General features: G+C 38.9%; 10 protein-coding genes and 3 pseudogenes across 23 annotated transcripts in view; 6 read left to right on the plus strand and 7 right to left on the minus strand.

The window, feature by feature from the left end:
- Positions 1-5,267: 5,267 nt before the first annotated feature.
- LOC148730278 (uncharacterized) lies at positions 5,268-5,845 on the minus strand. Its single transcript, XM_088759501.1, has one exon. It carries the CDS (start codon positions 5,827-5,829, stop codon positions 5,365-5,367), a length of 465 nt encoding a protein of 154 aa, XP_088615627.1. The 5' UTR covers positions 5,830-5,845; the 3' UTR covers positions 5,268-5,364.
- Positions 5,846-8,207: 2,362 nt separating this feature from the next.
- LOC148730279 (uncharacterized) lies at positions 8,208-91,949 on the plus strand (annotated as a pseudogene).
- Positions 9,291-14,181, plus strand: LOC148730280 (52 kDa repressor of the inhibitor of the protein kinase-like). 2 transcript variants are annotated; one of them, XM_088760959.1, is made up of 5 exons: positions 9,291-9,684; positions 9,879-9,923; positions 10,177-10,221; positions 10,315-10,386; positions 11,466-14,181. In XM_088760959.1, exons 1-5 carry the CDS (start codon positions 9,648-9,650, stop codon positions 13,850-13,852), a joined length of 2,586 nt encoding a protein of 861 aa, XP_088617085.1. In that variant the 5' UTR covers positions 9,291-9,647; the 3' UTR covers positions 13,853-14,181. The 2 variants fall into 2 exon arrangements, with proteins under 2 accessions (XP_088617085.1, XP_088617086.1); XM_088760960.1 differs by lacking the exon at positions 9,879-9,923.
- LOC148730281 (uncharacterized) lies at positions 22,682-36,987 on the minus strand (annotated as a pseudogene). Its single transcript, XR_016001475.1, has 7 exons — positions 36,970-36,987; positions 36,470-36,589; positions 35,819-35,956; positions 27,459-27,604; positions 26,813-26,874; positions 25,020-25,103; positions 22,682-24,471 (listed from the first exon to the last, which is right to left on the minus strand). The product of XR_016001475.1 is annotated as an uncharacterized LOC148730281 (transcript).
- On the minus strand, positions 34,857-45,206 carry LOC148730282 (TBC1 domain family member 30-like). 3 transcript variants are annotated; one of them, XM_088760980.1, is made up of 6 exons: positions 44,326-45,206; positions 43,751-43,915; positions 37,189-37,254; positions 36,470-36,589; positions 35,819-35,956; positions 34,857-35,039 (listed from the first exon to the last, which is right to left on the minus strand). In XM_088760980.1, exons 1-3 carry the CDS (start codon positions 44,702-44,704, stop codon positions 37,220-37,222), a joined length of 579 nt encoding a protein of 192 aa, XP_088617106.1. In that variant the 5' UTR covers positions 44,705-45,206; the 3' UTR covers positions 34,857-35,039; positions 35,819-35,956; positions 36,470-36,589; positions 37,189-37,219. The 3 variants fall into 3 exon arrangements, with proteins under 3 accessions (XP_088617106.1, XP_088617105.1, XP_088617104.1); XM_088760979.1 differs by having other exon boundaries at positions 34,857-35,956; XM_088760978.1 differs by lacking the exons at positions 34,857-35,039; positions 35,819-35,956; positions 36,470-36,589; positions 37,189-37,254 and having other exon boundaries at positions 43,133-43,915; positions 44,326-45,200.
- Positions 39,338-41,606, plus strand: LOC148730283 (uncharacterized). The gene is made up of 2 exons (XM_088760961.1): positions 39,338-39,672; positions 39,868-41,606. Exons 1-2 carry the CDS (start codon positions 39,374-39,376, stop codon positions 41,057-41,059), a joined length of 1,491 nt encoding a protein of 496 aa, XP_088617087.1. The 5' UTR covers positions 39,338-39,373; the 3' UTR covers positions 41,060-41,606.
- LOC148730284 (uncharacterized) lies at positions 41,123-43,064 on the minus strand. Its single transcript, XM_088760973.1, has 2 exons — positions 42,876-43,064; positions 41,123-42,733 (listed from the first exon to the last, which is right to left on the minus strand). The coding sequence occupies exons 1-2, from the start codon at positions 43,047-43,049 to the stop codon at positions 41,681-41,683; spliced, it is 1,227 nt and encodes a 408-aa protein (XP_088617099.1). The 5' UTR covers positions 43,050-43,064; the 3' UTR covers positions 41,123-41,680.
- LOC148730285 (uncharacterized) lies at positions 49,819-51,724 on the plus strand. Its single transcript, XM_088760962.1, has one exon. The coding sequence runs from the start codon at positions 49,821-49,823 to the stop codon at positions 51,129-51,131; it is 1,311 nt and encodes a 436-aa protein (XP_088617088.1). The 5' UTR covers positions 49,819-49,820; the 3' UTR covers positions 51,132-51,724.
- On the plus strand, positions 66,284-104,283 carry LOC148730286 (uncharacterized). Of its 10 annotated transcripts, none has more exons than XM_088760964.1 (6): positions 66,284-66,532; positions 66,672-70,716; positions 76,687-76,787; positions 95,359-95,548; positions 97,899-97,987; positions 101,188-104,283. In XM_088760964.1, the coding sequence occupies exons 1-2, from the start codon at positions 66,359-66,361 to the stop codon at positions 67,746-67,748; spliced, it is 1,251 nt and encodes a 416-aa protein (XP_088617090.1). In that variant the 5' UTR covers positions 66,284-66,358; the 3' UTR covers positions 67,749-70,716; positions 76,687-76,787; positions 95,359-95,548; positions 97,899-97,987; positions 101,188-104,283. The 10 variants fall into 10 exon arrangements, with proteins under 10 accessions (XP_088617090.1, XP_088617089.1, XP_088617092.1 ...); XM_088760963.1 differs by having other exon boundaries at positions 103,865-104,283; XM_088760966.1 differs by lacking the exons at positions 95,359-95,548; positions 97,899-97,987 and adding an exon at positions 83,846-83,950 and having other exon boundaries at positions 103,865-104,283.
- Positions 67,827-70,357, minus strand: LOC148730287 (uncharacterized). Its single transcript, XM_088760975.1, has 2 exons — positions 70,226-70,357; positions 67,827-69,867 (listed from the first exon to the last, which is right to left on the minus strand). The coding sequence occupies exons 1-2, from the start codon at positions 70,345-70,347 to the stop codon at positions 69,096-69,098; spliced, it is 894 nt and encodes a 297-aa protein (XP_088617101.1). The 5' UTR covers positions 70,348-70,357; the 3' UTR covers positions 67,827-69,095.
- LOC148730288 (uncharacterized) lies at positions 79,358-81,543 on the minus strand (annotated as a pseudogene).
- LOC148730289 (uncharacterized) lies at positions 104,109-117,259 on the minus strand. Its single transcript, XM_088760974.1, has 11 exons — positions 113,967-117,259; positions 112,719-112,764; positions 112,127-112,181; positions 111,107-111,248; positions 110,465-110,528; positions 109,817-109,897; positions 109,037-109,098; positions 108,872-108,923; positions 108,175-108,266; positions 107,662-107,773; positions 104,109-104,360 (listed from the first exon to the last, which is right to left on the minus strand). Exons 1-11 carry the CDS (start codon positions 114,338-114,340, stop codon positions 104,292-104,294), a joined length of 1,149 nt encoding a protein of 382 aa, XP_088617100.1. The 5' UTR covers positions 114,341-117,259; the 3' UTR covers positions 104,109-104,291.
- A 23,972-nt stretch (positions 117,260-141,231) lies between these two features.
- Positions 141,232-144,179, plus strand: part of LOC148730290 (uncharacterized) — a 9,805-nt gene continuing 6,857 nt past the window's right edge. The window contains exon 1 of the mRNA XM_088760943.1: positions 141,232-144,179. This exon is cut by the window's right edge and continues 2,235 nt beyond it. Within this exon, the coding sequence (XP_088617069.1) occupies positions 142,383-144,179 (1,797 nt within the window). The 5' untranslated portion in view covers positions 141,232-142,382.

Consider the following 144,179-nt stretch of genomic DNA (forward strand, 5'->3'; position numbering starts at 1 on the left):
GAACCCACTCAAGGCTGCGGGTCCCGATGGGATACCTAGTTGGGTGTTTAGGGGATATGCTGACTTTATAGCTCAGCCAGTGACTTCCATCCTTAATTGTAGCTTTACTGAGCAAGAACTTCCCCCATCTTGGAAGCTGGCGGATGTGGTACCCATTCCTAAACAGAAACCTGTCGAAGTCATCAACAAGCACTTACGACCCATTTCCCTCACACCAATAATTTCCAAATTAGCCGAAGACTTCGTGGTATCTGCGTTCATCGGTCCGGCTGTGTTGAAAATGATCGATCCCGACCAGTTTGGAGCCTTACCGAAATCCTCCACGGCCCTAGCCATGACGTCCATGCTCCATCACTGGACGCGCGCAACTGATGGCACGGGATCTGCAGTCAGGGTGGTCCTGTTTGACTACCGCAAAGCTTTTGACTACATTGACCATCAACTGCTCACTCATAAAATTTACAGTCTTGATATGCCTCGGGCTGTAGCACGTTGGGTTGTCGACTTCTTAGTGCATCGCTACCAACGCATAAAATTATCTGCTGATTGTTTCTCTGAGTGGGGCGCCGTACCAGCTGGTGTACCTCAGGGGACAAAATTGGGGCCATGGCTCTTCTTGCTAATGATAAACTATCTAAGAATTTCCCAGGTTCAAACTTGGAAGTACGTTGATGACACGACGGTGGCAGAGATCGTCCCGCGTAACGCATTAGGTGACGCCCAAACCGCTGTTAAAGTGGTGGAGGATTGGTCCAAAGCACAGAAGATGCAGCTTAACGCTGACAAATGCAAAGTTATGGTCATCGACTACAAAAGGCAGAAACACCATTTCACTCCCCTCTTGGTAGATGGCAAAGAATCAGAGACGGTAGAGTCGGCTAGGATCCTAGGCGTGACTATTTCGTGTAACCTTAAGTGGAACAACCACATCAATGATGTTATAAAAAGAGCAAACAAACGACTATACTTTTTAGTCCTCCTGAAGAGAGCCAGCGTTCCAGCGGATGAAATAATTAATTTTTATTGTACAACTATACGTCCTGTTCTGGAATACTGCGCACAAATATTCCATCATGCGTTACCTACGTATCTTAGTGATGACATTGAAAGGGTCCAAAGACGCGCATTATCCATCATTTCACCAGTACTGTCATACCATGACTCTTTAGAAAGGCACGGTTTAGCTTCGCTCTATGACAGACGCATTAAATTATGTGCAGATCTGTTTTTGTCTGTCTCAAATCCATCTCACAAATTATATAATTTGCTGCAAGATAGACATCTTTCAGCTTACAATACTAGACACCGGCGCGTTTTTAACATGCCTCGCTTTTGCACTGATCGTTTTAAATCTTCATTTATCCCGGCTATGTGCGCGTGTGCTAACCTAGATTTTTAGCTATTCCACTGCTGTATATTAGTTATAGTTGTTATATTTGTAATTTTATTTAAGTCCTAGCATTTTTGTAATTGGTTGTCTTTTACAGTCTTATATAATCAAAGATTCTGAAAAGCACGCAATTCAGCCTATGGCTGCAATGTATGTTATTTGGTAATAAACTATCTATCTAATAAACTATCTCAGGACACTTGATTGACATGCATAGTTTCTAGTTTGATTGAAGGAACGGTCATGATTTATCATCTGGATAGGTGGTCGGCGGATTTTGGTTGTGTCACAATTTACCGGTTTCCTCTCCCCCCCCCCCTCGCCCGACCCTGTTGTGTTCAAACGATCCTCCCTAATAGGCAGTAAAATTCTCCATACTCCTAGTTTGTACTTGCGATGACTGTTTGCCATGGCAACCAGAAGAGGGGTCCTTCCACTTCCCCTTTTCTATCTATTCAGTCCAGTAACTTAAAAACAGCTGTTTTAAAATAACTTTTTTTTTATATACAAGTTAGCTTTTCGATTGGGCTAAGCAAATTTTGTAGACCCTGTTATGCGTTTGAGCATACACTTATAACTCTTTTGGTGAGAGAAACATTTAATACATATCTCTGGCATTCTGAGGAAATATGGACCAAAAATGAAGAAATCAGTTGAGTTTAAACTGTGTGCTGTTTACAGGAGTTTTTCTTGATTATGCTCATCGTGGTACAGAGATAACTATTATCAAAGGAAACGTTGAGAAACCTTGTAGTAAGGAGAAAACTGCGGCTACTTTTTCACTAAAAGAACCGTTGAAAAGATCTAATAGTTTTTATATCCCAATTCCGCAGTGGGGAAGTTTTTTTTAGGGACATGTGCTTTTGATTGAAAATTAACACTTAATACGATATAAAACGCAAAAAATATATATTTCAGTGAAAATGTGCTTGGCAGGATAAATTCAGCAAAGACTTTCACACTTACTTAAAAGTAACCTTCAAACGCCATCTTAGCATATCACACAGAACACTTTTTAACACTTTTTAAGCATGCATTCTACGGCTACTTTTGCTGTTCTTTTTCGTATTTTATTAGCCGAGTCCGTCAAAACCCCTTTATCAAATTTTCCAAATGTTTTTTCTTTGTTGAGAGTGCTCGTCACCATGAGATTTTTTTAAAGCCTTGTGTAATCTGAAAAGCTTCGAACATTAGTCATTAGTAGGGTGTGACCACTCTCTAGATTGCCATGGCAGCCATGTCTTTCCCGAAAGGTTTGGTATCTACCTATACAAACAACCATCATTATGCTTCGCTGTGCTGCTCAGAAACGCAAAATTGGCCTTAATTTTAGTCATATCGAGAGCAAATGCAGGGTTATGCAATCACAATTTTTTCAATGATTTTGGCTAATAATCAAATATAGTTCTAAAGGAACATGGATCACTTTAAGCTTGACTGCGGAAATTCGAGAGGACCAAATTACTTTGAAATTAGTTTTTTCAAATTATTGACAAATGAAAGAATGATGTAAACACGGGTTATGATCAGGAACCGGTCGTTATTTATTGCCGGGGGGGGGGGTTTAGAGGATTTTAGTTGTATCACGAAAAATTTATCTGATCCTCCCATCAGGCTCTGCAGTATTTTTATGACCCCTCCCCCCCTCATTGGAACTTAGTTGGCAGCTAGTTTTTGATAGTCCTCCCTTTGTTCTATGTTGGCGACGAGTTTTGGTAGTGTCACGAAAAAATCTCAAGGGTCTGTAATATTTTTATGTTCCCCTCCCTCTCATCAGCAATTGATTGGCAGGTATATCATTTATAGTCCCCCCTCCCTTAATACTCCCCGCTCCCTTTAGACTCCCCCCTCCATTCCCCCAGAAAACCATGTGATCCCCCCAAACCCTTTCCCTTAGGGAATAGAATGATAATGATTCGCACCTTACATCGTGAAGGTCATGAAGCATATATATTGGTTAGGATTTAAAACAGCAAATTTGAGCTTCCAACTCCGTACTGTCACGATGTAGACAGGGAACCCAGTGCTGCTAAGTCCTTAACCTGAAAAACTATGTGACCCCCCCCCCCTCCCCCAAACCATTCACCCATTCCACCAGGCAAAATAAATAACCTTACATCGTGAAGACCATGAAGGATATATTTAGCTTAGGATTTTTAAAAAAGTGCAAATTTGAGCTTCCAACCCTGTATTGTCACGATGTAGTAAGGGAACTCAAAATGTTTATAGAACATCACGATGCACTGATTTTGTTAAAAATAATTGAAATAAGCAGGAAAAAAATTTGACCATGTCTCTCCACGACAAATTCTGCTAATGAATAAGGTTGCAAGCTTTTTACAGCTATTTCTGCCGAGCTGATGAATGTTCTATTATATGACCAACATGGGCTGGTGTAGTGGTCCTTCAAAGATATTAAAATAAATAAGAATTGACCACTTTCAAAAATGGCTGCCGGATTAATATTCTTTTGTGTAAATTTCAATTAGCCTTTCTTGCCTCGCTTGAGATAATGTATTCTTTTGAATTTTATACTGGAGAACGAGGCCAGAAAAGCTAATTTAATTTTAAACAAAAGAATATTAATCCAGCAGCCATTTAAGAAAGTGGTCTATGAGCTGTGCGTTGAAAAATTTTAAACCAGGTTGAAAATTCTAAACCAGTTTAAAATTTTTAAACCAGTTTAAAAAAAATTAAACCAAAGGTAAAATTTGAACCACAACATATACCTTTTATTGTTTGCATTTATACAAGTCATAGCTTGAGCTTGCTCATTCTTGTGTTCAGCAGTATTATAAAGTTTCCCCCGATTTCAGATTTTCATTTGACATGGTCGATAATAAATTTACCCTTGAACTCCCTGTAGTGATTAACATGTAACTTCTCCATACAATATCCCAGACATTATTCAGTAAACAAGTAATGAGAATACTAAAACTTATCAGGTAGAAGTTTTTACCTTGATCTAACACCAAATTCTCGTAACTAATTTACAAGAAAATGTGTAGCAGCTGGAGGGGAGAATTGAAAGTGATCAGATTTTGGGAGTTAGAAGGTTAACACAGTGAAAAGTATAAACGAGTAGAAAATATCTTTTGTAGAACAGGAGGCAATTACCATGATAAGGTTTTCCTCGATGACATTGCCATTGAATTATTTCTTTTTTCTTTTAGGTTTGAAAGATGATGCTACAAGATTCAAGGAATTTATTGATCAAAATAAAGTTTATGAGATGTCTCGCTTAGACATCGGTGTCCTCTTTAAAGAAAGAGCATCAAGAAGAGCGATGTCTGCCCAGTGTTGGGTTAATAATGATTAGAAATCTTGCACTTTTAAAAGTCTTTTGGTGGGAAAATTGTCGTTTGGAAAGAAGTTTGCACTTATGAATTGTGCGTAGTGTTCATCAAAAAGTATACTATAGAAAGTCTTTTGGCGGGAAAAATATTTACAACATGAAAAAGATTTCCTCCCATGAAAAGTCACATATGTCTTTTGTTTTAGCGCTAAATGCCTTCAAATCTACAGAAATTTCCTTCCTCTCGGCAACCCTCCAAACATAAAAACAGAGTAACAGAGAGCCTATGTTTCGACTGGTTACCAGGCCCTTTCAAAAGCACAATTTTTTCGTTATTTTTACAACCATTCAAAAACAATTAAAAAAATAAAGAGAAAGTATAATAGAATCAGGTTCCTTTGCAGTAAATGGCTTGAACCCGGGGGTAACATGTGAAGGTGTAGTCTGATCGTCCGGGTGAGTGTAGCCCTGAGAAGGACTGTTGTCGGTGGTAGTGACTGACGTTTCGACAACCTGTGCGGAAGTCATCATCAGAGTCAAGTAAAGGATTGTTGTCAGTAGAATGTTTTCATTCCAGTTCGTGTAAAATGATCGGTTGGTTTTGCCGTGATGTTATAGGCTGTAAGACTCAAGTGACGTAAGTCGGTCGTGATTGGTCTGTTTCGATCTGTCGGTAAAGTTAGGTCGTTCTTTTTCGGTCGTTTGTGATGTTTATATCGTGAATGAGTCGTTTGTATGGAGTGGGTAAGTGTTGACATCTGTCTAGGGGAGTCTGTTCTAAGTTAGTAAACCAGCTTTCCAGAGTCAGTCGTTGAAAATAGTCAGTGCTGTAGGTTAGGCATTGCGCAGAGTCCCAGTCAATGTTGTGGTTGGTAAGTCGATGGTGTTCAGCACTGTGATTGCTGACATCACCTTTCCTCGTCGCCCGTCTGTGTTCAGTCAGTCTTGTTGTGAGGGTTCTGCCAGTCTCACTGATGTAGGAGACTTGGCAGTCCGAACAATTGATCTTATAAATCGTTCCCTGTCTGTTCCTAGGTTCGTCTTTGTCTTTAACGTTGGTTAGTAACTGACGTAGTGTGGTGATGGGTTTGTGGGCGACGCGGATATTGTAGGGTAGTAAGATGCGCGAGATGTTTTCAGACATGCCTTTTATGTACGGTATGGTTCTCGTAGGGGTTGCGGTGTCGTTTGTTTCGGTAGTCGTAGTGGGTCGGTGAGTGTTTCGTCGGATGAAGTCGTTGTTGTAGTTGTTCTTCGTAAAAACACGGTGAAGGTATTAGTTCTCGTCGGATAAGCTGTCTTTCGAGTCGCATACTAGTTGTGCGCGTCGTGTTAGAGTTCTGAGAGTTGTGGCTTTGTGTGATGTAGGGTTGTAGGATGACTCGTCTAGTAATCTATCGGTGTGTGTCGGTTTCCTGTAAACTGTCGTCCGTAATGAGTTCTCGTTGTGGCTTACCAGGTAGTCTAGAAAAGGAAGTTTGCCATTTTCTTCGACTTCTTTGGTAAACTGTATGTCAGTGTTTTGTTCGTTAAGGCGGTGGTGGAATGTGTCAATTTCGTCGTGTCGAACGGCGGTGAATGTGTTGTCAACGTATCGTAACCAAAGCCACAACTATCAGAACTCTAACACGACGCGCACAGACTAAAGACCAACCAGGCACTTTTAAATGCGCTCGTGCACGATGCCAAACGGGTCCTTTCATTCACAACACTGAGAAAATATCGGGACCCAAACGATCCAGTTAGATCACCGATCCCTTCACGTGCTCCTCTGCCAATGTAATCTATTGCATAACTTGCACTTATTGCAAAAAGATTTACATCGGCGAAACAGGCAGAAGACTAGGTGACCGATTCCGAGAACACCTTCGCGACATGGAGAGGAATGACAAGGACACATCGAAACCAGTCGCTAGACATTTTGACTTACCTAACCATTCTAAGCAATGTATGGCAATCTGCGGTCTTTCCTTACACTTAGGTGGCACGGAAAGCCGGAAAACTCTTGAACAAAAGCTCATCTTTCAAACCAGCAGTCTAAACCCCACAGATATCAAGGAACGCTTTTCATTCCACTAATTTATTCGTGTTTTTCTCGTTGCCATGTTCCCACCAATCACGTAGCTCCTTTTTCTGCCTTTGAAAGCACACACAACCAACAATTCCCCTATTCGCTCTGACGAAGGGCTAATGCTCGAAACGTCACCTTTTATAAGCGTAACGGTGGCCAATTTACCATTTTAACTTTGTTGATATATTCAAATTATTTCGTTAGCCCCACCGCCCACCGACGCAGCCCCAAACAGTTTCTTTGGAAACTATCAGCCTTTATTCTTAAAGTTGTGTGTTTGGAGACCTTTTTTCTCTCCATGATGGCCGAGGAGATCTTTGATCTGTGTGACAATGTGAAAATGACCACGGTATTTTATAACAGTACAATTTACCTCATTCCCTATAAAGCTCTATAATATTCCTATGATCTCCCCTGCTTCATTAGCGATTAACTAGCAGTCAGTCTTCTGTAGTCCCCCTTCTATACTCTTTCGGAGACGATTGATCCCCCTCTACACCCCTCCCCCCAAAAAAAACATGTGATCCCAAAAACCTTTCACCTCTCCCTTTCCCAAGCGATGAGTGAGACTGCTCGCTAAGACTACTCAAAAAATAAATTTCTTCACGGTAAATTCAAATTCTGATGTTTCACAAAGTATAAGTATGTAAATGATCTTTCCAACTTAGTCTAAATCATCTGTAGATCTCGCGTTTGTTTGGATCAATGTGAGTATCTGAGCAACTGCTAAGCTACTCCTCCCTTAAACCAACGTTAACCCAAACTCGTCATTTGACTGTTGTTGTGTTAAGAGAGGGGTGGGTGTGCAATTGCTCAGATACTGAAATTGATCCGTTACTTTGGTCCAGGCTCCTCCGGGAATATGAGCCATTAACAATCTCCCTTCTCCACCACGCACAGTCCTGGTTTAGCATATCAAGTGTGGTCCATGCCACTAGATGTGACCACAGTGCTTCCTCTCAGTCTGAACATTTCGCTGTGAGATGTTTTTGGGCGTCTTCTTGTCCTCGCAAGGGTTGTGGAAAAACTCCGTGAGACCGAACCCTTCTGAAAAGTAAATATTTATTATCCCTTTTTCTCTGCCTCCATGGTGAGCACAAACTTACCAGTTAACAAATACGTACTACAATTTTCAGTCGAGTGAGAAGCGATGAAAGCTTGGCGACCAAGTTTTGAGATTAAAATCGAAAAACCAGCTCCGTTTCCATTGGCAAAGTGTCGCTTGCCTTCCTCTGAAGGCCTCCCAAATTTGACGGTTGACGACGCAGAAGTCTTGATATTTAGTTACCAAACGAAGAAAACTGCCAGTGACTACTCAACGGCCAAATCCCCGTCCCCAAACTTTCTCCGTCTCTTACTCAACTTATGATCGTAGTAAAAACTGTTACAACTAACCGACTTTACTAACGGAGACACTGCTTTTGTAAAGGGCCTAATCGAAAATCGCTGCTCCAATGGAATATACTGAAGAGCAATTGAATTACTACAGGATCTGTTATATTGTCACCGATGTACTTGCTGAAGCCTTCGAACAATCTTCAAACAAGAATGGGACAATCGCCACAAGGCAACCCTGGGAGAAAGGAAAGATGAACCGAAAAATGGAAATGACTTTGAGATCAATGAATCCAAACGAAACAGAAGTAGAAACGCCCTTCTCTTGAAAACTATGAACAATGGTGACAGAGCGGAATGGGATTGTACCATGCTGTTTTATGCCATTCTTTAGTCGGATTGCATCAGCGATCTCAGTCCAACTGTAGAATCAAATGTGAATGACCTCAGGATATTTCGCAATGAAGTATTTGCACATAAGGTACGAGGCCACCTTTCCAGCATAGATTTTCAAAATGCGATTGTAAAGGTAAAAACTGCATTTGACGCACACGGTCTTCCGACTCAAACAATCCATAAAATTTAAACTCAGACAAGTTTCCCGACGGAAGAGTTAAGAAAACTTCTAATACAAGTACAGACCCTTGAAGAACAGTTGCTAAACGAAGTCTTCCCATTTTGTATTCTCCCTCCTAAACCTACACATGACGTCTTCCCTCGCAGATCGGAGGCCGATAAAATCACACAACACCTCATGGAACTCAAAGATGCCAACAAAGACAGCTTAAGCACTTTGTATTTATCCGGAAACCCTGGAAGTGGAAAATCACAGCTGGCCCATCTAGCAGCCAAGCGATTTTTCGAAGAGAGCAAAGAAGCTCCGTCTGCGATTTCATTTGTCGTGACAATTAATGCCGAAAGTTCAGAAACACTTTTGGAATCGTATGCCTCCTTCGCTCGACATTGTAAATGTCCGGATTCCTCAGTTAAAGACAATCGTAATTGCAAAGATTTGAGCACAGACGAGAAAATTGCAAATATCAAAGCACTAATCAGCGCAAAGATTAGGCTTTACACATCGTGGTTATTGGTTGTTGATAATGTCACTAGTTTGCCTCGTGTACGCACTTATTTGCCAGATCCAGGAAACCAACAATGGATGGGTGGGCAATTGCTAATAACAACACAAGACACCCAGGGGCGGATCCAGGGGAGGGGTTGAGGGGGTTGCAACCCCCCCTTTGAGCAGCATTTTAATTTTTTTTAATTCTTCTTTAAAAAAAATAAGAACAAAATTGTCTTTTACGAAGTTGTTTCACTTCCACCATTCACCTGCTTTTGCGGATTTAAAAAGATAATATACATTTCGCAACTTCTGTCAGTGTGGGGGATCAGTTACTTGGGAGGAAGTCTTATTAGGATCGCGTGACGTCCTCAGGGTCATATATAATAGGAACACAGGTGAAATTCATTCAAGCGTAAACGAGCGGGATTGGGACCGAGCGAATGTTTGAGTCAGTTGCTGAGGTCGAAGAACGTACGAACTAGAAGCTGTCATGAAGAAAATAACCGATTTTTATGCGAAGAAATCAGGTAAGTTCGTGGTTTTTTTTTTAAAAGACGGTTAATTATATTTAATAACAATAATAACTACTTTCAACACCCGATAGCCTTGACATACCGTGCAATTCATACAACAGATACAAAGTGTATTTTTCATTGTCCACCAGTTGAAAGCTGACTGGCAAGAAAATCATGTCTTTTGAACATAAATAAACATTTTGCAGGTTCAGCCCAATCGAGGCCTGAAGATAATGAAGGTATTAATGAAGGTAAGCAGAAATAAAATTGTTCTTAAACGGAGACAGAGAAAATAATTTATTATACTTCACTACGTGAACTGTCATTATAATTATAAACACAGAAAGCTTCGACATCCGATAGCTTCGACACGCGATAGCTTCGACACGCGATAGCCTCGACATACCGTGCAATTCATACAAAGTGTATTTTACATTGTGCACCATATTGAAAGCTGACTGGCAAGAAAATCATGTCTTTTGAACATAAATAAACATTTTGCAGGTTCAGCCCAGTCGAGGCCTGAAGATAATGAAGGTATTAATGAAGGTAAGCAGAAATAAAATTGTTCTTAAAACGGAGACAAAGAAAATAATTTATTATACTTAACTAAGTGAACTGTCATTATAATTATAAACACAGAAAGTGCTCCTCCTAACAAGCAGCCAAGAATCAGCAACCCTGACGATCAGGCTGGAGGGTCTGGGATCGAAGGTAGAATTTCTTATTTTTATTTATCCGAAAAGTAAACTTATATCGGCCAGCACCAACAAAAAGTATTTATTCCAACGTTGCAAGAAGTCTAGTGAATTCCAAATAAAACTGACTAGTATTATAATTTCGTTTTGTACACAGCTTTGCCCGATGAAGTATTGGTCGAGGTGTTTAAAAACTTCTGCCTTAAAGAATTGCTTAAAACAGTGTGCCTGGTCTCAAAGAGGTGGAGGCACATTATAAACAACAATAACATTCTGTGGAGTTGCCTACTTCTTGATGAGTGGCCCATGCAATATTTAAATGAAGAACAAATTGTTAATTTCATGTCGCACTCCAGTGGGTTCAGATATTTATCTATAAGATATATCGAAATAACAACATCAGAAAGGAGGCTTCAAACATTGTTAGGAGATAGTCTGGGATTTTCTAAACGTTTGAGATATCTGGATTTAAGTGGCCAACCGATATCATCCCTTAATTTCCTATTGACTGACTCTAATTCTTCTCCTCTTGAAACCTTAATCCTAAATGACTGTAGAAAAATAGATACTTGTTGTTGCACGGCTATTTTAGAGCAATTACAAAATCTTACAGTACTATCACTCAACAGAGTAGGATTCACTGCCAATCAAGTGGCAACTATTACTTCCTCATTATGCTCATTGAATGTTCTGTGCCTGGTTGGTGTAAGCCTTGAAAGAAACGACGTAAGGCTGATTTTGCAAAAATTGAACAGCCTTCAGTTTTTTGAAATATCTTGCAGTTCCGAAGATAAAGAATATATTGATGCTCTAGGGGAAGAATATGACGTTACTTTTGTCTGCCTCTAAGAGTAAAAGCATGTTACATACTATAGCGGCATAACAGTGTTATGTTATAGAAAATAGTTTGTCATTTAGTGAAGGTATATATAACCAAGACATTTTTCATGTGACCTGTAAAGTACAATAAAAGCAGGCTATTGTATTTATTTAATGCATGTGTGTCAATTTTATTGAGGTTATTGCAAATAGATAAAGGACTAACCTATTAAAAGTTGTGAATGTATACAAATAAACTCTTTTTGTAAATTTTAGATGTAGCTGCAAAATGTCCTGTGCCTACCACTTCTGGTTCAACCACAGGCACAAAGATTGATTTGGGAACTGTTGTCAAAGATGCTGCAGGCTCTTGGGATGTTTTGAGGCGATTATCGCACGAAATTACAGATGAAAAAAGAATGCAATACCTTACATTACACTGCAAACCTTCTGAGTCTGATATACCTCATTCTCATCAAGTTACCAAAGGAAAGAAGACATGGAAAGTTTCTTTTCAATCGAAATGGCTGAAACAGTTCCCATGGCTTTGCTACAGCTACATACTTGAAGGTGGGATTTGTAGTCACTGTATCTTATTTCCTAACAAAGTTACCAAGGGTACAACACCAGGTGTATTGGTCACAGTACCGTACCAGAAATCTTACACTAAGGCACTTGGCAAGGATGGCATCCTCAACTGTCATGAGCAATCTGCGATGCATAGATACGCAACTGAACAGGCAGACCTCTTCAAACAAACTTTTCAGAATCCTGAGAGGTATAGAGTAGATTCCCAGCTGGCGACGGCCGAAGCCAATCAAGCCACAGAGAACAAAGAAATTCTACGACAGATTGTTCTAGCTGTTGAGTTTCTAGCAAAGCAGAGTCTGTCCTTTAGAGGACATCGTGATGATCGTGTCGATTTTTCAAGTTATGAAACTAACAGAGGAAACTTTGTTGCTCTACTTCAATTACTTGCGAAAGGAAACGAGCCTCTTCAGAAGCACCTCATGTCAGCAAGCCGACAAGCAAGATATACCAGCAAAACTATTCAGAATGAGGTCATTCACGTGTATTCATCAAAAATTAAGGAAAGGCTGACAGCAGAGCTGAGGGACAAGGGCCTCCCTTTCACGATTATAGCAGATGAGGGTACAGATCCACACTCAAACCAGGAGATCTTATCTTTATGCCTGAGGTTTGTGGACCAGTCTTCGCCAAACGATCCTCATGTCAAAGAATGCCTGATTAGTTTTATGCACTTACAACGAACAAATTCCACCATGATTTCAAGGAAGATTTTGGAATCTCTCTCTGATCCATCTGTTTCTTTGGATCCTAGCAACATCCGTGGTCAGGCATATGATGGAGCTTCTGTTATGTCAAGTGGAAAGGAAGGAGTGCAGGCTAAGATAAAAGAGTTCAGTCCGTTGGCTCTTTTCACGCACTGCTATGCTCACTGCCTAAACCTCTCCATCGCAGCAACATGCAAACTGGCAGAAGTGCGAAATTTGATAGGTCTGATTAACGAAGCATATCTTTTTTTAAATAACAGCCCGAAGCGACAGCAGCTGTTTGAGTTGACACTGAAAGAATACCTTCCTGAGAATTCTCACAGCAAGCTTCCAGGTCTATGCAAGACACGCTGGGTGGAAAGGCACACATGTCTAGATGTTTTTCTTGAAATGTATGAGATTCTTCTCACATTTCTTGATGCTATTGTTGCCCCCCACGAATACCCGAATTTAAAATCATCTACTGGAAGCTGGAACTGGGACAAGGATACCATCACAAAAGCCCAGGGACTGAAAGCCTCTTTGTCGTCATTTCAGACAGTAGTGGTTTTCATTACAACCAAGAATATTCTTGATGAAGTCAAAGCTCTTGCATCAAAGCTGCAGAAACGGGACCAAGATATTTATGAAGCATACATGATGGTTGATGAAGTAATTGGAAACATCAAGTCTGCTAGAAAAAACATTGACAGCGACTTTAAAGTGTGGTACACAGAAGTATTAAACCTTGCCGAGAAACTGGGAATCGTGGAAGCCGTACCCAGGAAGACAAGCATACAGAGGAACCGCTCAAACATTCCCAGCTCTAGTCCAATTGATCATTATAAAAAATCTGTGGCTATTCCCCTCCTTCATTCCTTGATTAGTCAAATGGAAGACCGGTTTTCTGTCGAAGACCGCCACGCACGCCACTTGCTTTATCTTGTTCCCTCAATCATAGTTCAAAACACCATGGAGCTATCTGAAGCAACAAAAGGCATGCTGTTCTGGGAGAATGACCTTCCTTTTCCCAAATCCCTTGGGAATGAGCTGCGAAGATGGCAAACTATGTGGCAGTCAACAGAGAAGGACCTCCCAAACAATCTTTTATTGGCACTTGGCGCGTGTGACGAGGATGCTTTTCCAAACATCCATCGTCTTCTACTCATCGCATGCACCCTACCAATCAGTAGTGAGGAAGCTGAGCGGTCCTTTTCGCTCATGAAACGGATCAAGACCTCCACCAGATCAACGATGTCTGAAGAGCGCTTCTCAGACCTTGCTGTAATTGCGATGCATTACCCTGAGAGATTCGAGGTAGACGAGATCTGCGAGGCTTTTGTAAAAGCCCATCCAAGAAGACTTTTTCAGGCTTCGTTGTTTGATTAATGAGGTATGCTAATGCAGTAGAAAAACGACAACAACTGCTGGACAGTTCAATCATACATTATTATTTTTTAATTTCTGTCTGAGAAATAAGATTAATCCCAGATTTTATATCATGCCTTCACAAAATCTAAACATCATATTTTTGGGGGACAGGTATGACACTGGAACTGTTAAGAGCTCACGCCAGAGGCATGGGGCCATCACTCGCCTTCTGCCATTGGTGATAAAAGTGTACTACAATAATGTACAAACGGGCCGCCGCAAGGGTTTCAATAAAAGCCGGTTACCGGCGGTTTACTGCCGCCTGTCATGCCTCTTTCAGCCGTCTATTCACAGTTTGTAATTCTTAGTCTCTCTTCTACTAGAACTAAACTAATAAGTAATGCAAGAAAGCAACGGAAGAATTCTAGAACGGAAGACAACGTCAAAAAAAACACTCTTTCCAACCTTGAAATACAGGCTACAACAACACGCCTTTTGATGCCCAGAATGCTGGAAATTGCATTTCCGAGCTTCTAGATTTCAAATTTTTCTGGGGGGGCATGCCCCCAGACCCCCCTAGTTGGAAGGGGCCTTGCGGCCCCTTCTAAATCACCGACATCTGTACAACCCCCCCTTTCAGAAAATCCTGGATCCGCCCCTGACACCGAGTTTATTCCTTTAACAAGCTCCTCCATTCAGCACATCTCAGTAAGCAAAGGGATGCTCCTTGATGATGCCAGATCTTTGCTGAGGCTCCTAACTGGTGTCACTGATGACAAGATGGAAGAAAAAGTTGGGAATTCATTGGACCACCAGCCGCTTGCTTTGGCCAGCGCCGCCATCTTTGTAAGACAAGTTCGGGAAGGTGAAATAGCTTCAAATTTCGGTTGGACCGACTTTCTAGAGAAACTAGAAAAAGGACAGCTACACACAACTCAGGACATTCAAGCCAAAACAAACTGAAGCTACCCAAAAACAATGACCACAGTAATAACAGCCGCCTTAGAAAAGGCAATGAGTTCCGACAGAGCTTTCAATCACTTGTTCACTTTTCTCTCTCTTTGTGCGCAACAACCATTACTAAAAGATGTTGTCGTCGACTACATTATGGAAATGGAAAATAAATTAGAAGATAAAGTCACAATTGGTGTAAAAATAAGTCGATGCCCGCTTTTGCTGTTTGACGAGGAGGAGAGCGGTATCTAAATTCGAGTGCATAATGTCGTCCATTACGTTTTAAGCAGTTCAATAACTAAGAAATCTGCAAAAGATGAGCAAATCAGATCCACACTAGGGGTTGTTTCATCCTTCTCCAGATTTGAGGATCAAGACTCTCTGGTCATTGTCACGAAAATTGTTCCTCATTTGGCAAAAGTGATTACAGACACCGAATATTTGTTTTCTAAAGAAGGAATATTTCAAGTCGCTGAAATTGGTGCATTGACTTTGCAGGACTATTCTAACGTCTTTACAACCCTCGGGAGAATGTGCCGCAAGCATTCTCAATATCCAGCTGCAAGAAGCTACTTTACTGCAGTCCTAGCCATTATCAAGTCAAGAGACCCAAGTAATGAATTACGAAAAACAGATATCTATAGTCAACTGGGTGTTGTCCACTTGCAGATGGGTGACCTTAACCAGGCAAAAGACTGCCACGAGAGAGCGCTGGGTGTTGAGCTGGAAAAGCTCGGACCTGAGCATGTTGATGTCGCAACGTCTTACGATAACCTGGGTGTTGTCCAACAAAAGACTGCCATGAGCGAGCACTGGATGTTAGGCTAAAAAAGCTCGGACCTGAGCATGCTGATGTCGCAACGTCTTACAATAACATGGGCCTTGTCCACGAACAGCTGGGTGACCTAAGGCAGGCAAAAGACTGCCACGAGCGAGCACTGGGTGTTTGGCTGAAGAAGGTCGGACCTGAGCATGTTCACGTCGCAGCGTCTTACGATAACCTGGGTGTTGTCCACCGAAAGCTGGGTGACCTAAAGCGGCAAAAGACTGCCACGAGCGAGCACTGCGTGTTAGGCTAAAAAGGCTCGGACCTGAGCATGTTCACTTCGCAGCGTCTTACAATAATCTGGGTGTTGTCTAATTGCTGCTGGGTGGCCTAAACCAGGCAAAAGACTGCCACGAGAGAGCGCTGGGTGTTAAGCTGGAAAAGGTCGGACCTGAGCATGGTGATGTCGCAACGTCTTACGATAACCTGGGTGTTGTCCACCGGAAACTGGGTGACCTAAAGCGGGCAAAAGACTGCCACGAGCGAGCACTGGATGTTACGCTTAAAAAGCTCGGACCTGTGCATGTTTCTGTCGCAACGTCTTACAATAACATGGGCCTTGAACACGAACAGCTGGGTGACCTAAGGCAGGCAAAAGACTGCCACGAGAGAGCACTGGATGTTAAGCTAAAAAAGCTCGGACCTGAGCATGCTGATGTCGCAACGTCTTACAATAACATGGGCCTTGTCCACAAACAGCTGGGTGGCCTAAAGCAGGCAAAAGACTGCCACGAGCGAGCACTGGGTGTTCGGCTGAAGAAGCTCGGACCTGAGCATGTTCACGTCGCAGCATCTTACGATAGCCTGGGTGTTGTCCACTCGCAGCTGGGTGACCTAAAGCAGGCAAAAGACTGCCACGAGCGAGCACTGGATGTTAAGCTAAAAAAGCTCGGACCTGAGCATGTTGATGTCGCAACGTCTTACAATAACATGGGCCTTGTCCACTCGCAGCTGGGTGACCTAAAGCAGGCAAAAGACTGCCACGAGCGAGCACTGGGTGTTTGGCTGAAGAAGGTCGGACCTGAGCATGTTCACGTCGCAGCGTCTTACGATAACCTGGGTGTTGTCCACTCGCAGCTGGGTGACCTAAAGCAGGCTAAAGACTGCCACGAGCGAGCACTGGATGTTAGGCTAAAAAAGCTCGGACCTGAGCATGTTGATGTCGCAACGTCTTACGAAAACCTGGGTGTTGACCACCGGAAGTTGGGTGACCTAAAGCGGGCAAAAGACTGCCACGAGCGAGCACTGCGTGTTAGGCTAAAAAAGCTCGGACCTGAGCATGTTCACGTCGCAGCGTCTTACAATAATCTGGGTGTTGTCCACTTGCTGCTGGGTGACCTAAACCAGGCAAAAGACTGCCACGAGAGAGCGCTGAGTGTTAAGCTGGAAAAGGTGGGACCTGAGCATGTTGATGTCGCAACGTCTTACAATAACCTGGATGTTGTCTACGAACAGCTGGGTGACTCAAAGCAGGCAAAAGACTGCTATGAGAAAGCGCTGGCTTTTCACTCAAAAACACTTGGTCTGAAACACGTCAAGGTAGCACATACAAGTAATTGTATTATCATCATTTTTATTGCTATTGTTATCATCGTTGCTAAGCGAAGCGTATATCCCCTTAGCTTTTCTTAGATTTTTATCAGAAATTTTAATGCCCTTTTTGATTTTTAAGTATTTCAACATAATTTTTGTAAATTTTTAGTGATTATGGTGAAGGTAACACATACGCACAAAAACCTGGGCGCTGTGCACAATAATGGCGGTGTCATGCAAGAAGCAAAGGAGTGTCATGATCATGCATCGGCGATTTATATCAAGAACTTTGGCCCTGAGGATGACCAAGTGAGATTCGTTCAGGATGCACTTGCTCGGCTACAGCAAGAAAGAGAGAGAAAACATAATTCTTGACCTCTTTCTAAAAAGAAAAAATGCGCGTAAGTTTTGACGTGCCTGGACAACATTCTGAAACTTTAAACTTTAGACTGGAAGATGACGAAGTGAGATTTGTTCAGAATGCATTTGTTCAGCTAAATACAGCAGAGCCGAACTTTAATAACTTATTAAGTTCAATAATCGTAAATTCGTAATTGTTGTCGCGTTATACTCGTTACTCGTAGATCCGTGAAGATCAAATCGAAATTGAGAGTTCAAGCAAAGATATAAAGGCTTCAGTTTACAGCATACTTATAGAGATTAAGTTTTATGCAATTTATACTTATACATCTAATTGTGGTGCGTTGTAATTTAGAAAAGTTAAGAAACAACAAAAAATTGTATCGCAAGCTTGATATTGCAGGCTAAAGAGCTAATCAGAGTGCAGTCACTTACGTTTGGCACGTGCGGAAACCGATATGCAAAAGTCAGAGCTGAAAACTACATTCAAATCGCAGGAACTTTCGCAGGCTCACTCTTGAAACCATAGCAACACTAGACTAAAAATGGCAGAATATTTAAAAAATTGAAACGCGGTGCGGTTTTACCCTAAAAGTAGAACGCCAGTAGAGAAATTAAGCTTCAAACTTTCACCTCAGATGTCTCTCTAAAGGGGCACGATTGCACATCATAGTGTCATCCTTCCTGAAATCAATTGTTCTATTTCATCGTCAAAATTTGTTTTGAGTAAGTCCGGCTGCGTGAGCGGTCATCAGCGATAGTTTTTTTTATCATACTTTCTCCCTAACAAGGTAGTCTTAATGGATCAAAGATTTTAAGGCTTTCAATTTTTTTCTAAAAAACTACACTATATCATACCATTGCTATGGATTTATAGATGTCTACGTGACATGCGCAGCTTTTTATATGTATTTAATATAGAACCAAAACCTGTCACTCGCTCTCAGGATTTATACATAAAGTGGAGATATCAATTATGACTGTTTAAAAAGTCGTCTATGACTTTGTTGCAACGAATGTTTGACTCTTTTTGGAGTATGTTTCCTCTAAGCCAGGTAAATTTAGTTTCTAGTTTTTATATCGAAGTAAAAATTTGAAAATTGTTCATAGCGGAGTCACGGACAATGGTTGCTTTTTACGTGCTTTGTGTGTTGTAATTTTACAATTGAAGGCGATGAAATCTGGAACAACCGTCAATTAAGTACGCTAGTTCGGGCTGATTATTAAATGCATAACGTAGTAACATTTGGGTAGTTTTTGTTTTTGCGTTTTGGTAGTTCGAAAGGCTCGTTGGTAGAGCAAATACCCCTAGAAAACGCGGGTAAATCCTAGATTTCCGTCATGCGAAAAATCCGGGCGAATGCGTAGAATCCACTTGGTTCTAATCATGCGCCATTTGTCGGTGATTTTCGTCAAATGAACACGCTTGCTGATACACAAAATACTGCAGCTATTTAAGACAATTTACATAAGGAGCACAAAAATTCCTATGTGTGAAATCCTAGCCTCGCCACTACCTACCAACCTAAAATGGCTTTGTTCCCATAAGCATCAAGAGAGCTCTTTCTCATATTCGATCAGAAATCAACCTAGATAGAAACAGTTTAAAAGTTCGTATCTTCTGGCGCACTCTTTAGAAAGCAATTCTGCTTTAGTTTGAGGCGAGCAGAGGCTGGTGTAAGAGAAAGTCGGGCAGAGCTCGAAGGACGATTGTCGCGTGTGTCCCACCGCATTCTTCCGTGCGCATGTCTAGTGCTTACCTCCGCTGACCTGAAAATGACAAGTCTCCTTCGCAGCAGTTCTTTGACTAACGGCTGCTTCCTAACGAGAAACATTCCTTTCCCTTTTAGATTGTGCTGATAAAATTAGCATCTTACAATTATATATATTTTTACTATTATCATTACTTTTTTCTGCCCCAGTTCCCTTAGACACTTGGAAGTCTAACATTTAGTGGATTGCTAGTGTTTTATGAAACTCGTAACCTGCTCAACAAGTCCATTTAAACACTTATATAGCGGCCCGAGTTAGAATCCGAGCCGCTCTTCTAGGTGAACTTTGCACTTATCGCATTTCTGGTTTTCTTGCTCTTGGGAATAGATCTTCAGATTTGTACTCTCTAATTTAAATTTTTTTTTAAGAAATCATTTTTGTTCTTATTTTGTTAATTTTTTTTAATCCTGTCATCATTTATTTACCGAATAACGTATGAGAAACTCTTCCTGGACAAAACTGGCAAAATGCATCACTAGCATAAATTGCACCTACCTTTGTCGCAATATCATTTAGAAGACAGACATCGAGGTAACGGTAGGTTTGATTTGCTTTTCAAATATGTTAACACTCTCAATCATTAGATATTTGCTTTAGCTCTGTCAGGAGCTTCGAACCTAGAGCTCCGAGTTTCGGTTGCCTACTTGGCTTAAAATCACGACTTTTTCTGGGACAGATCATTCATAACATGCGCTAGATAATTCTAATGCCAGACAGTTTCATTTCTAATGCTTCATGACCTCGAAAATCGGTTTTGGTGTAAAACAGCCCAATCACGTGGGCACCCGGACGGACAGAAACCACAAACCAACTGAGTAGCAGAAGTTCATGTTTTTCAAGAGCTCAAGTAAGTTATTTAGTTTCATTCTCCTACACTCGATAAATGTTATCAACAATTTAGTGCACTTTTCTGAAGCCTCAGTTAAATCTCAAGTAATAATGTGTCGTGAGCCTGTCATGCCTTTGATTCATTTCTTCCAATTTAACGGCGAAACAAACAAAGTAAGGAAATTTTTCACGGGTGGATATAAACACTGATTGAAATTGAAAACTGCGATATATAAAGCCAATTCACTACGCTTGGCATGCGCAAGTTCTTTTCCAGGCAGCCGAAATTCAACCTTAAGGCAATTTGAAAATAATGGTAATTTAGCGACACCCAATCACTACAGAGATTCCATAACTGAACCCCTCACCTTTGTTGGGCGAAATATCGATCTCCAGCACACTAAAACGTTATTCCTCAGCGAATGACATGAGTAAACCTTTAAAACGTCGGTATATATCTAAAGGACCACTCATTTATCGCCTGGATGTGGGTGGTAAGGAGGGGGAGGCTTTTTGCGATCGCTTGTCTTTCAGAGTTTAAAGCAATTAAAGGGGTGACCATAGAAAATTGATTGCCAATGAGAGGGGATCATTGAAATATTAAAAACTCTTAAGGAAGGGGGAGAAATCAGGTGAATTTTATTGTGACACAGCCAAAATCCTCCACCCCCTCCCCCCCCATAGATAATGACCGAATCCTACACAATGATTAAGATCTGCTATTGTTTTAAAATAACAAGCGCGCTTTGCCATCTTCTCGCACTTAGAGCTTAAGCTTAATTTTCCTCCTCTTTCTCCTTCCTTCTCCTTCTTCTCCTTTCCTTGTACAGCGGCCGTGCCAGGGAAGGGAACTCTCTTAGCATAATAACAAATAGAGCATCAAAGTCTTACATGTGAATTTATAAGACAGAAATCCAATAAACACGACTGTCTGCATTGTTTACACCATGAATGGACCATGCCAATTTTCTTACATTTTTTTTTAACCTCTAGCAAGTTGTCAATCCGCACTATTTCAGATCTCTTGTTCAGGAACCAGTCGTTGGTTATAGCCCAGAGGGGGAGGGGGTGGAGGATTATGGGGATCATTTGGTTTTTAGGGAGAAAAAAGTGGGAATCATTCGTCGTCGATAGAGTATAAAAGGAAAGAACTATAGATAATTGACGTCTGTCTATTATCTACCAATGAGAAGGGCGGGGTGGGGAAAAGTCATAAGAATTTTACAGAGCGTTACCGGGGATTAGCTAAGACATGATAATTGAAATCCTCGCCCCCTTCCCTCTCCCAGGCGATAAATATTGACCACTCCCTGGGTTCATTTCTCTGAAATAGAATCTGTACTGAGATTTTTGTCAACATTTACCTTTTATTGTTAATTTATCTTCTATTATAAGAACAAAAAATTTTGAAATAAAAAAAGGGAATTTTTGAGATAAAAAAGGGGGTCCCACCGTTTCCGAGGCTAATGCAGTACTTATATAATTCCTATATTATCATGAAAATTATATCTAAGAGCACTGGCTGATTTGCGTTTTCGAAAATTATTCCTTTTCCTCCGCTACGAATCTATTTCAGCGGAAGAATGACATGGCTCAATTCCGAGAAAAAAGTTAATAAGTCATCGTGCTCGTACGCGAGAAAATGCCGATTTACCTCTGGTGGGTTCCGAATATAAGGGGAACGGATTTGAACTACAACCGAAAAAAGAAACATTGAAATATTTTCGAAGCTTTTAAACCGAACCGAATATCCGGCGATCAAACCCCGTGCATTTCCCCACCTCCCTTTGATCCTCCACATTCCCCCGATCCCCCATAATCCCCCGGTGCCCCTTTTCCCCCCTTCCTCTCCTGATCCTTTCCTTCCCAAACGAATCTGCATCGTCCTTTTCTTCAACGTTACATTTACACTTGTGATTTTCTTCATGTGTATCAGCCATCAGGCCATCAAGAAAGAAGAAAGGCATGGTACGTTATGGATCATGAACAAGCTTATCAAATCAAGTTCACTTTTCATTTTGTTCTTTAAGTTTTGTTTGCTGGCTTTTGTTTGTTTGTTTGCTTGTTTGTTCTTTACTTTAAATGAGCTTTTCTCTTTTCTTATGCAAAAATAATTGCGGTTGGATATGACCGAAATTTCTTTTAGGAAATAATTAAAGCGATTTTCTGCTTATGAAATCAAAGAAGCTTCAATCAAAATTGAATTGAGTTGTTAGTCACATGTAAGGGTAGGGTGTGATTTTTCATTAGATTGCCATGGTAACCATGTCTTTCTGGATATGTTTAGTATCTACCCATGTACAAGGAAATGTGCATCAGCTGGAGGAGAGAATTGACATTCAGATCTTGGTAGTTAAAGGGTCAACGCAGTGAAAAGCATAAACGAGTAGAAAATATCTTTTATAGAACGCGAGGCGATTCCCACAAAAGGTTTTCCTCAATTACTGCCATTGAATTAGTGCTTTTTCTTTTAGGTTTCAAAGATGATGCCACAAGATCCACGCAATTTATTGATCAACTTAAAGTTTATGAAAAGTCTCGCTTAGATACTACTGTTGTTGATAGCGTGGTGCTCTCGATAAAGTATACGTTTTAATTACGAAATGTCAAAATCTTAAGTACAAGCCAGATATGCTAATCTTGCAGACTGCAAGTGCTCGTGCACTAAACTATGTATGCTAATTTCATTGCGAATCACATATGAGCGTGCAACACTGTCCACTTTAAAGAAAGAGTACTAAGAGCGATGATCGCGTAGTGTCTGTCGGATTTATAATGTTCAGAAATCTTGCGCTCTCAAAAAGGCAAAATTACAATTTCGCAAAAAAAAAAAGTTATTTGGCGGGAAAACTGTCTCTGGAAAAAAAGTCTGCGTTCTTGAATTGTGCTTAGTGTTTATCAAACAATATAATAAGTCTTTTAGCGGGAAAAATGTTTTTCGATGTAAAAAAATATTTTCTCCCGTCAAAAGTCAAGTATATCTTTGGTTTTAACACCAAACGCCGTTCAAATCTGCAGAAAGGTTTTTCCTCTTGGCAACCCTCCATACGCAAAAAAAGTAAAGCCTATATGATACAATGTATATACGAAGTTCATATATTTTGAACGGCGGTATTAGATACGTATGATGCACGATCCTCGCAGTAGAGAGCGCTATATATGCAATAGCGAAAATCAGACCTGAAAAAAATCAGGCCTGTACGGGATTCGAACCACTGACCTCCGCGATACTAGTGCAGCGCTCTACCAATTGAGCTAACAAGCCAACTGGGAGCAGGGCGATAAGTTGATTCGTAGTAAACCCGTGATGATAAATCAGATACAATGTATATATAAAGTTCATATATTTTGAACTGCGGTATTAGATACGTATGATGCACGATCCTCGCAGTAGAGAGCGCTATCTATGCAATAGCGAAAATCAGACCTGAAAAATATATGAACTTCATATATACATTGTATCTGATTTATCATCACGGGTTCATTACGAATCAACTTAACGGCCTGATTTTTTTCAGGTCTGATTTTCGCTATTGCATAAATAGTGCTCTCTACTGCGAGGATCGTGCATCATACGTTAAGCCTATATTTTGACTAGTTACCAGGCCCAAACAAACCCAAACAAAACCAAGCACCTTGTCGTGTTGTAAAAGTCTGGATTGACTCTGCCGTGACCTTTGACGACCACGCTGATCTTAACTGTCCTCGAGCTGCCTGGATAATTTACGTCGTATCAATAGAATAAAACATCTTTTGGACAACAAAACTCTTACTTTAATTATTAACGCTCTTGTTTTCAGCAGGCTTTTCTAATGTTCTACTGTTCGGGGTAATACCTCTAGCAAAAGCAATTTCTAAACTACAACTCATTCAGAACTTTGCTTGCAGAATAATCCTAGGTATCAAAAAATTTGATTATGTCTCTGCTGCGCGCAAATCCCTTGGTTGGTTAAGTTTCCCTCAAAAACTTCAATTGAATACCGTTACCATGGTCCATCAGAGTAGAACAAAGCAGGCACCACCCTATCTTTGCGATTTATTTCATGATAGATTTAATGTGTCCGGACGAAATCCTAGAAATATGTCACAGTTAAACCTTGGATGAACAGTTAACCTCTTCTAAGTAATTTTCACTGTCACTACTTTCTTGCTTAGAGTCACTTTTATTATCTTATATTTTACTGTCACTAAATCAAAAACAAAAACAAAAATCCAAACCAAATTTTCAATGAAAAAAATTTATGATTTTACATTTAGTCAAGAAGTTGCCTTGACAAAATAACACTTCAACCAGCCCTGACCTAGTTGATGAAACAGACCCAACTTTCCTTGGAGCCTTCATTTTTGCTTCTTTACTCATCTCCTAGAAAGGAAAGTGATATTACATGAGAAAGTAATACTAGTAAATTTCATTTTTTTTTAACCTTCATTACACAGCAATTGAAAAAGAATCTTAAATTCACAAAATTAATATAATTTGTTAGAGAATGCCTCACAGGTGAATAGTGCTGATTCACTGGTTCAGAAGTGATTGGCAAGTGCCACTGACCGCCAAGCAACCAAAGAAAACAATCTCCAACTATTTTTTGTTAAATTGACAGAAATATACTACTTTTTTTATTTCTGTATGGTATAATAATATATCAAAAAAGCTATTCACTCAAGTGTTGGTGAATATTAAAGTGGTGTATATAAACCCAGCCAAGTGGCAAGGTTAATATCCACCATTATTCACCTCCACTGAGGTGAATACTTGCCACACGGAACAATTTGTTTTACTTGTTAGAAAGAGAAGAAAAATACTCTAAGAAAAATATGTTTTAGTTCACCAGAATTTGTAATGAAGAACAAAATACAAAACTTAACCTGGACAGCAAAAATTGAAGGTTTTTGTTTCAAATCACTGCTTACCTGAATTTTACTCTGCCTCTCTTTCGGCTCCTCTGGAGAAATAACTTCTTCTGCTACCTTGTTTATTGTATTGTCACCTAGCACCTAGAAGGTCAAACAGGAAGCTTAACACTTACCCATGCCACTCTCATAACAACTAAATTCTTGTTTCTCATTAGTAAAATACTGGACATGTCCCAAAACTGAAAAAAAAAATGTTTACATGTGAATAAGAAGTGGTTCATTGAGTAGATTTTAAGTGCAGCTCAAAGATAAGGGGTCCAAAATATGCTTGTTAAACTCGTACAGAATATGCCTACTTAAGAACAGCACCAGACTAATCTTGACAGACAAACATGTACAACGAAAAGAGTGTTTTTGAAAATGCATCCCTATTCTGGGATGTCAAAATTTGTCAACACATCAAGGCAAATTGTTAGAATGTCTTAAGTAACTCTTTCAATACCAGAAGTGATAATTAACAATTATTCCATGAGCGTGCATTGTATGAGATGATAGATAGCCAATTTCAAGCTAATGCGTACACTTACCATAATTGTAGACTATGGTATATTGGCTCATATACCATAATCATGGCTAAGCCAATAGAAAGTCTTGAATTGCATTATCCAATTGTGACCTGAGGCTCACAACTGTGGATGACATTGCAATATTTGTTTGTTATAATTTTAAAATTACATCTTCAGAAACTATTTCCTATGATAATCAAATCATCATACACACAGGATTTGCATCATAAATTTCCTTTAAGTCACACCACCACACCTAACTATTTCCTATGATAACCAAATCAACCTAAACAGAGGATTTGCAGCTAAATTTCCTTTAGAATGATCACACCTAACTTCCAAAATTTTAGAGAATTTCCTGCTGTTGTTCAATTCCTTATAAAAGAAGTACAGTTAGTTAGTTTAACTCAGTAGTTCAGAGTGTCAAGACCAGCACTTACAAGCTCAGAACCACTTGGTCACAAAAAAGGAACTCCAGTACGTGAAACCTCAAGTTAGTGACCTATTTTACTAAGGATTTGCTTGCAATCACCCTTTCTTTTTATCAGTAGTATTTCTTTTGTACTTTCCTGTATAAATAAATTTTATTGTGGCTATAAGTCTGTCTCGTTGTTCAAATAACAACATCAGAACCTGCCTCGGTCACACAATGATCCAGTTTTTAATAATAACATAAAACCTCTCCCTTAAACAATCGAAGCATTATTCAGCCTACATACAGGTTATGAGAATTCTTAAACTTATCAGGTAGAAGTTGTTATCTTGATCTGACACCAAATTCCTGTTACTAATTTTCAAGGAAATGTGTGGTGGCTAGAGAGGAGAATTAGCAATCAGATCTTGGGAATCATGTGAATTCTGAAGAATTGAGTGAGTAAGTAGGTTCACAGTGCAGCTCAAAGATAAGAGGCCCAAAATATGTCTGTTAAACTCATAGAGAATCTGTCCAAGACCAGGGCAAGACTAGTCTTGACAGAAGAGCATACACATTTAAAACAGTGTTTTAAAGCATGCATGTCTATTCTGGGATGTCACAATTTTTCCAAACATTAAGGCCAAGTATTAGAAATTGTCTAAAGGGATATAATTCACTCAAACTTTCACTAACTAAGGAAGCAAAATTGAAGAGTGGGAGAGCAAAAAAGCCCTGAGTGACTTATGACAAACTACAAGGCTCTCCTTCCAAATTGTCATGTATCGCCTGACAAAAAAGTGAGAAGTTGGTGTTCCATCACAAATAGCCTTAGGGTTCTATTCTAATCACCCCTTTAACTGTTATCTCACCTTCACTGGTACAGCAGACATGAGTTGAGCCTTTGCTCTACAGTTTGGACAGTCTTGAATGACTAAGAAGAAACAGGAAATTAAAAATAACTTCAATTATACTTTTTTGTCCCTAAACAAAATTCTCAAATGTCATAGCTTAGCAGCTCAATTTAAGCAACAAAAGGACAGTTCACAAATTATGCCTTAGTTTGCACCTGAAAAGTACACATAAATTGTTCTTTTTCTTACAGAAAACAAGTGAACATGCAATTTAAAAGTTTTATATCAATGACTCTCTTGACATTATGGTTATCTTTTTAATTCTGAATAAAAAAATTCTACCCTTACCAATGAGTGGTAGTATAAACTATAATTGTAAAATAATCTGACATGACCAAATAGATTTACCTAATAACCCTAACATCAGTATGCATATTCTCCATACTGCTCTCTATACATTCCCTAGGGTGCTAAGAAGGAGAATTTGTTAAACAATGAAGAGCTTATCTTTTGTTGGTGACGATTTTCCTAATTCTCCAGACCTTTATGTGTGATACAGGGGCGATATTGTATTGAGAAAGTAGATGTTAGTCACTCTTGGGGATAAAGAGTTTAGATGAATTTGAACTAAAAACAAAAAATAATGCTCTGCAACATGTCTTACCAAAGCCAGTCCCTGATACAACCAAAACAGAAAGTCAATGAGCAAGGCAAAGTGTGTGCTAATACCATGAGTTCACAACAGATACAGCAAAGTAATTCCTCATTTAAATCTTTCAGGCACTTCTTTGATCTGCTGTCAACTACCAGTCAAAAGAAAAATTTAACATGAGCTCTAGTAATGCCATTTAAACAATTCTCCCTGTGTTCTTTTAGAGAAATACTTGGCAATTTGGATGGAGAATATAGCATTCTATAGAACTGAGGGGAGAATGGCTAAGTGGCGATACTCCTAGTTGCTTCATGCCAAGAAAACCAGGATAATTAGTCCAACTGGGTGGGTCACTTTAAGCTCTAGTACAGACTTATCTAGTAACTTTTTTTACCAGATATGACACTATGGGCTTTTTTCCCACATATTTCTTCAATATACAGAATGCCTTCAGGGGAGAGTTGCATCATGCATCATGAAGTTGTGTTTAATTCACCTAGCACTTGGAGTTAAATATACCTTTGTTCATTTTAGCTTCTTCCTGTGCACTGTGCTAAAAGATGCTAAGATACCTTAACGAATAAATAATTTTAGTTAAGAAGTGCTGTTCTTGTTGTTGTTGGATACTCCTAAAACCATATATCTCTACCATAAAAGTTTCAAATGTCCTTCCAAAACAAAAATAACTGCTTCTCTTACTCTCAACATTGATTGCCAAAAGATGACAAAAATAGTATCCAGACTTAACTGAACAACACTTAAGGCAGTGGCATTTATGATGGCATTTAAAGAAAATTGAGAGAAAATTTTCAGAAGGTTGGGTTAGTCTTCCTATTTCAATACAGTAACAGGTAGCATCATAATTTCATGTGTCTTTCTAATGATTGAGATAATATCATACACTTTTCTGAAGCATAAAACTGAACTTCCTCCTTTAAATAATTATGTTTAATTTGTACATTTTATTAAATATCTGCTACAAATTAAATATTGTGGTTTCACTATATGATGCCTTTAAATTATGAGAAGTCAAGAATTGACCTGCTTGCCTTCCATGCTGCCTTTGGCCTTCTTTTCACAAGGGGAACTGAAAATTATCAAAACATTACTCAACCCTAGGCCTGACCTGTTTTGCATCTGTGTTTACATAACGACCATAAGTAATACTGTTTTACTTTTTTTTTACTAATTTTTATTTAGTTATATGATTCAAGTAAATTCCATTTCATGACTCATGAATTCTGCCTTTAATTGCAATTGAAACTGATATATGGCATCAGTTTTTGCAAGCAATTCAATATGCAGAATTCTACAGGCAAGGGGATGCTCAACTGATTTGGAAATCTAATTTACCAATTAAGATACCTGTCATGCTTAACATAAAGGAGAAGATACAGTATTGCCACTTTCCCAGGAGGGTATGCCAGTCCATTGCAGTTCATCCCCTTTCCCCTTCCCCCTCAGTAGTTCCTCAAGTTCCCCTGACAGCTTTTTCTGTTACCCTTTTACACACTCTTGGGTGGAGAGAGGAGCTGTGAGAGCACACTCAGTCATGTCCCTGAACACAACACAATTGCCTCTCTGTGGACAACTTATAAACAGGTACCCTTCTATTACAGTACATGAATTCTTCTTATCTTATTTTCATAAGACGTCTTATAAGAATTCATTATTCTATCATATTTCTAGGATCTAAAACCCCACAGTCCCCTCATAAATTTTTCACCTCTCTTTCTAAAAGCCCACACTCCTTCCACTAGGTCCAGTAGCCCTACTAAGGGACCAGTCATTTATTACAGGGTGGGGGGGTAGGCTGGTGCAAATGGGATGGGGGCATACCATTTTGTGCACCTGAAAATGGGGGGCTGCATAAAATTGTGCAACCATTTCTGAGGAGCCATTTACTTCTATGCATTCCAATTTCCGTTGCACAAAAAAAAGAAACACTCATGGAATCATTAACATTAGTCAAATGTGATTTATTATCGAAGTGATGGCATAACAAACCAACATAACATGGTGTATTAGCAGTTCTTTCACATTGGAAAAAAAACTTCATAGATTACTCTGTATTACTCAGTATCACTGTCCTCTGATTCACTGTTTGAGGAGCTGAGGGCAAGTACTCTTTAATTACAAGCTTAATCACTTATAAGCCCTCTTTCCATCATTTGCTTTAGCCAGTAAACTTGTGTCCCTTTCAAGGATATTTGAGCAGGCAACTTCCTTAACTGAAACCTCACCATCAGACAGTAGTTTGGAGATTAAAGCCTTTCTCTTATTTTCACTATTTGCTTTACTAGTTTGGTGAGTTTCTGTGGTTGAGGGCAGGTCATCTTATTTCATGTACAGACTCAAAGGGGGGCCACATTATGTTATGCAGTGGCAAGAACAGGCTCATGGGAAATTATGTATAGGAAAATTAAAATGCACCAGCCCACCTCCACTCCAGCCTCTAATAAATGACCGGTCCCTAACACCTTTCAAAAGTACCCCTACCTCTCTGTCATGTACCTATACCTTAGTACTTCGCTTGGTGATACAGGATTTTTCCATTTACTTCACCTTCGCACACTCCCATCTCTTGATCCTTCTCCAAAGGAGCCCACTTCTTCAGAATCATAATTTTTGGCAGACCTCACTAAAAGTATAAAAAAGCTCTGAATCGTACGCCGACAAACACTGTATTTCTTTTGTTTTAACGCCTGCACCTTCAAAGACAACTACATCACCGTCGCATAGGACAGCGGAGCTACGCTTTGTTAAGCCTGCAGAGCAGGAGTAATTTGGGCGAGCGAGTGCTTAGTTTTGTCTTAGGGAGATATGGCCGCCATCATTGATTTTAGTGGCAAGGGAAGGCTGGGGAGAGAATGCAATTTGTACCGAGGGGGTGAGTGACGGTAAAAAGTAAGGAGAGGGCCTGAGGTTGGTGGGTGAACATCTTACTCTGACTCCAAATCAAACACGACGTCGGATAAACGATCAGGAGCTTGTAATCTTAACTCGCCCCCAACATGACGCCTGCACAGCAGGCTAGGCTTTCTTTTATTTACTAACAAGTTTTTACAAGTTTTTACAAGTTTTTACAAGTTTATTAGGTCTTCCAAAACAGTTACTTACAATAAACACCGACTGCAAATAGCGAGCCAATCTAGGCGGGCGATGTTAAGGACAAACAAACACGAATTAGTAATTGAAGGCGTTAAAAAAGTCGAGTTTGAATACATTATTTGTCAAAAGAGGAAAAAAAAAATGATAAAAAGTGAAGAAAAACATAATTTATGATTGGATTGTAATTAAGATGCCCCTTTTATTTCAGAAATAAGAGTGCTAGTGTCAGCATAACTGTTCAGAGTTTCTAGAGTTTCAAATAGTAATACTTTAATTTTCTTTTTGAACATATGCATTGCCAGTTTCCGATAGCTTTTGGGAATGTTGTTCCAAATTTTAGCACCAACAATGGAAAAAAAGTTTTTATGATGATTGAGCCAACTGATGATTAATATAGTAGTTACCAGAAGATGATGAGCGAGTATTATACTGATGTATGTCTTGTGTAGAAGTATAGATTACAGATATTTTGAGGTGCAGAGTTAGCTGTTATATCAAACTTTAAGATTGATGAAAGTTTGAAGTAGAGCATTGAGATTGGCAGAATGTTAGATTGGGCGAAATATGGAATCGCATGCGTTCTGAAAGTCAGAAAATTGATGAGACGGACGGCTCTCTTTTGGAGTATAAGAATTTTTTTCTAAATGAGATTTGGAAGCTCGGCCCCAGGAAATGAGGCCGTAAGATATATAGGGGAGAAATTAATGAATTTTTAATACTTAGAAGTGTTTTAAAAGGGACAAAGTGTCATAGTCTCGAAATAATTCCAATATTTCTGCTGATTTTTAGAGAAATATATTTAATGTGGTTTCCAGGATAAATGTTGTTCAATTATTACCCCTAAGTATTTAACATTATCCTTACGTTCAAGATCAAAGAACGTTTTAGCGCGGCCATCATAGGCCTTTATGCAAATGTTAAAATTGATGCATTTTTGATATGGATAAAAAAATTATATAGTTCGTTTTCTTAATATTTAAGGAGAGTTTATTTACGATTAACCAGACGACAACTTTAATTAGTTCACAGTTGACGATGGTTTCGAGGGATTTTAGGTTTTTATCAGCGTATAAAAGGTTAGTGTCATCAGAAAAAAGGTAAAAGGTTAACTTGTTTGAGGCCATGTAGATATCATTTACATAAATAAGAAATAGCAGGGGGCCAAGTACACTCCCCTGAAGAACGCCACAAAGGGTACTTTCCTTTCTAGATCATGACGTGGGGACCTACTTGAGTGGGGTCTGGATTCTAGGAGAACCAGTCGTTTACTATACCCCGGATGCCGTAGTGGGATAGTTTATGAAGGAGGATAGAGTGATTCACAGTATCAAATGCTTTTTGAATGTCAATAAATACACCACAGGAGAACATTCCCTTGTCCGCGTTTAATTGAATTTTGTTCACAATATCCAGGATTGCATGCTCGGTTGAGCGCTGTTTTCGGAAACCGTACTGAGACTCGTAAAATAAGCAATGTTCGCTAAACAAGGCCTTTAGGCGGTTGAACATAATTTTCTCAAAGAGTCTAGTAAAGAACGAAAGATGGTCTTAAAATAAGTGAGGAGAATTCGCTACCTTTTTATAATCAAAAAATGGATAGATATTCTAGTCTTCTCGGATAAGGACGAATAAACCGTAGGCCCCGTCTCCTGCAAGGTTAGGGGTAGGAGACGTTAATTTCCCACGCACGAGATTGCTGTGTGGTGGATGTCCTCCCCTGGGTTGGTATGGGTGGGAATTGGCCCTGAAAAGCCCCTATGGGGAGTGGTCAAGTTACGTATGTATGTATGTAAGTGATATAGGACTATAGTTTCCAGGTTCAGCTTCGTCCCCATCCTTAAATATTGGAATAATCTTAGCATGCTTAAGTTTGCAGGGAAAGATACCCCTTTGAACCGAGTTGTTTATTAGAGTTGCCAGAGCGGGGGCTGATATAATAATTATGGTGTGAGCATTTAAGATATATAGGGAGCCCGTTATATAAAACAGCCCGTTCAGTCCTTCACAATCAATTCTGAACCTTCCTTCGTTGAAATGAATTTCAGTATGAACACGACTAATCATTAAAGGACATATGGCACTGTCCATAACAACATCCGAGTGTTCTTTGCTGCGTCCGAGATGACTGACAGTCGGTTTTGGCAAAATGTATTCTGGTTGTAGAGAAGGATCATAGGATTTCCCTTCGACCTTCTGTAAACAGAGCATTTTTCTCATCTAATCTCAGTATGATAAAACCTCTAATACTAGTTCAAGATTCTTGTAGAGTTCTTGGAGAACTCTCCAAGCGGCCATTTTTATAAACAGACAACTGCGACACGAAATTCGGAAATCATTTGGGAAAGATAGGACAAGCTCGGATAAAACTTTTGGATCATGAACAAGCTTATGAAATCAAGTTCACAGATAAATTAAACTTTCAAACACTACTGCAAACATATGAATGACCGGGAAAGTAAGAGTTGCATAATTATTCTCATTCCAACGCGCGCTCAGTTAACAACCCCGAAAGTTATAATTGTGTTCTCTCTCTGGAGCTGTGTATGGTCAAGTCCAGTTTTTAAAACATGTTTTTTTTTGTTCTCGTTTAACAAACTACAACTAATGGACAATTATTTTATGACTTCACTCTGACGAAGACGAATAAATGGCCGCTATTAATAACTATTTTGTGCCAATTCATTTCAGTTTTAGTAGCCTTTGCAAAGATCTCATAAATATCATTAATTTAGCATTGAGTAAAATTTATCAAAATGCAAAAATTGATTTATATGGAGATTTTCATCGCTTCAACATAATTAGTGTCATTTTGAATGGTTGCGTTCAACTGCTGCATACACTGAGAGAGGGGTGCAATTTGTACATGTAATCACATGATTTCGGTGCAATTTGGAATAAATAAGCACGAGTAAATTTTTTCAAAGACTAACAAAATTGCAAGTGCTTATTTATTCCAAATTGCACGAGAAAATCATGTGATTATCTATTAATAATGTACATGAAAAAATACGAGGTAGCTTCTCATAACTACGCAGAAGAAAAGCGCGCGTATCACGTGCAAAAAGAATGTATTCAAACCCTGCAAGTGACATTGACCTTGATATTGACCTAGACATTGACCAATCAGAATGTCTGGTTTGTTTCTTTCTTTGCACTGAATTAACTCTCTTCTGCACTGAATTAACTGAAAACTGCATTAATCTTAACCAATCAGAACTGAGAAATTGTTTCATGTATATTATTAGATCTGAAATCAGACACGTTTTATCAAAATCGAACGCGCAGCGCAAGTCCATTTGAGATCACAAGTATGTGAATGAAGAGTTTTGGGGAGATCACATGGTTTTCAGGGGGAACAGAGGGGTGATCCGTCTTCGCCAACAGAGTATAAAGAGAAAAGTGACCTCGGCAAGCCATGTCTTAATTTCACCAAATATCATCGGAATGAATCAATTTATGGTGAAATAGTAATGAAATAATAAAATAATCCCCTGAAGGAGAAAAATTGTGAAGCAAATTCTAATATCGTTATTGGAGGAGGATAAACAGGTGTCGGAAGAACATCACGCAAAATAGTATTGCCTGGAAACGAAATGGCGTTCTCTTTTTCGAAGTTTTTCAGAACTAATCCTCATAGACAGGCATTTCAAATTCCAGAGGCACCCTGCACTTTAGGGTTTCGAAAACCCGAGCTTTCATAGAGCTCTGAAGATTAAAGGAAGCCTGGACCACAAGAAAAGGTGACTGAAGCTTAACACTTTTTGGGTAACCAAATCAATTATCATACAGCTTGTCAACTAAAGTTCTCCCCAATGGTATGGATAAATTATCATACAGCTTGTCAACTAAAGTTCTCCCCAATGGTATGGATAAATTATCAAACAGCTTGTCAACTAAAGTTCTCCCCAATGGCATGCATAAATTATCATACAACTTGTCAACTAAAGTTCTCCCCCCCTCCCCCCCCCCGGCAATGGTATGGATAAAAGACGAGGCGTCGCTAATAGGAGGAGTTCTTAGGATTCGCTTGAGCTTCTGTTATCGAAGAGAATCCGAAAGTTATTGCTTGTCGTCTTATTTTTTTATATCATTCATACCCCAAATGACACGTTAGTGTGACCTCCCCCCCTCAATTCTTATGACTTTGCTGGATATTTTCCTTACTGCTTGTCTGATTAAGTGCCGAACATACAGTTTGGCAGGTTATTATCTGCGTACAGTAAAAAGTGTTCCTTACTGAAACTTTCAACGTGCTCGCGATCAAAAAAAATTGAAAAAGAAAAAAAAGCCACAATCATCTCAATTAAAATAACACTTTTAATGATCCCCTTCGTTGAGAAGCTCTAAATCTACAGTCATGAAACAATCCAACGAAAAACAAGGAATGAAAACAAAATTCGATTACAACTACGTTGGTGCTAACTGCGATTCCCTCTAAAAACCAACCAAAAATCAGGCTGAAACTGTCCAGGTAAATTGCGCCTGATGGAGAAAACAAAGGAAATGAGCATTGCAGAGCAAACAACGGTAACAATTATAGATAGCGAAGAGAATATGAAGTACGTATGATGCACGATCCTCGCAGTAGAGAGCGCCATTTATGCAATAGCGAATATCAGACCTGAAAAAAATCAGGCCTGTACGGGATTCGAACCACTGACCTCTGCGATACTAGTGCAGCGCTCTACCAATACGTGCATCATACGTATCTATAACCGCAGTTCAAAATATATGAACTTCATATCGGAATATGAGGTGAAAGAACTTATCCCTCAAACATACTCCACTTCCAATAAAAACGTTTTTAAATCCAACTTTAGTACTCGTTCCTGCGGCGCGACTAATTTGAGAACAACAGCTGATTGGCTAACGGTTCTACGGTGAAATATACTGTGTGATGTTTGGAAACCTGCCGTTTGAGGTTTGTGGTGTTCTATATATTTAGCCTTGTATCCCATACACTCCCATCAGTGACCAAGACAGAATTTCTCCTTACAACATCAGAACTATATCAAGCAGACAAGTAATGAGAATAAAGGAAAAAATCAATTAAGGATCATGAGTTGATCCAATAACAAATTCTCCAAACTAACATCATAAGAATTGTATGGCAGACAGTAAGGAGAATAACTAATGAGATCAAACTAACATCATAAGAATTGTATGGCAGAAAGTAAGGAAAATTACTGATTAGATCTTGGGAGTTCATGGGATACATGTCACTTTGTTCAAACTTCAGTTTAAGTGAAAGTTCTCTTTACCTTATATATTTCACTTGGAAATACAGTTGTCATCATTGCATCGTCCGCTGGTACCACAACCCCAAGCAAGGCAATAGTCATGCCTGTAGCTACAATAGCATCCAGGACCCAGCGACTCCCAGTGAGGGCAAATGCTGGCTGAAATAGGAACACAGAAACAAATAATTGATATGGAGATAAAAGTCTTCGTAATGTGTTTGTTAATTATATTGATTTACTGAATGACTGACTGCTGACTCACTGAATGAATGATTGATCTTTCTGTTCTGCTGACTTTTGGGCACACAACGCTAATACTGTTTAAATCTTAATAATATACATGAAAACATTTCTCAGTTCTGATTGGTTAAGATGAATGCAGTTTTCAGTTAATTCAGTGCAGAAGATAGTTAATTCAGTGCAGAAGAGGGTCAATTCAGAGCAGAGAAAGAAACAAACCAGACATTCTGATTGGTCACAATGATTGGTCAATGTCAAGGTCAAGGTCAAGGTCAATATCAAGGTCGATGTCAGGGTCAATGTCACTTGCAGGGTTTGAATAAATTATTTTAGGTGAACTAGATCACACAACAAACTACAACACTCCCACCTTATTGGCTCAAAGGTTGTTGAATTTTTTATGACATGTTCCTCTGTTATTTAAACTCTTACCTTTACAATTTGTGATCCTAGCTCATCATCATCTGGATTACTCCTCTCATTAAAGCAAAACTTAGCTGTCTTTTCCCAGTCCAAGTCTTTGATTTTACTCTCAGCAAGACACAGCCACAACTGACAATAAATTTTTATGTATTACAAAAGATGTTATTCTCTTTATATGGATTACATCACAATCACCACCAAAACATATTTCCTAACTGTAACACTCATGCACCATAATACTCATAGATGAGAGAAGAGGAAAGAAATATCACAACAAAAACTAGACTAAGGATTTGATCATGATAAACCAGAAAATGAACAAAACACTTTGATGAGTCATTGAAAAAAATGGCATAACTTGAGAATAGCACATTTAGGAAGTTCGATGGCATCTAAATTTGGATAAGACTAAATATTCCTTCAGTCCAAAGCAAGGGAAAAGATGAGCAATTTCATCTTTGACATGTAGAGCTACATGTAAATATTAACACCAACACTTTTGACATTACACAATGCACACTTTTCATTGCTTAAAGTACACACTGGCAGAAAGTTTATTGCCCTTCTTTTGAAAGAGGAAGAAGGATTGAAACAATTTTAACATATCTACTCTACCAAAATTGATCCAAATGCATTGAAAAAGATCTTTTTATTATTGTGGGACAAATTTCAAGTAAGAACATGATTAATTTACCATGGAGAGTACTTGATACCAAAGATCAACTTACCCTTCTTCTTCACTGTGAGGGCACACCTTCTTTAAGTCTGGCAATTGCTTTGAATGCAGCAAGCCACTGTCAAGAAAAATTATCCCTGTTTATACAAGGAAACCACTAAAGAAAACTGTCACAAAAAGTAGTCATTACTAATGTGTTTAAATGCCTTCTTTCCAGACTGAGGGATGAAGGAAAATCTAATTTTTGTATCCACGCCTAAAAAGAGACAAGTAGTAAACCACTTTTTGATCATTTTAAGCTTTAATTGTGTAGAACTGCATAGCATTAGACATTAAGTTTTTTCCATTCCATGCTAACGTTCAATGACTCAACCCCATATTACAAAGATTGGAGCCTAAAGTAAATGAAATTTCAATTTTTTTTAGGTGAAAATTTGTCTCACAAAACACAAAAAATTGCTCATCCTCAAAATTGTAAACAATTTGCAACATGGCATCTTTGACACTTGTCAAAGTTTGAAACTGGTTACATTTGATATCGAGTTTCAAAAAATCTCTGTAGTAATCCCCTAAACCTACACATTTTATTTGAGGAAATGAATCCTACTCTCAAAAATTAGATGGCACTTTGCAATGAGTGAGAATTGACACACTGAGTCAAATACAACATTACCACAAATGCACAGTGTATTTGATATCACCTTATATCAATAAGAACAAAAAAACCAGAATGTGCTAGGAAGTAATATAGCATAACTATAATTTGATAATGGTTACAGGTATGCCCTCTATTTTATACAATACATGTGTAATACATCATGTACAGTAATAGTCAGGTAAAGAGAGGATTAAAGAAGTCTCCATGTTTTGATCGAACTATCCACAGAAATTCACTTTCTTTGTTAATACTAACTCATCATAATGTGCAGATGACAAGCTAGAAACAGAATGAGACGTGTAGAACATGTTACAATCAAACGCTTCTATGCCATCACAAATACTTTATAAACAATATCCTTTAGCATACATTTAATATTTCTACTGATCACAGAGCAATGCAAATTAAATGTATGACTCGCCAAAATAAGGTTTTGTCACTAAAAGTTCAAATTGCTTAAAAAAGTCATACCTACATCAGCTTTGCTGTGATTTTATAATTATTTAATGAGCCTTTATACATGATATAATAATTATTCAACTTGTCACTTTGCTACCTCTGAATTCACCTGACAATGTCGCAAATTACCAATTAAAAATTGTCAAAACATGACAAGTGCCATCATTAACTAATGCAAAAAAAATTAAAATTGCAAAATGCAATTTAAGATGACACAGGAGTAATTCAGTATTTCAGTAAGAACCCACATTGTGAGAAGTCCCTTTAGAAGCTAAAAAAATAGTGATTTTCACATTCAAGCTGCTGAACAAAATAACTTTCTACAATTCCACACCAAGCTTGATTACTGACAATCAAGAACACCAATTGTTTGGACCACTTCTACATTTGGATTTGCCCAAGTATAATTCAAGGAGAAAATTGCATTTTCAAAGAGCTGATCAAATTTTCTCTGGGCAAATGCAAGACTTGCCAATATCATTTTACAACTAATGAAATTTCACTGAACTCAATACAGCTGTAGCATGACAACTGTGGTTGGATTTTCCAAAGAACAGGACAGAGCCTCAGGACAAATGCAATATCACAAGAGACATTCTACTAAAACATATTTCCTAATTCCTTGAATATTGTGTATCTGGTCTGCTCAGTGCAGATCTTCATTTTAAGTAGAACCAGCTGTGTAGCAAAAATCAAATGAATGTGCTGAAAATGACATGCCTCAGTCTAAAATGTCTGTGTCCTAAAAGCTTCTGGCAAACTTGATAACTAAGCTTGTCAATGTTATTCCAATAACTTGATTGCAATTCAATAATTTTCAAAGTGTAGCCCTTGAAAACAGGTGCAAATCTTAACAATTTAGCAAAATTTGCATCTAACACTAATTTGTCTCTTTTTGGTGAAGAATGTTTAAATTGGTGCCAATTTGAAATTGTACAATTTCTTGGTTACTATGGGCTCAGTGGATAATTAGAATATTTATTGTGATCTCAAAGCTTACAGTAGTAACTCTTTGTTCTATTCAGATAGAATCACCAGGGACAATAGAGTGCCGAAGTGTGACGTCATGTTACCATGGTTGCATTTCTGCTGGATCTAAACAAACTCACATGTGTTTAACATGGCGGCGTTGTCGATAACATCGTTCGCAAAATACTTCTCAGATGAGCCTAAATCTTTAAACCGTGGCCAAAACCATTACCAATCTGGACACGTTCTATCTTTTTGCTATTGTGATGGAATTATCAATTGCATTTTTGCTGGATCTAAACACTATTTGGCGTCTTTCGTTACATCTCATCATAAAATGGGCCAATGCTTCGTTCCCGACTGCAATCATCAGTCAGAAAGTCACAATTGCAGCTTTTACCGTTTCCCCAAAGATCCTGCTCAAAGAAGAAAATGGATTTCTCTAATAAGGTAGGTTGATTTTTGGTACAATGACCACCATGATGCACGGCCACGTGTCGGTTATAGTTACGCGGAAGATGGTTTTATTTAACCACTCAAAAGTGCACTGACCTGTGGATTATACCTTTGAAAGACCTCTAGAGAGAAAAAAAGCTTTTTTTTACGTTATGATTAAAGTTTAAAACCTTCGTTTTCTCTCTCCAGACGAGCTGATCGTGAACCTGGCAAAGGCGCTCGAGTTTGTAGTTGTCATTTCCGAGGAAGTAAAGAAGAAGGCCCCGAGGTCTTTTCCTGGAATAAAGACAAACTATTTGAATCTCGAAATGCTCCAAAAAGGAAAAAGCAAAGAACTGAAGTCCCAGAGACAACGACTATCGAGCAGATCCTTTCAGAATCTTCGACGAAGAGCAACCAGACCGAGCCTTGCGAGCTCAGTTGCGAGGAGATGCAAATGAAATGCACTACTTTGCAGACTGAAAATATCCTGCTACAAGCAGAGCTAGGGACATTAAAGACCCAAGTATCCGAGTTGAAAGAAAAAGAAAGCTACTTAAAAAGAAACTACAGCTCTTTTAACATGGATTCAAAGGTAATCAACATGGAAACTGGCCTCCCAAACAAAGAAATGTTCCACATTGTTGTCGAATATGCCGAAAGATACCGCAACGATATTGTTTACGTGTGTGGCTGGAAAGTAGACAAGATATCTTTTGAAGATCAAATATTGATAACATTGATGAAGATTAGACATAATTATCATAACTTACATTTAGCTGAACTTTTTAGTTGCAGTACTGCTACAATAGCGAATATTGTGACAACATTTATCCATGTTTTGCACCAAATTCTATATGAAGATCAAATGGAGATAGCTGTTCCATCCAGACAAAAAAACAAAACTTCACTTCCAGGCTCATTTAGCTTATTTGGAGACTGTCGTATGGTAATAGATTGCACCGATATCGAGGTTGCTACACCTAAGCTTATGAGTGACCAAAAATTGACATATTCAACGTACAGGGGTATGAATTCTTTTAAGACAATTGTTGGTGTGGCACCCAACGCGGTTATAACTTATGTAAGTAAACTTTTCCCTGGCTCAGTATCAGATAAAGTAACGGTTCAAAAGTCAGGAATATTAAAGCATTTTGTTGCTGGGGATATTATACTTGCGGATAAAGGGTTTTTGATAAATGATATTGTTCCTAATGGTGTATATGTGAACATTCCCCCATTCTTGAACAATGGAAAATTTACAGAAAGTGAAGTTAAGTTAACAAAGAGCATTGCAAAATGTCGTATACACGTAGAACGTGCTAATGCTAGATTGAAGAACTATAAAATTTTAAATTTTGTGCCACCATACTTGCGATCCCTCTCTGGTAAGATTATATAGCTATGTGGTGCTTTAGTTAATTTACAAAACCCATTAATTAAGGAAACCAATGACACTGTTGACTTTGATTAGTCATTTTAATTGAAATATTGATCATCTTACATCAGTTTACTAAGGCCTGGTATACATTGGCATTGTCTGATCATAGTTAATCAATTAACTGTATTCTGATACAAAGAGTGGACAGGTGTTGTGTGATCTGTGAAAAGCTTGTAACCCTATTTTACTTGCTCATGATACAAGGAATCATGATACACAACTTAATGACAAACTATTTATTTCTGATCAGTATTCCTGCCACCACACCCTTATGCTAGTCTTATTATGAATTCAGATAACCAACTGTATTCAAATACGATTACAATGAATCTATCATTTTCTTGTCTCAAGTAGCTAATGTAAAAACCCCAGCAAATGTTGCTGTTTAAAGAAAAACAATTTTAAGATTAACATGAACATTTTTATTTTATATACACCCTTCAGTTACTGCATATTTGTTGTAAAAGTTGCAATGATTTTACCAAATAAAACAATATTTTAAAAAATATTTCTAAAAGTATGTATTATCAAATCCATTACTTTATAAAAAACTACATTAATTTTACAACAAAGTCTTAAAATTTAAAGACCACCATCAACAAGTGCAGGAATCATGTGAATTGTATAAAATTCTTGAAGTGAAAGAAGATTTGGTTCCCATGTGCAGTCTTTCTGGATTGCCAACACAACAGTTTGCATTGTTGTCCAAACCACAAAGTAACAGATTTGCTTCCCAGTTATAAACAGCTGACCCTGGACTTGATGCCAGTAGTGGTGGGATTGTTTTAAACAATAGCCAGCATCTATCTTTACTAAACAGAACTTAGGGTCTTTAACAGCCTCCTCAATTGTTGAATTGCGATGTGTGTAAGGGCATTTGACTTCAATGATCGCATTGTCATCAACAAGTCCATCTGGTGATGCACCCAAAACACCAGACTTGTGTAGCCAAAGGCCACAATCCTTTACTACTTTCATTGTTAATTTGGTGAAGGCCTTTATTCCTTCTTTCTCGTTAACGACACCCCATCGAACAGCCTGCACTCGAGAGATGTCGTATTCTCCAAGAACACGCTTGATAAGGGAAGGAGTGACTCTTTTTGCTTCAAGAACTGGACCAAAATTGCTAGCAGTCAAACGTCCTTTTCTCACCACATGCCACTCTCCACATTCACGTTGCTCTTTCGTGATCTCACAGACTGATTTCACTTGCTGCTCACTTACTTTCAATTTTTCCAACAAGAAATTTGTATCAAGTCCGCTTTCAACAAACTCTCTCGATAAAATGATTTCTTCGACTGTGGAGATCGGCAGACGATTCTCTTTGTCAGGTTCGGGGCTCAAAAGCCATAACATTCCTGTGAACTCGCCGTATCTCTTCAGCTTGTTCCGTAGCCATTCTCTGTCCTCATCTGTAGTTTTTCGTTTTAGGACTTTAGTTTCTTTGGGTGGATACAGATCTTCTACCGTTTTAACCACCTCGGATGCCTTTTGTTTCTTCCACTGACATTCGATGTCAGTTCTACTTAAGTTGTGGTAGCCATGAAGGAACAGAGCTACAGCGTGACTACACTTTGAACCGCCACGAGGGCACTCGCATTCTGTGGAACGTATTTCGTTTTCTTGAAGATATATCTGCGAAGGAAAGAGAAAAAGAAATATAAGCTTACTTTTCAAGATTTCCTTTAAACGAAGATTCGAAATCACTTAATTTAAATAAGTTTTGGTTTGGCGATGTTAACGGATAGACATCGAGTAATAGAAATTTTACACTTACTGTGACTTTATACGTCGTACTTTTCATGCTCGCTTGCACTGACCCTCTGATAATTCCATCACAATAGCAAAAAGATAGAACGTGTCCAGATTGGTAATGGTTTTCGCCACGGTTTAAAGATTTAGGCTCATCTGAGAAGTATTTTGCCAACGATGTTATCGACAACGCCGCCATGTTAAACACATGTGAGTTTGTTTAGATCCAGCAGAGATGCAACCATGGAAACGTGACGTCAGGGCTTCGGTACTCTATGCCAGTGTCTAAATCTATACTTCCATCTAACAATACAAATACAAAACCTGTAAAAATTTCGAGGCCTCTTGCCTATAATGCAAAGAAATAATGATTGATCAATGAATAACTTTGCATCTTCAGGCCAAAACCACGACGTGTCAGACAATTTACATTACAATAGATTTCGCAAGGTTTAAATTTATACGTTATTTTTAACATAGCTCTACAAACATGTAGAATCTTCATAGCTGTTTCAAGAACATCACGCTGTGTTCAGGTGTTAAAATCAATTTTAAAATCTTTGTAGAGATAAACTTACCTCCAGCGAACGCGATTATAATACAAACTGGCGCATAATCCTAGCTTGGACTATTTAAAGCAAACAGCGACCTTTCTCATGAAAATTAAGCGGTCGTAAAGATTACAGAGAATACTACGTTTGATATCTGCTCAGAAAAAATCGGGAAAAATCACAAACTATACCACAAACAGAGCTAGTGCTTGAAAATTTCGTGGTTTCTTTGACTAGTTTAACCTTGGCTGGCTAAATATTTTCCAAAATTAAACTGCTGCAAACAACGAATTAATGATCATAAATCGATTAAGAAAATTCTGAGGCGTTGCGTGGGTCAAATACTTACGTCTTTTCAACGAAACCGCTTGAAGAATAGCAGTTAAAACATCGAAGTTTCTTTGAAGTTTGTAAGCGTGTTTATCCCTCCGTTTAAGTTGCTTGACTAACTTTGTCGAAAGCATGGATATCTGTGTTCGCATCTCCTTAGCCATGATTCGAAGCTCGTCTGTGACTGTGGGCAGAAAAAAAAATTAACAGAAACATAAACAACGTATTAAAAACGATCACCTGTACAAATGCTAACTATTTAGAAAAAATGTCAATTCTTGAACTCAAATAGAAAAGTTTAATATGGATCTTGGCTTTCTACGTATCATCCTAAAATGTAAACTAGTTCTAAACAGTATCGAACACAAGATAATGTCCGAAATTCGCCAATGGAAATCAATAAAAAAGGATAAATTTCTGTCCTCATTTTGCAACTAAAAATTTTCCTCTGACTTCTTGTTTTTAATATTAGACCGCAAAGTAAGAGTGGAAAATAATTTCGAATAGTCAAACTGCATTCAAACTTTGCCCTTTTGCTGATAATTTTACGAGAGCACGATGGTGGAAATAATATTAGAAGGTCCTGCCTCTAACCTTTCGCAGAGAGTTCGCTTTTCGTCCGCCGTTCACCGCGTTCTTCGAGGTCGAAAGAACCACCGTAGAAACTCCCCGATGTTGTAGAACACTCAGTAACATTGTCACTATCCACTGAGTCTCTACTGTGATACTGGTCGAAAATTTCAAACAAAAGACAGTCGACAATCGAAGCTTTCTTGATTAATTCACTGCGTTGTTTTTCCGGGTCGAATCCATTGGTAAATACTGAGTTTTCATTCGCACCAAAACCCCAATCAGAATCTTCACTCCTTGGACTCAAAGGGCTTTCGTCGTAACTACTTTCAGTACTCAAACTTTCCCGTTCTGTACTTCCTTGCCGCTCAAAGTCTGAGTCATCATCTTCTTGGTCCGCCATGTTTGTCGTCCGCTGACAAATCGACACGGCTCATTTGAAATTCATTGGTTGAGCGCTGAAGTATAGCAGTGGTTTCTTTGTTTACAAACAACTCTACGCGAATAGTAGATTCCCTTTTTCCGCAGCCAAAACAAATTTTTAATAAAATCGCAATTGCAGGGGTTCAAGGTCTGGAAATCAAATGGCACAGCTGAGGAAAATTAATGAAATATACTCTCTCTCCCTTCGCGATAAATTTCACGGGCCGAGGCTAATGAGATTTGATCATTTGATCACTGATCTTCAACCTTCCTTTGAAAAAGCCAACATAACTCCGTCAACGAACACTTCTTATTACTACGAAAAAAAAAATTAAGTCTTAGATAAAATTCAATACTAACTGAAGGAAAGCTAGAGCGGGCGATAAAGGCATTTCAGAATGAACGTGCAGAGGCGTGAAAACCGACGATAAAAAAAAAAAAAAAAAAAAAAAAAAATCTTGCCCCAAGGTGTTATTTTCAAAAATACATATGCCAATACCCGTAACAGCCTTTTGTTGTAAAATCTATTGGTGATTTGCCATCACGTTCAAAGAACATATCATACCACATATCTCGCCACTCTACTGAAAGTTTTCTTATGGAAGTTGTTGCCTGGATACAAAAAATTGGTCTCAAGGTGGACTATGGGTTAGCTGATTTCAAAGAAGGAAAAGTGACCTTGGCAAGCCATGTCTTTCACAAAATATCATCGGAATGAATCAATTCATGGTGAAGTAGCAATGAAAAAATAAAATAGTTCACTGAGGGGGAAAGAGATAAAGCAAAGTCTAATATCGTTATGGGAGGAGGATACAATCCTTATTGGCAGAACTTCAAGCACAATAGAATTGCCTGGAAACGAAATAGCGTTCGCTTTTTTGAAGTTTTTCGGAACTAATCCAGATAGACAAGCATTTCAAATTCCAGTGGCACCCTGCACTTTAAGGTTTCGAAAACCCGAGCTTTCGTGGGGCTCTGATGGTTAAAGGTAGCGTAGTCTAGACCACAAGAAAAGGTGACTGAAGCGTAACACTTTCTGGGTAACCAAATCAATTCTCATACAGCTTGTCAACTGATTAGAATTCCCCGCAATGACACGGATGAAAGGCACCGGCCTCGCTAAGAGTAGGAGTTCTTAGGGTTCGCTTGAGCTCTCCTTATCGAAGAGAATTCGAAAGTTATTATTTGTTGTCTCATTTTGTACGTAATTTATGAAATACAGGTATTCATACCCCAAATGACACTCCAGTGTGTGACCTCCCCCCCCCCTCCCCCCCACCTCTCATGACTTTGCTGGATATTTTGCTTATTGCTTGTCTGATTAAATGCCGATTTAAATGCCTGATTAAATGGCAGGTCTTTATCGGCCTATTATTAAAGGTACTTCGAGAAACTTATAACGTGGTGGCGATAAAATAAAAATTGAGAAAGAAAATTCCCACAGCCATCTTGATTGAAATAACACACTTTTAATGTTCTTTTTCGTTGAAAATCTCTCGATCTACAGCCATCAAACAAACTAACGAAAAACAAGAAATGAAAACCAAAAAATTCGACTACAATCACGTTGGTGCTAAGTGCATGGCGACTCCCTCGGAAAAGCAACTTAAAATCAGGCTGAAACTGTCCACGTAAATTGCACCTGATGGAGAAAATGAAAAAGAAATGAGCATTGCAGAGCAAAGAACGGTAACAATTATAGACAGCGAAGAAAATATGAAGTGAGAGAACTTATCCCTCAAACATACCCCTCTTCTAGTGAAAACGTTTTTAAATCCAATTTTAGTACGTGTTCCTGCGGCGCGACTAATTTGAGATTAACAGCTGATTGGCTAATGGTTCTACGGTTTGTGGTGTTCTATATATATATTTCTTCCTTGTTGTGTTTACCCATCTCTACAAAAAAGCAGAATTTGAATAGTTAAGGGAAACTTAGATTCAGCATATTTAATTAATATTACTTATCACAACCAAAAAATGGTCAACCAGACCAGCTATTATTTGGAAGATGACAGTCGGCTAAGAATTAAGACATACTTTATCCTTCATTGCAATGCAATTTTTCCTTTAGCCAAACTTTCAAAGATAATAAAAATTTCTTTGATGTTTCGGTTTATAACAAGTATCATGTATGATTACTTAAAATTTTAAATTCAAAATACAATCAGGGAATGAAGCTTACATTCCTTTGATGGCACTGATATGAGGTTTTTAATAGCTACACTCCAGCATTCATGCGAGCTCGATGCCACAACTTTGCTCTTTAGGTACCCCCCCTCTCTATCAAGGCTTCCTGACTAAAACGTTTAGTCCCTAGTAAGCCCACTCCTCTCCCCTCCCACTGAATAAAAACTCTACAGTATTGGTTGTATTGTTATTTATTTGACTGTCTTTGAAGTGAAATAATCTTGTTATTAATTTCCTTCCTAGTTCAAATAAAAATTTACTGTTGAAAAGCAACCTTTATTCCAAAACAGTCAATTACCTTCCACACCGTCCCCCCAATTCTTTGTTCTCCACTGAGTTCTGTTTGCATGCCATGCCAGCTTTTTTATCACAAGCTTGCTTTCATTATTGTTCTAATCCCAATTAAAAGAAAACAATTCACTACTAACGAAATCACCTTCATGCACAAGAAATCTCATCGAATGATAACGTCGACGCCGTGACTTAACGCTTAATTAAATTTCCTTTGTTACAAGATATCCTTGACCTACATACGGCTAGATTTTCAGATATATTTACAACTAACCTTTTTGAAACTTTGGTATCGGTATGAAGCTGTTTACTTGAACAAGCAAAGTTCGAACGTGTAGTTTGTGTTTTCCCGCCTTTCTGTTTCCTTGCTTCCAATTACACTCGAGTCTTCATATGTAGTGGCCGGGTGACGCTAATACTATCGAAGGCGTTCGTCGAGGGTAAGAGTAACCAGTAATTTTGCTCAGCGGGCAAATTATGAAACCCGCGAGTACGAGTATTGCGAAATCCCGCGAAAGGATGACATTTAAAAACCGTAGATAATTTTTGACTAAGACACTAGAATGCGTTATGATGGCGACGACTCAGGAAATATATGAAAATAATATATGTTTACTGCGCTTTCATAAAATGTATGAAAGCGTTCTTCGCTAAAAACTCTACTTATCTATAAACCCTAGTGTATCTATAAACCCTAGTTTTATCTATAAACCCTAGTGTGTTCGCTATAAACCCTACTTGTCTAGTAGGTGGAAATAAGGCCTGAAAAAATTTTAGGTCCGTACGGGATTTGAACCTATGACCTCTGCGATACCGGTGCAGTGCTCTACAAACTGAGCTAACAAGCCAACTGGGAGCATGTCATTATGTTGGTTCGTGTTAAACCCGCCAATAAATTTGAATAAATGAAAATCATATATGTTTACTGCGGTTTCATAAAATGTACGAAAGCGCTCCTCGCTGTAATAAATTAACCCTATTTATCTAGTAGCGACTAAGTACTGTAGACATGACTTATTGACTTGCCCTGTTCTGCCAACAAAGAGCAAACACGATAGCCATGCAATGTCTACTTTCACTGCTTATAACAAGTGTAAGATTAAAAGTCGTAAGTGAAAAAAGCTGTTCCTTCAATTTAAAACGGCAGTCACTTTGAGAATAAAGTAAGCCTTTAGTTGCCTGTCATTATATTTTTGGTGAAGTCGCTGACGCCAAAACGGGCTGGCTTTCTCTATCTTGGTCTTGCATCGAGCTGGTGCACTTAAAACAGGTTGGGTACAAGTGCGGAATTCTCATTTGTCTCACGCTCTGCACCCACACGCGACATTTAGTTTTTAAGTTTAATACAGAAGTCACTATTCTCATTAAATCATGAGGTGTTAAGGTATGAAATATTTACTTCACAAGGTAACTAGGAAGAAAGTGCATTTTCATTCGTTTTTGTATATCTTCATCCTTTGTTCAGTGCGATTTTACACACTTTGGGTTTGAACTTTTCGTGGGGAACACGTGCTGCAGCTTACACGACCGATTTCAATTTTAACCGCTGTAGTATAAACTTGTGTGTTCGACCCTCGACGAACGCCTTATGTATAGCGTCACCAGCAGAGAGGTATTTTGTCTGCGCATGTTCCATAAAATTTTTGGTTGTTGCGATTAACCGCTGATATGCGCCCGCGCTGCGCAAACACATTTCTGTCCCGCAAATTGAACGAAGAGGTGCCGTAGTAGTGGGGAATGAATTACAATGGCGCGTGTATTTGTGTTTGTTGTCATTCTTGTGATTTTTTCTCAATGTTACTTCACGAGAAGCGCGAAAAAATCGAAAAATGGTTGTATAGTATGCGGGAGAAAGTCCCAAACATAATTTTCAGAAGGCAAAAAATTATTTAAGGGATTTTAGTTGTTGTTTTGGGATAGTAGGAAGATCGATCGATGCGGAGAAAGTTATTTGTGAAGGATGTAGAAGGGCTGTGGAAGAACACCGGCGAACTGGACATTCATTTCGGCATGTTAATGCTTTCTCATGCTATCACTGAACATTTGAAGAACCCACTTAATAAGCAAAAATTACAACGTTTGTTTTTATTCAAAAGTTTGTTGACATGAATTGCAACCAGAGGGGGCGAATACACAAAAGATCAATGTTGAGTAGAGAAAAGACAGATAGCGGTGTCGATAACCGTAGTACTAGAGAGATGGTAGTTGTATCCAGGGAGAGTTTAATAGAAATGGAGGAAAAATTAAGGATTTTCTCAGAAAGTAAGTAAACTTTTTTTCAATCATTTTTCTCGGAAATCCAATCACATTTGGAAGCTAGAATAAGCAATAACAGTTGAGAACATACTTTGAAAAAAAAAAGATGTTTCTCTGCCAAATTTCCTTAAAAACCTGAACACTTCATTTTGAACAAACTACCCCTGAACCCAAACAGATAACAATCACACCATTTGAGAAGGGATAAGTTCAGACATTCACCAGCTTCTGAATAGATTGTCTGAAAGGATGAACTACCATATGGCTTTAACATAAACCTGCAAGTAACATGACTTCGAACTATATGAAACTGAGTTTTCACTTTTCTGCAAATTTTATTTTCCACCTATGTAGGATGCAACATGACAAAGGAAATAGAATTGGTCAAGAAAAAGATCTATGGTGACATAGTAGTTAACAAGGAAGAACCACTGTATGATCCAGACAGTTTCAGAGAGTTTTGCATATCAGCAGGTGCTACAAAATTATTCGATACTATTCTGGGTTCCATCACTAGCTTTTGGCATTCCAAAGACCGCATAAGCCTAAACAAAAAAAGGGTTGTTTCATTCATTTATAATTTGTGCTACTGTCTCAGCCAAACATGCAATCCTCTTCAAATGGACCATGCTCTTTATCTAAGGAGCAATCAGATAAATCAAGATGGCATTGAAACAGAACATATCATGGGGCATACATGTTCCAGGAGACCTTTTAACAATGTTATGCACAAAATGTCAGAGTCCCATTTCAAATCTTTTGAAGATTTCATAGCCACAGCTACAGATCGCAAATGGCAAATAGTCCTAATAATTGATGATTACACAGCCATCCACACAAAAAGAAGGCCACAGAAGGAAAAATTGTCAGAGGCAAAGACAATGTGTACTCTAGTTGTTAAAGCTTTTAAAGATATTCAAGCTGTACCAGCAACACATGCCCTTTGTACACATGACCAAAATGGTATAAACATTGAATCCTGCATACAACTAATTACTGCTGCATCATCTATGCATGACATCAGTAACAGTTATGCTTCTGTGATGCTTGACTGGCTGACAAAAGCACTTTTTAATCCTGAACTTGAGAGACATAGAATGAACATTCATCAATACTGTGACAGTGAAAATGTGAGAATGATGCGTAAAATGGATGATTTGCACCTCTTAGATTTTGTAGAACTTAGACTGAAGTCAAAGGGAGACTTTGATACTGCCTATGATGTGGCAATGAGCACTGGCTTGGCTGCTTATTTAAAGAAATTTACTATTTTTCAGCCAGGGGATTGGCCAAGCCAATTTTACTGTAGACAAATCATATACGAATCACTTAAGAAGTTTGTCAGCTCTCATCCAGGATTTTCAGATATTCCTCCACAACAGGAATTCATTCCATCTGATCATTCCTCATATTCTTTTCCAATGACATCTGGTACTACTGATAATCTCTTGCACAACAGCTTGCCACAAGAAACATCACAGCCATCCATTCTGTCTATAGTACCCACTATTGGGCCTCTTCACATTTCCTTAAATAGCAGAGAACATATTGTTAATTCCTATCATCCATTTTTCAAAAAAATATATGAAAAAATTTTCCCAAGAAGCAAATTGGCAGATAATCCCAAACCCTGGAGAGTTTGTCTTATTCTCGAGATTGTTTATGGTGGTTAGACACTTATACCGCACAACGTAATGGCAAAGTTCTCCAGGTTCAAAGACGTAGAGTATGGGACCCTATTCAATTTACTAGACAGCTATATACCTTTAGTGTTGTCAATATATAGCATTTCTTTCAAACTTAACAATTTCTCTGAGTACTTAAGAGCAATGATCAGAATTTGGATAATGTTTACTTGCCTCCAATGCCGGCACTATAACAAAGCACCACTTGTTTGAATCAACATGTGCTCTCACTGGGGAAAACATGCTCCACAACTATATCAACTACTCAAGAATTACATTGCTATTTTTGATGAATATCCTGTGGAAAACACTCATAGTATACTTCGTTCTCAGACAAAAGGTTCTGATACTGCAGATGAACTCAGGAAAAAGGCAAAGTCCATTTTCCAGTCAAAAGATAAACAGTCCCACTACAGGTCATTTTTCTCCACACCTAAGCAGTTTTCTTTCTCACACAACCAACTGCCCTTATTAAAAGTAAGATGTGCTCAAGTATTGTCCTCCATGTTTAAAAAAATCTCTCAGAGTCCAGGACAGAGTCTCTTCTTCTCAAACAACAGATGCAACACAAGTATCCCAACTCATGTCACACTGCCAACAATGTCTCCCAACAAAAATATGACAACTGCTGTTTTACCTCTAGGGTATCACTGTGATATCAAGCCAAATCAAACAAAACAATGTGATTTACCTCAGTGTAATATTTCCAGCCTAGATGAGAATTGGACCCTCTTGCATGGTTGTCATCACTCATTCCATGATGTTTGCCTTGAAGGATCAACTTCATGCCCACTCTGTAAGGGATTTCTGGAAAAAAAACTAAAAGAGCTTGGTGAGACAGCAAAAAAAGCCATTCTAAGCCCCGCATCTAACATACATGAAACTGAATCCCAACATGATCACAGTAATGAATCATCAGCAATGCCAACAGATTCTTTAGATGAAATCTCTGGGGTAAGAGAAATTGAGAGGGAGGAGTTTGATAGGGTTGTAAGACAGCTGAACAATGAAATTTCCAACCTTAATCCAGCAACCCAAACACTCACCTGTTCCAACCTTAGCCAGAGTCAAACTTATCACCAACCCACACCTTCACCCAAAAAGGCACCTCCTCACTGTAGACAATGTCACCATCCTGTTCATGGACACAAGAGGAAGAACAATGAACAGGTTAAATGTCATTTCTGTGAAAATGGTATATGTACAGTCAGTGATAATGTCAGCTGCTCAAATTGTCCTTGTTCATGGCACACAGCAATCCTGAACGAGAGCATTCAGAGTACTTGCGACAACCAATCAGCTCCATTACCAAGACCAGATTCTCAGACTACTCTTTGCATAAATGTCACTGTTGCAAAACATCTTGATGTTACTGAGTGGCTTCTGCCCTCATACATTTGCCAGTCCTCCATAGGTGGAAGACCCAGTGGCAGTAATGCCTGCACCGTTATTTCAGTGCTTGCTGCACTTCATTTTCTGGAAGGAACCCTTCAAATTCCCAAGCAGTTACAAGACCTCAGCATCACAATACCTATGTATACTAATCTCATGATAAAAGCGAATCAGTTATATGACTCTTTCACCCTACCAGTTCAACAACCAAATTTGGAAGTCAGAGAAGTCCTTCAGCATGGACAAAATGATAAAAATGTGAAGAAACTTTAAATTGTTTCAGACCTAGGTTTCTTTACTGTGAGAGACCTTGAAGACCACCTTACACAACACCATCACGTGCATCCATCATTTGCAGCAGTATTGATTGTGCCACCAGAAGAGTCAATGGTACTATGTTTTAATCAAACAAGTATTTGTCTTTTTGAAAGCCATACACATGGTCTCCACGGTGGCATAATTGCAACCAGTTCATATGGGCATGTCAGCAATTTTGTGAAATATCTAGAAAGGATGGCTATGCGAGACTGGAAGAATGGTTTACATGGTTCGAACTTGGCAATTTTAAGGCTAAAGTAAATGTTGTAAACGTTTAATTAGACAGTAAGAGCAGAAAGAGCTGGATTATGATAATTAAGTACTTGTCCAATTGCTGTATCATATTTGGCGAATCAGAGCAAGTTTGATTAAATTATTGTGCAAGTTTCGTCTAAAAAATTTGACTTAAAACTAATAACGCAATGCAGAACCATTCTACGGAAATAAAAAAGAAAGAAAAAGCTGACGCCATTCGTTTCGAATGACACATGAACATGAAGAAAACGGTGCCAGTTTGAACTCATGAGACAAAGCCCACGCATTTTTTTGAGGTAAATGGACTAGTCAGACCGAAAGCTGATTAAATAAACAATGAACTGACAATAGAAAGGGATTTGGGGGCCAATTGATAAATAAGTTTTACCGAAGTTTTTCCTCCACTTAGCACATGAAGCTCGAAAAGGCAATAATAAAAATTACCTCCAAAACACAGTAAAAAAATAAGCCAAAACCGTAGTTGATTGAGGTAAGACCATAACCGTTGTTAAGACACATGCCTACCCACCATATTCAACAGACTTGGAGAGCAAAAAGGCCAAAGACGGTTTTGGGTCATGACTTGGAAAATCCACCAGAACCTTACAAAAAATAATTCGCCGAGGGTTGTAATTAGAGCAACTTAATCCTGAAGCTGGAACATTTTTTAAAGCCTTGTGTCCTAAATGACTGTAAAGAGAAGGAAAAGACGATGTTATTTAAAGTGATTTGATGCTTGGGGGCCACCTCAAACTTAATGCAATTTTACTTCGAAGTTGAAGTAAAATAAGATCAAACTCTAAATTTCTATCTTTCCTCGGATCAAATATCTCACGATCGTCTCCACAGACAACTTTGTGATTCACAAAAATAAAACATCAAAATCTTAAGACTAACCTTCAAGGTTTGTTGTCTCATGTGTACATATTGATCTTCAGTAAATCTAATCTCAAACTTCAAGTTTTCGGGCTTTTCTCGCGTTTTGTTCGCACTTTGATCAATAAAATATCCTCAACTGAAGAGCCAGCAAACACCACGAGTATCCACAGAGTTAGAAATGTTGGCGAACTTGTCATACAACTTCATCCATATTCACAAAATATTACAAAAAGGTGTCGATCGTCCAGTGAAACCTCGCAGAAACGCGTCGAAAACTCTACAAATGGCGCCGAACGCAACAAACCAATTCCGCTCGCGCATGCGCAGACAAAATGCCTCTCTGCTAGCGTCACCCCGTTAGCTAGGCACAGTACGATACACATCACAACGAGGCAATATGTCAACGGGAGGTCCATGTTTGGGTTTAGCTATATTAATTCGCGCTTTTTTGAACCTCAATATTCCGTTTGACTACTTTGTTAACAAAGTATCACAAAGCATCCGAGAGAAGCACTTGTAGTGTGGTTAATTTACCGTTAATTGGTAGTTAAAGCAAGTAAGAAAAGAATATGGCAGAAAGACGATTGCAGGATCAAACCCATGATGTGGTTCCAGCGGCGAAAAAAGGAATAAAGTGTCCGACGATTGCATTGTGCTGCTGGAGGAGTTGATCCGCAGCAATCACGCTCTGGCGAGCGAAAATGTAAAGCTTCGGCAGCAGCAAGAGCGCAGCAACAAAGAAAACTCTGAAGCGCTTCAGCGGATCGAGAGCCGTCTTCAAACTGTTGTTAATGCAGCCAACGTCCTTCGGCGCCAAAACAGAAGACAAAAGCGAACGACGGTAGTAGTTCCACCGGCTTGTCGAGTGAGTAAAAAAACATAAATGATAAGCATGAGTAATGTGATATGTGTTCATAATTTGCTTGAATCAGTTCTGTTTCGTAGAAGATTTACTTTTATGTTGAGTACATGTTTGGCGCGCGAATTATATGCATAATTAACTTAATTATTTCGGCGGTAATCATTTGACATGGTTAGATGTGGTTACATTTACTTGATGATCCTTTACCATAAACAGGTCTACCAGAAAAGTTTTTTTCCTCCCGTTTGTGTCAACGAGAATTATCTAGTATGAAAATTCATTTTATCATTTTTTCTCTTGGACCCTCTTGACCTTGCCTGTTTTAGGCCCTGTTTACATGGGAAGAGGGTGCCCCTAGGGGATAGGGTTACCCTACTTGGTAGGGTTGAAGATACCAAGCGTTTACATGGTAATTTGAAACCCTAGGGGCGAGGACCGACACTATAGCCAGGTCACCCAGCAAGGAAAACAACCAAAATGACGGCGGGAGATAAAGTTTTGGCGGTTAATTCGATTCTTTTTGGATAGTTGCTGGACATTTTCGACGTTCTCCGCAGAATTCTCGGTCCCCAAAAGGCTATCAACATCTTCTCTATTATCTTCCGAGTCAGGAACGAGTTTTGTAAGCTGGTAACGGCGAAAATATTCACCTTGTTTGTAGCTAACACTAGCTGTGGATGCTGTTCCACTGTCCGCCATTTTGTTTCGCTGAGATGCCTGCGCTGTGTGTCAGCGGTATGACTGGACATAGCTCTACCCCTAGGGATAGCCCTAGGTTTTGCGTTTACATGGGCTAATGGCGGCAAAACTCGTCCCTACACAGTAGGGTCACCCTACCTTTCAGGTAGGGTAACCCTACCCCTAGGGTCATCCTACCTCACATGTAAACACGCAGTATAATTACAATAGAGAAGGGTCACCCTACTAGCTAGGGTAACCCTACTATGTAGGGGCACCCTCACTCATGTAAACAGGCCCTTATTCACATAGATGGGTGAGGTTAAGTTTTAATTGTGCTTGTGTCGATTGCTCCACATCATCTAGCCTTCAAACAACCAGGGTTTTTAAAAAGCGTGAAAGTAGAAATAGGACAAACTGATTGTTGAATTTTTTTTTCATTCTTTTAGAGAACTGTGAGGAGAATGTACAAACTCCTTTTGAAAACAGATGACTTTGGTGGTTTCTATCTTGACGAAGAGTGAGTAATATGTTTTTAGATTCAGAGATATTTTACTTTATCTTGATTGAGCGAGGAAATCCGAGTCTAAGCTGCTACTTGAAATATTGAGATGTTATGTGAACACCTTATGGTGGTTACAGTCGAAGCTCGATTATCCGCACTTTTCGATTATCCGGACTTTTTCTCTGGTCCCATTTTTTTCATGACTATTAATGAGCTTTGATCTTCCAAAGTTTATGAGGTAAAAAAAATTCAGATATTATGTCTAAATTCAGGAAAAGTGCGTTTAAAACATTGCCTCCTCCGCTTTCAAAAGATCGAGCACTTGAAGAGTCATCGAAGCAGATTTTTATCTTCATTTCTTTTGTTTACATTATTTTCTCATTAATATTCATATTTTCGTTTATCCTGACTGATTACCTAAGTCCCAACAGGTCCGGATAATCGAGGTTTGACTGTACTTTTGTCTTAGTGTTAATGTTGTTACTACAGAATACCAGGCTTCATTGTATTTGTTTTTGTCTTAAAATAAATTCTGACAGCAACAACATCCTTTTTGAGCAGACAATAGAGCAGGCAATACATCAACAAGGAGGACTTGAAAAGTGTCCTTGGACAAAAGACGTCATAGAAGGTAGCTACCAATAATCATAGCACATGCATTTCACTTTTACTGGGGTGTCATTACATTTTGTGGGTGAGCATAAGGATTTTGCACTCAAGCATATTGATGCATATCTCCTTTATAACAACTTGAGTTTTATTGAAGGCCTTGGCTTGAAAACATCCAGGCAAAATTGTGCTCAAAGTTGGTCAATTTGTCTATTGCCCAGCCCTTAATGATACCCCTGCTTTTTGTCTATACCATCAATTTGTGTCTTTTACCACTTTCCCCTCAACATAAATGTCATCATAAAACTAGCATTCAGTAACACAGTTAGATACCCTGAAACCTCTAATGAGCACCTTCATTACATGGTCAAATTTAGGACGAGGGGGGTGCATTTTATAGTTTTTCCTAACTTACATATTAACTTTCCCAAATGTTACAGAAATTTAAATATGTTGCAAACTGAAATTTTCGGGTTTATTTCTTGTCTCTAGATCTGAGACACTTCAGTGTAGATCCTCAAAAAAGCATACTTTACACCTTAGCAATGAATCACCAAGGACATACTGCAAATTTATATAACTTGGCAGATATTCCAAGGTGGCCTGCCATAAATTATTATAAATTTGAACATTGTCATTAATTTATGTGGGAATCATTTTACAAACAGCTTCTCATGGCATTTTCATAATCATTTCTTTAAACAGCTGCTTTACAAAGATATTTGAAATATGTGTGAAAACACAGAAGCTGAAGAGTGGTAACCACTATGAGGCTCATAAACAAAAAACCTGGAAGAGTGGTCGCCAAAGAGAGGTATTTATTGGCCGGGATACTATTTTGAACATTTTACTTTTCATATACCCTGCTGTTCACAAATGATGGGGTCCAACAGATGTTCAATGTTACCAGACTGAGTACACCCTCAAGTACACTTGATCAATGGGAGGGAAGCTATTTCCCATTGAATGTCTTTATTTTGGCTCTTCAAAATTGGATGAGTTTGAATATAGACACATCTAAGGGACTATGTTCTTATTAGAGAAATTGTTAAATAAGTTAGGTATTCTGGTCTGTATCTAGAGCCTTCCTAGAAAATCTTTGTAAAATAAATTTGAAAAATATTAAAATGTGATGTGAGATAAATGATAGTTTGTATGCACCATTTGATGAAAAAAAAAGACAAAGAGACCCTATATTATAACATGCTTAAGAATTCCATTCTTACAATGGGTGCACACATATACATATCAAGAGAAATTAGTGATTTGGATCATATTTTTCATTTGAAGTCCTATAACACCCTTCTCATGCCTTTTTAATTTTTTATTTTTTTTAGAAGTTAATGAGACAAACTACAGCCCTGGAGCTGGTCAACCGGGCCAACCAGCATGAAAAGGGGAGAGCAGCAGAGGTTCTTGTCATGGAGGCAATGAACAGTGAGGAAAGCTGCTACAAGGATGTTGATGGAAATACCTCAAAAGTAACAAAATACTCTGTGCATCACCTTCAGTGGGAAAGTAGGAGAATGAAAAAAAAATGAAAAGAAACTTGACAAGGCTTATAAGAAAAAGCTCACTTCAAGAGCTAAGGAGAGAATCCGCCCAGGGTTTATGGGAAACCTTTTCTGAGATGCCCACCTACTGAAAATTTTCCAGAGTAGGCAATAATACAGGGAGAAAATTGTTTTACTAATCAATGAAATCGAAATGTACAAAATATCAAGCCAAGTCTAGAATGAGGTTATTTCACATGCCTGCATGAGGCTTCTTTTTCATTGAATAATTATGGTCTCATCTAAAGTAAGTGATCGTGAATTCTTCAATGTTAGTAAATTTCCTCCACATGAGATACTTTTTTCTATATAGATGTACTCATCATTTTTGTATATCAAAGTTTCAGCTGCATTTTAGAGTAAAAGAACTGTTTTCTATCACTTGTTTACTAAAAGAAATTAAGGTATATGATCATATTTAATAAGTATTACAGTTGAAATAATGTAGCAACTGAGAGTTATTTCAAATTTAAGTCAATTAAGGAAATTTTTCTGAATTTTAGATTGATAGGTTGAACTTATATTTTTTATTGTTAGACAAGTATCATTTCAAATCACATTTCTTAGTAGCTGGACTTGAAAGTACAATTTGTGAATCAATAGCTTTTTGTGTAGTGTGTTACTACAGCTAGTTATATAATTTGTGTATTTGTCATACTTTTATAGTGGTAAATATTCTATTACCTGCATGACTGAGATTATATTATACATTGACGAAAGTGAAACAATTTTAATAAAGTATGTCAATCAGTAATTCAAACATTTGGACATCTCTTTTTTTAATTATGTATGGGGCTCGACTGGGATATCCTCAGCTTCATTGTAGGGTTATGTATCTCAGGGAAACAAATGAGTTTTGAATGAAACTATTTCATCACTGCAATTTCAAACACTTTGTTATTACTTGAATGTGTGATGCTTCTTTTTCTATCAATTGTAAGGTTGCCCAAAATATCATAAGTTATTGGGATACAAATGTGGGTGTGATTAAGCAAATCAAAAGTCAGTTGAAAGTGAAACCTGCTGCTTTTAGAGGCACTTAAAGGTCACTTAATGATGAATGTTAACAAAACTTGAAATTTAAGAGAATCTGAAAGTACAACTAAAGATGAATTACAACAAAACCTGTAACTTTAAGCAGTACTTAAAGGGAAACAAAAGATTGAAGAAACCTTTAAGATGCATTTACAAGTAGAAGTTTTGGTTGACTAAAGTTGACTTTACAAGAATTAAGAGGATTCCTAAAATCAATGAAATGGTTATTTAGGTTTGCTTTCATGTGATCTCAAAGCGTTCATGAAATGGTTATTTAGGTTTGCTTTCATGTGACCTTAAAGTGTTAACTAAATGGTTCATAAGGACACTTTAATTGACTTCGGAAAGTTCAATTAAAGATACATTTCAGAACTTCCGTATGTCACCTAAAGATGACTTGAATACTTCTAATGTTAACCTTTAAGTTACCTTTAAGGAAACTTAATTTAGTTATTTCATCCTGTGAATTAGACTTTGCAAAATTATTCTCATCCCAGTGAGCCCTGACTCACAATAGCATTCATACATGCTGCAAGCAGTAAGGCTGTGTCTATTTATTTTCCATAGAGCTGTGTACAGACAGGTCTGGTGTTCAAATATTTTGTTTGGCTTGGGGTCTATAAGCTGGAGGGTGCTTTTACAGAAAAGACTGTAGTTTATATGCAACTTATCAATTCTAAATTGCAATTGACTAATATAAATAATATGCAAAGGTTGCCAGGAAACAAATAATAGGAAGGGCTTACTTGGATCAGCTGATTTAAGAAAATACTGGACAACTTAAAGGCGCACATTTTGGAATTAATTTCGTCCCGATTTTATTTATCTATCTTCAGTGACTTAGGCGAGCCATGTTGTCTACAAAAACATCCAAAATTAATCAAATTACCAAGAAGTAAAATGAAACCTCCTTTCCACTGGGAGAGAAAAATGGCAAACTCGGGACAAATATCGTCAAGAGAAGATATAACATGCATATAATTTGAGAGTAAAACGGAGTTCGCAATTTTAAGGTTGCCCAAGAACTTCAAATTCCCGAGGCACCCTACACTTTCAAGTGGCGAAAATCCCGAGCCTTTGTAAAGCTCTGAAGTTAGAAGAAAGCTCAGATTACATGGAAACTTGACGAAACTTAACACTTTCTGTGAAACCAAATCATTAATCATAGAGCATGTTCCATGGGTCAATGAAAATCCGCTCAACGGCATGAATCAAGAATGAGACTTGACAAAGGGGAGGAGTTCAAAGGTGAGTTCCTCCTGCTGAGGAAAAAGTTATATTTTATAGCATGAGAATTCTTATTATACTTTATAATATCACCTATAATATATCGATGTCCCAAAGTGGCACTTCAGGATGTGAACCCTCTCCCCCACCCTCCCCCTCGTCCCACACCTCTCACGCCGGCCTATGGTGGAGAATTTTCCTCACGAGTGATACGTGTCTGATAAAATGCGGAACATGCTGTTGGGTAGGTTGTTATCTACCCACTGTGGTAGGTGTCCTTTCTTGGTACATACTGATGTAATGACAAATTGAGGAGAAAAACTGTCAAACACTCCTTGACATAACACACTGTTAATTTTCCTCTTCATTGAAAATCTCTAAATCTACAATCATCTAACAAACTAACGAAAAACAAGAATTGAAAATAAAATGTGACTACAATCATGCTGGTGCTAAGTGCGACTCCCTTTGATAGGGAACTTGAAATCAGGCTGAGACCCTCCATGTAAATGGCACCTGATGGAGAAAACAAAATTGGTAGCTAAAGCATATGAAACCGGCCACCTATATACAATTTACCAGCAATTTACTCAAACTTGAATTTTACTGACGAGGTGCTTTTAGTCTATCTTGATGTAACGCTACATTCTCATTATGATATAACAGAAATGTTCAGCAGATTGAAGAGAGAATTACAAACTGCATCTTAGAAACCAAATGGTTGAGAGTTGTTAAGCGGGGCGAGGCTTGATCTATATTTGACCTTTAATAATAGATACTTTTGTTCATCATGGTTAAAGTGCTGAATGAGGAGTTCAATCGTAGAGTCAAGCTATCTATTTAAAAAAATTGACGTTTCGACTGCCATACTGGAAATCTTAGTCAAGTGAGTGGTACCATTATGATAGTCAAGACCTCACGACTATAAATTGGTAGCTAAACCATATGAAACCAGCCACTGATATATTTTTACAAAAGACGACGGATGACTTATTGTCAGCATAGTTATCACTGAACTGTCTATAATTGTGATTGTTCTTTACTCTGTTAATGGTACCAATTTATAGTCGTGAGGTCTTGACTACCATAATGAGAAATGGAGTTTCATGTTTCTGACTTCGACTAAAAGCACTTCGTCAGTAAAATTCGAGGAATAACAGAGTAAATGATTGACTGACTCACTCATTAACTCACTCACTGAATGAATGATTGACTGAATGACTCACTAACTCACTGACTCACTAACTCACTGACTCACTAACTCACTGACTCACTAACTCACTGACTCACTAACTCACTCACTGACTGACTGACTCACTGACTGACTGACTGACTGACTGACTCATTCACTCACTCACTGACTCCCTGACTGACTGAATGAATGAAATTGCTCAAATAGTGCTTTACTGCGAAGGATCGTGCTCATATACGTCTCCTAACCGCAGTTCACACATATGTTTCATATGTTTGTTGTTGTTTGATTTATCATCTACGGGTTTATGTCGAATTAATTTGATGGCCTGCTCCCAGTTGACTTGTTAGCTCAATTGGTAGAGCGCTGCACTAGTATCGCAGAGGTCAGTGGTTCGAATCCCGTACAGGCCTGAAACTTTTTTCAGGTCTGATTTTCACTATTGCTCAAATAGTGCTTTACTGCGAAGGATCGTGCTCATATACGTCTCATAACCGCAGCTCACACATATGTTTCATATGTTTGCTGTTGTTTGAAAATAATATATGTTTACTGCGCTTTCATAAAATGTATGAAAGCGTTCTTCGCAGTAATAAACCCTACTTATCTAGTAGGTGGAAATAAGGCCTGAAAAAATTTTAGGTCCGTACGGGATTTGAACCTATGACCTCTGCGATACCGGTGCAGTCCTCTACAAACTGAGCTAACAAGCCAACTGGGAGCAGGTCATTATGTTGGTTCGTATTAAACCTGCCAATAAATTTGAATAAATGAAAATCATATATGTGTACTGCGGTTTCATAAAATATACGAAAGCGTTCCTCGCTGTAATAAACCCTATTTATCTAGTAGCGACTAAGTACTGTAGACATGACTTATTGACTTGCCCTGTTCTGCCAACAGAAGAGCGAACATAGATAAATACTAGATAAATAGGGTTTATTACAGCGAGGAACGCTTTCGTTTATTTTATGAAACCGCAGTACACATAAACGATTTTCATTTATTCAAATTTATAGGCAGGTTTAATACGAACCATGCAATGTCTACTTTCAGTGCTTATAACAAATGTAAAATTATTAAGTCATAAGTGAAAAAAGCTGTTCCTTCAATTTAAAACGGCAGTCACGTTGAGAATAAAGTAACCCTTTAGTTGCCTGTCATTATATTTGTAATGAGGTCGCTGACGCCAAAACGGGCTGGCTTTCTCTATCTTGGCCTTGCATCGAGCTGATGCACTTAAAACAGAAGGATGGGTACAAGTGCGGAATTCTCATTTGTCTCACGCTCCTCACCCACACGCGACATTTAGTTTTCAGGTTTAAAACAGAAGTCACTATTCTCATTAAATCATGAGGTGTTAAGGTACGAAATATTTACCCTCATAAGGTAACTAGGAAGAAAGTGCATTCGATTAAATATACCTTAGCAACCACTGAGTTATTTCTGCCTTAAAAGGAATTTAACGGAATATTACATATTCTTCACTCATTTTCCCCAATGATTGATTGTTGTTTTCGATCGTTTCTTTTAGTTTTCTAGATTTTTGTGCGAAGAGTCCTCCGTAGATGCAGCTTTCGACATAGCAACCGAACGTGCACTAATAACGTCTATGGTGTTTGGCTGTTGTTACGATGACATCCACGAGTAAGTAACCTAAGTCACAGCTTGTTTCCAAACTGCATATCCTTTAATCTTGCCAAGCAATGGGTTTGATCCTGAAATAGAGTTAAGAGTCAAAGTATGAGACCTGACCCAATAAGAAAGAAGACATAATTAAGTGAATGATGATAAAATACTTCTTCCGTCCGCTGTAGGAAAAATATCAACGTCTGCATAGTGTGCCATGACGACGATGGAGAAGATTGGCTGGGATGCAACAGTTGTGGCCAGTACTTCCACGCAAGTTGCATCAAAGTGGATTCCTCAGACTCTCTCCAGCTACTTTGTCTGCCCTTGTTAATTTCACAACATCGTTGCGGATTAATGACGTAAATTGATGGTGGAGAATATTCTTCCCAGTGTGAGGCTGGGTTAAGACTAATGAATAAAGGCTGATAGTTTCGAAAGAAACTGTTTGGGGCTGCGTCGGTGGGGGTAACGAAATAATCTGGATATATTAACAAAGTTGAAATGTTAAATTGGCCACCGTAACGATGACAAAAGCTGACCGGTTTCGAGCGTTAGCCCTCCGTCGGAGCGAAGGGCTAACGCTCGAAACGTCAGCTTTTGTCATCGTTACGGTGGCCAATTTACCATTTCAACTTTGTTGATATATCCAAATTATTGGGTTAAGACTAAACTAGGCTGTGTACATTTCCTGAAATCCCCCTTATTTCATGAATTATTTGACGCTTAAGTGTTGACAAGTTTTTCGCGTTAAGTAAGTGAAAAATTGACTCAACGCTACAAGGAAAATCTCCCTCAAAATTTACTCTTAAGAGTCGAAGTGACAGTCCAAAATTCAAGCGTTTCTGTTAGGTTTATTGGCGCATTGATAACCTTGTAAATAGCTCAAACATACTGAAAACAGTTTCATTCGTTTTTGTATATCTTCATCCTTTGTTCAGTACGATTTTACACGCCTCGGGTTTGAACTTTTCGGGGGGGGGGACACGTGCTGCAGCTTACACGACATATTTCAAATTTAACCGCTGTACTATAAACTTGTGTGTTCGACCCTCGACGAACGCCTTCGATATAGCGTCAGCCGCACACGAAGTGACTTGATTTGTCCTTGCAACTAATCCGATCTGTCATTTGTGAAAATCACGAGATCAATATGCACCGCACTCTGGAAAGAACGCGGGTTCGGTAACTGATGATTTAAAAAATTTTCTTCATCTGATGTGTTAGATGAAACTGTTCCTGCGTCGAATTCAACAGTTCCTTTAAGTCTTGAAATGAAACAGTGAGTTAAAGTCATTCCTATCTTACTTTCCTTTGTCTATTGGAACGAATGATCTTTCCATTGTCTATTGGAACGAATGATCGAAGCATAGTAGTGTTTGCTGAACTAACCGACTGATTAATGCAGTCAGCACTTTCGCTTTGGAGTAGATAAATACGTCGACTTCTCGTTCCAAACGCTAGTAGTTTAACTGACTGATGCAAAGTTTCTGCTGTTTGACTCAGTTCATGAAATGTGACCGGGCACAGGATTTCGTGCACTAACGCTTTTCCGTTAAACGGGTAAGAATAAACGGTTTGTAAACGGATAGTAAACGGGTAGTAAGAGCGTTTAAACGATTTGCATGTCCGTTTAAACGAATAGTCCAAAGCGTTAAACGATAGAGCAAAGTCCAAAAACAAATTCCGTAAACCGTTAAACGGCCGAGAAAAAAAATAAACGGATGGCTTAAAACGTTATACGGTTGAACGGCATCTATAATTATTTTATGGATAGCTCAAAACGTGAAACGGAAGGACAAAAACCTTGAACGGATGAGGAGGGCTAAAGAACAGCGGGAAGCCATGCACATATCGATCAGAAACCGTTGCGAACAATTATACGAATTGGTCATGCGGAACACTGACGTTTCATGCTAATAATATTCGACTGACAACAATAGAAAACTAAGTAAAATTAAATTACTAGCCTGCAATTAAGCTATCCACTGGCGAGTGAAGCGAGCCGAGAGCGAGTCTCGCCCTGGAGAGCTCACAATACGTTTGAAAATTTGTAGAAGCAGAGGAAGCAATCTGTCAATCATACCATGTGGACTGAACATTCTCGACAGAAAGAAAATAGAATTGAGAAGTCGTTTTTTTTTTTCATGTTCCTACATTGTTTCTTCTACGTATTGACTGAAATGAAAACGCACTATCAAGTGAAAAACGTTAAGAAATGCCGCTGATTTTGTAGATTACACCGTCGGTTAATCGAAACAATATTGTTTACGCATGTAACAAAACTCAACTTTCTTTCGCTCGTGTTTCATCTAGCATTCCATTTCGTAAAGTAATATGTAATTACAGCTTTTATAAAGCAATTTCTGTTTCCTTTCAATCGATGGAAATAAAAGATGAGAAACTCGATAGCCACGGATTTTGTAAAATTTGCCGTACACGTCAATCGAAATAAATTTGCACAATCATGAAAACAAATCTCGCTCTCCTCGTCAAACGGATGCAAGTAACCGTTAAACGGATGTATTTTATTTTAAACGGATAGGTTAACCGTTCAAACGTTTTGTCGAAAACGTTAAACGGATGAGCAAAGCGTTTAAACGGATGAAGAAAGCGTTTAAACGCTTTAATGATCCGTTTTAAACGGATGGTAAACAGATAGTAAACAGATTGACTCGTTAAACGGTAAAACGTTAGTATACGAAATCCTGTGCCCGGTCACAAATATCTAGTCAGTTGTCTGTGTTGGTAGCTTTCTGAAAGTCTATTATTATCTCGACCAAAAGTTGCCGCTATCGCACCGTCGGAAAAACAATGTGTGACATATCAATAAACTTCGGAGCTTTATAAAAGCCCAGAGAAAGGCTAACAAGATTCACAGTTAATAGAGGGGACTGGTTAGGAGACCCGGCGAACATCATAGGTGCGGCCTATTGTTTCGTATCTGAACTGCACTGTGACGTCACAGCGAGAGTGCACATCAAAAACAAAGATGGCGGACATAGAGGCCTAAAGTGTGACGTCACGTTGCCATGACAGCATTTTTTTCTGGTCTAAACAGTTTAAACTCATACTTCAAACATGGCGTCTTTATCGAAATGCTCACTCGTTTCTTTCTTTTCTGGAGAGCGGAAATCGCTTGATCGCGGAGAAAACCACTTCAAATCCGACCATGTCCAAAGCTTTATTTATTCCAGGGGAGTCATCAAAGGTGAAGTCCAAGCAAGCATGAAAAATAAGGACTACAAAGTCACAGTAAGTTGCCAATTTGGGATCACAACACGTATGTTCAATTCGAAGAACTCCCAACCCCGATTTCACCTCCAATTTAATGTTTATATTGCGGAATATATATTGCAACTTACGTGTCTGTTTCGAATTATCTTTTTATCAGATTTATCTCGATGAAAACCTTGAAATAAAAAACACAGAATGCGAGTGTCCTCGCGGCGAGTTCAAGTGCAGTCACGCGGCAGCCATATTTATTTATGGCATCCATAACCTTAGCAGGACGGACCTGGAATGCCAATGGAAACGAAAGCGAAAGGCAGAAAGCGTACAGTCTGCAAGCCAGATGTTTCCAGCGCCACCGAAGAAGAAGGATTACAGCCCTTTGGCGCGCGATCCTAGCCGAGAAGATCGGATGTGGCTGTACAGCGAACTAAAGCGCTATGGCAAATTTACAGGGACCTGCTGGATCTTGAGTCCCGAACCACAACCTGCTACCCCTCTCCCGATCAAGACGATTGAGGATATCATTTACTCAGAAGGTTTCCTTATGGCATCTACGAAGGAAAAACAATTAGAGTACTTGATTGAGAATGCCAAAGTAGAGGAGAGAACCATAAATGTTGTGAGCACCCTCACGGCTGGCCAGCGAAACAGCCCTGCATGGCACCAAGCTCGTAGAGGCCGCCTGACTGCCAGTAATTTTGGCTCCGTCCTCCAGGCAAAAAGAGTTACACCGTCTCTTATCAAGCGACTACTTGGGGAATACAACTTGAGTGGAGTTAAAGCAATTGCATGGGGACAGGACAATGAGACTGAGGCCCTGAAATCCTTCACCAACATCACAAACTTTACACCTGTACAGACCGGCCTTTGGCTACACGAGTCGGGAGTTCTGGGTGCTTCCCCTGATGGACTTGTGGGAGACGACTCGGTGATTGAGTGTAAGTGCCCCTACACACATCGAAATGCGACAATCAAGGAAGCTTATGGGCACAAAGACTTTTACTTGGAGGAGAAGGAAGGGAATTATACGCTTTCTACCACACATGTTTACTGGCATCAGTGTCAAGGCCAGATGTTCCTGACAAAGCGCAAATTCTGCTACTTTGTTGTATGGACCACAAAGGATAGTGTAGTTATCAAGATTGAACGAGATGAATCTTGGGAGCACAATATTACTATCTTGAGTGATTTTTACTTTCATCAACTATTCCCAAAGATTACCGAGGGAGAACTTTGAAAAGTGGTGCACAGATGCTGGACATAATCAGAGTGGGGGGGGGGGGGGGAGTGGGAGCTAATGTAAATAGGCAGTAGCTAATGTTAAAAGGTATTTTTTTAAATTTCATACATTAATTTCTTAATATAACATTACATATTCTACACTCAGATAGAGACACAAGATAAAGAACCCACATTTTTCCATTTAGCATAGTAACTTAATAATAAATTACATTCTTCCTGAAAGCAAGCTTAAACAATTTTTTTTTTGCAACCAATGGCTACTGGTAGCTGGTAACACTTATCCTGGTTACTCAACAGGGCCCAGGTACATAAAACTTATGCCACACTTAAGTAGGCTTGCATAGCAATGCAAAGGGAAGGGGAGAGAGCCAAAACAAAATCCATGCAGCACAGGTTATTTTTTCTGACTACCTCTCACCATCCCTTAAGCTAATTGAAGTGTGGCTTTAGTTTTATACACCTGGACTCAGGCTCCCAGCTTCACAGACACAAAAGTAAAACCTTTAAGCCAGCACGACTTTCACACTTGGAACTACTGGACGAAAGAATTCCATACTGGTCACATGCCCCTGACCTGGATTTAGTTGAAATGACAATTTAAGAATGTCACTGGTTTTCATTATAATCTATTTTCACAGAACACATAGTAGTTTGTATTAATGAACATAAAGGAGATGAATATCAGAAAAATGTAAAACTGACCACATCATATTTTTGACCAAAGCTATGTCAATACCATTTGATCTGTTACAGTAGGGCTTCTAGTAATACAAAAATAATATTAAAAACTCATTGTACTATAATTTAGTTGAAAAAAAGTTCTATTCAGTCAAATTCAAAGTCTTCGCAGCCATCCTTGATCAATGGATACTGCAAATTAACAAGAGCTGAGCACAGTTGGCATAGCTTGTCAGCATGGCACCTCAAAAATGCTGGGATGAAGCCAAGGATGCGAAAACTCTTAAGTCTTGCATTTGCACGCTCTACGTGGATGCGACATCGAGCTATTGATTTTGTCGCCCTTGCCTCACTCTCTGTAAACTTTCCATTGTTGAGAAATGGTGGTATGTTCACTGAAACACCTCTTGGAACTACATCGCTGATGAGAAAACCTTTGTCTGCCAGAACAAGATCACCAGCACTCAAATGTTTACAAAACCCAGACTCTTTAACCATGACCTTGTCACTGACTGAGCCAGGAAAAAGATCACTAACATAGGTTATAACTCCATTTGGGGCAACCCCTATAATGACTTTGAAAGAGTTCATTCCCCTGTAGCTGGAATATGTAGCATTCTGCTGGGACATGAGCTTAGGTGCAGCAATTTCAATGTCTGTACAATCAATCACAATTAATGCGGCAACTGCTGTACTCAGTGAAAGAAGATGGCAAACACATCTTGTTCTTTTCTCTAGATGGCACAGTTGTCATGATGTCTTTGAACAGGAGAGAATGCAGAACATGGACAAAAGTTAGTACTATGTTAGCAACAGTTGCAACACTGCATGAAAACAACTGGGCTAAATGTAGATTGGTATAATTTTGTTTCAGTTTCATCAGAGTGATAAATATCTGGTCCTCAAGTGTGATCGCCTCAACCTTCCATCCAGCATAATAGTTTATTTCACCCTTGAATCTTGAAACATATCCCACAACAATATCAAAAACATCCTTAGTGGGTAGACCTGTCTCCATCCGTATCACCTCAGGGCTCAAGCTCTTAGCAGAGTAGTGTGCACTATAGTAACTTGACACTTCCTTGTGTTTAGCAAGTTCTGTTGAAGTCATATCAAGCTCTATTGACAGCAGAGCTTCTTTGGAACTTGTCTTTTCCTCTTGTGAGCATTCAGTGGAACATGGTTCAGAGTTCTCTTTAATCTCTTCAAGCACAGATGCTACAGTTGGTAATTTCGTGGGCTCGGCAGACACTTTCCGTTTTTTCTTGGGGGTAGGTGTACTGGGAGGTGTTGGTCCTGTACCTGGCAGCAAGTCCAAACTATCAAACAGCTTGTGCCTGTTTCTGTCACTGATGGTTGGCATATTTTCTTTTCGCCCATCTTTAAAGTGACAACTGCAAAGTCGCGAATGTTTGCTGGGCTTTCTATCTCCTCTCCTATAACAGAAAAAGACAGAAGCAGTTACTATACTTGCGCTTAAAAAACCCAAAGTTTAGTTGGTCACATGCTTAACCTTGTAGTCTAAGACGTGAATGCGAAGCGAGTATTTCTCTGAGCTTGTTACTTAATACTAGTTAGTGTAAAAGCCTTGATACTCACAACTATCATATAGTTTTTTAGTAACTAAATAATCTTAGATCAAGACTGAAGACAAGGAAAGGCAAAGCCGCGAGAAAACAAATAAGACAAGAAAGAGAAACAGCTAATCGTGAATCAGTTTGAGATAAAAAAAAAACCAGCTATTTCTAATCGATGGTACAGCATCGAAATATATATTTTTCGAAAAATACTCACCTTACAAATGATATCCACTTATCATAGAGTGTTTTATGTTTTTTCTGGTCTGGAAACGAAAAGAATCGGCAGCAGTGGCTTTCAGATGTGTGATTGCAATCTGGATGAAAACACTGGCCCATCGCAAACTTCGTCTCCGTGGCGTTTTGACTCGAATTATTGCTCACCAGGTGCTTTTGTCCGCTTATTATACTCTTCAATAGTAAGGCCAAAGGTTATCTTGATTCTCTTTATCTTATTTCTATTATTGGAGGATAAAATGCGCTATTATAGCTCTTGAAGTGTTCGAGGTCAACGACAATGTGTCACGCTAGGGACGCCATATTGGTTTGTTTAGACCACAGAATTCCGGTGCTATGGAAACGTGACGTAAGCACTTTAGGACTCTATTGTGGAACATTTTCTCTTGATTAGGGAATACTTGGACGGAATTCCAGAATTTTTGAGCCAGATAAAGATATCGAAGAGTAGTTTAACGCTTCAATAAACAGGTGAGTACATATTTTGCATCTGATAAGAAAATTTGGTGTAATTACAAAGATATTTGTGACCGGGCACAGGATTTCGTACACTAGCGCTTTACCGTTTAACGAATAATCCGTTTACTATCCGTTTATTATCCATTTAAAACGGATCATCAAAGCGTTTAAATGCTTTCTTCATCCGTTTAAACGCTTTGCTCATCCGTTTAACGTTTTCGGCAAAACGTTTAAACGGTTAACCTATCCGTTTTAAAAAAAATCCATCCGTTTAACGGTTACTGGCATCCGTTCAACGTTTTTGAAGAGCAACGGCATAAAACTCTCAAGAAGCACCCGTTGAAAATGAATCACGTTTCGATCGAGCGGCTACGTTGGTGTTCGACTGTTTGCAAATCTCTGGTATGAGAAGGTCTTCGATTAGAAGAATTCTCACTCAGATATTGAGACACGAGAGCTCGCATTACTTTACGAAAACAGAATGATATTCGTTAAGTAACACGAGAAGAGCGACATTTGTTTTCATGCTTATGCAAATTTATTTCGATAGGCGTGTACGGCAAAACTATTTACCGAATCGGTGGCCATAGGTTTTCTCATCTTTTATTTCCATCGATTGAAAGGAAACGAAAATGGCTTTATAAAAGCTATAATTACAAATTACTTTACGAAATCGAACGCTAGATGAAACATGAGCGAAAGAAAGTTGCAGAAGCAAAATTGTTTCGATAGTTAACCGACGGTGAAATCTACAAATTCGGCGGCTACTTTTACCTACGTATAATCCATTTCTTAAGGTTTTTCACTTGATAGTGCGATTTCATTTCGGTCAATACGTTTCGGAAACAATGTAGGAACATGAAAAAAAAACTGACTTTGCTTCTCAATTCTAATTTTTCTTTTTTTGTCGAGAATGTTCAGTCTGCATGGTATGATTGACAGATTGCTTCCTCTGCTTATATTTTATGCAAATTTTCAAACACATTGCGAGCTCTCCAGTGCGAGACTCGCTCTCGGCTCGCTTTACTCGCCAGTGGATAGCTTAATTGCAGGCTAGTAATTTAATTTTACTTCGTTTTCTACTGGTGTCAGTCGAATGTAATATTAGAATGAAACGTCAGTGTTCCGCAAGAACAATATTATTCGTATAATTGTTCGCAACGGTTTCTGTTAGTTACGTGCATGGCTTATCCCGCTCTTCTTTAGCCCTCCTGATTCGTTCAAGGTTTTTGTCCATCCGTTTTACGTTTTAGGCTATCCATTAATAGATCCTGTTAAACCGTTTAACGTTTTAAGCCATCCGTTTATTTTTTTTCTCGGCCGTTTAACGGTTGACGGAATCCGTTTTTGGACTTTGCTCTATCGTTTAACGCTTTGGACTATCCGTTTCAATGAATATGCAGACCGTTTAAACACTCTTACTACCCGTTTATTGTCCGTTTACAAACCGTTTATTTTCAACCGTTTAACGAAAAAGCGTTCGTGTACGAAATCCTGTGCCCGGTCACATTTACTCGGTATTCCTGGCGCTACTCTATTGCCTATCGATGGTTTTTATATATAGATATATAGATGGTATTTATATATTTTCTTTGTCTAATTTGCAATGTCAGAGACTTTAATTTTCAATTTTTTCATTTGAACTTCTTTTGTACCTTTTTTTTTTGTATTTATTTTGTGGATTCAACCCATTCTTAACGGACTAAACGATATACAAGACATCATCACTATCTTCGAAAAATTGAGTCATACTCTCAGTTCAGCTGTACAAAGAGTCGATAAAAAATGAAAAGGAAGGTAATTCATTGGAAAAGCTTCGAGAAAACACCTCCGAATTTACCGTGCTTATGTCTAAAGGTTTTAATCTTTTAAGCTTCTTTGGATAATTCATAGAATGGGACCCTTAAGTACTGAACAGTGCTAGATACCTTATGCTTGATTTGTAAATAATTTTAGGTCACAACAGGGAAATACTGTAGTTTCATGTTATCATTTATTGTCGAAAGCTATAACTATTACTCTAGTTACATACATACACATGCCAGTTATGCAATAAAATTATCAGTAACTATATAATAATGTCAACAGCAGTCTCCAGGGTTCTCATTAAGTGCCGGCAGCCGGCTAAAAAACCGGCTACCTTAAATTTAGAGCCGCCTACTTTTCGGTGACAAGCTTGCCTCCTTATTTTGTATCTACACATAGATTTCGAAGTTAAAAATCGCATGAATGGAACGAGTAATACTTGAAAGCCGTTTTCAGCAGCAAAACGTATTACACAATGCCAATGCACGCCTTCTACATTCATGCCTTAGAAGAAGGCATGAAATGGCGTTCGGTGTGTTAGAAGAAGGCATGAAATCTTAGTATGTAATTAATTACAGAGTACCCATGAGTAAAAGAAAACCCACTTCAAGTCAGCCTGGAATTGATCGATATTTCTGTAAATCTCGAAGAACAGAAAGCCAGGTAGATGAAGGTGAGAAAACTACTGCCCTTTTTGGGGTGTAGTCTGGTCCGATTATTAGGATTCCAAGAAAAGAAAGATGTTCAGTAAAATTTATGGTTGTCTCTAATAAAAAAATTATTTCTTAAAACCAAATTTGTTTGCCAAAAGGCTCAAAATGGCAAATCTAACCTTCTATATTTTGAAGTTTTTCGGAGGGGAGGAGGGGAGGGGGCATGCTGCCAGACCCCCTTAGAGGCTCATGCCTGTGGTACTCGCTTCTTCCACGGCCTACTTTTATGTTTCAGCCGTCTACATCAAAACTTATCGAGAACCCTGAGTCTTGGTGTTTCAAGATATTATTGGCTTTTAGATCAAAATTTGTTTACATATTGTTCACATGTCTCAAAAATCATCCAAAAGACATCAATCTAATAATCCACTACTAAATTAAAGCATATCTTTCAAAATGTAAGATCTAATTATCATCATTTCTTCTCTTTCTGCATGGCAATTTATCATTTGTCACTTGTTCCCATTGTCGATGCTTATCCTTCCTCCCCCCTGGTGTTACCGCTTTGGTATGAAACAGACTGCTGAATGCGAATGTTGTTGGCATTATATCCAAATTGGTGAATATCTGGATTATCACAATGCCTGCCAAGTTTGCGCTGGTGTCCAAGACATTGTTCAACAGGGTCTTGACAGAAGCGTTGTGTCAAAATAAATTCCATTCCTTCCTGGAGAAAGAACTTTGTACACTCAAATCCCTCATGTGTCTGCCAGGATAAGAACATTTTGGCTCTGGCATTCTGGGTGTAGTTACCAGGTTTGTTCTCTGTGCTGGTTTTCCATGAGTTCAGGTACTCCAGAAATTTCATCAGGAATTCAAATCTAGGAAAAATAATAGAAAGATTATGGTTCTGATTAATTAACTTTCAATTTATTTTGTTCTATATTTTCCATAGAAATAATTTATTCATCATATAATTATCCATATTTACTACTTTGAATTAAAAAAAATTGTCATTTTAACTAATCCACACTACAAGCTCTGTTTATCTATAGGAAGGTAAAATTGGACATATGGCTAATTATATGATAAATTGGGTATTACAAGAGGTACATATTTCACTTCACTCATTTACTAACTAAAGCTTGTGAGATCCTTTCACCAGTCAAAGATAAATGTTTACCTTTCATCCTGAAGTGATGTATATGGAGCCAGGAAGGGCTTGCGCTTACAGACATGTTCAATCCTGCTTCTCACATTTAAGCAGTCGAAGAAACGATCAACCATTTCACAGAGTTTGGCAGTACCAGCTGCTTCGGGGGGGCCCAAATGCTTTTAGGATTGCTGCAATTGTTGAGCTCAAGACTTGTGCAGCAAGATTAAACCTCATAACTGAATAAGCATTCAGGTTAATATGCTCATATGTAAGCTTGGGCAGCAGTTTCAGACCATTGTTGAAGTCCTCACTCACCATGCTTGTGATATGCTGCCACAAGACATACTGTCCATCATTCCACGTGTATCTGGTTCCCTTTGTTGCCTCTGAATGCATAATACCTCGTTGTCTTGATGAGATGTGGTGCATCACTAAAAAAGTATATATATCTGTGTTGGGCATAGAGATTCTTGGTGCAGTAGCACACATCACATTGCACATCTCCAAGTGCCTTGTGAAGACGAAAGAACTTTCTATTTGGACTTGCACCATCTGCTGTGGTAGCAACCACCCAAAGATTGCGTGTGATTTCTAATAGGGATACTGCTTCCCAGAACAAGGGTATGAGCTGATATGATGTAATTCCTGTGGTAGCAAAATTAGCTAAGGCAAACTTAAGTTCAGTGCAAATGCAACGCACCATAAATACCAGGACATGGGATGCAATGTCATCAGCATACATCTGAGTTGACGTCAGTGCAAACTGAATCTGCTAGATGATGGCGACGCTCTGGTCTCGGCGTTGGCTTGCGAGATTCAATGCTTTTCGTCGGCGTATTTAGCTTACGGTAGATAATGCGCCGAATCTCGGCTTCTTTGGAGTTGTGTTGTCAGTAGAAACTGAAACTAACACGCAAAAGATCGAAGATTAAAAGATGTTTCAGAGAAGAGATTGCGAAAGTTCAAGAGGGACGAGATCGTGCAAGACGTACTGACAGTGGAGTCTGATGTAAACAGACCACAGAGACATAAAATATAGACGATAATACTCACATATCTCGAAATCTTTGGGTGAAAATGCTTCTCGCAGGCCAGCTAGGTGTAGACTCAATCGTTCTTGATTTGCTCTCTAAAATTGGAGTCAATTACCCGAGTTTTCTTGAGTTGTCCGAGCCAAGATTCGCGCAATTCGCGATGTTTCGCGTCGACTGCTTTTGGCAGTTTCCAAATTCCAATTCCTTTGGTCCGCCTACACGATCCAAAGCCAAATACCGCACAGTTTCGGCCTGCCATGGTATATTATAAAACTATATACTTAAAACTCCAATAATTATCTCTATGTAATCAAAAATCTACGTAAAGTATCGCTTCTTGTCAATGTCTTCCCCATGCGCTCTGTATTCAGCTGGTTGACTGTGCACTCTCGTGGTGACGTCATAGGACCAAAACGAAAACAAAGAGATACTCCTCTGATGTTCGCCGGGTCTCCTAATCAGTCCCCTCTATTAACTATGCAAGATTACAAAGTACGCCATTTTCTGAACACAGATTGCTGAAAACTTGATCGATGTACGTGACAGTAATATTTCTCACGGTATTTCGATTGCCAGTTCTGTTGTGATACTATCTGTTCGTTCACTACAGATACTGAGCTTCATGTAAACAACAGCGCCATGATTTGGCTAGAATCCCTAATTACCACCAGGGAGCTATTATGACAGATGAGTCAACTCCAAACAGCTTAATTAGTATTAAATCCCAGTCAAGTCGCTAATTTCCGTACAGTTCTGCCGGCTAATAACGACCCATTAATTATCTCTCGCTTTCCAGCTTTGTTTAAAACATTCTTGTAGACACGAATGATCTTGGCCGTGTCACCGTGTTAATGCGGATAGCAACAAAAACCAATGGAACAGTAAGAGACTCGATAAAAGTTCACGCGTGAAAACCTCAATTTAAGAGCCACTCAAAAGAGTTTTTCCTTTGAAAAATGCTTTAGATTTAGAATCTGGAAGTCCAAGAACGGTAGCATTAACGTTTTGCAAAGATTCTTCCCAATCGCAAATAATTCTTTTAGAACAGGAAATTTAAACTGCGGACCTCAGTTGAGAATTTGATTCCAATAACTAAGATTAAACATTACGCAAGTCGGCCTGTGACAGAATGGCAAGAACCCTCTTTTAGTGGCGATATCGATCTTCAAAGCAGAAATTCTTAAATCGAATTAGTAATTCAACAAGAAATAAAGGACACTCGAAGGCAACCTACAATCTGTTACTTGCTTAAAATATTGTTTACACTTCATATAACACTGTAAAAATAGGAAATCTTGACCCGAAATATAAACCCGGTGTCATTTCTTTCTAGGAACTTCTTGTCTGGTGTTCAACCTTGATGTTTTTTTTATTTCATACATCGTATGTGCTGATCATCTGGTTGGATTTTGTGGTTTTCCTGTTGGTGGAAAGGTTAGTCACTTGTTTCTTTGTTTACTAACTAGACTAAAGGGCGTTTTCATTGGTTTAAACTGAGGTTGGCACACGTGAAGGGACTCGACTAGTCCTTGCAGCTAGTCCAATCTGTCATTTGGTATTGAAGTTACGCCAGAAAAATAGCCATTGCTAAAATCACGAGATGATAATGCACTGCACCCTGAAAAGAACTCTTGGTTCGGCACGTGATGGTATGAAAAACTTTGTTCATCTGATCTTTTAGATGAAATTGTCCTTGCCTCAAGGTCAATAGTCCCCCAAAGTCTTAAATTGAAACAGTGGGCTAAAATTATTCCTATTTTAGATTCCAAGATCTAGTGAAATGAATGATAAGAGTGAGTTTATTGAGTAACGCAGTCAGTACGTATACTTTTGCTTCTGAGTGGATAGATACGTTGATTTCTAGTTCCAAACGCTATTGTCAGTAGGTTAACGGACTGAAGCCAAGTTAATACTGTCTGAATCCATGTAGGGGCCAAACCACCCCCTAAATGTTTCATCAGAGGCGAGCGGTATATCATGGGAGATTTTTTTTCGGCTTTGGTAAAATTCAAGGCGGAACATTTTTTTAAAGAGAATCCTCCTTCGAGGGAAATAAACAGGTTTCTGCGCCGGAATATGGGGCGATATACGTCTCAAACGGATAATTCTACTCAATTAAGGCAAATTTCGAGTTTTTATTCCCAACTTGAGGTAGCTGTCAACACTTTAGAAGAAAAGTACTCGTCCAGTGTGTCATGAAGCAAAGATCGAGAAATACAGCAGCTCCTGCCGAGCCAAGGAATGGTGCTTCGAATGTTAAAGAAAATTCATGACAAGATCGTTAGAAGGCTGCGATCTGAACCAAGTCTAGCGACGTCATGGAGGGGTGATTTTACAATGGACGTCCCACTTGAGGTATTTGAAGTGACCTTACGTCACATCATTCAAAGTAACAATTTCGGTCACCGGTTTGAGGAAACGTTAGCCTACATCAAAGTTTCCATTACAGATACGAGGAAGGCAGTTTTCATTTTTAACAAAATGAACGTAGACTGTGCTATCATGTCCCGTACCAAGCTTCTGAAAAGGTCTTTAGGAATCTCTGATGAGTCAGAGAGGTGCGAGGTGGTTATCAGTGCAGAAAAACCCCTGGTACTGAAATACCACGAGAACAATGAGGTCTTATCTGTGTATTTTGTTCTGAGTACTGGAACCAGTATGGTATCCCACAGCCTTAAGTTCATAAACAATTACTTTAATGTTTAGTTCGAGAAAATCTCAAAGCTCCTTCCACAAGAAAAGATTGGGATTTAAAAGGACTAGGAGGGAGTTGGTTTTTTGAAAACAAAAACCTAAGAAAAGTATGAAGTTTAACTGGGATTTTATTAGGTTCCAGAGGTTCAAGTGGGAGCTCCCAAAGAAATGGATACTTTATGGAATGAAAGTTATCAGCGTGCGAAGAAAATCGTGTCTGATAGTGTGGGGCTAATGGGTTTTGCAATCAAGCTTAGTCAATTCTGTTCTAACTTGCCTGAAAGGCAAGTGAAGTTTTCTGGGAAACTCAAATGACAGGAGAACTGCAATCAATGCTCCTTATCTTGAAAGACTCTTGGGCTTGTACACACTAGCAATAACTTGCCTATATGGCAAGCCATAAACTCGACTTTCTTTGCACCCTGACAATATTATATGATATTGCAAGATCGCTTTTCACCACAGATGTCAATAGTGGCGGTACTTACACCTGTAGGTTATCATTTAACTCTTACCTCCATCGTGCTGAATACTCTCCCGATTGCAACTGCAGCCCACTTGTAATAAAGAAAAGTTGTTTGAAATCTTGCTTGAGCTGTTGCTATTTTTCAGATTTGACTGTATGTTTAAGGTCCAATTTGATAACAAATTGAGCAGTAACACATTATATTGATGGCTTTTGAGCCCAATTGTAATTCTAGATCCCAATTCTGTCAGTATAATAAGTGTATTTCCCTCACAATCTTTCTATTCCTTTTGTGAGGAACTAAGAACAATGTACATAATATTATTGCTGATATATTAGCGGTTTAAGTTCGTACTACTCGTTTAAAGTTGTACACATTATACAGAATATTCTGTCCTTTTAAGCTGAAAATTTCTAACAAAAACTAAGCCAGATTTAACAGCATACCTTCAGTTAATGAGGTTTTTCAAAGTGCAGAGTTATACACTGTACAGCAAAACTGATACTTTTGTGCAATAGTTTAGTTGTTGATATCAAATGTTGCTGTTTCAGTCTGTTAGAATCAGACTTTTTGTTGAATTTGCCACTTGGTTTCAATGACAGATGCTAAGACCTGAGGCTGATTGTTCAAGTTTATGCCCAGTATCTTTCATAGGGCCGCCCTTAGAATATCACAGCAAGCTGGTCAAAAGCAGCGGTTTCCTTGTTTTTCAAACCAAGCAATGTAAAAAAATCCCCAACAACAACTTTTCAATATTACTGAACTCTATGCCCACTAAAATCACATAGGGTCACCTTTCTAATATCACATCAAGATGGTAAAAAGCACCATTTTCACTACATTGATGATTTTAAAACCAAACCCTTCAAAGCAAAATACTTTATATGCAGCTACTTAATATAACCATCACATGCCAGCATGTTTCTTTTTAATCTATCATGCTTAGTATACTGTATAAATTATTTTACTGATTCTTTCAAATGTGTGAAGAACCCCCCCCCCAAAAAAAAAAACAGGGAACAATAACTTTGAACAAAAACTCAATTCACAGTTTAGATGAGGAATGATCATGTTTTAATCAGAGAATGCAAGCTGGATGACAACACAAATGATATTGTATTTTCCATCTTGAAAAAACTTTATGTTGACTGAAATTTTGGCAGTCGGCATTACAAATGCTGTACATCTACTGCTCTTTAGACAATCTTTCCAGCAGTCACACTCTCCCTTATATGATTTGTGACTGAACTGGTGCAGATATTGCATCCGGTGTTGTTGTGCTTTAACAGACCACATTGACTGAACCTCCCATCATACAGTCTCTCACACTCTTTGGAATATAAGACTCACTCCTCTTTCCTTGCCCCCGCTTATAGTACACGCTATAGGGATCCATTTCTTCCGCCGAATCAAAGACACATACTCATGTCTGAATACAGTTGGCCACCTGGACTTCTTCTTCAGATTGTATGTATTTTTAATGTACATTGCCAACTTTACATGTTTGGCCTCATGGCCTTGCATTGAATTTAGTCCAAGGCCATGCCCTATTTCTTCATATAACTTCTTGGTGTGGTTAGGTATGGCATACCCCAGGGTCCACACAGTCGGGTTCACACCCTTGAGAAACAACAAATTTTTCTTTGAAATAATCATGGCGCAAGGTTTTTAACTCATCTACTTGTTCCTTTGTAATGTCTACTCTTGAATACAGGGATGCTGCATCCCTAAGTTTCAGACCGATAAATGCCAAAACATGGAGTTTTTGAACTGAGCCTGGTGAAAGTCTAGGAAAAATTGACACGACTTCCTGGACTAAGGCATTAAAGTACCAGGAAAAGTTCTTGGATTCTAACCCTGTAAATCGTTAGGTGAAAGAAATTGCTTTCTTTCTCTTTTCCCCAAACCATCTGACAAAAGAATTATACAGCCTAACACACTTTGCAGTTTCTCTCACACGTGTCAGAAATTTTGTCACTGGTGAATCATCTGATAAACTTGTTGCTGATTTAAGTTGGGCATTGTCAGTGTACTGGATAACTACTGTTAGTAGATCAGTAAACCAATGCTGCCAGGCATTATTTGTGTTATGCAAGGGTTCTGCCTTTACCAGATTGACAAACTTACCGAAAGGAGGGACAAACTCCTGTCGTGACTTTTCCTTTGAAATCAGTTGTGTGACCTGACTTCTTACCTTTTCTGAGGGATCCCGAAGTTTGCCTTCAGAGCTTCAACTTTTTTGGCTGTTGCAATTCTCTTCTCATACACCCATTCTTGCCATGTGTCATTAGGACCACCAATTGACCCATCCATTGTTGTTTTGGTGTTCTGGTTTACATTTGCAAATGGTGAAAAGTAGCTGGCAGAGTTGTTTAGTTCACCTGACATTGATGATGCCCACTTCATGTCACAGGGGATCAGCTTCATTCTGAATTTAAGCTGATAGCTCTTTCGAGTAGTTAACTGTTGTCCTTCACCTTCTTCCATCTCTCTTCTCAAATGATCAGTGTAATGCTTCATTAATGGGCTGTCTTCAGGAGAGTTTGAAACCATTAGCAAATGATTGTCATTGCAACTTTGAACCCTTTGTAATAAGTTTAGGATACTAACAAGCTATGCTGCAAGTAATTAAATACAAATAGAAACTGAGAAAAATTCACACTATTCTTGAGTGCTTGTTATTATTAATTTTTATAACCATACAGTCAGTCACGTAATACAGTGGCACATCCAGGGTGGGGCCCATGGCCCCCCCCATTACTTTTAGACCAAACTGAGGCTATGCTTTGCAGGCTATGGCTCTAAGGGCCAAAAAACAATTTTAGATCGCCCCCCCCCCTTATCTTAAGGTCTGGATCTGCCACTGTAATACATGTAATAATAAGGCAAAGTGGGTATATGATCATTTCCCTATGCTTTAGTAACAAGATATATATAAATTACCAGTCGCAGTATCATTCCTTCCGAAAGGAGCCCCATCTGCCCCAATAGCAATGTACAAAACATTCTTTTCCCTGTTAAACCAATGTAGGCAAGGTACTCTCATCAAGAAACAGACACAGGTCAGCAAGCTGTAAGAGAAATGGCTTCAGAGGCCTGTACACTCCAGGAAATGCCCCAACATTAAATCTGGCAGCCGATGTCTCCAAATCAATCATCTCGCCAGTGTCAATGCTTTGAATAAAACGTATCAAGGCCTTGTAAGACACAATCTTGGGAATTTCACAATTTTTCATAAATTCAGTTTTCTTGTTTTTACAATTTTTTCCACTTTCCTTGACTACTTCTGTGGTCAAACAACAAACATATGAAATACATATATATGAACTGCGGTTATGTGGTGTTCCGAATACTGGTGTACTTTTTCTGGCTTAGAAGCCCACCTTCATATAGAACAGGCATGCTTCCCACTTTATTTTACAAACTGTTTTCGTACTCATGGATGTTGGTCTGTACATTTTATAAAATCTGTACAGGTTTTTGACTTGCTAATGTATTCGTTCATGCATTGTTTGGGGGCAGTGTTTATCAGTGTAGTCCACATACCATCCATGATAGGTTTGTCAGGATGGTTTGATATTTTCTTCCTCCCACAGTGAATTGGCCTCAGTACTTCAAGGGTTTTTCTTCTCCTTTGCATAGCCTGTGCCCTCGAAAGGTTTAGTTTCTCACTTGACAGCAAATGAAGCTCACTTGTTGTGTAAGGGAGGTTTGCTTTTTTGTTTTCCACTATTTCACATTCACTCTGATCTGTCACCTCATCAATCTGTGGGATAATAAATTTAAAAAAGGGGTGCATGGAATAAAAGCCTTAACTGACTTTTGATGTAATGTAAAATTCTCCTTTTGTTCACATGGAAATGCACTGTACCAAGGGCAACTTGAAAGGAGAATTACACAGTTTATCAGAGATCACTTAGAGCTTTCTTCTCTCACCCATAACATTTTTATTATATAGCATTAAATAAGACCTACAAATAAAATAAATTGTAAAATTGGAAAGTAAATTTAATTCAATACAGTTATACTGTGTTTATGCATATATAGAGTACATGAATAATTAGAAGTGGGTAAAAGAGAAAGGAAGTGAGGCCAGTGAGTACTGAATAAATATAACTTACTACTTAGCTTCCATGCATTAAACCCTGACACTAGCTGGACTTTAAACATACATCTAGCTACCCCAGTAATTAAGCTAATTAACCTCCGTTTCTTAGGACGAATTCGCTCTTCTGTACGGTGAAGTTGAGCCTGCATTGCTTTAATTTTCTCATCACAATCCAATTTCTTTTGCAATTCGTTATGCGTTTGTTCCTTTCTAAGGTGACTGTACAGTCCCAATGAGAAGCGTTTCTTTAAATGCGCCCTAAAAGAGCATTGGTTTTTCTCAGTTAAACGAGGACAAAGCGCGGGAATAAATATACAGACAAATCGAGATGTCAAACTAAAATCGTATGGTTTTCGATTTTCAAATAAACCTCGACAAACAAAGAAACCTACAAAGGTAAAACTCACCTTGGGGACTCTTCAGGAACGTCAAGTTCGGTATTTTCTCCTCCAATCATGCTCCAATTGTGCGCCGCTACTACAACCAATATGGCTTCATGACACACCACTGCAAAGCTTGTGAGCCGAACAAGTTGAAAATGCCCGCCTGTAAGCTGTGTTCGGTACCAGGCCCCTGAAAACTGCCTTTTTGCAGCCCTCCTTGAAACGGCCACCACACCCAGAGGCCTTTGCGCGCTTGTTTGGCCGCCATCTTGAAATTTTTTTCCCAAATTCTGATGAAACATTTAAGGGGTGGTTTGGCCCCTATGTGTCAACTCATATAGTATCCTGGAATTATGTTAATGACAGAGGTGTTTTGCACGGCATTTCGACTGTGAGTTTTGTTGCGACATGGCATGTTCATTCACTTAAATGCTGAGTTTCATGTAAAGAACAGCGCCACGATTTGGCTAGGATCTCTTATCACCACCAAGGGGCTCTGAATATGATTGATAACTCAACTCCGAACAGCTTAGTATACTAAATCCCAATCGAGTTGGAAGATTTTTGCACAGCGGTGCCGTTTATCAAATATGTGTCGCTTTTTGTTTTAGAACATTGTTGTAGACGCGAATGATCATAGCTGCGCTTAACTTCTTTTAACAAAACCGAATGGAACAGGAAGAGTTTCGATACAAGCTTGTGTGTGAAAACCTTTATTTGAGTGCTGCTGTTAAGAGTTTAGATTTAAAATCCTGGGAAGTCATTGAAGGGCAGCGTTAACCTTTGTAAAAGTAAGAAATCTTGACCCGAAATTTAAACCCCGGGTCATTTTCCTTCCAGGAATTTTTTGTCAAGCGTTCAACCTCCCTGATTTTTCATTCCATCTGTGGTAGGTTCTGATCACATGACTGGACTTTGCGGTTTCACTTTTCGTAGATACTGAAGGTAAACTTTTCCAGTTTCTGTGCTTGTTAAATCGAGTAAAGAGCTTTTTAACCTTTATAACTGCCATGAGTGACAAAGACAGAATTTCTCCATACCATATTAATACACTATCAAGCAGACACGTCAGAGTCATTTGGGGGACTATTCATTGATCCACTATCAAATTCTCCTGACTAACATTGTAAGAATTGTGCAGCAGACAGTAAAGAGAATTACTAATGAGATCTTGAGAGTGAAAGGATTAAGTGATCTTTACACGGTTAAGAGCGCCGAACTTTTCATCAGCGAGCCTAATACCTCGGGTACAGATTAAAGAACAGCTTCTCCAATAGTTCTTATGCTATATTGAAAATTCGCCCCGAGCCTCTATTCGACTAAACTTTTAACGAATCTTGAACGACTGATTTCGGCTCTGATGAAAGGCTTTTGCGCTGAAGCAAAAGCAATTCTCTCAAGGATTTAGGAAGCAGTTTTCGTGGAACTGTTGTGGGAACTGTTTGGGGCACTGGAATCGAGCGAAAAGAAAACTAACTAGATTTTCGAGGGATGATACATTAAGTGGTTTGTTACATATTTAGACTTTCCCCTTAAACCATCATATGGCAAAAACATGCTGTTGTATTCGGCGCGGGCAATAATTACGCAATTGTATTCCGGTCGGGGTAAATTTGTATTTGATCAGGGGTAGGTTGACCAAGAATCAACCAATAACAGTGCTCGTTTTGTTGAGTGAAAGTCTAGGTATGTAACAATATTTAATATTTTTCGTAAAAAGTTTGGCGTCTAAACATGACCTTTAATATCTGACGTTATCTTTCCATGAAAGAAAGGTTTCTCGCCAGTGTCGGTTATTATTTGTTGTTTTTCAAGACAATTTCGCAGATTAGATGTTGGTGATAACGGCCTCAGTATGATCACTGATGCAGAAACGGAAGAAAAGAACGATGAACCACTGTGTTATATGTGACGACTTAAATTAACCTTACAAGGTTTCTCTTACCTAAAAATATCTTAAAAGTTTTTACAGATTTTTTTAAATTTGAATTTGAACATTCTAGGAAATGTAAATCGTATTCGACTGACGCCAGTTGAAGAATGTTGATTCCATTAAATGAATCAGTGGTAACGAGTTGCCAGTACGGGACTTGAAATTACTGCTTCAAAATGAACGCTGGGATTGGCCGAACCAGGAACATGTCGCTCAAGGGGCATGTTGCTTCGTGTAGCCTTGATCTTTGTTGTTGTTGTATGAGATGCAGAGCCACAAAAGCTTCGTAAATTTTCTTAAAAATTGTGTTTACAAACCGTTCTTCTTTTCATGATGGGTTGAGGAAATCTTTGATCTGTGTGGGGAAGTGAAAATGACCGTATTCTATCACAATACAATTGACTTTTCCCCCCATAAAGCTCTAGCAGTGAATTTCTACAGTCCCCCTTTCCCCTCCCCCCTTTATACTCTGTAGGAGGCGAAAGAGTATAAAGAGTGATCACAAACTTACCAGTTAACAAATGTATACTACCATTCTCAGTTGAGTGAGAAGCGACAAAAGTTATACGACAGCGGAAGTGTTACCACACCGGAAGTCAGTTCTGTCGCTGACCAGTTTTACTTGCGACTAGGAGTTAAAGGACTTACATAAATGTATTTTTGTGATATATCAAAACTTTTATTCATAAACAACAGAAATTAACCCCAATTAAGGCAATCGTTTAGTTCTTAACTAGGGATATCGGAGACATTTAACGGCTAACATTGGCTTGCTTATTTGACGGTTGACAGTAAAAATATTGAGTTTTTGACGGTTGACGGCTAATAGTCTTAATATTTTGGCCATTTCACGGTTGACAGTTAATCCCATTGAGACCCTCTTCCACATTTGACAGTTGGCGACGCGTAGCTCTTGAGATCTGATTAGCAAACGAAGAAAATTGCTTTTGACAACTTTACCCGTCAAACCTCCGTCCCCAAACTTTGTCGGTGTCTCACTCAACTTATAATCGTAGTAAATGTTTAAACAAGTTTAAAAGTTCTAAGTCCTTAAAAAAGATAACTAACTGACTTAACTAATGGAGACACCTCTTTTGTAAAGGGTCTGATTGAATATGGGTGATCTAAAGCAAGCAAAAGACTTTCATGAGCGAGCGCTGGATGTTCAGCTGAAAAACCTCGGCCCTGAGCATGTTGATGTCGCAATATCTTACAATAACCTGGGCTTTGTCCACCAGCAGCTGGGTGATCTAAAGCAGGCAAAAGACTGTCACGAGCGAGCACTCAATGTTTTCTTGAAAAAGCTCGGACCTTCACATGTTCATGTTGCAACGTCTTACAGTAACCTTGGCGATGTCCATCGGCAGCTGGGTGACCTAAAGCAGGCAAAAGACTGTAACGAGCGAGCACTGGATGTTCGACTAAAAACTCACGGACCTGAGCATGTTGATGTCGCAATGTCTTACAGTAAACTGGGCCTTGTCCACCAGCAGCTGGGTGACCTAAACCAGGCAAAAGACTGCCACAAGCGAGCGCTGGATGTTCGGCTGAAAAAGCTCGGACCTGAGCATGATGAAGTTGTAGTGTCTTACAATAACCTTGGCGATGTCCACCGGCAGCTTGGTAACCTAAAGCAGGCAAAAGACTGTACCGAGCGAGCACTGGATGTTTCGCTGAAAAAGCTCGGACCTGAGCATGTTGATGTCGCAACATGTTACAATAACCTGGGCCTTGTCCACCAGCAGCTGGGTGATCTAAAGCAGGCAAAAGACTATCAGGAGCGAGCACTGAATGTTTGCCTGAAAAAGCTCGGACCTTCGCATGTTCAAGTTGCAATGTTTTACAATAACCTTGGCGAAATCCACCGGCAGCTGGGTGACCTGAAGCAGGCAAAAGACTGTCACGAGCTAGCGCTGGATGTTTGGCTGAAAAAGCTCGGACCTGAGCATGTTGACGTCGCAACGTCTTACAATAACCTGGGCCTTGTCCACCAGCAGCTGGGTGATCTAAAGCAGGCAAAACACTGTCTCGAGCGAGCACTGAATGTTCGGCTTAAAATGCTCGGACCTTCGCATGTTCATGTCTCAATGTCTTACAATAACCTTGGCGAAGTCCACCGGCAGCTGGGTGACCTGAAGGAGGCAAAAGACTGTCACGAGCGAGCGCTGGATGTTCGGCTGAAAAAGCTTGGGACTGAGCATGTTGATGTCGCAATGTCTTACAATAACCTGGGCCTTGTTCACCAGCATTTGGGTGATCTAAAGCAGGCAAAAGACTGTCACGAGCGAGCACTGAATGTTTGGCTGAAAAAGCTCGGACCTGAGCATGTTGATGTCGCAACGTCTTACAATAACCTTGGCGAAGTCCACCGGCAGCTGGGTGACCTGAAGGAGGCAAAAGACTGTCTCGAGCGAGCACTGGATGTTTGGCTGAAAACGCTCGGACCTGAGCATGTTGATGTCGCAAGGTCTTACAACAACCTTGGCGAAGTCCACCGGCAGTTGGGTGACCTAAAGCAGGCAAAAGACTGTAACGAGCGAGCACTAGATGTTTGGCTGAGAAAGCTCGGACCGGAGCATGTTGACGTCGCAACGTCTTACAATAACCTGGGCCTTGTCCACCAGCAGCTGGGTGATCTAAAGCAGGCAAAACACTGTCTCGAGCGAGCACTGAATGTTTGGCTTAAAATGCTCGGGCCTGAGCATGTTGATGTCGCAAGGTCTTACAACAACCTTGCCGAAGTCCACCGGCAGTTGGGTGACCTAAAGAAGGCAAAAGACTGTAACGAGCGAGCACTAGATGTTTGGCTGAGAAAGCTCGGACCGGAGCATGTTGACGTCGCAACGTCTTACAATAACCTGGGCCTTGTCCACCAGCAGCTGGGTGATCTAATGCAGGCTAAAGACTGCCACGAGCGTGCGCTAGATGTTCAGCTGAAAAAGCTCGGACCTGAGCATGTTGACGTCGCAAGGTCTTACAATAACCTGGGCCTTGTCCACCAGCAGCTGGGTGATCTAAAGCAGGCAAAACACTGTCACGAGCGAGCACTGAATGTTTGGCTTAAAATGCTCGGACCTTCGCATGTTCATGTCTCAATGTCTTACAATAACCTGGGCCTTGTCCACCAGCAGCTGGGTGATCTAAAGCAGGCAAAACACTGTCACGAGCGAGCCCTGAATGTTCGGCTGAAAAAGCTCGGACCTTCGCATGTTCATGTCGCAATGTCTTACCATAACCTGGGCGTTGTCCACGCACAGCTGGGTGACCTAAAGCAGGCAAAAGACTGCCTCGAGCCAGCGCTGGATGTTCAGCTAAAAAAGCTCGGACCTGAGCATGTTGATGTCGCAATGTCTTGCTATAACCTGGGTGTTGTCCACGCACAGCTGGGTGACCTAAAGCAGGCAAAAGATTGTCACGAGCGAGCCCTTGATGTTCGGCTGAAAAAGCTCGGAACTGAGCATGTTGATGTCGCAATGTCTTACCATAACCTGGGCCTTGTCCACAGGCAGCTGGGTGACCTAAAGCAGGCAAACGATTGTCACGAGCGAGCGCTGGATGTTCAGCTAAAAAAGCTCGGACCTGAGCATGTTGATGTCGCAATGTCTTACTATAACCTGGGCGTTGTCCACGCACAGCTGGGTGACCTAAAGCAGGCAAAAGATTGTCACGAGCAAGCCCTGGATGTTCGGCTGAAAAAGCTCGGAACTGAGCATGTTGATGTCGCAATGTCTTACCATAACCTGGGCCTTGTCCACAGGCAGCTGGGTGACCTAAAGCAGGCAAACGATTGTCACGAGCGAGCGCTGGATGTTCAGCTAAAAAAGCTCGGACCTGAGCATGTTGACGTCGCAATGTCTTACTATAACCTGGGCGTTGTCCACGCACAGCTGGGTGACCTAAAGCAGGCAAAAGATTGTCACGAGCGAGCCCTGGATGTTCGGCTGAAAAAGCTCGGAACTGAGCATGTTAATGTCGCATCGTCGTATGATAACCTGGGCAATGTCTACGAGCAGCTGGGTGACCTAAAGCAGGCAAAAGACTTTCACGAGCGAGCCCTGGATATTCGGATGAAAAAGCTCGGACCTGAGCATGTTCATGTCGCAATATCTTACGATAATCTGGGCATTCTCCACAGGCAGTTCGGTAAACTAAACCAGGCAAAAGACTGTCACGAGCGAGCACTAAATGTTCGGCTGAAAAAGCTTGGACCTGAGCATGTTGATATCGCAATGTCTTATAATAACCTGGGCCTTGTCCACGAGCAGCTGGGTGACCTAAAGCAGGCAAAAGACTTTCACGAGCGAGCCCTAGATGTTCGGCGCAAAAACCTAGGACCTAAGGATGTTCGTATCGCTGAGTCTTATAATAATCTGGGCATTCTCCACCAGCAGCTGGGTGACCTAAGGCAGGCAAAAGACTTTCATAAGCGAGCCCTGGATGTTTGGCTGAAAAAGCTCGGACCTGAGCATCTTGATGTCGCAAAGTCTTACAGTAACCTGGGCGATATCCACTGGCAGCTGGATGACCTAAAGCAGGCAAAAGATTGTCACAAGCGAGCCCTGGATGTTCGGCTGAAAAAGCTCGGACCTGAGCATGTTCATGTCGCAGCGTCTTACAATAACCTGAGCCTTGACCACAAGAAGCTGGGTGACCTAAGGCAGGCAAAAGATTGTCACGAGCGAGCGCTGGATGTTTGGCTGAAAAAGCTCGGACCTGAGCATCTTGATGTCGCAACGTCTTATAATAACCTGGGTCTTGTCCACAGGCAGCTGGGTGACCTAAAGCAGGCAAAAGATTGTCACGAGCGAGCCCTGGATATTCGGCTGAAAAAGCTCGGACCTGAGCATGTTGATGTCGCAAAGTCTTACCATAACCTGGGCGTTGTCCACGCACAGCTGGGTGACCTAAAGCAGGCAAAAGACTGTCTCGAGCCAGCGCTGGATGTTCAGCTAAAAAAGCTCGGACCTGAGCATGTTGATGTCGCAATGTCTTACCATAACCTGGGCCTTGTCCACAGGCAGCTGGGTGACCTAAAGCAGGCAAACGATTGTCACGAGCGAGCGCTGGATGTTCAGCTAAAAAAGCTCGGAACTGAGCATGTTGATGTCGCAATGTCTTACTATAACCTGGGCGTTGTCCTCGCACAGCTGGGTGACCTAAAGCAAGCAAAAGATTGTCACGAGCGAGCCCTGGATGTTCGGCTGAAAAAGCTCGGAACTGAGCATGTTGATGTCGCAATGTCTTACCATAACCTGGGCCTTGTCCACAGGCAGCTGGGTGACCTAAAGCAGGCAAACGATTGTCACGAGCGAGCGCTGGATGTTCAGCTAAAAAAGCTCGGACCTGAGCATGTTGATGTCGCAATGACTTACAATAACCCGGGCACTGTCCACAGGCAGCTGTTATATGTTGTAGCCAATATGTTCTTGTTGTTGTTGTTGTTTTTGTTGTTGTTGTTGTTGTTGTTGATACTTACATAAACCTGGGCGATGTGCACAATTATCTCGGTCTCAGCCAAGAACCAAAGGGTGGTACGATCTTGCGTTGGCGATTTATGTCAAGAACTTTGGCCCTGAAGATGAGAAAGTGAGATTTGTTCAGAATGCACTTGCTCAGCTACGTACAGCAGAACTGAATATTGGTAACACATAAAGTCCAATAATCATAAATTCGTAATTCTTTACAGCGTTAGTCTCGTTACTCGTAGATCAGCGAAGATCAAATCGGAATTGAGAGTTCAAACAAAGATATCAAGACTTCAGTTTACAGCATACTTATACAGATTAAGTCAAGCAACACCTAATTGTGGTGCATTGTAATGTAGAAAATTTAAGAAACAACAGACGATTTCCCTGTAAGCCAGACTTCTAGCGATCAACATTACAAGTTAAAGAGGCAGTCAGAGTGCAGTCAGTTGCGTTTGACACGTGCCGCAACCATTTTGTAAAAGGCAGAGCTAAAAACCCCATTCAAATCTCAAGAACTTTTGCAGGCTCACTCTTGAAACGATAGCAACGTTAGACTAAAAATGGAACAACATTTAAAAAATTGTAACGCCCTGTGGTTTTTCCCCCTAGATAACGACACTAGTAGAGAAACTACGCTTCAAACTTTCACCTCAGATGTCTCTCAAAACGGGCACAAAATATCTTTTGCACACCATAGTTTCATCCTTGCTGATATTAACCGGTCTATCATCGAAGTTAGATCGTCAAAATGCATTTGGAGTAAGTTCGGCTACGTTGATCTCGACACGTCAGCTGGACGGTCCTCAGCGATAGTTTTATCATATTTTGCTTTAAAAAAAGTGGTTTTGAAGTATCAAAGATTAATCCTTTCAATTGTTTTAAAAATTGCGCCATGTCAATTATTATTAAAAACTGGATCGTTGGATAATGCAATTCAAGACTTTTTATGGGCTTAGCCATTATGATATAGGAGCCAATATACCATAATCTACAAATATGATAAGTGTACGCGTTGGCTTAAAATTAAAAGGGAGCTAAAAAGAAGAGAAGAGAAGATTTGTCTAATATCGTGGGGGTGTTTTTAATAAAACAATTATTCCACTCGCGCTTGTTGGATATGAGATGGCTATAGCTAACTCGGCGCTACGCGCCTCGTTGGCTATCTATCATCTCATATCCAACAAGTGCGAGTGGAATAATTGTTAAATACATACTGTTGCTATGGATTTATAGGCGTCTATGTGACATGCGCAGATGTTATTCAACTTTGTCTATGTAATATAGAATTAGACCCTGTCACTGGCTGTCAGGATTTTAAAATATCGTCTGTTACTTTATTGCAATGAACGTTGGACTTTTCTCGGAGTATGGTCCCTCTAGAACCTATTAAGTTTAATTTGTAGTTTTGACATGGAAGTAATCCTTTAAAATTTGTAAATTGTTCATAGTTTAAATCATCACAACCATAGTAACTTTTGGCGTGCTGTACGTATTGTAATCTTTAACTAAGTAGGCTAATTATTAAAGGAGTTAAGTAATGGCACTTCTGCAGTCGATGGTGTTGCGTTTTGGTGGTTGAAAAGATTGGTTGTTAGAACAATAGATAAACCTATAATTCCGTATGGGAAAAACCGCGCGAATGCACAGAATCCGCATGGCTCTAATCATACTCTATTTGTCAGTCATTTTCGCGGTGTGAACACGAGCTTGTTGATACACAAAATAAAGCAGGAGTGTATATATGCACGATCCTTCGCAGTAAAGCACTATTTGAGCAATAGTGAAAATCAGACCTGAAAAAAAAAACATTTTAGGCCTGCACGGGATTCGAACCACTGACCTCTGCGATACTAGTGCAGCGCTCTATCAATTGAGCTAACAAGCCAACTGGGAGCAGGACGTCAAATTAATTCGACATAAACCCGTAGATGATAAATCAAACAACAACAAGCATATGAAACTTATGTATGACCTGCGGTTATGAAGCGTATATATGCACGATCCTTCGCAGTAAAGCACTATTTGAGCAATAGTGAAAATCAGACCTGAAAAAAAAAAAATTTCTGGCCTGTACGGGAATCGAACCACTGACCTCTGCGATACTAGTGTAGCGCTCTAAAGCAGGAGTGTAGGCCAGTTTACGTAAGGAGCACAGAATTCGAATGTGTGAAATCCTAGCTACGCCACTACTTGCCAACCTAAAAAGCCCTTGTTTCCATAAGCATCAAAAAAGCTCTTTGTTATATTCGATGCCCAATCAACCAAGATAATGGTTTGAGAATTTGTGTAATGCTCTACTAAGCAAATCTGCTTTTGTTTGAGGTGAACAGAGCCTGGCACTATGGGAGGTCGGTTAGAGCTCGAAAGACGATTGTCGCGTGTGGTTCACAGCATCCTCCTGCACGCATGTCTCGTGTTTGCCTCCGCTGGCCTAAAAATGCCACGTCTCCTTCGCAGCCGTTCTTTAGCTAATAGCTCCTTCGTAACGAACAGTATTCCTTTCCCTTTGTTTGAGGGTATAGACCCTTACAGATTGCGCTAGTAAAAGTGGCACATTATTATTATTTTTTTAAATTTTTTTTTTTGCTCAAGTTCCTTTGCAGTAAGTGGCTTGAACCCGGGGGTAACATGTGAAGGTGTAGTCTGATCGTCCGGGTGAGTGTAGTCCTGAAAAGGACTGTTGTCGGTGGTAGTGACTGACGTTTCGACAACCTGTGCGGAAGTCATCATCAGAGTCAAGTGAATGATTGTTGTAAGTAGAATGTTCTTATTCTAGTTCGTGTGAAATGATCGGTTGGTTTTGCCGTGATGTTATTGGCTGTAAGACTCAAGTGACGTAAGTCGGTCGTGATTGGTCTGTTTCGATCTGTCGGTAAAGTTAGGTCGTTCTTTTTCGGTCGTTTGTGATGTTTATGTCGTGAATGAGTCGTTTGTATGGAGCGGGTAAGTGTTGACATCTGTTTAGGGGAGTCTGTTCTAAGTTAGTAAACCATCTTTCCAGAGTCAGTTGTTGAAAATAGTCAGTACTGTAGGTTAGGCATTGCGCAGAGTCCCAATCCATGTTGTGGTTGGTAAGTCGATGGTGTTCAGCAATGTGATTGCTGACATCACCTTTCCTCGTCGCTCGTCTGTGTTCAGTCAGTCTTGTTTTGAGGTTTCTGCCAGTCTCACCGATGTAGGAGGCTTAGCAGTTGGAACAATTGATCTTATAAATCGTTCCCTGTCTGTTCCTCGGTTCGTCTTTGTCTTTAACGTTGGTTAGTAACTGACGTAGTGTAGTGATGGGTTTCTGGGCGACGCGGATATTGAAGGGTAGTAAGATGCGCCAGATGTTTTCAGACATGCTTTTTATTTACGGTATGGCTGCTGTAGTCGTAGGGGTTGCGATGTCGTTTGTTTTGGTAGTAGTAGTGGGTCGGTGAGTGTTTCGTCGGATGAAGTCGTTGTTGTAGTTGTTCTTCGTAAAAACACGGTGAAGGTATTTGCTTTCGTCGGATAAGCTTTCTGTCGAGTCGCATACTAATTGTGCGCGTCGTGTTAGAGTTCTGATAGTTGTTGCTTTGTGTGATGTAGGGTTGTAGGATGACTCGTCTAGTAATCTGTCGGTGTGTGTCGGTTTCCGGTAAACTGTGGTCCGTAATGAGTTGTCGTTGTGGCTTACCAGGCAGTCTAGAAGAGGAAGTTTGCCATTTTCTTCGACTTCTCTGGTAAATTGTATGTCAGTGTTTTGTTCGTTAAGGTGGTGGTGGAATGCGTCAATTTCGTCGTGTCGAACTGCGGTGAATGTGTCGTCAAAGTATCGTAACCAAAGCCACAACTATCAGAACTCTGACACGACGCGCGCAACTAGTATGCGACTCGACAGACAGCTTATCCGACGAGAACAAATGCCTTCACCGTGTTTTTACGAAGAACAACTACAACAACGACTTCATCCGACCAAACACTTACCGACCCACTACCACTACCGAAACAAACGACACCGCAACCCCTACGACTACAGCAACCATACCGTACATAAAAAGCATGTCTGAAAACATCTCGCGCATCTTACTACCCTTCAATATCCGCGTCGCCCACAAACCCATCACCACACTACGTAATTTACTAACCAACGTTAATCGAACAGAACGACCTAACTTTACCGACGGATCGAAACAGACCAATCACGACAGTCTTACGCCACTTGAGTCTTACAGCCAATAACATCACGTTAAAACTGACCCATCATTTTACACGAACTGAAATAAGAACACTCTACTAACAACAACTATTCACTTGACTCTGATGATGACTTCCGCACAGGTTGTCGAAACGTCAGTCACTACCACCGACAACAGTCCTTTTCAGGACTACACTCACCCGGACGATCAGACTACACCTTCACTTAAGTTCCTTTGTTTACTGGAAAGTCTGAAATTAAGGGGAGTGCTGGTGCTATAATCATGTTAAAACCGTGTCTTGTGAAATTCACATCATGCTCAACAAGATATTATGCCAGTCTACACTAAGTTTGAGTTAGATTCTGGACGCTTTTCTCAGGTGAACATTGCACTTATCGCATTTCTGGTTTCCTGCTTTTAGAAAAAGGTCTTCAGATTTCTACTCTCTTACTTAAAAGTTTTTCAAATAGTTTCATAACATGTGTCAGGTAATTCTAAAGCCGGACTTAAAAAACTTAAAAGTTTTTCAAGAAGTTATCTTTGTCTTTACTCTCATTGTTTCCTTCCCATTTTGAATCCTGTCATTTTGTCTTCTTCCGCATAACATATGAGTAACTCTTCCTGGACACAACTACAGTTCACTGCAGCAAAAAGTATCATTAGCAAATAATCACACCTACCCTTGTCGAAATGTCATTTAGATGACAAACAGTGAGGTAACGGAATGATTGATTTGCATTGCAAATATGTTTTCACTCGATGAAGTAATAATTGTCTTTGTTCTGTCAGGAACTTCGAACATAGAGCTCCGAGCTTCGATTACCTATTTGGCTTAAAATTACGACTTTTTGGTACGACAAATAGTTTCATAACATGTGTCAGGTAATTCTAAAGCCGGACAGCCGGCGACCGGACAGAGACCACATACCAACTGAGTAGGACGTGAAGTAACAGAAGATCATGTCTTTCAAGAGCTCAAGTAAGTTATCTAGTTTCATTCTCCTACACTCAATAATTATGTTACCAAAAATTTTGAGCCCTCTACTGGAGCCTTGGCTAAATATTAAAAGATATAATGCATCGATGGGCCTGTCTCGCCTATGATTCATTTCTTCTAATTTATCGGTGAAACAGACAGTGTGCGGAAACTTGTCACGGGTATAATTTATGTGAACACTGAATGAAATTGAAAGCTGCAATATTTCATAAGTCTAATTCACTACGTTTCGCATGCACAAGTTTTTGTCCGAAAGGAAATTCAATACTAATTAGGGCAATTTGAAAATAATGGTAATCTAGCGACACCTAATCACCACAAAGATTCCATAACTGAACCCTTTCATGCATCAGCTTTGTCGGGAAAAATATCGATCTCCCGCACATGAAAACGTTATTCCTCAGCGAATGATATCAGCAAACCTTTAAAACTTCAGTTTCTAAAGGACCACTCATTAGTTATCTAACATTATTTACTCTAATAATCGCACCTTGCCATCTTCTTGCACTTTGAGCCTAGGTTTAATTTTCTCCTCTTTTCCCTTGTACGGCAGCTGCGCATTGGCAAAGGAACTGCTTTAGCCTTATAATAGAGCATCAAAAACTTCAATATAGAATTAAAAAAAATACTGGAAATTGACCGCCCACTAGTGGGGGTATCGTTAGAATAAAAAAAGGCGTGGGGAGGAGGGGAGAGAAATTGTTTTAAAGTGACACAACCAAAATACTACGAACCCCTTCCCTTTTGATAAATAATGACCGATCCCTGAACAAGGATTATGATCTAATTTACTTTAACAATCGCACTTTCCTGTCTTCTCACACTTTTATAAACCCATGTTCGGAAGAGTTCCATATAACCCCGTCATTAATTATGCATTCCATTTCATAAAGACTAAATATAAAGGTTTCTTTGCAACACTCTATGCATAATTAATGTATGGGGTTCTATGGAACTCTTACCCCCATGTTCAATTTCCTACTATTTTTCCTTGTACGGCGGCCCTGCTTTGGCAAGGGAATTGTTTTAGCTTTCTAACACTGAGTCAGAAGCTTTCATTTAGAATTCAAAGGACTGAAATACAATAAATACGGCTGTCTGCATTTTTCATATCATTTATGGACCATACCAGTTTTCTTAACTCCTAGCAAGATGTTAAACCATACTTTTTTAGATCTCTTATTCAGGAACCAGAGTCATTAGTTCTAGACTGAAGGGGGAGGGGTTGGAGGATTATGGGCGATCATTAGGTTTGTAGGGAGAACATAGAGGGAACTAGTCGTCGCCGACTGAGTATAAAGGGGGAGAACTATAGCAAATGACTGCCTGCCAATTATTTTTCATTGATTTTTTTTTTGGGGGGGGGGGGGGTCATAAGAATGTTACAAAGGATTACCGGAGATCAGATAATTGTAATTATGACAGTCAAGATTCTCTGACCCCTCCTCCCCCTCAGGCGATAAATAATGGCCGGTCCCTGATTTCATTCCTCTGAAACCTGCTCTGAGATTTTTTGTGAAACTTTAGTTTTTGTTTGTTTATCTTATAGGAGCGAAAATTTGAAAATAAAAAAGAGGAAAGTTTTTTGAAGTAAAGAAAGAGGTGAAATTTTGAAATAAAAAAGGGGGGGGGGGTCCTGGGGCTCGTTTAGGAACTGTAGTACTTATATAATTCCTATAATATCATAACAATTAAATTTACGAGTACTGGCTAAATTTGCGTTTCCGAAAATTGTTCCTTTTCCTTCGCCGAGAATTGGAGTTTAAATTTATTTCAGGGGAAGAATGACATTGCTCAATTCCGAGAAAGAGAAAAAAGGCAATAGTTTACCGAGCTGAAAAAACCACAATTGTTGATGTGCGTGTGCTATTTATGTGAAGGATATTCCATGCAATATTATGGCATTTGTTTCAAACAGTTTTTCTCGAAGAAAGAGACTCCCACAGAGGTACAAGGTAGATGAACGAAAGGAAAAAAAACAGTTGATTTTGTACCTTTATCCTCCGTTTTTAACCAAACCCTCCCTTTCCTGGAGTTATCCTGACTCATCTACAGGAACATCTTGGAAATTACTACTTCTCGAAGAGGAAATGAATTTGAGTCATACCCAAAGAACATTGGAATAATTTTCAAAGGTCTTTTAGTCCAAATCGAGGATCTGGTGATAAAAACCCGTATATTTCTCCACTTCCCTCCCATCCCCCATAATCCCTCCATATCCCCTTTCCCTCTTCCCCTCCTGATCTCCCCTCCCCGAACGAATCTGCATCGTTCTTTCCTTCAGTGTTATATTTACGCTGTTGTAATTTCCTTCGTGTTTATCGCCCACCAGACGATCAAGAAAGAAGAGAGACATCGTACGTTATGAACTATGAACAAGCTTATAAAATCAAGTTAATAGAGAAAGATGCTTTAACGCAGGTTAGTTTATGATTTTATGGCGTGTCCAGGTTATTGTGCAGCTTAAACATCTTGCGGGAATTATCTTGTGTGAGTGGCCTTTTTACTTCTCGTTTCCTTCTTTGTTTTGTGTGCTGGTTTTTTTTCTCGTGATTTGTTTGTTTATTTGTTTGTTTGTTTCTTCTTTATTTTAAATAAGGGGTTTTTATTTTCAAGGAAATCATTATCTTAAATCGATTTTCTGCTGAATCAGTCGAACATAAACGAGAAACAAAACGCCATATGAGTAAATTAAAATTTCAAACTTACCAAATTATGCAGAGGCATAGTTAGTAGTCCCCTCTACTAACTATGGCAGAGGGGAGCAACTCATTCAAAGTAAATCAATCAACAAGGGATATTTAGAATATGTCAAAATTCGAGTAATGAGATACGACACTTGACCGGCATCTAAAGTTGCTCGTTTGATTGAGAAACCGGTCATTATTTATCCTTTGGCTAGGTGGGTCGGTGAATTTTGGTTGTGTCACCATGTAAACTACCTAATTCCTCTCCCCCCCTGGGGATCCCTTGTATTCAGATGATCCCCCATAATTGGCCATCAATTCTCTATAGTCCCCCTTTAATCTCTGTTAGTGACAACTGTTTGCCATGGCAACCAGAAGAGTAGTCCTTACACTCCCTCTTTTCGATCTAATTCCCCTCCCCCCCTGGGGATCCGTTGTATTCAGATGATCCCCCATAATTGGCAATCAATTCTCTATAGTCCCCCTTTAATCTCTGTTAGTGACAACTGTTTGCCATGGCAACCAGAAGAGTAGTCCTTACACTCCCTCTTTTCGATCTAATCAGTCCATCAGTTGATTGGCCTTTTTGTAGACTGTGTCATACGTTTGGTGACTAGTACTAGTTTAACATTTTCAGTGAGAGAAACATTTGATACATATTCCCGAAATTTTGAGGAAATATGGAACAGAAATGAAGAAATTAGTTGAGTTTAAAACTGTGGGCTGTTTATAAGAGTTTTTCTAGATTTTGCTCATTGTGGTACAGATATAACTTTAAAGGAACAGAAACCTTTTAGTAATGATAAAATTGCAGCTATTATTTTACTTAAAAAATGTTAGAAAAGATCTAATAAATTTTACATCCCCATTCCTCAATGGGAAAGTTGTTTTAGGGCGTGTGGTTCTAACTTAAAATTAATACTAAATACATTATAAAATGCAAAATATATTATTTCAGTGAAAACGGGTTTGGCAGGATAAATTTAGCAAAGACTTTCACATTTACTAAAACAACCTTCAAACACCATACTAGTATATTACACAAACCACTTTTTACAAAACGTTGTTTAGGCATGCATTCTATGGTTACTTTTGTTGTTCTTTTTCTTTTTTATTAACAGAGTCTGTAAAAAAAAAAAAAAAAAAGGTTTATTTTTCTTTGTTAAGAGAGCTAATGCCCATAAAATTTTTCTTTCAACTCACCATGTGAAATCTGAGAAGCTCATTGTATCTGATTTATCATCACGGGTTTATTACGAATCAACTTAACGGCCTGCTCCCAGTTGGCTTGTTAGCTCAATTGGTAGAGCGCTAAACTACTATCGCAGAGGTCAGTGGTTCCAATCCCGTACAGGCCTGATTTTTTTCAGATCTGATTTTCGCTATTGCATAAATAGCGCTCTGTACTGCGAGGATCGTGCATCATACGTATCAATTGATTCGCGAGAATTTTGAAATCCTTGGCGTGTTTCTTTATCCATTTCGTCGTGATGTACGTTAAAAATTTATTTATACTTGCAAGCCGATCATTTCGTCGTCTCGCGATGATTAAGACTCTTACGAATGAAAACCGCAAAGTTTCGTCTTGACAAAGTTTTCCAGAACTTCAAAACTTGAAACTTTAAGATGGGTTATAAGTAGGCCAAACAGCTTGAAATTACGGAGTCATCCGTGGCGTAAAAGCCTGACGAGGTCTTCTTTGTTTCATGAGGTATTGTTTTGCTGTACGCTATTGTTTATAATGTTTTTTGTCTTTGTTTTACGTCACTCGTGAGCTTCACAGGTTTTTACACCGAGGATGAGCCAGACTTCCGTATAAACCCATACTTCATTATACAAAATAAAAGCAGAGGCCAAACCACAGATCACCTTTGGGACTACCGTCTCTGTTTTTGATAGTTATGAGGTTATATGGAAATCTTTCCCACACCAATTTAGTACTTCGTGCAGTTTTCGTCGATGGCAAGGTATTCGTTTGAACATGGCCTTTTGAAATTTAATGTAACAAGTTCTCCTCCACAAAATAGCTCAGGAAGTCTTACTTCTCAATATTGACTTCTTGAAACTTAAAAAATTAGAACAGACAAGAAAAATACTTCTTGAAAATTATATTACTTCTTGTGAAAATATTTTGCTGCTTAACTGTTGTTGTATGAGATTACATGAGAAACCACCACTGACTGATAAAGACAGCACTTTCCTAACATACGCGTAATTTTGGCGTTATTAATCAACAGGGTTGGGGTGTAGGTCAATACATTGCCTTGAGATGTTCCGCGACATTTACACATTTACAAAGACCTATTTTGACTAACTGGATGCTATTTCGTACCTTGGTGCAATTCTTTGCTTGCATTGTTTTCCTTCACCATTCATTCCTATGCTTTACTGTGATATTTATGTTAGATATTTATGTTAGATTTTTAGATTTTAGAATTTATATTGTTAATTGATTAATAATCACTGATTAGACTAGTGTCCACAATTAGCTTGTGCTTGTACAGCTAAATACATTTGACACTTAAATAAAGTTTTTATTATTATTATTATTATTATTATTATTATTATGCAGTATACACGTTTGGATGCTAGTGAGCTGAGCAAGATAGGGCGAAAATTCGTAGCCTATCTGCCTGACAGGAGTGTTAACTATAATAGTATCTCATGCTACTTAAATATAAATGATCAATATAAAACAATTAAAGTGTCGATTGGCCCAATACTAAGATGTTTTTTTTCAAATGTTCATGATGTACTGTTCAGCTCTTAAAATATCCTTAACTTAAAATGTTCATAAAATACTGTTCATAAAAGCCAAATCATAATGTCCTTAAAGTTCTTACGATGTAACCAGTTTAAATATTCTTGCAATGTTTAGAGTGCTATTTCATACATCTTTCTGCATTCTCAGCAATATTTCTTTGTATCTTGTAGCAAAGATGCCCTTCATTTCAGTTTCCAGAGCTTTAGACCATCCTCCAAGTACATCTATAATGACGTTTACTTGTGAGATCTTGTATCCTGGGTGTTGTTTTGTCAGCTCAAGTCTAAGTGCTCCATACTTCTTAGTCTTTTCTTTTTCTTTTTTGTCTCTTTGGTTGATCCAAGGGCAGCTCATTTCCACCAGAAGTACCTTCTTGTTTTTGTGGTGGATGAAAGGTGCATCCACACGATTAGATCGTACATATGTACGATCAGCCTATACTGGTACATCCCAGTATGCCTCAGCATCATGTGATTTATAAAGAGGTTTGGGCTTCACATCTGAGAACCATGGCGGAGTACTATCAGCGAGCTCTAGGTCTTTGAGCATCTCAAAGAAGAACACTTTCAAAACAAAATTGTGACTTTCTAAGTACTTGGACTGAGCTAATGATGGACATCCAGCAAGTACATGTGTCATGCTCTCAGGACCTTCGCCACACATTCTACATTTGACATCGTTCTTGTCCGTTCTTCCAGTCTTCTAGGCCATGTAGACCTATGTTGGTGTGAGCTGTTCGTACAGTTCCATGATGCCTGCGATACAGTGGGTAGGAGCACATTGCCATTTACTGAGCCATGCAAAACAATTTTCATGGCTCAGTTGATCATCTTGCCATCTTGCTTTTAAAGACTTCCTTGCCACTGTTGATCTTCGACTTTTTTGACAAGTTTCTCATTTACCACTTTCTTTATATGCTTCTTGATGTGCAGATCTTGGGTAGCTATCTCTGGTTCTTCTGTTGGGCTACATGATGGTTCAGTGGCATTCAAGTTCAGAGCTGTATCCAGTTCTTCTGCAAACCTCTTCGCGTCAGTGATGAGAGGAGAATCCCTGACTATAGCACATTCTTCAAACCGTTGCACAGATTTCATCTTGGGGTCTGGACTTTCATAGAGTTTAACTGCTGTTGTGATCTTGATCAGCCTATACTAATAATAATAATAATAATAATAATAATAATAATCGACTTTAGAGGGTATATACATAACAGCTTGCGCTGATAAACCAGTGGCCCTCAAAACTAAAGTTAGTAAGTAATGCATTCTAAGCCATAGAGATTAAAAATAGAACTAACTAGTCGAACAATGTAACTATTCAAAGACTATAAATACAATAAAACTAGATTATAATACAGCTTCAAAAGAATCAATACTCTTGCTCAATACTCTTGCTCAATGGCTCGTAGTCCTCGTCCTCCTTTCTCCCAATTATTATTATTGTTATGTCGCAGAGAAATCAACTGAATGCTACATTCTAATCAGGCAGCACAGGGCGAAAACCGTAACCTGTGAGCCATGGAGTAAAAAATAAATGTACATTAACGAATCCTAAAAAGCTTGTCCGTTGTGTCTACAGTCCTCCTTCTAACAGAGAGTCAAACTGCCACCTTGAAAGTCCGGGCAATATTCAGCGTGCCCGAGAGCACTGCCCTCTGCATCTTTCGCAGTACGTCTGTGCTTCTGCCTCCCACCAGCTCGCGCATCATGACATCCAGCTCCCGTGACCACCCCTCGAGGGCATCCATAATGATGTTATATTGCTTCACCTCGTAGCCTGGGAACGGCTGCCTTAGTTCCCAGCGAGGGGGTCCGTACCTCAGTGTCTTCTCTTCATCCTTTCCTGTCCGATTGTTAACCCACGGGCAGCTCATTTCCAGCGTCACAACTCTCTTGCACATATGATTTACAATGCGTGCATCCACCCTATTATTATTATTATTATTATTATTATTATTACCTGAAAGGGCAAAGAGAAAATATCATTTCCCATTTTTTTAAAGCGGTTCAGTTAGGTTATTTATAAATCCTCGAAAAAAAAAAGAAAAGAACAATACTGAAGTTGTCACCCTAACGCCATGCAAAGGTTTTCGTAAATATCATTAACGCCTATCGATAGAGGAGTCCTCCCCAAGACTCAACTCCTTTCAATTCACCGCCAAGAGGAAAATTTCCCTCTCCACCAAACATTTACTTGCCTCCGGCTTGCCAATATAATACATTGATAAGTTTACCCTTTAAAAGTGTTCCAGGGAAGATCTATTACGGTTAATGCAGCATTCTTTCATCTTAACAAGCGTACGTGCTATGATAAAACAACAAAGTACAAGTTATAAACTCCTTCCCAGCCTCACCCTGTGTCCGTCGAGAAAATGATTTGGCCAGCTATCATGATCAGTCCTTGGCGAGTCTTCAATAAAAAAACAATTCTTAGGTGCTCCAGGCGATCTTTGACTGTTAGAAATTACTAATTTACGAGTGTTTAACGTCTTTCAATGAAGTGAAGCAATTCAGACCACGAGGAACACCAAGATGTAAATGAATTGAGGGATTCACAAGTGTTAATTCCCTCCTCGCGACTTAAAACTTGAGAACGAGGTCAGAATAAATTCACGCAGCAAGGTTCTAGAAGTTGACACTGAATTAGTTTTTATAGTTTAAAGTCTTACCAACTACTTACCAGATTTTCATAACGTATATTATAACTTTTACCTTTAGAAGAAATTCACTGCCTATTTTTTCATGTATCAGAAACTTCAAATCGAAGGAGAAAAAAAAAAAGAAAGCTCTTGTAGAGAATCTAGGGTTCAAACATACTTTCTCAATTTTCTCTCATAATTTTTTGCAGCATGCAGTGGAAGTGGTTATGCTCAGCACAAAAATCAGAAAACATAAAATCAATACACAGGAAAGTGTGAACAGCGTTCTGAGACGTTTGCTATCCGAACGACGAAGTTCTCATGGGGTGTGACAGAAGGATGCCTTCATGACGGCGCGGAAATCTTCGCATTTTTGTGTCTTACAGAAGTGTCCTTCGAGAGAGACTTGGCAGTAAAGTCGAATTCTTTAGCGGGCTTATAAACTTACAAAAGTTTGAAGTTTGTGGTTAAAAATTTATTTCATTAAATAATGTCATTGTCCTTATGACTTCCTCTCAACAAAGACTTCTCTGAACGCTAAACAATTACCTTTATCTACCATATTTACAACTGAGCAGGTTTTACCGTACTTCGATACAAAAATAATAAATTATTCTCTTTTTCATTATGCCAGATTCATCTTTCTCTGAGTCTTTCCGTCACAAGTCTTCTGTCAGCTCTTGAAAGGTCACTGGCGATAGAAAGCTACAGTAGATCAAGAAAGAATGTTGTTAAAATGATGGCGAAACTGAGGTGGCTGAGCGTAATTCTACAGCCTTAGCTTAGTGGCTGACTGTATTATTTGTATTTGTATTTGTACTTGTATTAACGATATTTAGACAGGCCAGCCCAATTCAGCTTGAAACTGGTTTAAATGGAGGCCTGTACATCTCACCCATCCCACTCCAGGGGAGGACATCCATCACACTGTAATCTCATGTGTGGGGAATTAACGTCTCCTACCCCAAACCTGCAGGAGACGGGACCTCCATTTATTCGTCCCTATCCGAGAAGACTAAAATATCTAACCATTTCTTGAAGTTACTGAAAGGTAGCAAATTCTTCTCAATTATTTTAATAGCCTGCAGTGCAGGCGGATTTTGGCGGGGCGAGTGGATATTCCCATCGGCTGTTCAGGCCGCCGTCTTGAATTAGAGAAACAGTGGAGAGTTGGGACGAGGTAAAAAGTTTACTACGCTAGTGGGAGGGAGAGAGAAAAATTGGGAAAGGGGGAGGGGAAGGGTTTTCTTTCCCCGTCCCCCCACCCACTCCGACATTCTCGCATTCTCGTCCCAATTCTCCCAGTCTGCAGCAAATCCAACATGGCGGCTTAACACTCAAAACCTAGCGATTAAATACAGCAATGACTCCGACCTGTAGTTGGATGTTAAAAATAGTAAGATTTAATAAGTTACATCTTAACTCCTTGCTTGTGAGTATTGTTTAACCGTGTGTCTCGAAGCGGAACAGTGAAATATCAATGCGAGTAAAAACACTGATGTGTCAAACACGAAATGGTTACTCACCTAACGAAGAGAAGGCAGAGCCTTCATTGTTCAGCGAGGTCGTTCCGCGATATGCCGGCGATGACTACCTCATCTGCCGACCAATTTCGCGGAACAAATTCATTTAGTTGGTTCAGGCTCAGTTCAGGAGGACGAAGATCAGAGACTGGAGCCATTCCTGTATTTCACCGCTGACAGGAATGGCTCCGACTCATGTGTTTGTTAATTTTTTTTTTTGGTTTGTTTTGGTTAAATAATTTATAAACTGAGATAAATTTAAAAGTGTTTTTTATTAGGTTCTTCTTAAGTTGAACATTACAATGCTTGCAAATGAAGCCCTCTAAAATTAATACAGGGCTACGTAGTGTCAAAATTAAAATACATGTTTCGAAAATCACGCAGTGTTACATGACGCTGCGACCGATATTTTCAATTTACAGTATGCTCGGCTGGAGGAGTTTTTTTTTCTTTCGTTTTGGCTAAATTATTTATACACTAAGATAAAATCTGAACGGGTGCTCTTCCCATGTTGAACGCTTAGTAATTTATACACTGAGATATAAAACTGAAAGAGCGCTCTTCCTACTTTGAACTCTACGCTGCTTGTAATTGAAGCCCTCTTTTAATAATACAGGGCCATGTACTTTCTGTAATAATGTCGATCTATCATATGACCAGTACGACCACCTGGGCGCTTTTGTCGAAACAATTCTGAGAAAATCCCCGTGTGAGGGCCTGAGTGACGCGAAAGTAGAAAGAAAGAAAAAGACAGTGTGACAATAAATTCTTATTGATTGAATAAGGTCGGGCCGTACTGGAAAATAAATGGCTCTCAGTCGTGAAGCAAGGAGCTCGCTGCGCTCTGTTGGTATTTTACTGTCCGGCCCTCCCACTCAGTCAATAATGCATTATTGACTGAGTGGGAGGGCCGGACAGTAAAATACCAACCGAGCGCAGCGAGCTCCTTGCGTCACGACTGAGAGCCATTTATTTTCCAGTACGGCCCGACCTTACATTTGCAACCTTACGCGGTACCTTTCTAGTGTTGCGTGACCTCAGTTTTTTACAGGCACGACTTCAACTTTCTGGATGCTTATAACATTGCGTTATTCTCGAAACGTGACATGCAGATGCAGCATTAATTTAAAACTTAGACACTACATGGCCCTGTAATAATTTAAGGAGGCTTCATTTAAAAGCATTGTAATTTTCAACTTAAGAATAACCTAATAAAAGATACTTTCAATTTTATCTCAGTTTGTAAATTATTTTACCAGAACAAAAAACAAATTAATAAACGCATGAGTCGAGCCATTCCTGTCAGCGGTGAGATACAGGAATGGCTCCAATCTGTTCGTCCTCCTGAACTCAGCCTGAACCGACCAAATGAGTTTAGTCAGCGAAACTAGTAAGCGGATGACTTAGTCATCGCCAGAATATCGCTGAACGACCTCGCTGAACGAGAAAGGCTCTGCCTTCCCTTCGCTATGTAAGTAACCATTTCTTGTTTGACACATCGGTGTTTTCACTCGCATTGATATTTCATTCTTACGCTTCGAGACACACGGTTAAACAATACTCAAAAGCAAGGAGTTAAGATGTAACTTATTAAATTTTACTATTTTCATCATCCAATTGCAGGTGGGAGCCATTCCTGTATTTAGTCGCTTGTCACTCGAAAGATGAAAACCACCAAAACTTAAGACCTCGAGTGTTGGACCAGCCGGGAGTCGAACCCTCGACCTCCCGCACAACAGTCCAGCGCACTACCCGTTGGGCTAACATAGCTGTAAGTATAATTTGGATTCATCACCTGAGTTGATAATGGAAGCTGGCCACCATAAAACAGATCTCGAAGCTGACGTTTCGAGCGTGAAAAAAATGAAAAAAATCGATTTAAGCGCGCCGCACGGAACTCTGGGAGTGAGGTGCCCGAGAAATGTAGGATCTGACGTTTGAGTGGCATGGGCACGAATTAGTCTGAAACTTTTCTTCTGATGGCACGTTGAAGAAGTTTTCGTGGCATCGTGGAAGTTACGGATTATTTAAGCATTTCGCGGGAAAATTAATTCTATCTCGGTCGGTCAGTCGCACGTTTGACCGCCATATTATTTTGTATTTGTTGTAATTTTCTTTTCGACCTCCCTGTTAAATATCATTTAAATACTTGAATTTTTTTGGGTGAAAAGTGGTGTAACGAGGTTAGTTTGCCCTTTCCTCGGGGCATTGTGCTGCTGCGTTGAATGAGGAATACGTTTCCACATATTTTTTGGGCACATCTAAAAAGTGGACTTTTTAGTGGTTTTTCGTATCTGGCGTAGCAAAGGTTCTTTTCGTAAAACCCTTAGCTTCACTGAACACAAGTTGAGATTGTGTCAGGATGTGTATATTGCAAGACTGACTGACTCGTTCTAAATAACCTTTTCACATTGAATGTCTCACGTGAGTGTATCAAGAATATAGTACTTTTCCGATGCGCCTCACCAAACTTATCAACTTACCCTCTCAAATGTCACATGGTCAGGAGGTAAATAACACTCCAAATGGTGGTAATGTTTCTGCCTGTACTGACGATATCCATGATCGGTGAACGAAACAACCCACCTTAGAGTCCTGTGATTAAAACACATAGGGCCAGTTATTTACACGAGGTCCAACCCAAACCGCGGTCCAAGCAGTGAGCCATAAGTATTCTCTGTAAGAGGATGTTTTCATTAAATAATTGTCCTTCCACTGTTAGCTTTCGGCTTTCGGGCGTGAAAGGATCTCAATAGGGTAAACTGATAGCCGTTAAATGGCCTAAAACGTGAGCCGTCTGGCGTACAAATTGACAAGTTTTAATCGTTAGGGGAAAGAAAAGTTAACCGTAAAAACAATTTCTGGTGACAGCCGTAAATTTGCGAAAATTTTAACCATTAGCCATAAAAGCCACCATTGAGAACCTCGTGCAATGGACCAGGCGGGTGGGGGAGGGGAAGGGGGGCTGGTACGTATTCTTAGGAACAACAAATTACCTGTTTGGAATGAGGCTGCCGCAAGTTCTGCATTGTGCTCGACCACTACGCGCATGCTCGACACCGTAAGAATAATCAAAGTAGTCAGACTCCTTGAACAAAGAAGTGAAAAACAATTAAATAATCGATATTCTGATTTTCAAAATAAAAATATGATCGTGTAGTCTGATGGTCATGCAAATGACTATTGTTGGTAGCGGAAGTCAACATCAAAGCCATTCAACGCTCACTACGACTTACGCTCAGATCGTGGAAACGTCAGTCATTACCAACTACAACAGTCTTTATCTGGACTTCTTCCCCCGGGATTATCAGACCACACGATCAAACAATTTCCTGGCAAAATACGCGTAACCAATCATATTTTCACTTCAGAAAACGCACAGTACCCTAAATCAACAACTATGCAGCAAGTTATTTTTTCAGTGTGACAAAAGAAATAACTTAGTGTACAAAAACACTTTCTGTCTCTTCTAAACAACAGGCAGCCTACGTAACAATTCTTGTACGTTTAGCTCTAAATACCCTTGCTGAGATATTTCGGCCCTTTCCCCAGATCCAGTCACAGTCCCTCTCGGTCTAACGACTTGTACAGACTGGGGCTGAGAGGAGATGTGAAGGATAGATTTTGACGGTTGTGTAAGATTACCAAATAGTCCAAATACAACATGACAAAAACAACTTGAATCAACAGTACCTCTTCTGAATAATTCTCACTGTCACTACCTCCTTGATCAGATTCATTATCACTAAATTGAAAAAAAGAATCAAAGCAAATTTTAAATGAAGAAATTTATGATCTATCTTACGTTCAGACAAAAAGTTGCCTTTACGAAAAAAACTCAACTGAACCAGCCCTGACCTGGTTGATGAAGCAGGCACAACTTTCTTTGGAGTTTTCTTTTTTGCTTCTTTGCTCATCTCCTATAAAGGAAAGTGAAATAAGATTAAAAAGTACTACTGGTTAATTTTTTCCTTTAGTTTTCTTGCTAAGATCTTTGAAGATCTTTTATTTTCTTGCCAATATCTCCAAGGATCTTTCACTTTATTGCCAAAATCTTTAAGAATCTTCTATTTTCTTGTAAAGATCTTCAAGGATCTTTTATTTTCATGCCACCATCTTTAAAGGATCTTTGAAATTCTTGACAAGACTTCTGGGAGATCTTTGAAGATCCATAGAAGAACCTCAAAGATCTTGACAAGAAAATGAAAGATCCTTGAAGATCTTGGCAAGAAAATGGAAGACCTTGAAGATCTTGGCAAGAAATTGCCAGATCTTTGAAGATTTTGGCAAGAAAATGCAAGATCCTTGAGGATCTTTAAACAAGCATTGTGAAGATCCTCAAAGAATTCTCAGGGATATTCATGAAGAAACACAAGAGAACCTCAAAGGTCCTCATGAAGATCTTTACTGATCCTTAAATATCCTCCAAAGATTTTCACCAGGGACCCACCATTGTTCTATTCCACTAAGGTGAATAATTGTTTACAAGTGTATTTGCTTTACTTTTGTTTGAAAGAGAAGAAAAATGCTACAAGAAAGACATGTTTCATTTCACCAGAATTTGTCAGAGATCAAATAAAAAACTTAACCTGGACAGCGAAAGTTGAAGATTTTCGTTTCAAATAACGTACTGCTTACCTGAATTTTTAGATGCCTCTCTCCCAGTTCCTCTGGAGGAAGAACTTCTTCTGCTACTTTGTTTATTGTATTGTCTAGCACCTGGAGGGTCAAACAGAAAGCTCAACAATTACCCATTGTCATAACAACTATACTCTTGTTTCTGGTCAGCAAAGTAGTGGAAAGGTCACAGAAATAGAAAAAAAAAACTGTTTGTATACATGTGAATAAGAATTAAGTGCAGCTCAGCATATTGAACTCACATAGAATCCCTAAGACCATGCACAAACAGAGTAGTCATGATAGATGAGCATAAAGATCAGAAACAGTATTTTAAAAACTGCACCCCTATTCCGGGATGTCACACTTTGTCAAAACATTAAGGCTGACCGTGAGAATGTCTAATAGGATACAAGTACAATTCACTTAGACTTTCACTTAATGAGAATGTCTTATAGGATACAAGTACAATTCACTTAGACTTTCACTAGTTCGGCAAGCAAAACTGTTGAGAGAAAAAAAGGCCTGACTGACTTATGATAGACTACAAGGTTCTCCTTCCAAATTGTCATGTATTACCTGACAAAAAAATAAAAAGAGAGAGAAGTTGGTGTTCCATCAAAAATAACCTTAGGGGTCTAATCTACACCTCTTTAACTGTTACCTCACCTTCACTGGTACAGCAGACTTGAGTTGAGCCTTTGCTCTACAGTTTGGACAGTCTTTTGAATGACTAACAAGAAACAGGAAAAATAACTTCAACACTTTATGGTCCCTAAACAAATTTCTAAAATGCGATTGGTTAGCACCTCAATTAAAGCACTGAACTGGGCAGTTCACACATCATGCCTTTGCAACTGAAGAGAACACAAAAACTGTGCCTTGGTTCTTTTCCTCACAGAAAACAAGTAAACAATTAAGTTTTTATGAATGACTCTGTTTAGCCTATGATTATTTTTATACTTCTGAATAAAAAATTTCTACTCTTACCATGCAGCGAGTGATAAAATAATGTAATGTAAATTAATTTGACATGACTACTGCAAATGGATTTACCTTAACCCTAACATCAGTGCATATTCTCCATAGATACTGTTCTCAATACATTACCTAAGGTGCTGATAAGGAGAATTTGTTCAACATTGAAGAGCTTATATCTTTTGTTTGTGATCATTTTCCTAATTCTTCTGACATTTATGTGTGATACAGGGATGATATTGTATGGAGAAAATAGATGTTAGTCACTCTTGAGGATAAAGGGTTGAGATGAATTTTGAACTGAAACCAAAAATGTTCTGTAACATGTCTTACCAAAGCCAGTCCCTGATACAACCAAAACAGAATGTGTGTGAGCAAGGCAAAGTGCGTGCCAATACCATGAGTTCACGACAGATATAGCAAAGTAACTCCTCATTTAAAGCTTTCAGGCACTTCTTTGATCTGCTGTCATCTACTAGTTAAAAGGGAAATTTAACATGAGCCCTGTTAATGCCATAAACAATTCTCCCTGTGTGTTATTTTAGAGGAATACTTGGCAATTTGGATGGAGAATATAGCATTCTATCAGAACTGAGTGGAGAATTTAACACGAGCCCTGGCTAAACAACTACTAATATATATCTTATAATCAAGCGCGAGGGCTGTACTGGGAGAATATTGGCCCGAGGTCTTGACAGTACCGACCGAGCGCAGCGAGGTCCGTACAAAAAAGACAGAGGGCCGATATTCTTCCAGTACGGTCCCAAGCAAGCTTGGTTAATAAGAGATTTATTATACAAATGAAGTTCAGAGGGACACAAGTGCAGTATCATTCGGGACCATTCAGGACAGTGCCCGGTCCAATACTGAGAGAATATTGACCGGCAATAGAGCATTTTGATTGGCTGATTTTAGTTATTGGCCCTCTGACTGCCCAAGTCGTGTAATAACATGCCATAACCATTTCTCCCTGTGTTCAATTTGAGAAACACTGAGGTGTCAATTTTAATGGAGAATATAGCTTTCTATCAGAACTGAGAGGAGAATGACTGAGTACTGAAGAGTTAACAGGGAAGTGTGATGAAATGCTGGGGGATAACTTTGCACTGGACTAACATCCCATCCAGGGGGGAGTAGTGATACTCCTAGTTGCGTCATGCTAAGGAAACCAGGATAATCTCCCACTGGGTGGGCCACTTGGCTCCAGTACAGACTTAATCTACCTTTTTTTACCATAAATGACACTAAGGGCTTTTTTCCACATATTCCTTCAATATACAGAATACCTTCTGAGGAGAGTTGCATCATACATCATGAAGTTGTGTTTAATTCACCTCTTGGAGTTCAATGTACCTTTGTCCATTTTAACTTCTTCCTGTGGATCAGCCTTTTGATCACCTTCCAAAACCTGAAAAATATATTAATGATCATGATAGTCACCAAAAACACTGTGCAATATAAACAGATACCTTAAAGAATAAATAATTTTCATTAATAAATGTACAAGTTCTCTCTTTTAAAGGAGAAGAATACTCCTCAAACCACATATCTCTGCCATAAAGGTTTCAAATGTGCTTCCAAGAAAAAGCAAAAACAGCTGTTTCCCTTACTGTTAACATTACTGTCCTGAACAACACATTACTGTCCTGACCAACACTTAACTAGCATCTATAATGATAGCATTTAAAGAACATTGAGAGAAAATTTTCAGAAGGCTAGATTAGTCTTCCTATTTTAATACGTTGACAGGAAGCATCATAATTTCAAGTGTCTTTTCTATGACTGAGATAGTATCATGTCCTTTTCTGGAGCATAAAACTGAACTTCCTCCTTTTGATTTGCAAATTATTAAATATCTGCTACAAATTAAAAATTAAGATTTCACAGTATCATTATTTTGTTTTTAAAACTGAAGCCTTTTAATTATAAAAAGTCAAGAATTGACCTGCTTGCCTTCCATGCTGCCTTTTGCCTTCTTTTCATGAGAAGAACTGAAAATCATTAAAACACAACTCAACCTTTTACATGTTTCACACCTATGTATACATAACAACTGTAAGTAGTGCAGTAAATTATGCGATTCAAGGAAATTCCATCTCGTGACTCGTGAATTCTGCCTTCAATTGCACTTGAAACCCAGTATAACTGATGAACAGGTAATAGTTAAGAGTGTTTACGTAACTTCCGTTGTCACGCAAGGAACATTAGATACTCATATCAAATTAGCCTTTTCCATAACCACATCCAATCAGAATGAACGGAGCAAAGGATAAAAGACTCAAAGAATAAGAGTTAAGATTGGAGAAAAAGGTATGATTTGTAGTTTATTGTGGATGCTTGTCGATTTAGTTACATTTGGGTTTGATGTTATTGCCGGTATTACTAGTGATTTGAAATATTTAGTAATTTTCTAGTATTGTGATACGCCCCCTGTTTCATATTATTAACTGTAGTGATATCCCTTTCTTTATAATTATCTTTTCAGTTTTTAGCTGAATCAAGCACGAAATTAAAGTTGATAGATAGAAAGACTGGCTTGGTTCCTAGTAATATTCTTCTCCAACCCTATCGCCTTCAGAGCACCAATGGAGTGTAAGATTATGTTAAAAGACCTCCATCCATTAAACCCAATAAGGCGTCAGTTTTTTTTAGTGCAGTTTGATGTAGAATTCCCTGGATTTAGTAATAAATTTCCTGAAAAATTGCTTAAAATTCTTGAAAATTCAACAGGTGGAAGAATACTCCTCAGGTTTGGAACTTTAATTCACCTACCATGCTCAACATAAAAGAGAAAACACAGTATAGCTACTTTCTCTGAGAAGATGCTCCATTGCAATTCAGTCCCTTTCCCCTCCCCCCTCAGCAGTTCATCAAGTTCCCCTGACAGCTTTGTCTGTTAGCCATTCACACTCTTGGGTGGGGAGAGGAACTGTGAGAGCACAATGTGTCATGTCCTCAAACACAACAAAATTGCCTCTCTGTGGGCAACTTGTAAACAGGTACCCTTCTTATAGTACATGAATTCTTCTCCCCTTATTTCCATAAGACTTCTTATAAGACCTCATTATTCTAGCATATTTCTAGGATCTAAAAGCAGACAGCCCCCCCTTTAAAATTTTTCACATGTCTTTCTAGTTCGCACTCCTTCCCTTGGGTCCAGTAGCCCTACTAACACTTTTCAAAGTACCCCTACCTCTCTGTTATGTACCCATACTTCTGTAGTTCACTTGGTGATACAGGCTTTTTCCGTTTGCTTCGCCTTCGCACACTCCCATCGCTAGTTCCTTCTCCAAAGGAGCCCACTTCTTCAGAATCATTTTGGCAGACCTCACTAAAAACATAAACAAGTTCCGAATCGTACGCTGACAAACTCTGTCCTTCTATCGTTTTAGCTCCTGCACCTCCAAAGACAACTAGATCACCATCGCAAAGGACAGCAGAACTACGCTTTGTTTTGTTTACTAGCAGCCCGTTCAGTCCTTGACAATTAATCCTGAACCTTCCATCGTTGAAATGAATTTCAGCGTGAACACGACTAATCATTAAAGGACACGTGGCACTGTCCATAACAACATCCGAGTGTTCACTACTGCGTCCGAGACGAGTGACAGTCAGTTTTAGCAAAATTTTTTTCGGTTGCAGAGATGGATCATAGGATTTCCCTTCGACTTTCTGCAAACATAGTATTTTTCTACTCTGATTTCAGCATGCAAAAGCCTCTAATAACAGTTCAAGATTCTTGCAGTGTTCTTGGAGAACTGCAAGGGGCGATTTTGATAAACAGACAACTGCGACACGAATGTCGGAAATCAATCGGGCAAGATCGGACAAGCTCGGATAAAAATTCTCGCCGGTAAAATCAGGAACGAGAATGGGAAATGGGGAATGAGGAAGGGAAATGAAAGTGATGTTTTGCCTTTACGCGGACCTCACTCGCACTCACATTCCTCGCCGGATCGAAACACGCGAGCCACGCCGATCAGCATACTAAGTTTTGAGCTGGTAATGAAATTTAGATGCTTCGGAATCCAGATAGATTCCGTCGCAGCCGTTTTTTTGGATGTCACGCAACGCTCACCCGAAAGTTCTTTTGGGGGAGCGTTGCGTGACATGAAAAAAAACGGCTGCGAGGGAGACTAGAATCCAGACTGATCAACAAGTGTATCCTTCAAGTAGGGCAATCCGTCCCCTGATTCTGTCTTTATTCAGAATTTGAAAGCTTGAAGTAAAAAGTGATAGATAATTATGGTAGAGAAGATTTGTACAAAAGGCAGGGTTGTTATGAGCTGGTATTCGAAACATTTTACCGTCAATTTTAAAAAGAAGGCGCTGGCTATTCTTTTTTTTTTTCGGTGTAAGTTTACTGTTTATTGAGTGTACATCATGTTTTTTCCTCTGTGGTACTTATATTTTAACTATAGTCCTCTACCTTTGCTGGTTTTGGCTAACACATGGTATCCTATCCTAATCCATCAGGTTTTGAAAGCTTAAAATGTGCTGATCAACCAATCCACTTTCATGCTAGCTCACCCCTTTGCTTTTGAAATCACCATTTTCTACCTTAGTCATGTTCAAGCCTTGAGCAGTTGTCAGAAGTGCTGTTCATGTACTAACAAGATTACTTTGATTGTCACAATTGATTGTCACAATGATTGTCAGTGAAAACAAGAGAACGAGCTGAAGTGGATTCTCCGATTAAAAAATAAATTCAAATTTGTTGATTATACACCTATTTGAATAATAACAGTTTACAATACAGTTTATTGAAACTTAATAAGAAAGAAAGCTTAATAAGAAAATTACAAGTTACAAATGAATCTAATTAATTTAATTAATCTGATTATTATTGATCTAATAATTTGGATATATCAACAAAGTTGAAATGGTAAATTGGCCACCGTAACGATTACAAAAGCTGACGTTTCGAGCGTTAGCCCTTCGTCGGAGCCCTTCGCTCCGACGAATGCATTTTTACTCACAGAGACACATCTAAAAATTAATAAATGTTTCAATGCAACATGTTAGAACTGACCTGATAAAAGCATGTTGTATATGCCACTTAAGTTAAGTGAACAGAGGTCAATATCAGTTTTAGTGTATGTAGCATGTTAGCTTTGCAATATTGTAACTGGTTTGCAGGGTATAAGTAAAGTGCATGGAGCCAAAGCTGAGACATACATGTATTTAGTCATGTTGTATTGGATCTTGAATTAAATGAATTGAACCTTACATTCAAAATGAACAGTAGGTAAATGAAGCTGTAATATATCTGATTTTAAATTGTTATGCATAACTGTAGCTTAGTAGAATATTAAACAAACATTGAAATGCTGTCACTTCACTACAGCAGTTTAAGACCATAATAAATGTAATATTTAATTACATGTAGATTATATCATTATAATGTTGCACATGTATAGTTAAACATATCATTAGCAGTAGGTAACTTTTAATGTGATAAGTACATGACTTGTGCATAGGTGTTCTTGTACATTAAGTGAATCATTTTGTACAGGAAGGGCAAAGCTAAGTAATGCAGCCAATGTTCTGTTACATACAGTTAGTGTACAGTGCATAACAGTAATAAATTAGATTTAAACACTGGAACTGTTAAAAATGTGCCAAATTCTTTATCCTGTCTTTCCTTATTCCGTGTAAAAGATAAGTAGTACAAATCTGACCCGTAATGAATCCTCTCTATACCCTTTAAACGTTTTTCTTCCCCTATTAAATATCTACAACGATGGAATTTTTTTTCACATACAGGCAACTTGTCATAGCCTCTAAATCTGGAGCAACACAAATATGAATATGCAGTGTGGTCGAAAAAGAATCAGTGTATTGGTCGATCCTGCACATTCAAAGCGCCCAAAAGAAATAAGCATTGATTTAACAATCGATATCAGTCAAACATCATCAATAGTACCAACGAGTACCCGAGAAGTGATAGATAATTAACTGCTCTTGGTTCCTGTTGACGAATAAACCGGAGTTCACTCTCGATCTCGGGTGGGCGATATTGAATGTAAGCTAATCGACCTATTACCACCAACACCCCCAAGATAGGGTCAAGATAACCTAGTTTATAATCTTACCTCGAGCATCGTGCGCTTGCTTTACTCAGTCGATATATTTCATTCCTCCATTACATCTCGAGCACGCGTTAAAAAGATGAAAATAACTTTAATACGAACAACAGTGGACTCCAAACCTCAATTTGCCTTGAAACTACGATGCCAATTCTTGAACTTGTCCGTTTCGAAATTCCTAATAATAAACACCACGCGCAATGAATGACAAAACAGTACCAAAAAATAGCATTTCTACCACTAAGTCGATGAAAAGAAAAACAATAAAACGGTAGAATCCTTAACTCCGTTGCAGTCTTCGCGGTTTAAGTATTAAACTACCAGAGACTTTGTGTTTTGATAAGATATTCGACGGTAAAGTTTTAAAAGCGTAGAGGGGAGAAGTAAACACAGCAAGGACGTCATCTGCGCATGTCTGAAATTTCCTCAACTCACCTGTCACCAAGATATTACGTGCTAAGAAATCCTAACTAAATTGTCGAACGAATAAAGGGATGTCGGGCTACTATTTTTCGGGTTAAGCCGACTGCGATTAATCGACAACTGTTTTTTATGTGTGCACAGGGCACTGACTATCAAAATCCCCTTTTTAGATGATTATTTAGAGCCTCTAACCAGTTTTGCTTTCAGTAATAACTTTGTGTCGATTCACGCCAGGTGCAGTTGCCTGTTCGAAGATCTAATATGAATTTAGTATGAAGAAAAAAAGTTTTCAAATTTCAGAACGAAATGAATTTATTTAAAAAATCTAATGGCCATAACTTATTTACTGTCTTGAATGAATGGTTGCGTTCAATTACACACTACCTACTCTGACCTGCCCCCAATTCTTGTCTAAAACCAACCCGCAATAAAATTACCGTATCCGTCGTGAAGTCTCTACAAATTTAACAACTTTAAAAAACAGTCGCTAGTTCGTGTCTTCTTCATTTCACAGGCGGTATTTTGACGTTTCATGCAGTAACTTTCAAAGACCAGAAACCTGATATGATTGGGCGGGAAGTTAATTATTCTGAAACCATGGCGCGCGGCTGAGTGAAAAATATTCATATAGTTTTAACTGGCAAGCTTATACATACATTTTTTTTTTCCAAAGCATCTCAGCGGACCAGAATATCAAACTCTTTAATTGTAACTGGTAAATCACGCGCTTTTAACTAGTCCAGCCCTTTGGAATACTAGCAATACGGATCACAATCCGGTATTAAATTCTGTAACCTTTCGTGGTAAAGCGGAACGAAGAAAACTGGCTTTTGAAATATGAATAAGTTGTTCGTGGGCTTTTTTGGAGATTTAGGGTCTCGCTCCTGCCATTTGTTTGCATTCACCGTCACCTACTTTGTGTCCATATTTTATCCCTCCCTACCCACCCTCGTCAACGAGCCTGTAAAGCAGAAGGGGTAGAGGAAATGTCCCTACCCCTCACAGAAAGGAAACTAATGGGGATCGTGAATAGTGTTCTCATTACGTCCTAGGGGTTATAATGGTTACCAAAACCACAAAATGCTTTTAATGGAAACTTTTTCCCACACCCTGAGTCATGATACGTGTCTGATAAAAGGCTGAACGTGCAGTTTGGTAGATTATTAACAACCTAAGGTGACAGGTGTCCCATCCTAGTAGATAAAATGTGCTACAGAAAAAAAAACTTGGGTAAAAAAATTTAAAAAATCATCTTGATAGAAATATCACACTTTTAATGTTCCTTATCTTCGTTGAAAATCTCTAAAATATACGGCCATCAACAAACGAATATAATTTCAACTACAATCACGCTGGTGCTACGTGCGATTCCCTTTGAGAAAGGACTTGAAATCAGGCTGAAACCCTCCACGTAAATGGCACGTCACCTGATGGAGGAAAAAAGGGGAAATAAGTATACCAAATTAAAGAACAGTAACAGTTATAGACAGTTCAGTCATTACTGTGCTAACAATTAGTTATCCGTTATTAGTTATCCGTTATTAGTTATCCGTTATTAGTTATCCGTTATTAGTTATTTCTTTGTTACATCGTATATCGGTTCTCATTTATGAGGTCTCGACTATCATTATAATACCATTCCCCAAGCGAAGATTTCTAGTATGGCAGCCGAAAAGTCAATATTCACTATATAGCTTGACTCTATGATTGAACCTAAACAGTGAGAAAGACGATCAATAAACATTTATTCAGCACTTTAACCACGATAAACAAAAGTATCTGTTACTGGTCAAATACAGCTCGAGCCACGCCCCGTTTGATAACTTTTAACCATTTAATTCATTTTAAGACGTAGTTTGTAGTTCTCTCTTCAGGAACGAACATGTCATTTCTTTGTTACATCGTAAAGAGAATACAGGATTAGATCAAGATAACATCCTCTTCTTAGCTGACATGTTTCTGTGATTATATAAACTGTTTGCTGATTAATGTATCCGTAGAGGATCTGGGGGAGGGGGTATGGGGGGGTCTGGAAATGAGAAATGTGGGTCCAGAGAGTTTTGGGCTTCGACTAAAGTCAACATATTACTTCGTTAGTAAAATTTAATTTTGAGTAAATTGCTTTCCTCCTTGTTGTGATGAAGCACACTGCTATATCACTGTTAGCTATCATTCACCCGGTTGATAAAATGAACTAAAGAGAAGTCCATACTCAGGCTTGTCCGTATTATCACTTCGTTAGTAAAACTACAGATTAAGTGAAAACGCTCTTTACCCTAATTCAGCCCTAAACACAGTTACTTTCCACTGGTACAACAAAGCCAGTCATAGCAGCTACTTTCCACTGGTACAACAAAGCCAGTCATAGCAGCTATTTCTAAATGAACAATCGCATCCGGAAGTCGCCGCTTTGCATTGGGGACAGCTGCTGACTGTAAAGTAAACACAGAAAACACTATGTGGAACAAATAGTTGAAATGGAGTTGAAACACTTCGCAAAGTGTTTATTTCTGTAATTGACTGACGGGGAATGACCAAACCACGGCCTGGCAACGTAATAACTGACTGACGACTGAATGACTGACTAACTGATTGACTGAAAGTCTGACTGACTGAAAGTCTGACTGACCGACCGACTGAATGACTGGCCGACTTACGGATGGACTGTCTGACTGACCGACTGACCTGATTGACTGACTTCTTGCCGAACTTCCCGGCTGTCTGACCGACTGACCGACCGACTGGCCGACCGACTGTCTGACTAAATAACTTACTATCTGACTGTCTGACTGACCAACTGACGGACTGTTTGATTGACTGAATGGTCGACTGACCGAATTTTAATCGACTGGCTGACTGATGACATTAAAATCGATTGACTGACTGACTCATTGATCAGCTGACTGACTGACAGACTGACTGACTAATTGACTGACCGACTGACTGACTGATTTGATGACAGAATCATCTACCGACCGACTGACTGACTGAAGGACTGACTGACTAATTGACAGACTGACCGTTTCATTGACTGGCCTAGTGACTGACTGGTTAATTGAATTTCTAATGGACTGAGAGACTGATGAACTGACTGACCGACTGACTGACTGACCAACTGACTGACTGTGACTGACTGACTGACTGACTGACTGACTGACTGACCGACTGACTGACTGACCAACTGACTGACTGTGACTGACTGACTGACTGAGTGACTGACTGTGACTGACTGACTGACTGACTGACTGACTGACTGACTGAGTGACTGACCGACTGACTGACTGTGACTGACTGACTGACTGACTGACTGACTGACCGACTGACTGACTGACTGACTGACTGTGACTGACTGACTGACCGACTGACTGACCGACTGAATGACTGACTGACCGACTGACTGACTGACTGACCGATTGACTGACTGACTGACCGATTGACTGACTGACTGACCGATTGACTGACTGACTGACCAATTGACTGACTGACCGAGTGACTGACCGACTGACTGACTGACTGACTGACTGATTGATTGACTTACTAATCGATCTCTTAATGAGGTGATTGATGATTGATTGATTGAGCCGTAAAATTTACAACAGCCAGTCAGATCAAGCAGCAGAATAAAATTTTAAAACCATACTAACAAATTTTCTGAGGCGGGAAAAGAAAGAGAACTATTCATGTTTGGTTCTAGTTTAGTTTTGCATCTAACTGGTAAATTTTTAATAAGGTTGCGCGAATTTTTTAGACAAATCACCAAGTTTATGAAAGTTATTGAAAACTAATGAAAACCTTAAGAAGTCTTTCCAACTTACTGTTATCACGCTTCCAATTAGATTCGTTCAGTTGAATTTCATTTAACTCTGTACAAAATCACACAAAGGTGGGAGAGTAATGAATTAAGCATAATGATACATGTAATAGTGATAATGATAACAGTGACGATAATAATGACGATAATGATGACAATAGAAACAATTTTAAATCTCACTTCAGTGTTGTGCTTAGTCTTTGCTTGTTCCAGTTGGAAATCAAATATTGCTTGTTAAGAAGACAGTTACCTAGCTTTCACGCGTGCGAGCATAATATTTACGGAAAATGGCAACAAGTGAACCTCTAAGCGTCCACCTTCAGCCTTGTTACACCAAATTCAAAATATTTGTGTTAAAAAGTTAACGAGAATTTTTTCTTGCTAAATTCCTGGAGCGTTGAATGAATAATAATATGAAAACGGAAAAAATTCAGAGTTCATTCTTCTCCTTCGACGCCTTGCTTAAACTTACTTTGGAGGTTGTCCTAATTCACCTCCTGAAGGGCAAGGGTGGAGGATTTTGGGAAAGATCACAAGGGGAGTGTACAAGGTGGAGGGATATAGAAAATTAACTGCCAGTCATCTGCCCAAGAGGGGATCACAAGAATAATACATATACATAGCCTTAAAGGGGAATCGGGTAAACAACTAAAATCCTCCGACCCCTCTTAGGCGTTTAATGATGACCATCCATACGTATATCTTTTGGAACACAACTTCCCTTGAAAGGAGGTTTTCCCGCTACTCCGAGTTTTGCTCTACTTAAAATACTCAATTGACGAGAATAGACTCAATTCACATCAACGCACTGATTTACTTGAGATATCCCTTTCCGTTTGCTTCAGAAAGCTTCTTATTTCATCTTGAAAAACGAGAAGTCAAAAGTGGCATAGAAGGGTGATGATTTCCATCTCAAAAAATTTATGCAGGTCTGGTAACTGCGCAATATATGAAGAGATGAAGAGTGTAATACACGATTAGGAATTTTTTTGTGTGCCTAATCCTGTACAGAAAAAAAGGCGCACAGGTCCCTGCGATCTGCGGGCGCGCGCACGCGTGCGAAACGTCTCAACTAACAACAACAATAAAAAATGTAAGAGTCAAACTCTTTGATAATTGTTAGCATTATTTCCAAAACATTAAAAATCTCCTTCAAAATTTAAGCTAAGAGAACGGATTTTAGTAGTAATTCCTCCCCTACCCCCAACCAATTTTACCGCGCGCCAAAAAATTCTTAGCATATGTTAAGCAAAATATCGGTCCGAATAAAAACAAAGATGAGTGAAAATGCAAGATTAATTTGCTCTTTTCTGGGATTTTAAGATTATCCGAGAATATTTCTTAAAAACCCTCAGACCATGCCTAAATATTTAGGACTGCTTCACTTTTTTCAGACTATAAGTCTAACGACCACAAGGCGCCAACTCGGCCGACAATGCACGCTGGGTGACGAATTGATCTGAGATCTACCTATTTTCTACCTTGAAATCAGATATTCATACCTTCAGTTGCATGCAGAAATGGCACTCTGGCGGCCGAAGAAACGCTAAGAAGAAGAACCAAGGCAAAGACGAAGCCGTTCATCTTTTGTATAGAATAACTGTACCACTACAAGATCAAACGCGCAGTATTTTCTTACCAAAGTCGAGGTGAAGACTGAGCAGGCCTTTTTTGTTGGACTTTTGGAAATTTTTTGACAAAACGTTTGCATGAAAAGTAAAGTATTTGATTATGGTCGTGCTTATGTTCTAGTTTTGCAGATAACAACTAATCAACAATCATTTATTCTGTGCACAGCCAGCCATTTTTATTGATAAGTGCGTTTATTATCGATTTATAGTTGCGTTAGCAGTGTAAGAACAATACGCATCTTTAAAGGTATAGAAGTTGAATCAATTGGGCTTTTGTTCTGGTTTAGTAGACTGTAACCAATCCACTATTTTCTGTTATTTGTAGAGTTCAGCGTGCAAAGTCCGCTATTTTTATTATCGATCAATTTGTCCAACCAGTTTTGTTGCTCATGTGTTCTTCTGCGTCTGTTTAATCCAGCTTTATAAGCCTTTTTGAAGATATGATACATTTTATTCACCTAGCTTTAGGTAAACTTAGCCCATTTAGAAAAAGGAAAAATTCTTCTGTAATTTTGATTCACCCAGATATTTCGCGCCCTACAACATGCTTGAGTGATCATTTACAAAGCCTTTGTAATGTAAAGGACATCTTAAATAGACAAGAAAGTTAATTGAAATTATTGGACAGGTGCTTTTGTTCTGGTTTAGCAGACTACAACTAATACACAACTACAGGAGCCACCACCCTGGCTCGATTTTTTAACATTATTAGATCTGTCTTTGTCTTGCTCCGGCTGTGTCCATATATTATTTAGATCCTACCGTGTGACTGCAACTGCTCAGCCATGAAAGGTCTGTTACGAGTATTAAGATAGTATCGTTCCCAACACCTTTCATGTTACAGTTACAAGGAAGGACCTGGGTACAAGATCAACACTACCCAAACATACTCACGTACGATACCTGCAGAACTGAAATGTCCTACCACTAAATCCCACTTGGTGGACCGAGTCCCCGCTTTGGGATTTCAACTCTTTCTGATATAAATTTCTCTTTTGTTCCAATAATTTGGAATAGTTGGCAATCACGTGAGTGAAAGCGATCTATTATCTGATAATTGCTTAATGTTTTAAAAATAGAGGCATTGTAATGGACATCACGAGATGAACACGCCTCGCTGATTTGGATAACGTTAGGTTAATCTTCGCGTTTCTGCCGAAGATTGCGGAACTTGACAACTTTTTTTCTGTTTACTGAGAATTTGGAAGCTCGATTCGTCAGGGTCCTAAACTTCTAAAGCGGTAAGTTCCATTAATTTATTATAAGGTCTCAAAAAAAAAACGAAAGAACGCCAGCACGATTTTGGAAAAATACTTTCCATTGTTTAAAAGTAGTCCTTTATGGTCCTTTATGTTTGTCTGTTCAAACTTCGAATATTAAAACTGACAGATTCATCCTTTCAAAAAATCCCATATCTCGTTCTTTGTCAATTTAAAGGGCAAAAGCTGATTTTTTCTTAAAATTAGACTGGAGAAAAGTAGAATTCGAGTTGTTTCGCTTTCAATCAAATATGCTAACTGTTTTCTCGTTGCAACTGACTGCGTTGCAAATATATAGAAGATTCCATTTTTCGATTCAGTCGAAAAACTATGTATTGCTTCCTCAACACGGTAGAACCCCACTATCGTTAACTCGAACAGGATCCGACTTCCCTTGGATTTGAAGTCAGTTAACGCAACAAATTTTACTTTTCCTTGGCTCAAATTTACCCTGATAACGTCGTTCGATAAACGTCAAAGTGTCAGATCATAGCTGATTGACACGTCCCATCCTGTATTCGCGATTTTATGAAAGTGGTAACGTGTATGTGAACGGGACACACCTTGATGAACGATCTAGTTTGAACGTTCCTATTCAACAAACTTAATGTACGAAAATTGAGCACGATCGAATCGTATTTTCGAATTCATGATTCTTCATAAATTATGAAAAGAATGATTGAAATTTCAACACGAGTAAAGATAACTCGGACCTCCTCTAGCTTGAACCGTTTTTTCGTTTCTTTTGGGAGCTCGAATTATCACAGCCCTACTGCAGATTGGTAACTGGAACAGTAGGTAGACATATGTGTATGAAATCACGCGGTTATTTAATTGATTCATCATTACTGATGCAAGTTACATGCTATGCTGATTCGAGCAAAGAAATTGTAAACAAGATCTCACCAGTGCAAATTTATAAAAAGAAATATCACATTACCGCCTAATACATAATTATCAAATATGATAAATCGGATTCAAAAATGATTCATGTAGTTTGAGGCCGACTATTATATCTGTTGGTTCTCAAAACATTCTTCACAGATTATCCATCGCTAATTATGGCCTTGATGGGGTCAGTGATGCAGAAATCGAAGAAAGGAACATTGAACCACTGTGTTATATCTGACGAGTTAAATTGCTCTTACAAACTTTTCTTCTCTTTAAGCGTTTTTAGAAAATTCAATTGTCATCTTAGTAAATTACTCTATGACTTGACAATTTACAACATATGCTTTCTGATTTATATTTGCCTTTTTCAATTGTGGGTCTCACAGAGATTATAAGCTTAAAGTTGACTAAAGTTTTTTATCCAATATTGAAATACCAGGATATTCATTTTGCTTTCAGTTACCCAGTCTTTCAAATGCTGGAAGAGTTGGCTAATTTTAAGAAGGATCAATTATTCACAACCAGACCTGATCTTACATTTTCAACTAATGATTTTGAGACACTTTGGGTAGAAATGCAAAATGGATCTCCATGTAACATGCTAATGTGGTGTGATTTACCGGCATCCACATGGTAACATGCAAAACTTTATGGATTTTCTTAACTATACTATTGAAAAGATTGATAGGGAAAATAAATTCTGCATCATCTTAGGAGACTTTAATCATGACCTGCTTAAACTAGATTCTCCCTCTGATACAGATAATTTCTTAAATACTTTGGCGTCCTTCAAATATCAACCACATATTTCACAACCTACTCGAATCATTGACCACTCCAAACTTTAATTGACAACATTTTCTTTAATTCTTGGAAACACCTCGCCTTAAGTGGGAATATTATTTATGATCTTACTGATCATTTACCTAGTTTCCTTATTATCCAAAAATTAACCTCTTTGCCTAACAAGGTTAAGACCTACAAAAGAGATTATTCTAATTTTGATAAATCTGGTATAATTCAAGACATCCATTCAGTTGATTGAGGTGTGCTGCATGCCAGTGCTAATCCCGATCCTAATAATATATTTAATTCTTTCTACACCAGCATCTCTGATATAGTTGATGTTCATATCCCTCTTATACAACTCTCTAAACGTGAATTGAGAAGGAAATCTAAGCCATGAATAACCCCTGCTTTAGATGCTTTTAAAGGGTCTCAATCAATATAAAAAACAAACTTTTTAAAAAATACATTTTCAACTATTTATAAGTCTGCTTATTATCACACTAAATTCAAACTCTATACTGAGAAATAAAATTAATCACCTATGAAAAGTATCTAAAAAATATTATTATAATTACTATTTCTATACTAATATGACTGATTCTAAGAAAGTCTGGAAGGGGATAAGACAACTTATTAATCTTAAATCCAGATCTGGCTCTACTCCCACTAAATTACTTGTTGAAGATGTTGAAATTAATGCTTCAAAGTCTAATTGACAGATGCTTTTATCAGTTTTTTTGCTAATATTGGACGTAATCTGACAAAGAAGATTCCTACTGTAAACAAATCGCCTCTTCAGTATCTTGCAGTTCCACCCAATGACAGTTTCTTTCTGTTTCCCACACCAACAGTTAAAATTGAAAATAAAATTACTAGGCTAAATGTCAATAAGTTTACAGGACCTTACAGCATACCAGTTGTCATTTTAAAAATTACCAAACAAGTTATATCTACACCTCTAGAAATTATATTTAATGTCTCCTTTTCCACTGGAATTGTCCCAGATCTATTTAAAATAGGTAAAGTTACCCCTGTTTTCAAAAAGGGTGAGCAAGCAAGTTTAAATAATTATCATCCCATTTCTACTCTCTCAATATTCAATAAACTGCTGGAAAAGCAAATGCACAAGAGAATATTAGATTTCTTGGACAAGAATAAATTAATTTCTTGCGAGCAGTTTGGCTTCAGTGCAAATCACTCAACTGATCATGCAATTATATAAGTATCCTTGACTTTTCATGCAATTGACTACCAGAAATTTTCTTGTGGTATATTCTTGGAGTTCAGCAAAGCTTTTGATACTGTAAATCATAATATCTTGATTGAAAAACTAGACTACTATATGGCATTCGTGGAGTAACCAAAGACTGGTTCATCTCTCATCTTGCCAACAGATATCAATATGTTTCCTTGGGTCAAGCTAAGTCTGAACTGCAATATGTCTCTTGTGGTGTTCCTCAAGGTTCAGTTCTGGGCCCCTCATTATTTCTTATCGCTATCAATGATTTTAGTAACTGCTCTGAAATTCTAGATTTTCATGTATTTGCAGATGATGCCTATCTATTTTATAAACATAGAAATCTTAAGATCCTTGAATCCAAAGTAAATAATGAACTAGTAAATATTCATACTTAGTTAAGTGCTAAGAAACTTTCACTTAATATTGACAAGTCAAATTTTATCGTCTTTCACCCTCCACAAACAAAGTTACCCTTTCATGTCAACCTCCGTCTTTAAATGGAATGAACCTAAACCAAGAGTCTTCAATAAAATATCTAGGTATTGTAATTGATTCTCATTTATCATGGAAAAGTCAACTAAGCTATATTGCTTTAAGATCAAGCGAAATATTGGGATTCTTTCTAAACTTCGTTATTATGTGAATTTAGACATTTTGATTAAACTATATTATGCTTTAATTAATACATCCCTTTTTAATCCATAGTTTAATCTCGTGGGGTAACACTAATATTCTTCGACTACCCAGCCTTTGTTTATCTTACAAAAGAGAGCAATGAGAGTGATAACTTTTTCTAATTTCCATGAGCATTAATTCTAGTCCAATATTTAAGCGCTTAAATATTGTTAAACTGCCTGACCTTGTCTTCGTTAATAATGCAGCCTTTATGTATAAATTTTACAATAGACGCCTACCATCTGTGTTTGATACATTTTTCACTCAAGTAAATAAAAAATATTACTACAAAACTAGAAGTGCCTCGAATTTGTCCTACCGGCTATACCTAAAGTAAGAACAAATTATGGAATATTTAATTTAAGGTTTAAGAACCCCAAAGTATGGAACTCGATAAGAAAAAATTTGAAAACCTTATCAATCTCAAACTTCAAGGAGTCAGTAAAATGCGATCTAGTTAAAGACTATTAGCTACTTAATATGTACTTATTAGCAACTTATGTACTTATTAGCAGTGTATTGTTTTCCGATTTATTGTAATCTAGTCTCCTGTTAATTTCTGTAACCTTTTTAAGTGCTTCTTTATTTTGTGGTTTATAATTATATAGCTGTTACTATTTGCCATAGACATTGTGCTCTTCTTATATATTAGTGTTTAGTATTCATAAATAACTCTAACTATTTTAGACTTCCTTCATATCTTATAAACTCCGTTTCTCTTTTCTTTCTTCTTGTGTGTGTGTGTGCATTTGTGCTTCAATCTTCTTGCTGACCTGTATTTTAATTTTTATTTAATGCTGATGTTAAATAGCTGCCTGGCTCCGCTAGCCGCCATCGTTATTCCAGGCTGCTAGTACTCCAATTTTATTTCTAATAATTTCTTTCAATTTTATAACTTTTTTGCTTAAAGTAAGTATGAATGCGAGTACAAATAAAGATTATCCGTGAACTTGTGCAAATGACGTTTAGTTCAAATCCTTTTTTTCCTTTTCGATTCAAACTCGAACATTCTAGTGATGACAAAGAAACCTGAAATGTTACGGCTTAATCTCGTCAACTGGCAAACCCATTTCATGAGAAGCTAATCTGGATTTGTTTGAAACAAGAATTAGTGGGATTTTTAACTTTTTTTGTCTCGCTCCAGCTCCTTTTTTGTACTCAGCATCACACGCGCTGTGTCCCTATTTCATCCCTATCCACCTACGCTTGTACATTGCTGCAAATTTGTCTTTTGTGTTTCAATAAATTTGTATAGCTGGTAATCATGTGAGTTAAAGCGATCTATTGTATGAACCATCTTCTCCTAATTACTTGACGTTGTGGAAATAGAAGCATCGTAGAGGACATCACGAGATGAACACGTCTCGCTGCTTTCGAAATATTTGGTTCTCCTTCGCGTTTCCGTCAATGATTTCAGAACTGAACCACTTTTCTTCTGTTCAGTAAAAATTAGGAGCTTGCCTCATAAGTTTTTGAAACTTCTTGGCCTCGGTATGTTTCATGAATTCTCATAAAGTGTTAAGAAATTCATCGAAGGGAACGTTCGAACAATTTTGACAACTTACTAATAATAATGTGGTTGTCTTCCTGCTCGTCTGTTCGATCCTAACTGCAAATGATAGAGCCAACAGATTTTTTGCTTTCTTAAAACTCTTAAGCATATTGTTCTTTACCAGCTGACCATACTGACATTTTGGAAAAAAAAAATTTGGACAAAAGTTAAGTTCATACTGTTTTGCGTTGGACTTATCATGCTCACTGTTCTCAACTGACTGTCGGTTACAAAGGAAGATTCCGTTTTTCGACGTTAGTATCGATAGTTCATACCGACGAGAGCATATTTTTCCGCTAATTTTTCAAAAAAAGCGGAAAAACTCATTATCACTTCATAACACTGTAGAAATAGGAAATCTTGACCCGAAATATAAACCCGGTGTCATTTCTTTCTAGGAATTTCTTGTCTAGTCTTCAACCTCGATGGTTTTTTATTTCATCCATCGTATGTGCTGATCATCTGGTTGGATTTTGTAGTTTTTCTTTTGGTGGAGAGGTTAGTCAATTGTTTCTATGTTTCACAGCTAGAGTAGAGGGTGTTTTGATTGGTCCTAAGCTGATGTTTGCACGCACGAAAGGACTCGACTAGTACTTACTACCGGTGCAATCTGTTATTTGTTACAATTGACGTTACGCTACTTAATCACGAGATAAAAGTGCTCTGCTCCCTAAAAAGAATCGTGGTTTGTTAAGTGACGGTTTAAAAACTGAGTAGCCCGGCAGGTTTTCTATGCTTTAAAAGAATGAAGTCTTCATGTGAGACTTTTGGTAATGAAACACTCTTTCCTTAAGTTCAGGGACACGAATGACGCCTGAGAAAACTTCAACGTTTGAGTTAAAGTTTTAAGAATTGTCTGAAGGAATTTGTGTGTTGATAGTCGCAAGCCTTAACAGCCGACTGCGCCTCTCTTTGAAAACGAAAGCGCAACGCGGAAGAACCACGTATAAAGAAATGGTCTATTGTTCCGGCTCAATTTCACACATTAAGTAGTAAACAATAGTCCTTTTGTTCTTTGTAGCGTTGAGGGACTTTGGCCGAAGCAACGCGAAAAAGTTCGTGACTAATCGGAAAAAAAATTTTTGGCATCACAATTTAGCTATTTTGGAAGAGTAGGTAGCGCATGTTTGCACACGACAGGTAAATTGTCACCGGAGTACCCCAAGGGAAAATTAAACGCTGATTTAGCCGCTTTGGAATGATATGGCCCACACATATGATATGGCCAACACATCTACGAATTTTATGGTTTCATGATCCCTAAGTTAATTAATTTTGCTGATTTATTTGCTGCGTTCTCTGTGTCTTTCCTCCATAAGTAATCTTAAATATTCTTAAATTATCACGTCCTTAAATACCAACCCAAGCAAGAATGTTCCCTATTTCTGCATACTAGCTATTTTTATAGGAAGGCTGGTCTTCGAAATCACTTCCACCTAGAAAATATTTTCTTGGCCTCTCAACTGTTGCGTTAATTGTTACTTGTAGATAATTTTTAAAATGTTGCTTACTTTGTCAGTCGTGCCACAATATCACTCCATGAGCTTGCTTTGTGTCTTCGTCGTTTTCCTTCAATGCACGACGCTAAGGATGGGCCGATACGGATTTTCCGAATCGATACGATACCGAGTAAGAAATTGACGTTTTTCTCCGATATCAGTACTGTGACATCATTGAGTCAAATGGTCATTCAGGTGGTTGGATTGGTAAAAATATAGAGCTATCTTGCACTGTTAAAGTTATGCAGCGTTCAGTGCTTTATACAAGTGTCAATGAGACAGTTAAAAGTTTAAAGCTGGATGAACGACTCGATACTCAATGCTTAATGCCCGACCCCTTGCAATTTCCGACCGCTGGCAATTCGCTACAATCTGTTACTCGTGTGCAATGTTTACAACTCATAACATTTTTAAAGTAAGAAATCGTGACTCGAAATTGAAAACCCTGGGTCATTTCTTTCTAGGAATTTCTTTTCAAGCGTTCAACCTCGCTGGCTTTTTATTTCAGCTGTGTTATATGCTGATCACCTGGTTGGATTTCGCGGTTTCACTTCTAGTGGATATTTAAGGTAAATTTTTTCTGTTTCTGTGCTTGTCAATTAGAGTGAAAGGCTTTTTATCCATTTAACTTCCATGAGTGACAAAGACAGAATTCTTCCCTACAATATAAATACGCTATCAGGCAGACACCTTACGGTCATTTAGGGGACTATTAGCTGATTCAATGACAAATTCTCCCTGCTAATGAGATCTTCGGAATGAAAGGATTAACTGATGTCTACACGGTTAAGAACAGCTTCTTCAATAGTTCTTATGCTGTACTGAAAATTCGCCCCAGGCCTCTTTTTCTCTAAAATTTTCAAGACTCTCGAACGACTGATTTGGACTCTAATGGAAAGGCTTTTGTGCTGAAGCAAAAGCAATTCTTTTAAGGATTTAGAAAGCAGTTTTCCTGGTATCGTTGAGAGAACTGCTTTAGGACACTACTTAAAATCGGCGCCAGTATAAACAGGTCTACATTATACACTTAATGTATTGTCCCGAGGGAAACAGGTAGCTTTGTTTCCCCGAGAGTCCTGATGTTTCCCTCGACTTCATCTCGGGAAACATCAAGACTAGAGGGAAAACAAAACTAACTAGTTTTCCAAGAGACGATACATTAACTGCTTCGTTACATATTTAGACTTTCCCTTGTAAAATCATATGACAAAAACATGCTGTTGTATTCGGCGCGCGTGCAACAACTGTGCATTTGTATCTCGGTCGGGAAACATTTGTGTTTGATCAGAGGCACTTTGACCAAGAATCAACCAATCACAGTGCTCGTTTTGTTGAGTGAAAGTCTAGGTATATACTTGGCGTCTAAACATGACCTTAATATGTGACGTTATCTTTTTGTAAGAGAAAGGTTTCTCGCCAGTATCGGTTATTATTTACTGTTTTTCAAGACAATTTCGCAAATTAGATATTAATGATAACGGTGTCGCTATAATCACTGATGCGGAAACGGAAGAAACGAACGATGAACCATTGTGTTTTATGTGACGACTTCAATTTCTCTTAAAAGCTTTTTCTTACCTTAGAATATTTTAAACTTATGTTTGGATTTTTTTCAAATTTGAATTTGAACATTCTAGGAAATGTGAATCGTATTGGATTGACGTCAATTGAAGAATGCTGATGCATTAAATGAATCAGTCGTAATGAGTTTCCAGGAATTACTAAGCTAATACTGCGTCTAAATGAACGCTGGGATTGGCCGAGCCAGCATCAGGTCGCCAAGAGGCATGTTGTTCCGCGCGGCCTCGACCTTTGTTGTTGTTGTACGAGATGCAGAGCCAGAAGGGCTTCTTAAATTCTCTTTAAAATTGTATGTTTCCAAAGCGTTCTTCTTTTCACGATGGGTCGGAGGAAACCTTTGATCTGTTTGGGATTGTGAAAATGACCGTATCGTATCACATTACAATTTACTTTATCCCCCAATAAAGCCCTGGCGGTGAATTTTCTACAGTCCCCCTTCCCTCCCCTCCCCCCTTTTATACTCCGTCGGAGGTGATAGAGTATAAAGGGTGAGCAAAAACTTACCAGTTAACAACTGCATACTACCATTTTCAGTTGAGTGAGAAGCGACGAAAGTTTGGTAAGCAAGTTTTGAGGTTAAAATCTTGTCTTTGTTTTTGTTGTTTTTGAAATGTCGTTTGACTTTTTTTTGTTGTTTTTGAAATGTCGTTTGACTTCTTTTGCCGACCTTCCGAGAGTCTGAATGGGGCGGGGGAGGGGGGCTTCACGTTAACGGCTGACGGTTAAAAATAAACCATTTTAACGGTTGACGGCTAATTTTTTGGAATGTCGTTTATAAAACGAACTAAACGCGCATAATTGGCCGTAATTTTTCATAATGAAGTGTTTGAAAAGAACTGTTAATTTGTAACACCTATTTTTTATAAATGACCAACGTTTTACGACACGGGAAGTCAGTTCGGTCGCTGACCAGGAGTTAAAAGACTTACATAAATGTATTTTTGTGATATATCAAAACTTTTATCTATAAACAACATAAATTTAGCTCAATTAAGGCAATCATTTAGTTCTTAATAAAGGATGTCTAAGACATTTAACGGCTAACATTGGCTTGCTTATTTGACGGTTGACGATAAAAATATTGAATTTTTGACGGTTGACGGTTAATATTTTGGCCATTTGACGGTTGACAGTTAACCCCATTGAGACTCTCTTCCAAGTTTGACAGTTGGCGACGCACAGCTCTTGAGATTTGGTTACCAAACGAAGAAATTTGTCCCACACAAATTTACTGTCAAATGCCCGTCCCCAAACTTTGTCCGTGTCTCACTCAACTTAATCGTAGCCCTCCCCTCAATGGAATCTATTTAAAAATGGCCCTCCCCAAAGTGGAGCTCAAAAAATTGTCACCCTCTCCCCAAATATAGTGGCCCTCCCCGCCCCCCCCCAATAAATTATGACCGGTCCCTCAGTGGTCTGTTTTCTGACTTTATCAATCCACATGAAGTCCATCTCCTGCCAACACCTTACAACAGCTGTTCGAGAACAATACGTACAATTCCACAACAATTAAAAAGCCGGAAATTCATCACGCGAAACAAAATGGTTCACGAATCACGTTTATTAAGCTCTTAATTCGCGGGCCACCTTAGTAAAAAAATTCGTTCGATTAACGAGTAGATAAAAAATAAAATCACGATTCACGAGACAAAAATTATCCAATCACCCTTCACGTAAAAAGTATAGGGGACCCTCTAGGTAGCGTGAAAAACTTTATTGTGTTCGAGACTTCGGGAGTATTCGTCTTATTGCGCATGTGCACGGCTAGATCTGGCGAGTATCAAAAATATGAGTTTATCTCGGCCCTAAATATCTGTGACAAATCGGCGCCACAAAGGTGGGCGCCCTCCAACACAGACAAAACACCAAGCACAAACGAACCCGAGAAGACACGCCGTAACACAACTAAACGTAGGCCTACAAATATCTATTATCCTAATTAAAACAATAGAGCAACCAACAAAAACGACAACACAATGAACTGAATTATTTATCCTAATTAAATTTACAGAAAATATAATAATTTAAACTACAGTACACTAAAACTATTTACAAGAGTAATTACTATTAAGATAAAAAAAGATAGGTTTTTTTTTTTGGTTCAGTTCTGTTCACCTTCGCGTCCTGTGCTTGACCTGTTCTTAACAACCACGTTCCACCACCAAACGACACATAAACCAAACTCACGATTCACAAACCAATCTTCGCATTTAACAACCCAGACTGGCGTTTAACAAACCAAACTCAACTCACGTTTAACGCAGCTAAACGTAGTAGTCTCCAATTTAACGTAACTCGGTCCTCGCCCAGATTTTTCCTTCATTCCCCTTGTCTTCACTGGCTTTCCCTTTGACAGAAGATAACCTTCTCCTTTTCCTTCTTCTGCGGGTTTTCAAGTTTTTCGGTCAGCTTCTCGGCACACGTAAGCCCCCGGGAAATGAATTCTTTGTCGTGTGAAAAGACGAATTTTTTCTGAATGACTCTCAGTGATTGAAACGTGCCCCGATCCGAACGAGGCTCTGTAACTTTTCCAACCTTTGCCGCCGGTGACCTTCTCCCTTAAAAAAAAAGAAAACACACACACCACACCGTAACCACCCGAATCCTTAAATACATGTGGACGCAAGGTGCCAGAAAAGAATGAAGAAAACAATTTGATATATACAATAAAGGTTAATTACACAACACCTTACACAAGTGAAGAATACAAGTTATGTAACAGATACAAATATCACGCACTACATTGATCCTAAGAGAATAAAATAATTATTTACATATCCCTAAATAAATTCTTTAGCGCTTTCATGACAATATCATTAAACCTAAGCAAGAATGTTCTTTATGATAGCATACTAGTTATTTTTACAGGTCGGTTGGTCTTCGGAAATTACTTCCACCTAGAAAATATTTTTTTGACCTCTCAACTTGTGTTGCGTTATTTGTAAGTTGCAAATAGTTTTTAAAATGTTTTTTATCGTTCGAGCTACCATATCACTTCACTGGCTTGCTTTGCGTCTTAGTTGTTTCGCCTCAATACACGGCATTTAGGATAGGCCGATACGGATTTTCCGAATCGATACGTTACCGTGTAAGATATTGGACGTTTTTCTTCGATATCGATATTGTGACGTCATTGAGTCAATTGGTAGTTCCAGTAATTTCATTGGTAAAAATATAGGGCTATCTTGCACTGTTAAACTACGCAGTGTTCAGTGCTTTAGAGAAGTGTCAATAAGACAATTAAAAGTTTAAAACCAGATTAAGGACTCAATGCTTCATGCTCAATGCCCGACCCCTTGTCAGCGGTTGGTCGCTGGCAATTTCCTACAGTCCGTCACTCGTGTGCACTGTTGTTTATTCCTCATAACATTGTAAAAGTAAGAAATCTTGACCCGAAATCTAAAACCCTGGGTCATTTTTTTCTAGGAATTTCTAATCAAGCGTACAACCTCGCTGGTTTTTTATTTCACCTGTGGTATATGCTGATCACCTGATTGTATTTTGCAGTCTCACTTTTCGTGGATATTTAAGGTAAAATTTTTCTGTTTCTGTCCTTGTCAGTTAGAGTAAAGGACTTCTTAATTATTTAACTCCCATGAGTGATCAAGACGGAATTTCTCCCTACCATACCAATACACTATCAAGCAGACACGTTATAGTCATTTAGAGGACTATTAGTTGATCCAATATCAAATTCCCCCAACTGACATCGTAAGAATTGTGCAGCAGAGAGTAAAGAGAATTGCTAATGAGATCTTGGGAATGAAAGGATTAAGTGATCTCTACATGGTTAAGAGCGCCGAACTTTTCATCAACGAACCTTATACCTCGGCTCCAATAGTTCATATGCTCATTGAAAATTCGCCCCAAGCCTCTTTTCCACTAAAGTTTTCAGGAATCTGGAACGACTGATTTCAACTCTGATGGAAAGGCTTTTGTGCTGAGGCAAAAGCAATTCTTTTAAGGATTTAGGAAGCAGTTTTCCTGGAACTGTCGAGAGAACTGCTTTGGAACACTACTTAATATCAGCGCCTGTATAAACAGGCCTACTGATTATACACTTAATGTATGGTCCCGAGGGAAACAGTTAATTTTGTTTCCCCAAGAGTCCTCATTTTTTCCTCGACTTCTCTTCGGGAAACATCAGGACTCGAGGGAAAACAAAGCTAACTGGTAGAGAGGCATGGTACGTTATTGATCATGAACAAGTTTATGAAATCAAGTTCATAGAGAGAGATGCTTTAATTCAGGTTAGTTTATGATTTTATAGCGTGTCCAGGTTACTGTGCAGCTTTAACATCTTGCGGGAATTAACTTGTGGATTGGCCTTTTTGCTTTTCGATTTGTTCTTTAAGTTTTGTTTGCTGGTTTTTTATACTCGTGATTTTTTCGTTTGTTTCTTTCCTATTTACTTTAAATGACATTTATTACCAAAGGGAATAAATTAATTTATGCAGCCTGCGCCGCGACTTATCATTATCCCGGATAGGTTACATCCGGGACTTATATTAGCAGATACTTAAATATCCGAATATTTGATATCGGGCCTCTTTTAGTTAAGCTTTGGTGCAGGGCAAACATTCCCCACCCTATTAACCCACCCATTGTTTTCGAGCATTCTCAGAAGTGCGTTGAGTCCTCATTCGATGGGTGTTTGCCCTCACCTTTGCTGGGATTAGGTTTTTATTTCCGGTTTCACTGTAATTCGATTTGGTATTAATAATAAACGGCCACTCAACTGAGTGGCCAAATTACGGCAAATAAAGGTTGTCCGTTTAATTCTCCCAGCAAACCGTGCTCATCCCTAGCAATGCACAGTGTACAACACTTGGTTATTGGCAAGCGAGCAAGAGGCATAAATGAGTTTTACAGGAGTTTTTCTTAATTGATCGTGGTACAGAGATTACTATTATTAAAGGAACAAAACCTTGTAGCAATGATAAAACTGCGGCTATGATTTTAATAAAAGAACCTTTGAAAAGATCTAATAATTTTATATCCCTAGTCCGCAATGGGAAAGTTGTTTCAGGGACATATGGTTCTGATTGAAGATTAACGCTAAATATATCGTAGAATGCAAAAAAAAAATCGATATTTCATTAAAAAATTGTATGTTAGGATAAATTAGGTAGAGACTTTCACTTTTACTAAAGAGACCTTCGCCAGCATATCACACAATATCTCTTAATTGTTCCCTCTTCTCACTCGGAAGAGATATTATTAAACTCGGATCCGCCAGCGGACAAGAAGTGTTCTGTATATTCCATAGGTACTGAATACCTATTTCAAAGCCAAGACAATTTTAAAACACATTTTCAGAACATCAAATGCAGAGAACACTAGCGCATAGAATAAGCTCGCAAAAAAGCTACTTCAACTTTCGACTAAATATTAACATTCAAGTTCTCAATACAATGTACATCAAAGGTTGGTATAAATAGTTGATTAATCTACTTGCAGTTCTGACATTGTCGTAGTAACTTTTGTTCAGGTTTTAGCAGACTACGACAAATCGACACATTTTAATTAGTAACACACTAACAGAGGGCCTGGTTACATAACCCGGGCTGGCTCGATTTTACCGAGATCTTGGCGTGTTTGTAATCAACTTTTTGATTCCAAGTCAAACGAGCCAGCCTGGTTAGCCGTAATCCTGGTTTTGAGATATAAAGGATTTAGCGGATGGGAGGGAGGTTCAGAAAATCAGAAAATTTGAACCATAAGAATATCATAGAACCCTAGCAAGGCCTTAGGTAAGTTTTACTGTTATACAAACAACATCCTTCAACCCCCCTCTCCCCCCCCCCCCCATTCTTGTAGGCGACAAATAATGACCATTCCTTAAAAAGCATTCACCCCCCTCTTCAAAAAAGAAAACAAAAAAGGAGGCAAAAATATTTCTCTTCGGACAATAATGTTACCATACTGTGTCGTTTATCGATTCGGGGATTTATTTCCAAGAGTTTTCTTTTTTGTTTCTATTTTTTACTTATATTCTTTAAGATATTTCGATGCAAAATTTGCCACAGTGGTGGAACAAAAGGGTGCGAGGGCAAAAATTAGCATAATTCTCCCGCGTGTGAGTGTTTGCTGGGCGTTCTCATCATAAAATAATTTCAGTGGTTAAATAGTTAGAAAAGTAATTGGAAGATTTGAAGTTCATAAAGCAACAAATGAACAGCTTTCCAACTTTCGGTCTTTCTTCCAAAGATGATGATTTAGTTTAAGGCATATTTAACAAGAGATTATTCAGGTTTATAATCTCTTGGACATAACAAACTCCTCTTCTGAGTTTTCTCGAAGAATAGCTTTAAACAAATGTAACTTTATAAAATTCATTTCATTAAACGAGTAGATTTCTAAAATTTCCTGATTACGCAATAAGTCACTTTCATGAGAAAGTAAACTGTATATTGAATTATTGGGCATTTTCAGATCTGTCTTTGTTTTGCTGCAGCGGTGGTCAAATGTTATCCCTATCTTAATCTGGTACCCAGATCCCACTGTGTGACTGTAACCTGTTAGCCATGAATGGCCTGGGTACGAGGATTGAGATACTATATCGTACACAGACCTTTTACATTACATTTACACCATAGCATCTGGGTACAAGATTAACCCACCCTCACATAGATACGCGTAGAACTGAGCGGGCAGAGGAAATGTCCTACCCCTAACTCCCACTTAGTGAACCAGGACGGCGCTCTGGGATTTGAACTCTTTTCTGATATAAATTTCTCTTGTGTTTCGATAAATTTGCATGGCTCTTATCGCGTGAGTGAAAGCAATCTATTGTATTAACCATCTTCTGATAATTACTTAAAGTTTTAATAATAGAGGCATTGTAATGAACATCACGAGATGAACACGCCTCGCTGATTTTGAAATATATATGGTTTACCTTCGCGATTCTACCGAAGATTGCGGAATTCAACTACTTTTCTTCTGTTAATTGAGATTTTGGGAGTTCAACTCGTCAGTTCCCAAAACCTGTGATCCGGTAAGTTTCGTCGATTCTTATTTTTTCTCAAGGATTTGAATGGAACACTCGGACAATTTTGGCATACTTTGTATCATTAAATTCAATAGTCGATTTGAACTCGGTTGACTCAAACTGATAATACTTTCCCTTGGCTCAAATTTACCCTAATAACTCTAACTTTAGGTAATAAAATAATTTGGATATATCAACAAAGTTGAAATAGTAAATTGGCCACCGTAACGATTACAAAAGCTGACGTTTCGAGCGTTAGCCCTTCGTCGGAGCGAATAGAGGAATTGTGGGTTGTGTGTGCTTTTAAAGGCAGAAAATGGAGCTACGTTAACTTTAGGTAGGTGTCTGAACAGAACTGATTGACACGTCCCAACCTTTACTCGTGATCGATAAGAACGTGGTAACATTTATGAAAACGTGACACATTTAGCTAAACCTTCTAAAATAAAACGTTCTTATACGGAACAAACTAAATGTGCGAAACGACTCTCGATCGTGCAAGAAGTGTATACATGATTCGTTATTAATTATGATAGAACAATTGCAATTCAACTCCAGTCCCGATACCTCGAACCTTCGCTAACCCGAATCCTTTTACGTCTCCCCGAATTACGAGGATACTACTGTAGATTGGTAACTGGAATAGTGGTTAGATGTATATATATACCTACAGTTACTTTATTCATCATTACGGATGCAAGTTACATGCTCTGCTGGGTCAAGTAAACAAATTACAAACAACATCTCACAAGGGCTACTTTATGGAAGAAATTTCAAATTAGTACTCGATAGTTACTGGATATGATAAATAAAATTCAGAAACGATTTCTGCAGACTAGTGCCGGCTGTTATTTGTTGTTTTTCAAGACAATTTTGCAGATAAGATATTGATGACAACGGCCTCGGTATGATCACTGATGCGCGGAAAGGAAGAAAAGATCGATGAACCACTGTGATATATGTGACGACTTACATTGCTCTTAAAAGCTCTTTCTTACTTTAAAATATTTTAAAAGTTTTGTTCGGAATTTTTTTTTAAATTTGAAATTGAACATTCTGGAAAATGTAAATCGTATTCAACTGACGTCATTTGAAGAATGTCGATTCCATTAAATTAATTAATGGTAATGAGTTGCCAGTAATTACTCGATTTGCCTAATACTGCGTCCAAATGAATGCTGGGATCGGCCGAGCCAGTACCAGGTCGCTCAAGCGGCATGTTGTCTCGCGCGGCCTCGATCTTTGTTGTACGAAATGCAGAGCCAGAAAAGCTTCCTTAATTTTCCTAAAGTTGTGTGTTTTCAAACCTTTCTTCTTTCCGTGATGGGCCGAAGAAATCGTTGATCTGTGTGGGAATGTGAAAATGACCGTATTGTATCACAAAACAATTTACCTTATCCCCCCATAAAGCTTTACAATATCCTTATGATCACCATCCCCCTCATCAGCGAGTAACTGGAAGTCAATTTTATATAGCCCACCCTTTATACTCTGTCGGACCCCCCTCAAAAACCAAATTTTGTGACTATAAATTCACAATTAGGTGTTTCTTAAAGTATAAATATGTAACCGATAGTTTCAATTTTGGTCTAATTCAACTGTAAAGGCCCGTTAAATGCATGGTTTCAACATCTGCTTCGACATGCACTTAACACTTTGTTGAACCAAATGTTCGGTGCGTTTGAACAGGTCGTCCAACATTGTTGAAAACGTAAAAAGTGTTAAAACCTTGTTAAAAGCGTGTTGAATCAAGTTTAAATCAGTTCAAACTTTCATTCAACATCGACTCAACTTTTCCTTTATAAAACCATTTGAAGAACTTTAAAGGGCCTCTGAAAGGCCACCGCATTTTTTTTTTTTTTTTGCGTTCAACATTTGCTCAACATCCGTTCCACATTTCTAGAACGAATGTTAGTGAAATGTCAAAACCGTTTAAACGGGCCTTAAATCTCGCATCTGTTTGGATCAATGTGAGCAACTTCGAGGTTACCCCCCCCCCCCCCCCAATGAACCTTACAGTCACTCTTACTTGTTACGAATTGACTGTTGTTAGGAAGGGTGGGCGTACAGTTTCTCTAAGCCTGGCAATGATCCTCACTTTGATTAGCGATGAATTGGCAATAAATTTTCTACAGTTTCCGCTTTATACTCCATCGGAGACGATTGCTCCTCCCTAAAAACCACGCAATCCTCCAAGATTCTCCACCCTCCCTCCCCTAGGCGACGAGTGACACTGGTCCCCAGGACCACTAAAACACTAAATTTCGTAACTATACATACACAGTTATATGTTTCTCAAAGTCATAGTATGTCGCCGATATCTTCAGTTTAGTCTAATTCATCCCTAAATCTCGCATTGGTTTAGATCAGTGTGAGTACCTGAACAACTGCGCACCTACCCCTCCCCTAACCCAACATTAACCTTAACTTCTCATCAGTCGACTGTTGTTGGGTTAAAGGAGGGGTAGCTGCGCAGTTGATCAGATACTCTCTTTAAACAAATAGTTTGTGTCCAGGCTCCTCCTCAAGCATAGGCCATTGACAATCTCCCTGCACCAACTCGTACAATCCTGAGTTAGCCTACGAGGGTGGTCCATGCCACCAGATGTGGTCCCAGTGTTTCCTCTCAGCCAGAACATCTTGCTGTGAGGCGTTTTTTGGCCGTCTTCTTGTCTTTTTTCCCTTAACGATTCCATTTCAAGACTTGCCCTTTTAAAGATCGTGGAAAAACGTCATGAAACTGAACCCATCAATAAAGTATATATTTCTTATTCCTTTTTTCCTAATTCCATTGTGAACTCAAGCTTATCAGTTAACAAATACATTCTACAATTTTCAGTTGAGTGAGAAGCGATAAAAGTTTGGTGACAAACTTTTGAGGTTAAAATCATGTTGTTTTCATGGGAAACCAGCTCCATTTCCAGAGACGTGGTGTCGCTTGATTTCTTTCTTTGGCGGCCTTCTAAGTTTGGCCGTTAGCGACGCTCAACTCTTGACTAGTTCTCAAACGAATAAAATTCTGACGTGGCAACTTTACGGTCAAACCCACGTCCCCAAACCTTTCCCGCATCTAACTCAACTATTAATCGTAGTAAATGTTAGACAAAGTTGAAAATTTCTTAGTACTCAATTGCAAAGAAGATTAATTAAGTTTTACAACTGAATGACTTGACTAATGGAGACACTGCCTTTGTATAAGGTCTGGTTGAATATGGCCGCTCCAATGGAATATACTGAGGAGCAGCTGAATTACTACAGGATCTGTTACATTGTCACCGATGTGCTAACTGAAGGCCTTCGAACAATCTTCAAACGAGAATGGGACAATCGCTACAAGGGAACCCTGGGAGAATGGAAAGATGAACCGAAAAATGGAATGGACTTTTGGAACGGTGAGTCCCCACGAAACAGAAGTAGAAACGCCCGTCTCTTGACAACTATGACCAATGGTGACAGAGCGGAATGGGATTGTACCATGCTCTTTTATGCCATTCTTCATTCCGATTGTATCCGCGGTCTCTGTCCAACTGTAAAATTAAATGTGGATGACCTCAGGTTATTTCGGAATGAAGAATTTGCGCACATGCCACGAGGCCAACTCTCCAACAGAGATTTTCAAAATGCAATTTCAAAGGTCAATACTGCATTTCACGCACTCGGGCTTGCGATTTTCAAAATCCATGAAATCCAAACTCAGATAAGTTTCCCAACGGAAGAGTTGAGAAATGTTCTAAAGAAAGTTGACAAACTTCAACAAGACGTCATGGAGAAGGAAACAAAACTTCAAGAAAAATACGAAGAACTTGTTGAAAAAGAAACACAACTCGAAGAAAAAGAGAATCAACGACAGACACTTGAAGAACAGTTGCAAACCGAAGTTTTCCCGTTTTGTATTCTCCCTCCTAAACCCACACATGATGTCTTCCCTCGCAGGTCGGAGGTTGATAAAATCACACAACACCTCAAAGCACTCAAAGATGACAACAATGACAGCTTAAGCACCTTGTACTTATCCGGGAACCCCGGAAGTGGAAAATCTCAGCTGGCCCGACTAGTAGCCAAGCGATTTTTCGACGAAGGCAAAAAAACTCCCTCTGCGATTTCATTTGTCATGACACTTAATGCCGAAAGTTCAGAAACACTTTTGGAATCGTATGTCTCCTTCGCTCGACAGTGTAAATGTCCAGATTACTCAGTTACAGACACTCGTAATTCCAAATATCTGAACGCAGACGAGAAAATTGCAAGTCTGAAGACGCTAATAAGCGCGAAAATCGGGCTTTTTACGTCGTGGTTGTTGGTTGTTGATAATGTCAGTAGTTTGTCTCATGTACAAACTTATTTGCCAGGTCCAGGAAACCAACAATGGGCGAGGGGCCAGTCGCTGATAACAACACAAGACACCAACTCTATTCCCTTAGAAAGCTCTTTCATTCAGCACATCTCTGTAAGCAAAGGATTGCTACCTGATGATGCCAGCTCCTTGTTAAGGCTCCTTTCTGGTGTCACTGATAACGAGGTAGAAAAAGAAATTGCACGAACTTTGGACTACCAGCCACTGGCTTTAGCCAGCGCCGCCATTTATGTAAGAGAAGTTCGGGATAGCAAAATAGCTTCAAAATTCGGCTGGACTGACTTTCTAAAGAAACTTGAAAAAGGGCACCGAAGTACAACTGAAAACATTCTTGCCGAGACAAACCCAAGTTACTCAAAAACAATGACCACAGCGACAACACTCGCCTTGGAAAAGATAATGAGATCCGACACAGTTGTAGATCACTTGTTTACTTTTCTCTCTCTTTGTGCGCCACAACCAATACTAAAAGATATTGTCGCCAACTACATTATGGAAATGGAAAAGGAATTGGAAGATGAAGATGCGATTGGGGTAAAGATAAGTCGATGCCCATTGTTGTTGTTTGACGAAGAGGAGAGCGGTGTTTACATTCGAGTGCATGGAGTCGTCCATTAC

This window comes from Stylophora pistillata, chromosome 5, assembly GCF_964205215.1.
Source record: "Stylophora pistillata chromosome 5, jaStyPist1.2, whole genome shotgun sequence".
Taxonomy (NCBI): Eukaryota; Metazoa; Cnidaria; class Anthozoa; order Scleractinia; family Pocilloporidae; genus Stylophora; species Stylophora pistillata.

What these genes read in the sequence shown, in the direction of transcription:
- LOC148730287 (XM_088760975.1), bottom strand. Translation starts at nt 70,347, where the DNA reads ATGGGCCAGTGTTTTCATCCAGATTGCAATCACACATCTGAAAGCCAC. An exon ending in AAGTGGATATCATTTGTAAG is followed by an intron (nt 69,868 to 70,225) that starts GTGAGTATTTTT and finishes TTTCTGTTATAG; the next exon opens with GAGAGGAGATAGAAAGCCCA.
- LOC148730286 (XM_088760966.1), top strand. Translation starts at nt 66,359, where the DNA reads ATGGCGTCTTTATCGAAATGCTCACTCGTTTCTTTCTTTTCTGGAGAG. An exon ending in ATAAGGACTACAAAGTCACA is followed by an intron (nt 66,533 to 66,671) that starts GTAAGTTGCCAA and finishes TCTTTTTATCAG; the next exon opens with ATTTATCTCGATGAAAACCT.
- LOC148730283 (XM_088760961.1), top strand. Translation starts at nt 39,374, where the DNA reads ATGGCGGCGTTGTCGATAACATCGTTCGCAAAATACTTCTCAGATGAG. An exon ending in AAATGGATTTCTCTAATAAG is followed by an intron (nt 39,673 to 39,867) that starts GTAGGTTGATTT and finishes TTCTCTCTCCAG; the next exon opens with ACGAGCTGATCGTGAACCTG.
- LOC148730280 (XM_088760959.1), top strand. Translation starts at nt 9,648, where the DNA reads ATGAAGAAAATAACCGATTTTTATGCGAAGAAATCAG. An exon ending in TAATGAAGGTATTAATGAAG is followed by an intron (nt 9,924 to 10,176) that starts GTAAGCAGAAAT and finishes AACATTTTGCAG; the next exon opens with GTTCAGCCCAGTCGAGGCCT. An exon ending in TGGAGGGTCTGGGATCGAAG is followed by an intron (nt 10,387 to 11,465) that starts GTAGAATTTCTT and finishes TGTAAATTTTAG; the next exon opens with ATGTAGCTGCAAAATGTCCT.
- LOC148730285 (XM_088760962.1), top strand. Translation starts at nt 49,821, where the DNA reads ATGACAAAGGAAATAGAATTGGTCAAGAAAAAGATCTATGGTGACATA.
- LOC148730278 (XM_088759501.1), bottom strand. Translation starts at nt 5,829, where the DNA reads ATGTCTGAAAACATCTCGCGCATCTTACTACCCTACAATATCCGCGTC.
- LOC148730289 (XM_088760974.1), bottom strand. Translation starts at nt 114,340, where the DNA reads ATGGACAGTGCCACGTGTCCTTTAATGATTAGTCGTGTTCACGCTGAA. An exon ending in AGAAGTTAAAATGGACAAAG is followed by an intron (nt 111,249 to 112,126) that starts GTACATTGAACT and finishes CCTTTTAACTAG; the next exon opens with TAGATGACAGCAGATCAAAG. An exon ending in TGTATCAGGGACTGGCTTTG is followed by an intron (nt 110,529 to 111,106) that starts GTAAGACATGTT and finishes GTTTCTTGTTAG; the next exon opens with TCATTCAAAAGACTGTCCAA.
- LOC148730282 (XM_088760978.1), bottom strand. Translation starts at nt 44,704, where the DNA reads ATGGCGGACCAAGAAGATGATGACTCAGACTTTGAGCGGCAAGGAAGT. An exon ending in AAGCGAACTCTCTGCGAAAG is followed by an intron (nt 43,916 to 44,325) that starts GTTAGAGGCAGG and finishes TTCTGCCCACAG; the next exon opens with TCACAGACGAGCTTCGAATC.
- LOC148730284 (XM_088760973.1), bottom strand. Translation starts at nt 43,049, where the DNA reads ATGGCGGCGTTGTCGATAACATCGTTGGCAAAATACTTCTCAGATGAG. An exon ending in GTACGACGTATAAAGTCACA is followed by an intron (nt 42,734 to 42,875) that starts GTAAGTGTAAAA and finishes TTTCCTTCGCAG; the next exon opens with ATATATCTTCAAGAAAACGA.